Raw genomic sequence first — 144,179 nt, 5'->3', positions numbered from 1 at the left:
GGACTGAATCTCTAAACCATAAGTCAGCCCCAAATGAATGTTTTCCTTTATAGGAGTTGCGATGGTCGTGGTGTCTCTTCACAGCAATATAGCAATGACTAAGACAGATGAAGATGCTTGCTATGGGTCATGGTGTTAGAACAGTCTATTGTAGGTGTGGGGGTCAGGGCAAGCATGATAGTGGGAGCAGCTTGGTCTACACTGGTGAGAGCTTACACTGTAGTACATTTTAGTTGATCAGAAAGCAGACAACCATGCTGGGGACCAGCACACCTTCCAAAGGCTTGAATCTGGTGACCTGCATTTGACAGGTAAGTTCCCATGACCCAAATGTCCCATGACTTCCCAGAAGGGTATCATCACTTAGGGACATATGTTGAAACTTGTCAGTCCACTGGGGACATTTCAGATCCAGTTGTAACAGCAATGTCTTCATATCTGATGGAGACACATTGCAGCTATTGAAAATGTGATATATAAAGTTTGGGTTGATGATGTAAGTCAGGAATGCATGTACTGATGGCTGAGGCAGCAGGGTCCCAAGGTCAAGGCCAGCCTAAGCTAGTGAGAGAAGCTCATCAGATGCTGCAGAGATCATACGGCTTGAGCTGCAGATGCTACAAGACATCTGATGAACACCTTTCACCCCCAAACAGAACCTCTTCCCATGTTAAATCACTTTTGTACCCTCCTGTACCTCTCATGATCCCGCTTGGATAACTCTTGACACATTGGAAACCATAGTATGTTCTGTGGCTACTCCTAGTCAATACATTGCTCACATTTACACTGGTGACTTTTCCGAGAAAATATGCCGCAAAGCACCTTTTTCTGAAATAGATAAGAGTTATAATAAGGTTAAAATAAGGAATCAGGGAGACTATAGTAATGATTCTCATCATAGACAGGGTACTCAGGTGAGATCCTATAAATATGCATAGTGTTTTTAGGTATGCAAGTGGTTTCAGAATACATCCTATAACTTTATCTTTTGATGTTTTTAAATAAAAGTGGTGTGTATATGTGATAGCCATAGCCAATGCTGCCAGTGTGCCACCCTATGTCTGAGAACGGAGGGGAGGAAGGGAATGTTCCTAAAGCGAGAGCATCTTAAAACAACACACACACACACACACACACACACACACACACACACACACACCAATGGAAATGGTAACCCACTTCATCACAAACTAGATAGAATAGAAAAATGAGACAGAATGGGGCAGGGGATCTCCAAAACAAACCATGAGTTGGGAAACTACAAAGTCGGCAGAACTCATTAAGAGATGGAAGGTAAAAGAGAAAAAGAAAAGGTTAGACCAGAATCACTCAAAGGAAAACAAACACTAAGCCTAGTACTGTAAGAAAACAGAGACGGAAAAGACCAACAATCTAAAGGGGATGAAACAATCTAGGAAACAGCCGAATTTAGCAGTTGAAAAGGAGATCCAATTTACATACAAAATCATACAAGTTAATAAGTGTCGATTATGATAAATGAGAGAATTAGAATCTTGTTACTTTTCAACCTCTGGAGAATAAAAGGATCCAGGCTTTGATAATTGGGTGTGTGTAAGTGGATCATAAGAAGCATGCACCAAGGCCTTGTGTGTCCTCAAATGAGAGCAAACCCACACTGCCAGAGCTTTGCCAAAGGATGAAACTAGGATGCCTTAAGCTTGGCATCAGCTGGTGATGTGCTGCAGGAGAGGATGGGGGAGCCTGGATGCACGTGGTGTGTGGGCAGTGGGGGGAATCCACCTGGAGCTTCTGTAGCTCAAAGGTCAGATGGGCTTTTACATAGACACACTGTAAGGAGAGAAAGTGGCAGATGCTTTTGCTTTTAGTGGCCCACACTAAATTCTGGGATAAAGACACAAACTTTTGTTTAAGACTAACTTGGGGACTAGATAGTTGGCTGAGCAGTTAAGAGCATGTACTGTTCTTTTTCTTTTTTTTAATTTTATTTTATTTTTGGTTTTTGAGACCAGATTTCTCTGTAGCTTTGGAGTCTGTCCTGGAACTAGCTCTTACAGACCAAGTTGGCCCCAAACTCACAGAGATCCACCTGCCTCTGCCTCCCGAGTGCTGGGATTAAAGCCACCACCGCCCGGCTAGCATTCTGTTCTTACAGAGGACTCAGGTTCAATTCCCAGCACCAACATGGTAGCTCACTATCATCTGTAACTCTAGTCCCAGGAAGATCAACACTCTCTTTTGACCTCTGCAGCCTGTCGTAGATCATCCTGAGAGCCAAGGTGGAACCATATATGCCCTTGCGAGAGTGTAAGACAGGGACGAGATGTGCTGGCTACCAGGCAGGTAGCGCACTGGGGAGCAGTTGCTGAAGTCTAGGGCCTTTTGGCCTCTCTTTCCCTGCCTTTTCATGAAGAGAAAATAGAAGAGGCCAGGCTGCCATCGTCGTACATGGAAAACTTCCATGTGAATGCCCATACAAACACAGACACACAATTACAATTGTGTATACTCTGATGAACACACTGTGGCCAAATATTGTTAGCCTGGGGCTTGAGGTCACCCACAGGCCTGTGGGGATGGCTAGCTCCTGCCTTACAAACTCTCATCATGCAGTCCAGGAGAGAGGATCTAAGCTAACACACAGCGGAACCTGCAGCATGTTCTGTTCGGAACACAGCAAATGTTTGATAAACAGAACTTGAATTCTTTGAAGTTTGCTCTTCACATTGAATGACCTGATTGCCAGGTTCTCCAGAAGTAGTGACACCCAATGCTTTCTTGCTGGAAGGCACGCCCTTTCTGACTGGGCATCTTACTGTGGGCCAGAATCCAAGTGCTGGTGTGGGGGCAGTATTTAAACTACAGCAATAGGCAAAAGATATATAGGAGAACCCCTACTGGCTGCCCTTGCTTTCCCTATTTGTTTTTTCCCCTTGTCTCTCCCTTCCTAGCCCTTCATTCGCCATTCCCCTCTCCCAGCCCCCTTCCTTTCTGGCATCAGCATACCAGCAAACACTCTGGGAGTCAATATGGTCAAAGAACCACAATAATGCCCTTTTGTATTGATAAAAAAAAAAACCAATGTACTCAATCTGGCTGATAATGGAAACTAACTCCCATTTCCAATTTTCTTTTAAATCTCTTTTATAAATAGCTATTAACCAAACACTCTCTGCCTGTACGCTGCAGTTGGTCAATGCACACAGTGATAAACTAAAGACAGGGGTCTCAGGCTCCAAATGAATGGAAAAGGAGAATTAAACCAAGCAAAGAGTCAAAAGTTTCATCCTGCAAGCAAAAGGAACAAGGCATCCTTGGGAAGCCTGCAGTGGAGATCACAGACCAACTCAGAGAGGAAGGTCGGGCAAGGTCTCTTTAGTAATCTGGATGTAAATGATGAGTAAAGTCAGTAATTAGTGTGTGTTTGGAGAGGGAGGGAAGGGCAAATAGCAAGTCCCTGGGGCAACAAAGGGCTAGGCGTGATCCACTCAAGGCTTTTTAGGTACTATAATGAAGACTTAGGAGTTCCCTTTAAACACCCAGGGAAACCACCCAAGAGGTAGAGCATTAAGCCCTTTTCTTTCAAGACAAAGAAAAGACAAGGACGTGGGCTCTCGTTGTAACTATTTAGCTCTGGAATGGATGTTGGGAAAGCTGAGGGCTGTGATTCAAGACGATGGCAGAGTCAGCTTGGAGGAAACCCTATTAGGTTCTCAGCCCCACTGCGGAGAAAAGTGAAGGATAGGTGTGAGGCATTGCTATTAAGAATTAGAACTCTTTGGGAAATGACTGCCCTGACTCTTCTGTAAAATTACAGGCAATATCCATCTCAAAACCTAGACACAAGCATCGGAGATGGAGCCTTTCCTTTAGCGGATGGAGGGCAGTGGGACGATCTCATTTCTTGTTTCGTTTTTGGATATTTCCATTGTGTGGCAATCGCTCTGGGCACGTAGAAAACAAAACAGCTTGTGGTGTGTGTGTGTGTGTAGGCAGCTAGGCTTTGGGAGTGCAACAGCCTTCCTTTGCTTTGACACAAAGACTCTTCCTTAACACCCAGCAGATCCCCACGTGTAGGCACGAAGGTGTCTTCCAGGCATTGCAATGCGCACCCAGCCTGGGCATGCGCATGTGCTTGGCGCCAGGCCATGCCACGTCTGCCAAGATATCCCAACCTGAAACCATCCACACCACAGTCTTGACATGTGAAGACGGAAGCTTTTAGACACGTGTGGTTTCTGCGTGTGCCAGCCGGGGTGTTTTTCCTCTGTTCCACGTTTTCTGCAGGTGGCTTGTTAAAATCAGCTCACAACGGCTTGTGCTTTGACTCGGGGAAGTCACTTGTCTTCACACACATTCCACAATCTATTACTTTCCCTGTGTTCTTTCCTTTCTCCACCCCCCCCCCCCCAGTTCCTACTGCCCCCAACTTCACCGCAGAAGGGAAAAGAAACAGGAAGGTTCTAAAAGCTTCCGACCGAATGAAAAATGCCCCCGAGTCTGAACCAAATTTGGCATATTATATACCTGAACAGGTTTTTGACGTGGCCGGAAATGGTTTAGCTCAACCTTTGAGATCCACCTCCCCATCTTTCTAATGACCTTATTTTAATAGTTTGATTTAGACAAATCCCGAGTTCCTGCTGAAAGGGCTTTGCTAGACACCTCATTCCTCTCTCTGGTGACAGGAAGTTATAAAGTCGGGGCTAGTGAGGGAAGAAGTTAAAGGTAACTTAAGAAAGGGCTTTTCCAGTTGGGGTGGGCCCAGGTGCATTGCTGGCCAGGCCAGGAACATCCTCTTCGTCTAGGAGTGGGAGGGTCCCAAAGAAAGCAGTGTTTCAAGGTATCTGATAAAGCCATGTATCCAGGGAGACCGCAAGGTATGGCTGCCATGAGCAGAGCAGAGGGGTCTGCTTAGCTTGCCCCCAGAGGAGATTAAGGCACACTGAAGGGAAAAGACATGGAGAGAAGAACCAGGATAGGAACTCTGAGGCAGGTAACACCCCACCCAGTAGACGCCACATGAGCACACCTTGGGGACACCGCTTTGTACATGCTACTATAGGTAGGCAGTATAATGCCACCGTTCCTGTGGATGTCTTAGTATTAGACAATCAGTTAGGTTTTGCTTTGGAGATCTTAGGGACCAGCACTGGGGGTTTCTGAACATTCGAAGGTGACCTGTGGCCTGAGAATATTTCATTGTTTCTAGGAAGCAACAGTCTGTAGTGGCCGCACGAAGGGGGAAACAAACGACAGCACCTCTCAACCCTCCCCATGCTGTGATCTGGTCTAGCTTCAGTTTGTCCAAGGCTGTGATAACAGCGGTGAGTTCCTGCGTGCAGCTGCCCTGATGTGTCTGGAGGACACTGCTCCCTTGTGTTTGGTCCCTGCCTCTGGCCCTTGGAGTCTTTCTTCCCCCATATTCTGCATGATCCTTGAGCCATGGAAGAAAGGGGTGCAGTATAGCTGTTCCATTTAGGGTTGGGCATTCTGCACCCTCTTTTTCTCTGCATCTTAGTCTGTTGTGGGTCTCTGTGTCAATCATCATTTACTCCAAATAGAAGCTTTTCAGATGGCGGAAGCGGTAATCTATGTAAACAATAAGTCATCAGGAGTAGGTTGAGTATTATGTCTAGTTAACAGAATAATAAAACAATAGTAGTAGACCCACCTCTGGGTCTGGGGCCTGTCTCATTACAAGTTCTTAGCCTGGCAGTGTGTGGTTCTAGGTTTGGATTTCATCATATGGAATAGAACTTAAATTCAATCAGAAAGCAGTTGGTCATTCCCATGATGTCTGTGCCACTATCCCGCTGGTGAGCATATCTTGTCAGGCCAGTCGTTATGGTAGGCTTACAAGGCTCACAGCTGGAGAGGACTGATGACTGCTTTCCTCCCGAGATAGTATGTCTTGCACTTTCCAGCTCTGAGGGCTAGCCAGTAGAGACGAAGCTTCTAGGGCGGTTATCAGCTTGGTTTCTCTACGGACTGCAACTCAACTCTATGCTGTCTACAGCAATAGGGTCTTATGGACAAGTTCTGGAGGCCAATCAATAGCAATGGTAATAGCCTATAATTTGGGAGACTCTATGGGCATCACTGGCCAACAGCTCTAAAGAGGTTCTAGTAGGGACATGGTTCTCTCTCTCTCTCTGTGTCTGTCTCTGTGTGTGTGCACATGTGCGTGCGCGCACGCGTGCATGCATGCACATATGTGTGTATGGGATGTGTTTGTACAGTAAGAAGGTTTCCATATGACTTCCTTTAGAGATAAACTATGACCTATAAGCCAAATAAAAGCCCCAATTTGCTTTTCATCACTGTTTTATCACAGCATCAGGAGGACAGAAGCTGGTACCAAGAAGGAGATGCTGCTGTGATGGATATGACTCTACTGTGCTTTGGGAGGATTGTGGAGCTTCAGCTAGAACAGGCCATTGAGTGTTCAGTGTGTCATAGAGCTGTAGGTAGGAATGATGAGAGAGTTCCAGGTGATGGAGGCCTGGCTTTCAGGGTTTCAGAGGGACACAGGCTACTAGAGCCATTCCTGTGATGTTTTGGATTAGGGAATCCTTGAAAGTGAAGTGCTTTGTTGAGGCCATCAGTGTTGGTTGGCTGAGGATAAAAATAATCAGTCTTGATTATTAAGAGATCAGTGTCACTGAGGTAAAATCTCGGAGGATTTGTTTTTTAAGGGTCAGCACACAGGGGCTGTGGTCCAGAGTGGGGCAAGCTGTGTCTCAAGCTGGAGGATGAATGTGGCATTGTGTAAGAGCCCACGACAATGGACTGGTTTTGAAAGCGTGAAGGTGTCGCTGTAAGCGGTCAGGAGACTGTGGGTGAAGACACAGCCTCAGTAGCAGTGGAGGCCCCAGGATTTGAAGGGCTCATGGGGAGAAGCTGAAGCCTGACACTATGTGGCAGGGTCCTGAAAGAGAGCTCAGAAGAGGCTATTGGTGAATATGCAGCCTCAGTTGTGGTCAAGACTCTAGCATATTGGAGATGCCAAGACCACAGGATGACTGCCAAGAACAGTGACAGGCATGGCGTGGAGCCACCCTGAGCCTGCCAGACTAGCTGTGTGTACTGTGTGTGGCAGAGCCAGAGAATTGTGACTTCCCAAGCCCCCTGAAGACAAGAGGGTCGTGGAAGAGTCTCGACATCAGATACGGAGCTATTTATATTATTGTATTTTGGGCTTGCTTTGTTCTAAGTGTAATTGTAATCTGGTTCTTCTCTATGGAATAAGAAAACAGATTACTTGATTTTAATTTTAAAGGAGCCCACAGTTAAGAGATTAGGTTTTTTTTGTTTGTTTGTTTGTTGTTTTGTTGTTGTTGTTGTTTTTTGGGTTTTTTTGTTTTGTTTTGTTTTGTTTTGTTTTGTTTTGTTTTTTTTTGGACAGGGTTTCTCTATGTAGCCTTGGTTGTCCTGGGACTCAGTCTGTAGACCAGGATGTCTTTAAACTCATAGAGAGAGATCTGCCTGCTGATTAAAGGCATGCACTACTACTGCCTGGCATGAGACTAGATTTTCAAAGAGATCTTAGTCTTTTTAAGTGTTGAAATATTAAAAAAAAAAAAACTATGGTTCTTTTAAAGTTTTGCATCATTTTCTACTGTGATATCAATATGAAATCCTGGGTTTAAACATGATAGGAAAGGCTATGGTTTCATAGTGATGTGTGCATATAAAGTTGACAAGGGGGTCACTTGTACTGGTCAGCTTTTGTCACCTTGACACAAACTGAAGTTACCTGGGAAGAAAGAATCTTTACTGAGACATTGTCTCCATCAGATTGGTCCGTAAGCAAGTTTGTGGATCATTTTCTTGGTTAATCACTGATGTGGGAGGGCTCAGACCAATGTGGGCAGTGCCACTCCTGGGCATGTGCTCCTGTGTTTTATAAGAAAGCAGGTTGAGCAAGTCCCAAGAGCAAGACAGTAAACATGATTCCACTGTAGCCTCTGCTTCAGTTCCTACCTCTGTGTTCCCACTTGAGTTTCTGCCCTCGCTTCCCTCAGAGAAGGAATGTGATGCATCCCTGTAAACCAAATAACTCCTTCCTCTCCAAGTTTCTTTTGGTCATTGGTTTATCACAGCAACCGAGAAATCTAACTGAGACCACCTGTGTTCATTTTTTTGAACTGCTCTGTTTCCTGGTTATAATTGTGGTTACCAAACCTTATGCATCTGCCAACATTCACAAACCTGTCCATTTTAAAAGGGCAAATTTACTGAGAAGACGTTATACCTGCTTTGTTCTGTTTTGTTTTCTCATGACGCAGTTAACTGTGACACACTGGGCTCCACACTGGGTACACATCCTCCGATATTAAAATGTGGCCAGGTAAGAACCATCAGGCAACATCACTATGACCATTTCTGATTTGGGAGAGTGGAAATTAAGAATTGTGGAGTATTCACTAGCCTTATGGGAATGTGGGGGGGAGTGCAGACTAGATCAGCAGGAGAATTGTTGGTGGGGCTTAGGCCAACCCTGTTTCAGTTAATATGGGCATATATCAGTCAATAAAACCATTCGTTTACTAATGCTCCTTAGGGTGTCGTTTATCAGCAAGACCACTGCAAGTGGAACCCTGGGCTCTGTACATCTCAGGTGCTCAATAAATTCCTTTCCTTGATTTGCCAGTAAAATATTCTGAGATCACTATTCTACATCACAGGCATATTAAACCCTTCAGTGGAGTCTTGCTTAAGTGGAAAGCCTCATGAGCTCATTCCCTAAAATTCCTTCCTGTGCTGTCTGTGCGCCAGTGCCACAGCCACACGGTGGGAGGACCTGGCGCACAAAGCCCGGATTGTCCTGGCCATGTCAGCAATCAGCTGTGTTCTTTCAGGCCTCATTGGGAAGCCTCGGTCTCCCTGTCCAATGGGAATGCTCATTGTTCCCAGCAATAGAATAATTTGTATATCTTATAAAATCACTTAGATGGGAGAGCTGCCCAGCCCAAGGACAGGTCCCCTCTGGTAGGACACGGGCTTCCCCCTCACTCCTCTGGATTGTTCTGTCATTTGGTCGGTCTACTGTATTTATATCTGTGACATGATACTGCTGCTTCGTCAGAAGCCTAGGGTGGTGACTACTAAAGCAATCCCCAACCATGAATTGAGTAAAGAGGTAAGGAAGAGGCTAGAGGATCATGGGAAAAGAAAGGAACCTTGTAGATTTTCAAGTTCAGTTGAGGCTTAGGTAAAGCTGAAGTCTCTCCAAACAATGGGCTACTTAGAAGAAAAGCAAGGATTCTGGGTCCAGCTCCGGTCATTTTTAGCTGTCTCAGGAACATGTGTGTTTAACCCAGCCTCTCCCTCACCTCTCAAGTCCAGCCCCCTGAGTCTCTGAGGACACAAATGGAATTACCTGGAAGGTCTGACCGGGGTCAGCCCCCAGAGCATAAGGCGGCAGGTGCAGCTGGCTCTATTCACTGCTCTAGGGACTTGATATATGCAAATACTGGGGCCAGTAGGCCAGGGACAATGGAGTGCCTTAATCCCCTTAGGCAAGGGGAGGAGGAGAGCCCTCATCCACACCTCACCCTTGTAAATGCCAAACTCGACCCAGCATCCAAAGAACGAAGGCCTTTCTGAACAAATCAGGATCCCTTGTTTTCAAAAGGAGCAGCCCTGGAGGGCAACGCCTGCCTGGAGGGACCTCCCCAGGAGGCTTGCCCAGCCTGGAGCTGTAGAGGCAGTAGGGAATATTAAAGAGTGTACTGCTAATTGGAGAAAGCCCTGAGGCATGATAGGGGTCATTTGGCTGCCATGGAAGAGCATCAGGACCGAGCCTCCAAGAACCACTGTTGATCGTTGACTTCTTGAGCACAGGCTCCACAGCGGCACAGCTCCCGTGCCTCTGTGTGTGGCTTTGGGATCAGAGCAAATCATACTTTGCTTAATGACTGAGCTGTCTCTGACCCCTCTCTGTCTGAAGGGCAAGGCACAAGGCAGGGTGGGGTACGGGGAGAAAGAGAGTGGGGTATAGGGAGAGGGAAGGTGAGAACTAGGGGGTGGGAGGGGGACGTTTCTACCAGCTCAAAGGCTTTGGCACAATCTGCCTGGAGATCCTTGTGTCCACAAACCCCCTACTTCCTATTCACATTTTAAGTGATAGGAGCTGATCACAGTGCCAAGCCCCAAGGGTAGAGGTGGAAAACAGTGTTTCGATGGCCCAAGAGCAGTTTTGCCTCCCTTGGCTCTGGTCTTTCAGTACAACCTCTAAGCCCTCAAGCACACTACACTGTTGGAAGAGAAAGTGAACTGTGAATTGCTGCAAGCATGCAGGTGAGGAAAGTCTCCTGAGGGACAGCAGTCTCACGTGGAGTGGATTAGGCCTGTATCTCCACCACCTCTCCCTCCCACACCTCACTCAACGGCCGCCACCACATCACTGTTTTGGCTCCGTCCAGGTGAACACCGCTCTCTTTATAACTCTCCTTTGCATCTGGGCCCCCAGTTTCTCTGGATTCAATTCCTCTTGGGGTGGTGGTTGTGGTGGTGGTGGTGCACATTCCTTCTGAATGGGAAGAAGTAGTGATGAGCAGAGGTTTCTCCCCAGGTCTGCTCTGAGGCCCTGCAACAGTCAAGGATGGCCTTGTCTGATCCCAGGGGATTTCAGACAAGTTCTGGACCTTGGATGCCCCAGCCCAAAGAGGAACTATACCTTCTGAACTACTCAACCCAGAACATTTCCAGTGCTTTCTGTCAGATTTCAACTTCTCATCTCTCACGAGAAGGCTTATTTTTCAAGACTATTGACCTACTCTATTAGAGGGCTGTCTGTGGTCTTGGTCTGGGGTCGTGTGACTCCATTTTGGAGGCACCAGGACGTGTGTGGGTTGAGCCTTACCACCTCCTCTGTGAGGCACTAGTGGTGAGGGCCATGGAATTGTACCTGGAGTTCTCCTATCCCAGACAGGCCAAGGGGCAACTCACTTGCCCTCTTGTTCTTGGAGAGTCTGGTTCATTATTTTCTGGTGTTTTCAGATTCAAATGGTCATGTAAATTTGAGATAGAAAAATCACCATTAGGCCATCTTTCCTGTCCTACCAAGGGCTGAATTAAGACCAATGTGTATTTTCCAGTTCTTTGTTCTCCCTTGTGTTAAATAATGTAGGGAGCTGGCTGTTCTGTTCTGGGAAGAAGAGGATGACATAGTCTAACAGATTTCCACAGTGAAAAAGGCCTTTCATCTCAGGCCCAAAGAAGTTTCCTTTCCTTCCATTCTTTTCATGACTTCATCCTTTAGAACCCCCTTTATGGCCGCCTCTCCCTTTGGGGGATTTGGCCTAAAGATATATTTCTTAGAATTGGTTCTGAGAACGAGACTCCGGAGCACAGCCTGCCTGAAGTGGGAACGGGGTCCAAGCCGAACGAATCTTTTCTTCTTGGTGCAAATGCAAAATATTATAGAAGCAGCGAGGAGCCATGGTGACCCCACTCCCAGTGCATGGTGAGCCAGAAATTCCATTCAAAATTTTCTCTAGATCTTTTATTGTGTTTTCAAAAAGCCATTCTGCTCTGTTCTAAGGAGCCAACACACTCCATTTTCCTGTCATTCTTTTACAGCTGCCTTCTTCCTCCCTTCCTCCACCTGTCTCCGTGGGGATAAAGGAGCCAGTGGGACTCCATGCTTCTTGGAAGGTACGGCTCCCAAAGCTAGAAACGGCTTCATCTCTCATGGCCTTATCTTGCCCAACAAAGAGAACAGCATTGCTACAGAACATTACAGATATACAGTTCCCATTTGCAATTCTAGCATCGGACAGCAGCTAGGATCAAAAAAATGACTCAACAAGGTTAAAAAGATGACTCAGTCATTAAGAGTAGTATTCACTGCTCTTCCAGAGGATCAGAGTTCGAATCCTATCATCCATTTTGGGTGGTTTACAGCCACCTGTGTGGAGATCACAACCTATCTCCTGTAAGGCTCTCGACAATTGGGATGTCCACCCAGGATTTGTCTTTTCAAATATGCTTGGTTTATTCATGCAAACATTCTTTATAATATTAACTAATATTACCAAGCAGGGAATGGTTGATTGGGCAGAAAATGCTGCTGCAGTATCCCACTGGCAGATCGGCTCAGGCGAGGCTGTTTCAGAAGCTTGCAGTCTCCACCTGTTTCCACTGTGAAATCCTTCAGCCGGCAGCTTAGGAGGGTGACACTGATGGAGGTCTAAGAAGTCCTTGAGAGCACTGGCCTGTGTCTAGTGCTGACTGGCGGGTCTGTGTGAGCCCAGCTTCAATGCCAGAAGTTCATTGGTTACTGAAGCCAGGGTCATGCAGAGTCCCAAGTCTTCACCTTGGTAAGTATCCATGCAGGCTAGAGAAGCCAAGTGTGATCCTGGAAACCATTCGAAAAGTTCCATTTCCTTGTATCATTTCATTGGGTGGTAGTTTTGCCCTATCAAGGCTCACAGTTTGGGACTGATGCACTAACATATTAGTTAGAGAATTAGCGTCCTAAGACCTGTCCGGGGCTAAGCTGAAAAGTGGCCTGCCTGGGGTTTGCTTCTGAGACCTATCTCTTATCAGGGATGCCTGGTGGCAAGCTCAGGTAACATGCTACTTCAAGTCACAAAATGGTTTCAACTAAGTTCCTAACAACTTAGGACTTCCAGTTCTAGGGGATCTAACAGTCTCTTCTGGCACCCCACACACACACATGTAATAAAATAAAATTTAAAATTAATGATTCAGAATACTTTGCTTTCCTAAAGGGGCAAATTGTTTGGATAGGCACAGAATAAGAAATGAATTACAGAAAGGAAACTTGAGGTACAGAGTGACGTGATGGGGTTCAGTAGCCACTTGACTTCTGTGAATCTGGCTTGAAGAATTGATCCCTATGGTTGATTCGGATCATTCCCAGAGTTCCTGTATCTGCCTGAAATTCCTGCCTATTCTCTTCTGCCTAGCTTTTCGGTGTTCAGCTCCTCATTAAATCAATCAGAAGTTGCCTTAGGCAGGCAAGGAAGGACAGAGACACATTTTCACACAATGTGACTAAATATCCTGCAACAGTGCGACATCTCTTTAGCCATCTTCTCTTTAGGGAGAAGTCTACAAAGGGTGAGACCGACAAATCCCATGAGTCTATCGGCTTATCTGTGCTAAACTGGATGATTTCAGAGGTCTTTTCTGACTCTGGTATTTTATGGCGGTAGTTCCACCGATACCCAGGTTCTGACGGGATTTAATTATGCCGTTTCTACCAGGAGTTAAGGGCATGAGAAGACAGCTAAGTGTAGGGTGTTGCTCTTGGCCCCTTCAGCTCGGACCACAGCAGGTGCTGCTAGGCTCACCCTGAAGTGGCACAAATCCTCACTGTAAGTAAGCCTGGGCTTGGAGGGTGCTCTGGTTTTCGTGACGGACTTCACAAGAATGAGATCATTCAACATTGTCTTCTCAATTACTACTGGGGCTTCTCCAAGCCACACACATGCCAGTGTTATCAGTGGGAAAATGTTATGAGGGGCAGCCCGACAATGTGGCATTGTCCCGCAAGATTTATGATTGGGTTTCAACAAGTGACCTTTTTATCAGATTTGTTTTGCCTTCGGCTGGTGGATATGTCCCAACACAACTTCACTGGGACATTTGGGAACACCTGCTCTCAGATGGCTTTTCTGTCATGTCTCCAAGATTTCGGTGCATTTCTTTCCAGCTGTGATAGGCACGATCCTGGCAGGATTCTGCCGATGGAATGTTGTTGTAGGGAGCTGCAGGGGGAGGGATGTTTGTAGAGGTCCCTGTGAGTGACTGTGATTTGTGGCAAAGAAAGTTTTACAGTTGAATTTGCCTCAGTACAGGGTGGTTTCTTCTGCAACTCAGCATGAGATGGAGAAACACTGCAAAAACCCAGAGAAAGGGATATTGTGTGGCAGGCAGGATGAAGGGAAAAAGATCTTCCAAAGATGCTAGAACATTCTTAAGGCAACACATTACTGGATTGCATGGGATTTTTTTCAGAAAACCTGGGTGCCCGCCCTGATGTCTCACTCTCTGCGTGACTTGGTCAGGCACACAAACTATGTTCTCTCATCTACTTATTAAATGCAATTAGCAAGCTTCTTCGCACCACTGACTTTCTACAGGTCCAATATGAAGATTTTATTCAGGAGAAGATCCCTAGTTTTGAAAGTCTAATGTGTCCCTGTTGGTCTTGAACTTGTTGTATAGATGAGCATGACCCTGAACTTCTGATCCTCCCAGCTATACCTCCCAAGCACTGGGATTACAGGTGAACATCACCAGTCTCAGTGGAAAATGGTATCTGAGCACATCGGCTGATGTAGGCAGAGGCTTTGTCATGGTTAGAAACACAGAGTTGCAATCAGCCAGCTCTAGGTCCAAGTCCAGGTCCTGATTCTTCCCTTGCTGCTTAGCATTACCTTGAGCAGAGTCACTAGGGGCAAGAATACAGTAAAGTATGTTCGGGTGATGAGCTATGATGCAAGATCTGACTTAGTAGAACTTCTGTGGTAGCTGAGGTGCTGCGTTTCTGAGGGGCTGCTCTGTCCTTTGTGGAACAAGGAATGTGGCCCCATGTCTGGGGATTCCAACCTAGATCAGCTGCCAGAACCACTTGGGAGCTTTCAGTTTGCCTGTCTAGGCCGCACCTCAGTTTACTTTAACCAGCATTTCTGGTCCTGAGGTGCAGCCTCCATAAGTGGTTTGTGCTGAGTCAACCTATTCATCTGCAAAACAGGAGAATACAGGGCATCTTCTGCATCTCTGAGCTCTCCGTGTGTGCGTTTCAGCCAGCTGCAGATGCCCAACACCCAGGAATCAAATTTCAGAGAGCACCCTCTCTCCTCAGTATTTCCTAGCTTTGATTCTCATAGACTTTATGAAGTATTGTAATCATAACTAATCTATAGAACATTGAAACATACCAGAGGATAGGCAAAAGCCACACAACAATTCCATACGATCTTCTCTTCATCACCCTACAATTGGATTTACATTTTTAAGGCTCTTGATAAGATGTCTGATAAAAGACTGTCAAGAACCTGTTGAGTGCTTGTATACTACCCTACTTAGTTCTTGAAGGAGTACTGTGGCAGAGTGACATTTTTTGAACTCAGGGGGGCGCAAATTTGAAAGAGTCAGCTTTTGTGATGGAGAGATAAGATGGTTTGGACGGAACCCAAATCTCTTCAGCTTTTCAAAAATCTCTGTGATCTACAGCTAAATGTCACCCAATCTCATCCATGGCTATAAACCTCCACACGTGATTCACTGACACCGGAAGTGTCTGCATCGTGTTCTCCGGGCCTCCCTCTCACGCAGGTGTATTCAGGTAAGAGCTGACTTCCTCCTTTTTTGTCTTTCTTTTTTTTCTCGCATATGTGTGGTGTCTATGTATGTTGGTATTTGTGTGGGGCCACATATGTGTTGGTGCATATACATTTGGGTGTGCATGCATGCATGCAGAGGCCCAAGATTGAGTTTGGAAATCATTCTAAATGGCCTTTTCTACCTCACTCATTGAGACTGGGTCTCTTAATCAAACTCAGAATTTACTGATATGGCTAGTCGTGATAGCCAGTTTGATGTGGGGATCCCTTATCTCCACTTTCAGAGGCTGGCACTGCAGATGGGCACCATGCCCATACGGCATTGATGTAATTTTCACATCAATCTGTTTTACCCCTTGAGCCATCTACCCAGTCCAGTTTCCTTTTCTAAAGACACAAGAGGACTCAGTACATAACACGAAAGCGTTGCCTGCTTTACCAGCTCCAGGGGATTACATTACTAGGTTTTAAAAGGAAGAGGTACCAACAAGGAGCACAACACAGGAGGCGGGAGGCTTCTCCAGTTCTCCTTAGTTTTAAGGTAAATACACAGACGTTGGGACCCCCAAACCCTTTCTTCCCCATTCCTCTCCTCCCTCCATCTTTCCCTTGAAGAAGAAGAGTAGGGGGCAGTGAAGACGCTAAGCAACTGGAGTCTTGCACGGATGATGGCAACCATCTTAGTGTGGCTCTGAAATGAATGCTTTTATGAGTCCTCAAGGAGGATGTGGTCCTCTTTTTCCGGGACAGGGACAAGCCATGAAATTAGTGACAGGTGGCTGTGTGGTAAAGCCCATGAAAGCAGCCTGCTGGCATATCTTCAACCTGGATTCTTAAAAGCTTCTGAACGTTGCATGTAAAAATCTCATCGCATCCCACCAAAAGTTGCCATGGCCCATTTCAAGATGCTCTCAAGGGATTTAAGGATTGTCACCTTGGAATGTTCTGCTTTCCTGTCTCCAGCCTGATGACTGGATTAAATGGCTTGGGGGCGGAGTGGCGAGTGAAAATCTTCCATTTGGCAACTGTAGCAGATAATGGACAGAAAAGAGTGTTTTGAGTGTAATGGATGCTTTTTAAGAATTAATAGAGACTAAGAGCATCACTATTTATTTTGAGGAAAGGATTAAATGGGATACCTGTGTTCTTTAAGATGCCATGGCAACACGGTGCGGAATTTATCTTCTGCTTGCTGATACCCTAATGTGTGTTTATTTTCCTGTCATAGGCTTAAGGTAATGAATCCAGGGCTGAGGTGGCTGCTAATTTCTTCTAGGGGAGGGTCCTTTGTGAAAAACACCACTTCCCCTTCCTATGTCTGAAAAGACATTAAGTAACTCTGGATATTCATTCCTTTGTTCTGGCTAGTTCACCCAGATTACCTGGAAGATGCTAGATACCCCAATCACATCTTTAACTGGCACCCTTCCTTGTAATGGACAACACACACTTTTTCAATTTGTGGCCCGGGACCCGGAAGTCATAATGTAAACACGAAAGCAGCACAGCCACCAGTGGCACCCGAGGCTAAAGAAGTGAAGCACACACCAGTCACCTGGACTGCGAGAGCAACCAGATCTCCTGAAGACTTGCTTAGTCTAAAGAGAGGACATGCAGCCCCAACAACCCTGCAGCGTCTTTTGCTTTGCCAGGTTTCCCAACAGCTCTGGTTTTCAAATCTTTACTGATGCATAAATATTAAATGCATGAGGGGGCTTATCAATGTTTGGGATGCTTTAGTGACTCAATAGACCATAGTGTCTGTCTCTGTGAAGTTCACACTCTAATTGGGAAAAATAGATACTGAGTAATAAATACAATAAATAAGAAAATCACGTATGGCAACTGTCTCACCTCCAGGGCATGTACCCAAGGCCTACAGTGAGTGCCTGCTGCTACAGATAGCACTGAACCCTACATGTGCTGTACTTTTCTCATATGCACACACCTGTGAGAAACCGTCATTCAGAAACGGGGTACAGTAATAAGTTATCAATAACTAATCATTGACGTTGTAGCAGAACAGCGTGACTGTGTGCCTTTCCCTTGGGAGAACTTTTTACTGTACTGTATTTGCAACTCTTAGCACAACTCGGCTTCCCCAACCCTTGTCTGGGATCTGGGATGCTATTCTCAGAACTTCCTTGGGTAAATAAGCTCTCTAATTGTCCACCAAGGTAGCTAGAGGAGTAACATGTCTGCGTACGCCAGAATCACAGCTGAAGACAGAACCACATAGTGATTTGACCAGGAACCTTTTCCAGTCGCTGATTATTGGCTACAATGCAGCATTCAGAGCGACAGGGGTTGGCTAGTGAGATGTGTAAAGTTTTCTTTAAAAACTGCCTTTGTAACATTTGCTTTGTTTTGAAATAGTCACTCACCATGGAAACAGTGTCTTCTGGATACAGCAGGACTGATACACGTATGAACTAACTGTGACAGCCTGCACAGGGCCTGCAGAGTTCCAGGCCAGATAGAGGGGAGGGGACACAGAGCTCCCACCCCTAAGAAGCTACCTGCAATTGATACCAGCTGAAAAAGGAAAAATTCGTTTTCTGAAATGGCATCTTATAGCATGCCTGCATAAGCCATAATCATATCTGAAGACAGAACTACATAGTGATTTGACCAGGGGACCTTTTCCAATAAATAATTATTGCCTTCACTGAGGCATTTGGAGTGAGGTTGGGTATATTAACCACTCTTGAGAGTAGGCCCCATGCCCAACAGCAGATGGTCAGCAAGAAATAAACTCAGTGGTATTTTTTGTAGATTTTTTTTTGCTCTCATATTGCTTTGTTTGGGTATTTTTCATTTTACTATCTTACTTATCTTTTGCTTATATACAATGGTTTCTGATTTTATGTTTTTGTGGTTTGTGTGTGTGTGTGTTTCTCTTCCTTTTCTTTGCTTTTGTTTTCTTCTTTTTTTTCCTAAAGGCAGAGGAAAAGGCATGGAGTTGAGTGAATAGGGGAAGTGGGGAGCATCTACACGAAGACATGGGACGAACCATGAACAGAATATATTATATGGAAACATTTATTTTCAATTTAAAGAAAATAGCTGGTGCTCAAAGGAAAACTAAAATAAATAAATGAATGAACCTCCCCCAGCCCAAATTGGTATGTATTTCTGGGGTAGTGGAGGGGAAAAAGGTGAAATGTAAAAAAGCATTTTAAAAAGAATGGGGAAGGCATGTCCTGTCCCCTGGACGGTGGCAAAGATCCTGTGGTGATCTGCCATGGAACCTGTCTTCTGGGGTGTCAGGGGATGCTGCTCCAAAAAGATCTCATCTCTCAAATTCGCCTCCCAGCTTTTCCAGAGAGCCAGAGGGTTGTCCCAGGGCAGTGCCGATATCTGGATCTTGTGTGTTGACGTGTTCTCAAACCTCTGTGTTGGTGGTTTTCGCTTTCGGCTCTGAGTCCTTCTGACTAATAGCTTTTGAGGATTCAAAACTCTTTACTTCCTGTGAAAACCCTTGCTTGTGAACAGATTTTAGTTTAAAATATACTGCTTCATAATTTTTTACGAGTGAAGGTGAAGCATTGGGACTTTTGCATCCATGGGTCACACTGAGTGACTGTGAGTGTTCCCTAAGATGCTCACACAGACAGAGCCACTGGTCAGGAAGAGCGACGGTGCTTCTCTTAGACTGTATCCAGCCGAGTAATGTATGTCTGTAATCTAGATATTTCTTATATTTTGTAAACCTTTGCACTAGTGTTCCATTGGGGTTTTAAAACATTGAGTAAAAGCGGATCTTTAATTTGCAAATATTAAATAAGCTAAATTTTTAAATTAATTAATATCCAATTAACTAATATTTACTAAAAATCAAATCTGGAGGTCAGTATTCTCATTATTGAACGATTCATGGGGGATTTTCTTTAAATAATGATGCTCTCAAGTTTATTCAAATGCATGAGTAAGTTACTCAGTGTCTTTCAGAAGTACATCTGAGCATAAACCCATCTCTGGACCCAGCAGTCAGTGCTGGGGAAAGCTGCTGAGAGTTAGGGCAAAGCTAAAATGAGCAGTCTGGGCTTTTGTAAGTGTTTGTGTTCACTGTTTATCGCACGAAGTTTCTAACATGACAGAAAACACACTTTAGCTGAAAAAAAGAGAGAAAGTGTCTGCATTACTGTTTCTGTCAATTATACTATATTAAAACAATTAAGATAACTTCAGAAACAAAAAATGTGTATGGAGAGAGAGAGAGAGAAGTTCTTGTCACTTTTTTGCCACTACCCTTTGGTGAGAGCCTAGCACTAGGGCATGGGGCATCACTTACCAGGCTTCAAAAACTGAACCGTGCCTGGACCAGAGCTGGGTCTACGACATCAGACTTTTAATGTTAGCTAAGGTCCAAGTAAGCAAAAGAATATGAAGTGTTGGCTGGGCTATTCTAATGTGCAGATGGTGTGGAGACTCCTGGCACTAGGGCTGGCCCTTCTCTCACACTTGGCTACTTCCAACACTTGGCTTCCTCATTCCAGTCATTCCCGACACTAACACCGCTTCTCTATTTCTTGGTGTAGTACTGAGTCAGGCCCAAGCACAAGATTTCAAGTAGGGGTAAGTGACAGTTTCAGAAGCCTACGATTTGAGCTATCATTTAGGATCCATGCCCAGAAGGACCTCGTTTGTCCTGGTATTCCATCCTATTGATGTGGCCTGATTCTTACCTTCATCTTTGTGTTTGCCTCTTGTAAATAAAGCCTAATGAGACAAGGGAGCAGTCGTGAGCGAGAGGAAACAGACCATGTGCCTTCTAGTCACATTGCATCGATGAGCATTGAATTCTGATCAACCCACAGTGCGTGAGACCCAGGAAGATCAAGTGAGTGCCTAGCAAGTGTGTATTATTTACACCTGGGTAAAGGTACAGACAGAGGCAGCGTGTCAGAACTTGCTTCCAGTGCAGGAAGGAGGCACAGCTTGTTGGGTATCCTGGACCTTTGAAAAGGTTACCTTTATTATTTTTAATTATGTGTATGTATGTATGTGTGTGTGTGGGGGGGGTGTACTTGTGAGTACAGGTGCCCACAGAGGCTACAAGCATCAGATGTCCCTGGAGCTGCAGTTAAGGACATGGAAGCTGGGAACTGCACTTGGATCCTCTCTGTAGGACCAGTCCATTCTCTGAACTGTGGAGTCATCTTTTCAGCCCCACTAGGAGCCCTCTTAGACCCTCTCTTGCTTTATGATTTTCTCTTATTTGCCAAACACTGTTGCTAAAAATGATGACATAAAACACCTTTGTCCTTTCTCTCCAGGAAGGAAAAGATAAACTGTCGTTAAAAATGTTCACACATTGAGTTGTGTGTGTGTGTGTGTGTGTGTGTGTGTGTGTAAAAGCACACACGTGTGCCTGTGCCAGCACCTACCATGACCCATGTGTGGAGGACAGAGAACAGCTTTTGGGAGCTGGTCCTTTCTTGAATTACTTGCATGGTTCCATCAGTGCATGTACATGTCCACCATCTAGCCATGATGCACGTTGTTTTGGAGATTCCACACAGTAGTCAGCCGCTCTTACATTCGCATTAAAATCTGGCCTTCCATAAGGCAACAATAAAGCATAAGCTCACAACTTAAAATTTTTAAAATTTTAACTCAAAACTCATGACAAATAAAAGAAGAGACCACTGACAACAGGCATCTTCCTCATTGATTTTTGCGCAAAGCACTACTCGTTTTCATTTTCGTTTTGTGCTTGGTCCTAAAAATGATGTAGCTGGTCCTGATGGAGCTTTAGGAAGTCAACTAGGAACAAAAGTATCCCCTTTCTGGCCCCACCTACCCAGATTCCCTCCTGCCTCAAGGAGAAGGAGCCAGGATTGTGGTGACTGCTGCCTCCGGTGGAGATTTGACTGGGCGCCCAGCAGAAGATGCTGGGACTCCAGCCCTACTGCTGAGGGAATCCTGCCTGCCTGACAGTTTCCAGATGCCCCAGCCTGCAGTGGAGAAGGATAATGAGCAGTTCCCTTCCGAGGATGAACCAAGCACACGCAGGAAGGGTGATCGTTAGCAGCTCTCTGTGGATACACCAAGGCCAGCAAAAATGTCTGCAGACAAGTAATTTGGCAGGGCGTGTTTTGACAATAAACTCAAACCAGACAGAAGGCTGGTGGGGAAGGGAGGGAGAAGCTGGGGCGGTGTGGGGGGAGACGCCAGGAACTTGGTGGAAGAAAATAACTAAGCTCCTGCATGCTCACTGCCCCCAAGCAGCAAGCTGCAAAGAAATAAACATCCCTGGAGAGGCAGTGTGGGTTTGACGGCAAGAGTCCTGGACCATTCCGTCAGCCTTCCTCAGTCTCCGTTAGCTGCTTTATAAAATTCCCTCAAGTCAAGATTTATCCATATGGGAAGATGGTGGGATTTTGAGAGTCAGTCAAGCTTCACTCCTTCCCTGACTGCTTCACCTCACACTAAATGATTGTCAGAGGAACAAACCACAGTGAGGGCAGCAGTGGGCTAGTGTGCCAATAGACTGGTCAGACTGAGAGGAGTTCTTCTGGGCATGGATGGGAGAAGGCCAGAACGGAGCTGCTGACCCCTAGACACCTGTTGCAATTCCTAAATAATCTTGGGTTGCATTTTAGCTGATTGAGCTAATTTTCTGCCTGGAGACATCCACAGATTAGCCAGTGTGGGAAACGTGTTGCTTGGGCATAGTGTGGTCAGTGACCAGGGAACCGAAGAACGCAAACTAGCACTTCCGACTGCAGTGCCTGACAGGTGCTCTTCCTGTGAGACAGCCCAGGGCTCTCATCCTGAAGAGCATTGCTTGTAGGGACTCCCAGTCTCCGTGGAAGCCAGGGCAACTCTTGAGTTTGTGTCATTATTTATTTTCATGAGTATCATTTATAAAGTAGAGCTTTGTGGCCAGCACACAATGTCTCAGTAAGAAAGAGGCTGGCTCTGCAAATCTGAAGCCCAAGTTCCACCCCTGGAGCCCACAAAAGTGTGTCTTGGAACACACACACACACACACACACACACACACACACACACACACAAAGAACTGTAGTCAGACTTTCCTGTCAGCCACCAGCCCTGCCCCCCAATAATGGCATGGAGACTTATTAATTGTGAGTGCCCAGCCTTTAGCTTAGTCTTGTTCCTAGCTAGGTCATATAACTTAAATTAACCCATTTCTATTCATCAACATCCTGCCATGTGGCTTTTTTTCTCTTTCATTCTGTATCTGACCCCCTCTGTGTTTCGCTTGTGTCTCTCAAATGCCTAGATTCATCCCAAGTTCCTCTTTCTCCGGAAGTCCCTCCTATTTTCTCCTGCCGTGCTATTGGCCATTCAGCTCTCTGTTAGACCAATCAGAGTGACACATTTGTACACAGTGTACAAATATTCCTCAACATTTCCCCCTTTTTCTCTAACTAAAAGGAAAGGTTTTAACTCTAACATTGTGAAACTATATACAATAAGAACAATGACCAAGTTTTATCTAAATAATAGGAAAAAGTTTTAATTCAAACATAGCAAAACTGCCTGTAATAAAGACGATTATCAGGTAAAAATTACATTTACAATGTCTAGTCCCTTTGTCTTTGGCAAATTCAGAGAAATTTCTTTAATATTTACCTTATCTTGGTGACTTTAAAGTTTTATACCTAAACCACTTTTATAATAACTGTATTACAACCTAAAAATGTCTTTTTAGACTGGGGCTACTTGTTTTCATTGGTGTTGGGTATTATAGTCAGGGCCTCATCCCAGCCCCTGGCACCCATCTTTGGAATACTGGGCAGGAACTCCATTTCAAACCGCCTCCACTGGGAGTTGCCTTAGTCCAAACTCCACCTCCGAGAAAGGTACCTCTCGCAAGGGAGGGTCAAAAAGGCCAGCCAAACAATAACTACTCCTCAGGGAAAATCAAGACCACTCCCACAGGCTACTTAAATTGCCCCCCAGAGAAAGAACACGTGGTCACGGGGTTTGCATGGCCTCCCCCTTTCTCTCTCTTCCCCTCGCCATGCTTTCCTGGTGCCACTAAGGAGTATTGCTTTAAACATGGTATCTTTTATTTGGTCTGATTTGGTCTGATTGGAATTATTTGCGTCAGCAGAGAGGTTTGTCTTACGAAATATTCCTAACATTGGGTTCTTTCTTTCCTGAAAACATACAAACTTTTAAAGGTAATGTACATGCTTGTAATAACACAAGTATTGGATATACATTATGCATGAATCGTCTAAACATGATTCTCTGTTCTGTGTTTGAGCAGGTAAAAGACATCTGTCAACTTTATAAATCTGTTTGGACTATATAATCAAACTGTCATGAGATCTCTGTAGCCAATAAGATCCATCGTGTTTCCTCCGGTCTCACAGTTACCCCCACGGTAGAGGGATCAGCATATATGTCATGAGTCTTGTAGTTTTTCTTGGTTTCTTTTGTCATGTCTGTAGTTAAAATTTTCAGGAGGTGTCTCCCAGTCAAATCTGATCTTCATTAATTGTGAAGAAATCCATATTTTTTTGTTTTTTATGGAAACTAAGGTATAACCTCTCCTCCAATACATCATATTTTCTGACTTCCACTCTGAATTTAAGACATCCTTAAAACATATAGGCTGTTTTAATTTCATAGTTTTTTTTCCCCAACAATCCAATGTCTCTCAGCAGCATTTGCCCTTTGCTCATCAGCATTTAAAAAAGTCAAAGTCAACAAAGCAACATACAGGATCCAGATGCCCTGTGTATTTTCCACCCTTACATGTTTATTCCTTTTATATCATTTTATTCTTTCTTTAAAGACTTTACTGTTTTAAACTATTTATTTATCTATGACTGTTCATATCCATTTTCTTTATTTAGCATTTAAGCACATTTTTAAGCATTCATTCTGTACCTGCTTAGAATTTGTTTAGTTTTTTAATATGTGTGTGTGTGTCTGAATATGACCTTTTGCACATCTGCAGCCTTCTCTGACCATGGAAGACAAACCTGAAATAGCCAGACTATCCATTACACAGCTCCACTTAGCACATGGCACTGGCAGCTGCTCTGCCCTCTTTGGGTCCACCTAACTGTTCCAGCCATGCCTAACCATCCCAGCCTTAGCAAGCTGCTGGGTCTGCAGTGCAACAGGTGTCTCTGTCTAGTCCCCCACTGGTAGCTTGCCATTCAAGTGCTCTCTCTCCCTGGAAGGCCCACTTATTCTATCCTGCCTAGCTATTGACTGTTCAGTTCTTTATTAGGCCAATCAGAGCAACACATCTTTATACAATGTGCAAATATTCTACAACAAAATCCAAATAAATATTTGAAAAGGGCTCATGTTATGCTGCCTAAAGCAGAGAATTGAATCCCACAATCCAGAGTCTATTAACACAAGGCCACTCACCAAGTACCTGATGTTTACTAGAAATTGGTTTTTCATCATGATGGAGCAAAGAGAAGTAAAATGGTAATTGTCATGAAGCAGATCTATCTTTTCTTCATTCTTGCTCCATTAGGAAGAAATTTTTAGTTTGACTTCTCACTAAGTCCCTACAAAGCAAAACTGAATAGTAAGTAGAAAATGTCACCGGGTAGGGGTACAATAAGCAGGGTCACCAAGTGCTTTAGCAGCTAAAGCTTTTTCTCCTCTGTCAGTAATTAACTTTCACTCTTTTGGGAGACATCTCTTCTCAGAGAGGTTGCAAACCATGGGGGATCCCCTGTGTGCTCCTACCGAGAAAGACATGCAAGGAATCAGACTGCAGGATAACACAACCATAAAGGTAGAAGCGGATGATTCAGTTCTGTTTGACTTAAGTGCTTCTGGTTTTTTGTTTCTTGCTATAGGAAGGTCAGGGCTGGATCCTCTGTTCATCATGTTGGATGGGGATGAAATAGATGATACCCACAGTGTGCTTTGTAAAATGCTTAAAGTGGGCAAGTGCTGCATGTAGCCAATGGGCGTTCAGGACCCAAAACTGCATCACTCACCTACTGATGCTGTTCTATCTTTGGAGTCTGACATGTATAGTGATATTTTGTTTATCTTCTAACAAATAAGGCTTGCCTGAAGATCAGAGCTCAAAGCTACTGACACTAGTCAGCCATACAGGCCAGGCAGTGGTAGCACACACCTTTAATCCCAGCAGCCATACTAGTTAGCCATAGAGGCTGGGCAGTGGTGGCACACACCTTTAATACCAGCACTAGAGAGACATATAAGGCAGGATGAGACAGGAACTCACTCTCTTTTCACTCTGAAGATTTCACAGAGGTAAGAGCTCTCCATTGGCTGGTTGCTTTGCTTCTCTGATCTTTCAACTTGAACCTCAATACCTGTCTCTGACTTTTATTATTTGTGCAAAAGAAGTGTGCCAAGCCTTATCTCACCTAGCTTCTCCTGACAAGGACTCCAAGGTAAGGCTGGTTCTGCTGGTAGTTCTGGCTCTGGCATACTCGTGAAGTTTCAATCAAACACAACTGCCATGGAGACTATTAGCACAGTTAGTCTAATCTGGATTTTAAATAACAGGCCATGTTGGCAGAGGCTGTTTGCTTGTTCCTGACTGCTTAACCAGAAATAATCACACAGAAACTATATTATTTTCAGTACTTTTGGCCACTAGCTTAAGTGTATTGCTAACTAGCTCTTATATCCTAAATTAACCCATCTCCATTAATCTGTGCATCACCATGAGGCCATGGCCTATGGGTAAAGTTTCAGCGGTCTCCAGCAGAGACATCTGTCTCCTGTGGCCACTACATGGTTTCTCCATGACTCTGCCTATTCTCTCTCTACATCTCTGTTTGGATTTTCTGCTCAGCTTTACTCTGTTAAGCCATTGGCTGAAAGTAACTTTATTCATTATCCAATAAAAGCAACACACATAGAGAAGGACTTCCCACACCAAGGCCAAGCAAACAGCACATGGATAACAGAGAATCGCTTCCATGAGGATGTCACTGAGGTCCTACGTATTACATTATATCCTGTGATACAGTCTATCATGGCTTCTGCAGGGCAGGCAGCAGCAGCTAGCGACTCTTCTCCTTTCTCATGCCTTCTTAACTTTCTGTCTCTCTGTTCTGTCTCACACTTAAATAGGCTGGAATGGTTGGTTTGCCAATGAAATATTCTTTGAATCATATGATAGTTAGCTGGCAAATTTTATGCTGGTGTCTATAAAGCAGGAGGCAAAGTCTGTATGACATATCTGGGCATGAACTTCCTGACAGGCTCCAGGATGCCCCATTCCTTTCTTTTTTTCTTGTCTTCTATTTTTCCTTATTTTCATATATTGTATAAGCCTCCTTGTTAAGCAAGAAAACCAATATTAAAATTATATGTACAAATATATTGATATACAATCATTTAAGAGGAGAACGTTTAAAAAAACAGTTGAAATTAAAATAAAGACAAATGTTATTTATAGTATTGTAAGCATGGGAGAGAGTTTGTATGGTAAACTTAATAAAATGGAGAAATGGGTTTATTTGACTAACAATTTCAGGTTACAGTCTACCATTACAGGGCAGTCAAGGCCTGAACTCACACCCATAGTCAAGGGCAGAGACAAGCTCACTTGCTTCTTTGCCCAGCGCAATTTCTTCACTTCTGTGTAATTCAGAACTTCCTGCCAAGGGAAGCGTTGCTAACAGTAGGCTGGGTCTTCCTGTATTAATTAGCTTAAGACATCCCCCAGTAGACAGGCCCATAAGTCAACCCAATATAGACCATCCTTCAGGGATACCCTCTTCCCAGGTGATTCTGGGTTGTGTCAGCTTAAATATTACAACTAACTATCAAAAGGTCTGTATACTAAAGCTGTAATATCAGTCAGTAAAAATGCTTGCCTTGCATGCACGAGGCCCAAACTCAGATCTCTAGCAGCCATGTACAAAAAAAAAAAAAAAATCAGTCATGCTGGCCCATGATTTTAATCCCACTGCTGGAGAAGCAGGGACAGGTGGATTCTTGGGAATTTTCTGACAAGGCAGCCTGACCGAGTAGGTGATTCCAGGCTGTAAGAGATCCTGTCATAATAAACAGTGGCAGATAGCTGTGGCGGTTTGGAATGACAATGATTCCTGCAGGTTCATACAATTGAATACTTGGTTCCAGTGTGGTGGAACTGTTGAGAAGGCTTAGGAAATGTGGTCTTAGCTTCAAAATGGAAACCAGGATATGTGTTACACTGGAGAAGAGGTTTCGCTTTTGTTTCCACAGAAAAAGAAAAGTTATGAATACCATCAAGATTGATAAAGATTAGATTCGAACAGGAATGACATCTTGATTAGGAGAGGCAATAGTTCATCAAACCACATGGCCATTCCATCTAAATTAACTTATAAAACATACAAATGTCTTTCATTTGATCAGACATAACCTGCCAAAAAGAAAAACTCTCCAAAGATAAGGTTAGAGCAATATTTTGTTTTTATCTTTTCCAGATGAATAAAAGTATCCAACTAAAGAATCTAAAGATCACTGGACAAATAAAATATCTAAAAGGAAAAAAAAAGAACAAATCATCCAGAGAAAATGACCCAAGAAAAAAAGTAAATTGGCTTAATGGTATAGTACATTTCCAACAGAAAAAAAAATCTCATAATTCTTCCCAAATGTTTATTTCTGCTGTTCTCTACAGATAAATAAGGCAAATGGTCGTTTTGTAGTCCCAACATAATTAACAATTAAAGCTGGATTTGAAGTTGGAGCATGACTCGCTCCTTCTGTAAACTCAAGAATGTTTGTTAAAGAAAAATTCAAAATCTCTGTCTTATGTTTTTTGTTCCACTTGGTATGAGACAGAAGAAAACCAAAATTAAGAAATTATTCTATTGTCATTAAACTCATAATCCTTTGGTTTTATTTTGACCCTTTAAAATTTTTCTTAAGGAATACATTTACCTCAAAATTTATAATATTGTTATATATCTCTATATAAACTTTTTGTGGTGATATTAATGGTCATATAGAGTACTAACTAATTCTAGAAACAAGTTTCATCCAGCTTCCTGTACATGATTTTGGGCTTGAGTCTGAAGCAGTTAACTAGGAATTAAGTTTGTCTATTCCTAGATGTATTTAACAGATTGTGGTCCTTCAACCTCTTTGAGACCTGCTACATAGGACATTTAAAATGTTTCAGTTTTCTGCAGTGAAAATTAACAGCAGCCTTTGAAATCCCCAGAAGGATGATGGGATTCCATAATAACAATTCCACCTGGATTCTGGTAATACCACTAAGCTGACAAGCATAACCCAAAGGTCAGCATTGGACTATAAACTGCTCAGGACAAGTTGAAGTTGGTTAGCTAAGATGGCCCAGCATCATAGACTACTCCAGCCAGAACTTCAGAGAAGCCCTGCACTACAAAGGCTAGACAACAATGGATACAAATAGCTCTCCCAGTATTTAACCATTATCTCAACTTTCTCAGGGTTCCCTAAAGATGCCATTACCCCAAGACAATAGGGAATACTTTTAAAAATATGATGATCATATTACCAAGAGGTGAGGTTGGTAGTTTTTGGTCAGTTGGTGAGTTATGAATATTTATCATTATTTAGGGGGGTTGGTTACAAGTTGTTATTGGTCGTGGTCAAGGAAGAAACTAAACAAGGAAGACTAAATTCAGGAGTCTTGTTCTGCAAAGACAAAAAGGGGAATGTGGGAATTATAGGATAAAATGGTAGATCATTGACCATACTTTTAGACTAAAAAGCAACTACGAGTCTCAGATATTTTATATTGGCATAGATTTTTGTATATTGATACAAATCTAAGGTTATTTTCTTATAACATACGTACATATGCTTCTACTCTTATTTAAGATATTGTACCTATTTAAAATGCAATGCTATGTTCTAATTCTTGAAAGCTATTATTACAAACTATTGAGGATAATTAGGAAATGTAGGTTAAAGGTTAAACAGATCTATTTTAGATATATGATCTTCAAAAACTTCAGAGACCTACAGAATATGGCATTTAAGATGTTTTAATAACATAAGGCTTTTCATGACAGTGAGCTATGTTTTGCTCCAGGGAAGTGATGATTTATTTTTTTAAAAAAAGGGATGATGGGCATTGAAGAACCTCCATATAGAATTTTATTTTATTGGACAAAGTTAGACACTGGGCAAGAAACTGCCCTTGCCTCAACTGCTTATAGTATGCTGTCTAAACTGGACAAGCAGAAAAAAACAGAATGTGACTGCTGAACTTTGCCAAGACAAGGTAGGATGAGTCCTTCAAATTTCCTGCTGTACAGAAAACTCTGTCGGATATTCTAGGCCTGTAGGCTGAAAGACAGATCCCCAATGTTGCAGAGGAACTTGGGTGACTGTTCAGGCAGCCAGTTGTCACTGTCATTTCTATAGTTTTATTGAAGTTGTTTGCTCTGCAATTACTGCTTATGAAGGTAATGTTATATCCCTCTCAGGTTTCTGATGAGGTTGTAGAATAAGAAGTTATAGTTTTATAGTTTTCCTTCTTACCAAATTAAGAAAAATAACTTGCATAAGAGATGTGAAGTTTATAAGGTTGAGAAACATAAAAACTTAAGTTGTTTATCTAAGAGGATATTTTAAGGTCTAAAATCATATGTATGTGTCTCCATGTGTGTTTCTCTGAGTCTCTGTGTGAGACTGTGAATGTTGTATAGGTCTATCTCTGTGTGTGACATGTGGACTGTCTGTGTATCAGGATGGTAATACAAGTTACGATAAAATGTGGTTTAGATATAAAACTTTGGAGTCAAGATAGGATAGATAATACAGTACTTATTCTGAATTTGAAAAATACAAATGGAATGGACATTTTGAATGTAATTCTTACTTGATAATTGTCCTTATTGTATATAGTTTTACTATGTTAGAGTTAAAACCTTTCATTTGAATTAGATTAAAAGGAGTAAATGTTGTAGAATATTTATTTATGCTGTAAAGATATCCCTCTGCCTAAGGTACCTTCTAATTTGTTTAATAAAGAGTTAAATGGACAATAGCTAGGTTAGAGAGAATATGTTAAACTTCTGGGAAGAGAGAGGACTGTGGGAGGAACAGAGGCAGAGATACCAGCAAGATGCAGAGAAAGTCAGACATACAGAATGAAAGTGAGGTAAAAAACCACACATACATACATAAAAGTAGGTTAATTTGAATTATAAGAGCTAATTGGAGAAAAAGCCTAAGCTAAAGGCCAAAATTTCATAATTAATAATAAGCCTCCATGTAATTATTTGCAGACTGGTGGCCCAAGAAAGTTTGATGAGAAACCTTACTACCCTTCCCTAAGCCATTTATTGAGGGTCATGGTCTTTCAAAAAGCACAGGCTTCTAAACATTGCTTAGAGACTTGACCCAACTTTGCCTACTCTAGGCTATGTCCATAAAGCGGAGTCTTTACCCAACAAAACCAGTTCTGCTACCTTTCAGAAGGTGCTTTGCCCCAGCCCAGCTGCTGAACCATTTTGATTTTCTGTTTCCCTGTAGCCCTGCGTCTGCTTTGCTCAGCTACCTTGGTATAACCTGTTTTCCAGCTCATACTATTTCTACTCTCTCTCTCTCCCTTTCTCTCTTTCTCTTTCTCTCTCTCTTGAGTTCAATAGTCTGAATCCCATTTGTCCTGTCATGCTCTGTGTTGGTCTTTTTGTATTGCTGATCATCAAACCCAGGCCTTCCACAAGACAGGCAAACACTTTACCTCAGAGCCATGCCTCAGCCCTTTGTTTTTACTTTTAATTTTTCATCATCTTTTTTTAATTAGATTTTTAAAAAATAGAAATCCAAGTTCCCACTCCCTCCCTCCTTCCATTCCCTCTACAGACCTTCCCACCCCACTCCCATCCAATCCTTAGAGAGGGTAAGGCACATTGCTTTGTAAAAAGTCCAAGGCTCTCCCTACTATATCTAGGCTGAGCAAGGTATACATCCAAAGAGAATAGGATTCCAAAAGCCAGTATATGCAGTAGAGATAAATCCTGGTGCCACTGCCAGTGGCCTCTCAGTCTGCCCCAGCTATGCAAAACAAAAACAAAAACAAAAACAAAACAAAACAAAAACAAAAACAAAACGAAAACCTGTCAACCACATTCAGAGGGACTAGTTTGGTCCTATACTTGTCCTTCCCATTTCGTCTGGAGTTGGTGAGCTCCCATTAGCTCAGGTAGACTGTTTCAGAGGGTGAACCCATTATGGTCTTGATATCTTTGCTCTATTATCATCATATTCTCATTCCTCCCACTCTTCAACTGGACTTTGGGAGTTCAGTCCCCCCTCCTCTACAGCTTAGGGTCTTAGCTTGTGGATTCCTGGGAATTTCTCTAGAGCCAAGTTTCTGCTAACCATATAATGACTCCCTAAATCAAGATATCTTTTTCCTTGCTCTCATCTCTGTCCTTCCTCCACCTCGACTATCCCATTCCCTCAGTTCTCTTCAAGCCTCCTCTTCTCCCCTTCTTTTTCCCTCCCACCCTCCCTTCTTTCCCCACCCCATGCTCTCAATTTTGTCAGGCAATCTTGTCTGTTTCAAATTTTCAGGTGGATCTATATATGTTTTTCCTTTGTTTATACCTAGTATCCACTTATGAATGAGTACATACCATATTCATCATTCTGGGTCTGGGTTACCTCACTCAGGATAGTGCTTTCTAATTCCATCCATTTTCATGCAAAATTCAAGATGTCATTTTTTTTTTACCACTGAATAGTACTCTCATATGTAAATGTGCCACATTTTCTTTATCTATTCTTCAGTTGAGGGGCATCTAGGTTGTTTCCAGGTTTTGACTATTACAAATAATGCTGTTATGAACATAATTGAACAAATTATTTTGTAGTATAATTGAGCTTCTTTTAGGTATATGCCCAAGAGTAGTATTGCTGGATCCTGAAGTAGGTTGATTCCCAATTTTTTGAGAAACCACCTTACTGATTTCCAAAGTGGTTGTACAAGTTTGCATTCCCACCAGCAATGGATGAGTGTTCCCCTTACTCCACAGCCTCTCCAGCATAAACTATCATTGGTATTTTTGATTTTAGCCATTCTGACAGGTGTAAGATGATATCTCAGAGTTGTTTTGATTTGCATTTCCCTGATATTGAACATTAAGGATATTGAACATTTCCTTAAGTATCTCTCGGCCATTTGAAATTTTTCTGTTGAGAATTCTCTGTTTAGTTCTGTACCCCATTTTTAATTGGGTTATTTAGAATTTTAATGTCTAATTTCTTGAGTTCTTTATATATTTTGGAGATCACTCCTTTTTCTAATGAGGGATTGGTGAAGGTCTTTTCTCATTCAGTAGGCTGCCTTTTTGTCTTATTGACTGTGTCCTTTTCTTTACAGTAGCTTCTCAGTTTCAGGAGGTTCCATTTATTTATTGTTTCTCTCAGTGTCTGTGCTACTGGGGTTAGGAAGTGGTCTCCTGTGCCCATGCATTGAAGACTACTTCCCACTTTCTCTTCTATTAGGTTCAGTGTGGTTGTATTTATATTGAGGTCTTTAATCCATTTGGACTTGAGTTTTGTGCATGGTGATATATATGGACCTATTTTCATTCTTCTACATGTTGACATCCAGTTATGCCAGCACCATTTGTTGAAGATACTTTCTTTTTTCGTTGTATAATTTTAGCTTCTTTATCAAAACTCAGGTGTTAAGAGGTGTGTGAATTAATATCCGGGTCTTCAATTTGATTCCATTGGTCAACCTCTCTGTTTTTATGCCAATACCAAGCTGCTTTCATTACTATAGCTCTGTATTAGAACTTGAAGTCAGGAATGGTGATGCCTCCAGAAGTCCCTTTATTGTACAGGATTGTTTTGGCTATCCTGTTTTTTTTCTATATGAAGTTGATTATTGTACTTACAAGTTCTGTAAAGAATTGTGTTGGGATTTTGATGGGATTGCATTGAATCTACAGATTGTTTTTGATAGGATTGTATTTTTTCTGTGTTGATCCTACTTATCCAAGAACATGGGAGAGCTTTACATTTTCTGGTATCTTCTTCAGTTTCTTTCTTAAAAGACTTAAAGTTCTTGTCAAATAGGTCTTTCACTTCTTTGGTTCTTAGTGTTACTCAGAGATATTTTATATTATTTGTGGCTATTATGAAAGGTGATGTTTCTCTGATTTTCCTCTTCGCTTCTTTATCCTTTGTGTATAGGAGGGCTACTGATTCTTTTTTTAGTTGATCTTGTATCCTGCCACATCACTGAAAGTATTTGTCAGCTGTAGGGGTTCTCTAGTAGAGTTCTGGGGTGTCTTATATATACTATCATATCATCTGCAAATAATGAAAGTGTGACTTCTTCCTTTCCAAGTTGAAACTTCTTGATTTCCTTTTGTTGTCTTATTGTTGTTGTCAAAACTTCAAGAACTATGTTGAAGAGATATGGAGAGAGTGGACAGCCTTGTCTTGTTTCTGATTTTAGTGGAATCACTTTGAGTTTCTCTCCATTGAATTTAATGTTAGCTTTCAGCTTGTTGTATATTGCTTTTATTATATTTAGATATGTTCCTTGTATCCCTGATCTCTCCAAGACCTTTATCATGAAGAGGTGTTGAATTTTTTCAATTGCTTTTTCAGCATCTAATGAAATAATCATTTTTTCCTTTCAATTTCTTTATACAATGGATTAAATTGATAGGTTTTCATATGTTGAATCAGCCCTGCATTTCTGGGATGAAGCTGACTTGATCATGGTGGATGATATTTTTATGTGTTCTTGGATTAGGTTTGTCAGTATTTTATTGAGTATTTTTGCATCCATGTTCATGAGTGAGATTCTTTTTCTTGGTTGAGTCTTTGTGTAATTTTGGTATCAGCGTAATTGTAGCCTCATAAAAAGAGTTTGGCAATGTTTCTTCTGTTTCTGTTATGTGGAACACTTTGAGGAGTATAGGTATTAGCTCTTCTTGGAAGTTCTGGTAGAATTCTGAACTAAAACCATCCGGCCCTGGGCTTTTTTTTTTGGTTGGGAGGTTTTTGTTGACAGCTTCTATTTCTTTGCAGTTTATAGGTCTATTTAAATTGCTCACTTGTTCTTGATTCAATTTTGGTATCTGGTATCTATTCAAAAAATTGTCCATTTCTTTTAAATTTTCCAATTTTGTGGAGTACAGGTTTTTGTAGTATGACCTAATGATTCTCTGAATTTTCTCAGTGCCTGTTGTTATGTCCTCCTTTTCATTTCTGATTTTGTTAATTTGAATGTTTTTTTCTCTACCTTTTGATTAGTTTGGATAAGGATTTGTCTATCTTGTTGATTTTCTCAAAGAACCAGCTTTTTGTTTCATTGATTCTTTGTATTGTTGTCTTTGTTTCTATTTTGTTGACTTCAACTCTCAATCTAATTATTTTCTGTCTACTCCTCTTGGGTGAGTCTGCTTCTTTTTGTTCTAGAGCTTTCAGGTGTGCTGTTAAGTCATTAATGTGAGCTTTCTCTGTTTTCTTTATGTGGGTACTTAGTGCTAAGAACTTTCCTCTTAGCACTGCTTTCATAGTGTCCCATAGGTTTGAATACGTTGTGCCTTCATTTTCATTGAATTCAAGGAAGTCTTTAATTTCTTTCTTTATTTCTTCCTTGACCCAGGGGTTGTTCAGTAGTTCACTGTTCAATTTTCATGAGTTTGTAGACTTTCTGATTGTAGTGTTGTTGTTAAATTCTAACTTTAATCCATGGTGATTAGATAAGACGCAAGGGGTTAATACAATTTCTTTTTAATCTGTGGAGATTTGCTTTGTTGCCAAGTATGTGATCTATTTTAGAGAAGGTTCCATGAGGTGCTGAGAAGGAGGTATATTCTTTTGTGTTTGGGTGGAATGTTTTATAGATGTCTTTTAAGTCCATTTGATTCATGACATCTGTTATTTCTCTTATTTCTCTGTTAAGTTTCTGTCTGGTTGACCTGTCCATTGTTGAGAGTGGAGTATTGAAGTCTCCTACTATTAGTGTGGGGAGTTTGATGTGTGACTTAAGTTTTAATAATGTTTCTTTTACATATGTGAGTGCTCTTGTATTAGGAGCATAAATGTTCATGATTGAGACTACCTCTTGATGGATTGTTCCTGTTATGAGTATAAAGTGTCCTTCTCCATCTCTTCTGATTGATATTAGTTTGAAATCAATTTTGTTAGATATTAGGATAGCTACACCTGCTTGGTTTTTTTTTGTTTTTTTTTTGTTTTTTTTTTTTTAGTTCTATTTGATTGGAAAACTTTTTCCCAACACTTTACTCTGAGGTAGTGTCTGTCTTTGAGGTTGAGGTGGATTTCTTGTATACAGCAGAAAAACTGGATCCTGTTTTTGTATCCATTCTCTTAACCTATGTCTTTTTATTGGTGAATTGATCCACTGATATTAAATGATATTAAGGACCAGTGATTATTAATTCTGGTTATTTTTCAGTAGTGGTGTCTGTGTGTTTCCCTTTTTGGGGTTATGCTGGTTGGGGATTATCAGTTGCCTGTGTTTTTATGGGTGCAGTTAGCTTTCTTGGGTTGAGGTTTTTTTTCTAGTACTTTCTGTAGGGCTGGGTTTGTGGATACATATTGTTTAAATCTGTTTTTGTCATGAAATATCTTGTTTTCTTTATCAATTGTGATTGAAAGCTTTGCTGGGTATAGTAGTCTGGACTTGCATCCATGGTATCTTAGTGTCTGTAGCACACCTATCTAGGACCTTCTGACTTTCATAGTTTCCATTGAGAAGTCAGTTGCAATTCTGATGGGTTTACCTTTATATGTTACTTGACCTTTTTCCTTTGCAGCTCTTAATATTCTTTCTTTTTTCTGTATGCTTTATGTTTTAATTATTAATGGCTAGGGGATTTTTTTGATCCAATCTATTTGGTGTTCTGTAAGCCTCTTGCACCTTCATAGGGATATCCTTCTTAGGTTGGGAAAGTTTTCTTCTATGATTTTGTTGAATACATTTTCTGTGTCTTTGAGCTGGCGTTCTTCTCCTTCTTCTACCCCTAGTATTCTTAGGTTTGGTCTTTTCATGGTGTCCCGATTTCCTGCAGCTGGTTTGTTTCGGTTCTCACCATGCCATTGAGACCCATTGTGCTGCCGCAAATGCCGCAAACTGTGCTTTTGGTGGCTGACTATCATTCCCTTGTACACACGCCACATTTTTGTTAGCTGTTTACCCACGAAGGGACATAAACATTGATTTTTTTAAAATCTTGGCTATTGTGCCTAGTGCTGCAGCAATCAAGCTCTCAAGTCCATGGACGTCATTTCTCTGGGACATGTAGCCACTAGCAGGCTTGCTGGGTCAGTTGTTAGCTCTGTTTCTAGTTTTGGAAGGAAGACTGTGCTGTTTTGTCGTGGCTTGAGTCCTCTGGGATACTCTTCTTTGATGTTACTACACAACTCAAGATGTGTTTCCTTGTTGAGAGTGGGAGACATAATGACATGTCCAGGATTCTGAGGGATAAATTCAGATAGGTCCTATAATAAATGTGCATAACGGTTTCTGTTCTTCTCTAAGTGTTACCCAACACACTAACTATAACCATTTTGTGGTTCTCTTGGCTGAGGATGGGGTGACGTGGTAATTCCAGCATGTGGCTTGGAGGACAGAGAGGGTGTTATCTCATGTGAGGTTCTCTCTAACAGCTAGCATCCTCCTCTGATATTCCCCAGGAAACTAGTTCACCTAGGAAGGCTGAGAAGCCCAGAGCAATGGCAGCCATAGTAGAGAGATATGGTCACAACCCTGTGTCTACCCATCTCTCCACTTAATTCATGGGCCATAAGAATGGAAGCTTCTACCCTCTAACCACTCAATCTGTGAAGAATATGGCGAAAGCTTGGCATGCTGAGGAGACCAACTCTTCCAGAGACTCAGCAGATGAGATGAACTGATCTCCATAGACTCCTCAGAGCTAGCAGAGGAATGGCTGATAGAATCTCCTTTCCTCATCCAAAACCCTATAGTCCTTTTCTGCAGGCAGTGGGAGAACAAGAAGCATCTCCACACATCATTCGTGAGGAAAGAACATTGACAAACGCCTTCTTAGGGTGGCCATAGAGCCCCTGTGTCCCCCAGCTGAGAGGGCTGGAAAGAGCGGTGCAGGTTGCGGAATCTGCATTCCAGACGGGGCTCTGACAAAAACCATGGAAGGGGGTGGGGGTCCTCAAAGTGAAGTCTCTGAAGCAGTGCTGTTCCCTGAGAACATGCTGGAAGTGTCAGTGTTCAGAGGGCGTGGTGGCCGTGCCTTAGCTCTTTGCATTGAGACTGAGGTAAAGAATGATGAACGCAAGGCCAATGCAGGCTACATAGTGAACCTGTCTTTACAAGAAAAAGAAAAAAGGGTGTTATAGGATCCCACCCTGGAGCAACAGAAATTCTGATGGTGGAGCCCCCCGCTCAGTGTGTTAAAGGGCTCTGAGTGATTTGGGCATTCTCCAGTCTGAGAGCCAGGGCTCTAAGAGGTGAGAATCTACTTTCCGATGTGATTGCTTTTCTCCTCTCCTGAAAACCAGTTTGGAAATAGCATGAATTAGCATGAGGTATGTTCTTGTTCAAACAAAAACCTTAGGGAAGAGATTCGGAGAGGGCAAGGCCAGTCCCAAATCCTATATTTCCCAGACCTCCTTCTGGTACCCACTACAAGTTCATTTCAGCCATAAGTGGGTCCGAGGAGAAAGGAGCCAGAACTCAGCACTACAGGGATGGTGTGCCCTGTGGCTCTCATCTCAGGTCAGGGTGTTTTGATTCTGTCTACATCATAATTTCTACAGCCCCTGAAGGTCGTGTCTCAGTGTGAACCTTGATCACTTGTCAAGCGACTGCCGCATTCTCCTGCCGTCAGAGGAAATGTCCCAGAAGACAGCAGTGGGTGGGCCTCACAGTGGGGAGAAGAGCGTGAGTCTGCCTGAGAGATACTGAGCTGGTCAGCACCAGGAGAAGGCTTGGGAGAGGATAGGTGTTTGAGACCAGAACCCAGCTTCCCTGTTGACTTTTTCATCCACAGCCTTTAGGCTTGGAACTCCTCTACTCAGAGAGAGTGAACGAATCTGGACATGAGAGACAAACATTGGGTGGGGTCCTGGGACCTAGGACAGTCAGATCTTATAGACAGAAGGCAGTGGTGATTGACGGGAGTAGGGACAGGAAGTAGGCAGTTAGCATTTAATAATCTCAGAGTTGCTCCTGAGATAAAGGAATGTCGAATCACAGGGTGCCAGCAGCCAGCATTGTTTATCAGCTGTATAAATAGGCACTTCTCCCTGCACACACACAAGGCGGGCATCTGCCCCCAAAAGAGCCAGGTTAGCCAGCTTTGATGCAGCCTTTCCTTCCTTATGACTACAAAAAACAAACAAACAACAACAAAAAAAAAACATTTAGCACTCAGCACTCGGCATGATGGCACCTGTCTCTAACACCAGCCAGCATGTGGGAGGCAGGAAATAATAAGTTCAAGACCTCTGTGTGTTACTTTGAAGTCTGTGTTTCAGAAAGATAACTTTTTGTTTATTTGTTTGCTTTTGTTTTGTTTGCTTGTATGTTTTTTTAAGCTAAGTATTCAAAATCATGTCCAACAAAATGAGACTGCCTGGGCTAGGACCTAAATGGGGACTCACAGGACAGGAACGTCTAAGGGAAATGTCTAATTCTCCAGTGACTGACTATAGTTTCTCTTCTTAAGGCAGGGGACACTGTAGGCAAGGAGGGAAGGTGCACCACAGATTCCTGTCTGGGGTGTCTGGTGGTTCAGGCCTGGAATCCTAACACTTAGGGCCTGGTAGGAGGATTGCAAGTTCAAGGTCAGCTTGTACAACTTACTGAGACCCTGTCTCAAAACTGAAGTTGAAAAAGGAAAAAAAAAAAAACTGAATAAGTTCTCAAAGGAAGAAACAAAGAGAGATGGGCAATCGATGTTACTTACCTGAGGTGTTCAGTGGCACCTTAGAGAGAGGATGAAAATTAAATTTTCCTTGAGGTTCCATCTTCCCTCAATCGGAACGGTATTTATGAAGAGAAGAGAAGACAATGCATACTGGTGAGGATGTGGGGAAAGAAAAATCCTCATTTCCCGCTGGTAGGAGTGAAGGCTGGTGCACCCACTGTGGAAATCAGTATGGAGGTGTCTCAAAAGCTGGAAATATAGGGACCAGAGGTGGTGCAGAGGTTAAAAAGCCCTTGATACTCTTGCAGAGGGCCAGGGGTGATTCCCAGCACCCACATGGTGTTTCCAACTGGTGTAACTCCAGTTCCTGGGTATCTGATTCCCTCCTCTGGTCTCTGGGGGGCACGGCAAGCATGTGGTGCACATGTACACATGTAGGCAAGCGATAGGACACACACCCAGACAGGAAGGGCTTTCACTGCTGCCTCCCTCCAGTGTCCTTGAGTCTGGGTTTCCAGTTGCTTGGAATGCAATGTTCATATTCAAAGGTGGTCTCTCCTCCAGACCCCAGGCATCACCACACATCAACTGTTTCTAGAATTGCCCCACAGACACAGATAGGTATAGGTCACCAGTTCTGTGGCATTGCTGTATCCACTGAGACCAGTCAACAAAAGGCTCCAACCTCAGTACTTACAAAGACCCCACCACTTAAGCCACCACCTTTGGGGTTGGGGTTCAACATATCAGTGTGGTTGGGTCTTGACTGTTGCTCCCCTCCCATTCTTTGTGTTCTGTGGAGAGTTTACTAAAGCTTTCTCAAGTATGCCTCATTTATCATTTGGGTACCACTCAGATTTTAAGGGTTGAAGTTACTGTGTTTACATTCTACTTGGTAACATGCACTTATCCATCTGTGATAGACCCCTCCCACAGTCCTGGAGCAGGACAATCCCACTCCTGAGCCATCGTCAGTGGATCTGTTTCTCTAAGGTAACTGGAACTACACTGCTTCTCTCAGGGTCTCTGGCCATGCATTGGGGAGACAGCTGTCCCACTGAGGTGGTGGGTCTGTAACCTGTGGCTCTGGGAAATTAACAGGTCCTTCTGGGACTGACCCAGTAAGCTTGGTCCCATTTCTACAAGGCTCTGAGTCAGCGCTGGAGTCAGTGCTCCCTGTAAAAATCCCTCTATGTCTGGAGGAATTGCTTCATTTCTATGGAGTTAGAGAGTGAACTTCTTCACACCAAGTCCACGGAGGCCCTTTGTATTCACAAAAGAGGTGTGACCGGCTGAGCGAGGTCAAGAGGTCACGACGAAAGCAAAGCTCATGCCACCAGCCAACGCTGCCAAGGACTTCTTCCGGAGAGGGGACACATGCACAACACTGTGGTCTCCTCGATTAGCCTTAACATTTCCCCCTCTCAGTTTTATGATGGTACAGGGAAGAAGCCCCAGAAATGTCGCACTGACCACTTCTGCGACCTCGGGCACCTCCGGCATCACTTCGCCAGGGGACCGTCTTTGAAAACACCTCTTCCCTCCCTCTGGTTTCACAAGCGCTAACTCCATGAATGGTAACACCTAACAACCCTTTGGAAACAGGAGTGGAACACACAGCAGCTTCTGACAACTGCCTAGCGGACTGGACACAGCAGAACCGAGTTCTTAATTAAAGAGGCTGAGAGATGCCCCCGCCCCTTACACTTGACGTCGTTGAGCACAGAAGCCAGGTTGGCTAAGCACAGCCAGAACCCGGGGCCTCTGTCTCACCCTTTGTGCCTGACGTCCATGACTCCGACTGCCTCTCTACAGTCATACTCTCTGTGCGAAGCGACTTCCTTATGTAATTAGCATTCCTGCTCACGGATGGAGGCAGTGATGGCGGTTTCTCTCCTCTTACCTCTGTAAGGCAGAATACCATGGCTAGCACAGTGGAAAAACAAAGACTGAAGGTACCCACTGTCTGGCTAAATCTGATCTGCATAATTGAGCATCCCAGCCCCTCTGGACAGACTCCACACACTCCGCAACACAACTGCAGCTTCATTCCCTTTCAGAGGTCCACGGGGAGCTGTTTGGGTGCTGGGAAGCTCCCTGTGTGTGCAGGTGTGAGATGGCATCATTCACTGCCTTGCAGGACAGAATATAGAGGAAAAGGAGGAAACTGGGACTTCCGTCCCCACGTAATCCAAACACAGATCTACTTTCTGGGTCTTTTGCTGTGTGAGGATACACGTTCCCCTCTGGGCCTCTTTTCCAATTTCCCTCTGTTGCTGAATGCTGTTTAGGAGTCAACGCAGAAGGGGTTCCACCTCAGAAGGGAAAGCGAGAAGTAAACATGATGAGGTGGCAGGGTGAGGTGGTAGGAGGGCAGGCACGGGGGCGGGGCACTGAGTCACAGACCAAACCGAGGCTCTTGTGTAGTAATATAACCAGCACACTGAAGATTCGGGACTTCCTGTGTCTAACTCGGCTCCTTTCAAGAAATCCCACTGAGTGTCATAGGGCTAGATCCTCAACTGTCAATCATCAGGCTGTCAATCATCAGGATATTCTCATTCCCAGGATAGCACTGCTAGCGCATGGCAAAACTAGGCATCTCTGTGGACTTTCCAGGTGCTTTACCAGGTAGAGACACAGCACACGAGGAGCACAAGGGAGCCACTTCATCAGAAGCAACAGAGTAGCTCCAGTGAATATTTAGGTCTAGAACCGCCCTGCCTGGCGGCCCATCCAAAAGCTGGAGTAGCAATACAATGCTCCCCTGAGTCTCGCTATGGCTGGAATCCTGTTCTGGTCTTCCTGACCTCTCTTGATGCCCCTACTGAATTATAACCTGGTTGTTCAAAGTTTCCAGCCCTTCTCTTTATTGCCAAGAGAAGACCATCATAAAGAGGAGCTGAGATGTCCAACAGGGATGTGGAAGAGCCTCAGGGAAATAAGCAAGATGTAAACCAGAAACGGATGCCGGAAAACAAGGGACCAGGCAGCCCAGGCTCTAGGGAGCCTGGTCTCCCAGAGGTCTCCTGGCAGAAGCACAGGAAGCCCCCGCCTTCATCTTTCACTACGGCCTTCTCCCTGCTTCTAGCTCGTGGTGCCTTCTCCATGTCAAAGGAGAAGCCCCAGCTCAGGACCTCACCCTTCACTGCCATTAAACATCTGTGGCCACCTCCCCGTCTGTCCTTTGGAAACGGGAGTGCATAGGTATCTGTATTTAGTAAGCGTTTGATGTGTGTTGCCAAATTCCGCCCCAAGAGTTCCAATTTAGCAATTTACACTCCACTGGCAGGGTATTAAAGGGCCCTCTCCCTCAGCCCTGCTAACGCTGAGGATTACCATTCTTTTGAGTGTTTGCCAATGCCTTGGGTTTGACATGGTTCGCTATTGCTGTTTTAATTTGCACTTTCAAGATTACTTATAAAGCTAGTATTTTTCTATGTTAAGTTTCAGTGAGCATTCTGTTACGAATTGTCTGTGCAGATCTGTGCTATTTGATTTTCAGGTGTTTGTCTTTTAAAAAATTGATATAGAAGAAAATGTAATCTATGATCATTTTCTTCATTTCTGTCATTTTCCAAGACAAAATTAGTTTATATATATATATATATATATATATATATATATATTTCATTTTTTGAGACAGGGTTTCTCTGTAGCTTTGGAGCCTGTCCTGGAGCCTCTTGTAGACTAGGCTGGCCCCAAACTCACAGGGATCCACCTGCCTCTGCCTCCCGAGTGCTGGGATTAAAGATGTGCACTAGTACCACCCGGCTCGTTTATAATTCTTAAAACTTGTATGCAGTCTAACATATGCCTAATCTTCAAAATAAAGAAAATAACCAGTCTTTTGCATTTTGCCATCTTTCTCACATTAAGAAGAGCTTGGCCCTTAATCACTGGTTGGCTTCAGCATTGAAATCTGAAGGTTCAGCCCAGATTATCAGCACACTGTGTATTCTGTAATACAACCTCTTCCGTGATGATTAATGCTTATATCCACTATTGGTTTTATAAGCAAATATAAGGAGATCCACGAGCATGGACTCAGGTAGTCACAGCTCAAAAGTAACAAGAAATTCCCTCTCTGCTGACTGAGAACAGACCTTTTCTTGTCAGGATTCCTAAAGCAATGAAGTTTACTAACTGCTTACTTGGCATCTATATTGCACTGGGCATTGTGAGGCATTATAAATACTCTAGTAATTATATATAATTGCACTATATGCAAGGCTGTGTGGAGCTTATATCCAAACACTGCCCGATGTGTAGAAGGGACTGGAACATTCTGAGAATTGGGAACCCATAAGAGATCCTGGAATTGTCCCCCTGGATAAGGAGTGACATCACACATAAAGCCCTCAGCAGGGTTCCCAGAACACGGAAGCACTAGATTAATATTGGCTCAAACATTATTTTAATAAATGCATTGAATTAACTCCGAGGCCAACTATTTTAATGCATGCCAACAGTTATTTTACGTCGAGTTTCCTGTAATTGAGTCTTTAATGTTATTCCATATGTCACATAAAATGAATTTTTCCAAGTGATTTTTTTTCAAAAAATAAACTTTGAAAGTATATTTTTAAAGTCTTTGGATTTCTGACCCTCTGCCTGTTTCCCTTACATATAAAAGGAACTGCGGCAGCATTTACTATGTGTGGACACAGTATTTTCCCCCTTAACCTGTTTTCTTTAATTCCATTACCCTTAACTGTCTGGTGTGGCCCAGGAGAACACTGTATTTCTTTGTGGTTAATGTGTGCAGATTACAATCAGATACTCACAGGATTTTTCACTGTGCCCTTATAAAGACGAGATTTACTGCAGTCTTCCTGGATAAGGGATGTCTTTGAATACCTTTCTCCAGGGTAACGAGGGAAAATCTTACAATGCACAGAACTTTGGTAGAAAAGTAAAAAGTGTGTGAGCGTGTGTGTGTGAGTGTGTGTGTCTGTCCACGTGTTTAGTTAGTGTTTCATTCTTTGGTCTTGGCCTTGACCCTAACTAACCCTAGCACACACTCCAAACTCTTAGCACTCTGTGGCTGACTTTGTCACAGGTCCCCTTGCTGTCTGTATCATGCCATCTGCATATTCTGCTTGAACTTTGGGCTCCAAGCCAGCTGTCTGAGTTCAGCCTTCATAGACAACTGTCTGTCTACTTTTGATTTCACACTCCTGTCCGATCCAGACCAGACTGACTTGTGTTCTTCTAGGGTCACTCCGTACTTGGCAGAAACTTTTCCGTAACCTTAGAGCTGCATGCAGTACCAGCAGCAGCCGTGAGCGCCAGAGCACACAGGTGGGTGAGAGAACAAGAGAAGAAGCTGTTTGGAAGGCCTGCCGCTCTCCTGGGCCCCACTCTCAGAAAGTGGTTTGTGATAAGGCTGTAAACGCACCCTGCTAACCCAACAGCAACCACCAAAACTCATTTTTTTCCCACACTCGGTTGTTTTTATTTTCCCCACTAACAACCTAAAAACCCAGTTCTAGGTGTTTGTTTTTTTTTTTTTTCCTCACGTAGCCTTCCTTTGTTTTTAAGGAGAAAAATTCGTATTGAGGGTGTGGCTCAGTGGAAGTGCAGTCTTCAAAAAGCACAAAGGCCTGGGATCCATTCCCAGGACCACAGTAAAGAAACAAACAAACGGGAACTTCTATGAAGGCGTCCTCAGACCCCAGCCTTCAGCATGAGGATTCTGGAAGCAGTGTACTTCCTAAACCTTATGAACACGTCCAGAAGCTGCCCCGTGAGCCACATGCATGCTTATTCTTTTAATCTCTCTTGGTGAGAGTTTTTCAGGGTCAGCTCCGCTGATACTCAAGAAGATGAGATCTTTCCAAGCACAGAGAATCCTGGATCCCATGGAGGTCTCTTCTCATTTGGGGGACATGTTTTTCCTATGGAGCTTCAACTGTGTACCCCTTGACTAACCTCTCTGCCTCCATGGCCTCCTCAGTCTCTGGTAACACCAATTCTATTCTTTTTTTTTCCCGGAGCTCAATTCTTGTCGATCCCACATAGGAGTGAGATTCTCCAATGGCTGAGCCTGGCTTGTTTTACTGAGAAGCACTCCCTAGCTTTACCAGTGTTGATCCAAGTAGCAGGATTTTCCCTTTAAGGATAAGTAGTGTTCAACTGTTTAGATCTGCACATTATTAATTTATTAAGCTATCAATAGACACATGGGTTGTTTCCTTACCGTGGTTGCTGTGGATAATGTTGCAGTGTATGTGGGCAAGGGGCTAGCTCTTTAACATACTGACTTTATTTCCTTTGGCTGTGGATTGCTAGATCACCTGTCAGTACCATTTTTTCATGGTTTGAAGGCCCTCTGTAATATCTTTTGCAACAAAGGTGTTCTTTTGCATTCTCATCAGCACAACATATGGATTCCTTTTTCCCTAATCCTTTCCAATGCGTTGTCTTGCAGTGCTGGCTAACAGTCATTCTCACAGGTGTGAGATGATGTCATAATCTTCCCCAATGATCAGGAATGCTCGATAGTCATTCTGCAACATGATGCTCATCCTTAGGAAGCATCCATACGGGGTTAGTTCTCTTCCCAGAGGCCAGCAGTTCTGCCATCCTCCATATTGTACCCTCTTCCTCGCTGTATGATACACTGGATCCAGAAAGTGTAGTCACTATTAGCGGTTGGTACCCCTCCTCTACACACACACCCCAGAATACCTCTTCATACCAGTTGATTATCCACAATTCCCAAATCTTTATAATATGTGGGCACATGGCCTAAGAAGGAAATACGGGTCCAGTATGGCAGTTTACATCTGTACTACTAGCGCTTGTAGGGGTGGGGGGAGAAGAGTGGTGTACATCTTGAGAACGCGTTGTGGAAAACAGAAAGACTGAAATGAAGTCTCTTTATGAACATGGGAACAAGGGCAGGATAGCAGCTGAAAGCACAGCTTCCGAAGGCAGAGCCTCTGCATTCAAGTCCTGGACAGACAATGGCGTGACTTTGAACAGCCACCCTGCTTCCTCAAGACGTGGTTCCCCTGTGAGTGAAACAGGATTGTGGAGCTAACCATGTGAGTGAGGGAGTCGGAACAGAGCAGACAGCAAGCCCTCAATGGCCAGTTCCTGCAAGTGGTGTGCAGTGGGCCTTATTCAGGTCTAGAACGTCCCTGAAGCTGACACAGGGTATGGTTGCAAAACAAATGCCTGAATCATACACTTATAATATAAAATAGACCTAAGTACAATACAGTTTTTAAAGAATTAATATGAACTAGTGAGGTGGCTCAATGAGTAAAAGCGTTTGCTGTTATTTGACGACCTTAATTTGATCCCCAGGACCCATGTGAAGGAAGAAGAGCCAGTTCCAATAGGATGTACTCTGATCTCCACATTGTAATCCATGGCGTCTGCACCCCTCAGAACTAAATACTTATAATTTACTTTTTAAAATTATTAGATAGCATTCTTTTTTGTGGTTTTTTGGTTCTTTGCTTTTTAAAATTAATTTATTTATTTTCTGTGTGTGTGTGTGTGTGTGTGTGTCTGTGTGTGTGTGTGTCTGTGTGTCTGTGTGTCTGTGTGTGTGTGTGTTTTCAAGACAGGGTTTCTCTGTAGCTTTGGAGCCTGTCCTGGAACTAGCTCTTGTAGACCAGGCTGGCCTCGAACTCACAGAGATCTACCTGCCTCTCCCTCCCGAGTACTAGATTAATATTTTTATATTTTTTCCCCCTGAGACTTTTGGGCCCTTGACTATCTTCTTACTTAGGCAGGGAACAGACACTTGAAAACCATGTTGCACCATAACCCCCAACCTCATGGAGCCTGACTCCCCTCTGCCCCCTCTCTGTTAGGACGTTTGGGGGTCTGGATTCACAGCCGGCCTTGGCCTCGGTTAACTGTGGGATTAAATTAGTCTCTTCCCTCTCCAGCCTCGAATGAACCACAGGATGAACTGAATGAGTGTTCGCTGCTTTGTCATCCATAAAACGCCACACTCTGTACAGGAGGGAGTCTCGTTCACATAGTCTGTGCCAGTGGTTAGAGTTAAGTCTCAGTCCAGCACGATTCCCACGTCTCCTCTGCCCTGCATGGTCCCCCAAGGTAAATGGAGTCACAGGGTGGGGGGAAGGCAGAGAGGTGAGAGATGCCCACTGAGATCATGGATTAGCTCAAGGCAAATCCTGTGATCTAGGCTAGCCATGGGCAAGCCCAGGGACTGCCAAGTCAAGACCAAAGTAGCTATAAACCAAAGCTGCCACCCCCCACCTGCACCCAAGTCAAAATACACGTGAACAATGGTTTAGAGTTTGGCATCAAAATGCAAAAGCATTTGGACGTTTGTCTGAGAATGGGAAGCCAGGGCATATTCTTTGACTTCTCTAAACTTTAATTTCCTGGTCTTTAAATGGAGTTAATAGCCCACATCATGTGGTGTTCTTGTAAAAATAAGAAGATGTGCATGCAAGAGCATCTAGCGTAGCCTAAGAGTTAATAAACGCTGAGCAGATGACCCAAAGAGGCCCCGAGACCCCGAGCAGCGCTGTGCTTTCCCAGGGTCTGCAGTGGAGACCTCACCAGAGCCGGACACAGCTCCTAAGCGGGAAGTCTAATTAGGCTAATTGAACGGCGCCCCTTCCCTCCTTTGCTCCTCTGTTTTTCTGTTGGCTCTAATAGAGAGAAAACGAGTTAATGAAAAACAAACATTTCCTAGGGAACCCTCCTCAGACAGCTGAGTGTTGTTGCAAGGTCGAGAAAGAAAACAACTTCAACTCAACACGAAAGGTTGGGAATTAGGATAACCAAAACAATCTCCTGACAAGAACCAGTCCCAGGGAAGCCATGAGTGACAGTGGCCGGAGGCTATCTAACCAATGTGGAACAGGAAGGGGCCTGGGAGCAAAGAGAAACAAACCCTCTTCAAAGCTGTCCTCCATTTCATCACATTCTCCTCCTGCAAGGCCAGCACAGGACTTCAAAGTAATTCATGGGCACGAGTCCATTGTAGCCAACACAAGCAAGTTTTCTTCCCAGGAGCCCAGTAAAAGAGTGGCTCTCAGCTGTGTCCAAGTTCAAAAGGACTGCAGCTGTATAGTCTACCATGATGTCCACTGAACAAGCCATTGGAGCCTTGGGATGTCACTCGGCACCTCCAGGGTAATAAACATTGCGTGAACTTGGGAAGAAGGTGAACAAATCCTAGGGAACACAGGAAGAAAAGCGGTGTCCTTATTTCAGAGAGATTTGGAAGAGAGCGCAAGACTAGACTGTTGAAGCAAAGGTCACCAGTGAACAACATGAACGGGCATGAGAGAACTGGGAAAGCCAAGATCTTCTCCATACACTAAGAACTCATGACCGGAGTCTCATCACCAGGAAGTACAAAGCAAACACAGACTGCGGGTCATGTCAGGGAATGGAAGGTCCCAACTCTTAAGTCAGACACTGGAACAGTAGGGAATGACCAAAGAGCTTTCCAGACTGAAGGGCGCAGCACAATGTAACATTAAACACAATGAACGTTCCTAAACTGGGTCAGAGGGCAGAAGTGGACTTGTTGGGACAAGCGTCAGAATCTGAACAGCATGTGACTCTCCTTCCGCTTGGTCTCTAGGGGTAATTTCGAGGTCCATCATCGCTTCTGTGAGCATCATCTGGGATTGGACTGTAGGAAAGTAGGCCCTCCTCCACTCAGATTTTGGTTGTTCTTGCCGCATACTTGCGGACTTTTCCTTTGGTGAGCAGAAAACCAGTACTTTGGTGTTCACGTTGGCTTTGCTTTCGTCAAGGGGACCCTTCAGCAAGACTTTTCTGTTCCCCTAGTTTATGTGCCCTGGATTCTTTAATCTCTTTACTTCCAATTACATCATTCCAAGTTTTCCTGTTTTCCTGTTCCACCCACTCAGGGCTGGTCATTTCTCCAAGTGGTTCTAGTTCCTCTTGGTGAAGTGTTTATACTCAACATGGCACTAGATGTGTTTGCTCCTTTTTGGAGAAGGAATGTTTGCTTCATGGCCTCATAGTAACCAAAGGCAGTGACTATATGCATACGTGTATAAGCAAGTGTATTAAATATTCACTTATATTCAGTTTACAGCTGCTTTGTTATTCGTGGGGCCCTAAAAGTCTTCATGTTATTTTAAGCTTTAAAACTTGAAATGTGTAAGAACTACTGTTGACCAAAACCCACAGCTCTTATCTTAAAAAGGAATAAAGAGATTATTCTGGAGATGGTTTATTCTAGAGAATTTATTCTGGAGCCATGGCCTGAGAACACAGACCTGGGTTATCCCCAAATTCCATATTCCAATGTGGGGGCAATAGTTTTCATGAAGTCTTATAGTTTTACAAAGCAAAGATATTCCTAAACCAAGGCAAGTTTAAAACATATTGGTGAGAACTGTAATATTAAGTTGGGGGCATCATGCCCCTGGCAGTCATCCTTGGGGTGCCAATAGAGCGCCAGTGGAGCAGAAAGATCCATCTCAGGCCCCTCCCCCTGGGAGTTGCCTTGGGCTGGACGCCACCTCCGGACTCCAACTCCCAGCCTGCCAAGCACTGACCCCTCCTCAGGGAGGGTCAGAACCACTCCCATATGCTCTTTAGGCTCTTACCTGAAAAAGGAACACATGGTTTTGGGTTTTGCGTGTCTCCCCACCTCTGTCTCTCTCTCCTCACCATGCTCTCCCAGCGACTCGGGATCACAGCATTTATCAAACGGGGACATTTTTTATTTGATCTGAACTGGTCTAATTGGAGTTATTTTGCATTGGCAGAGAGGCTCATCTTAAGACTTTTTTTAAACAGGTACATGGGATAGGCAGTTAAAGGGAGATATGGGAAACTTTTCTAGAGGCCCATGCTACCTGAAGTGAAGGCAGTCTTCACTTTTGGGTCAGAGAACCTAGTTGTCTGTTAAACTATAGATTCCAGAGGATTTTTGTCTATTACTAGCAAGATGTTAGTTTAGAGACAGAGGTGGTCAGGGAATGGCTGTTCTGGAAGGCGAGAACTATCCCAAGGTAGCATCATTAGCCTCTGGACCTGCGATCGCTCCACAGTACTGCAGTTCTATCTAAGCAGCCCGTCAGTCTCTGCTGACACAGCTTCTCTTCAGGAGATTCCTTCACACAACAAACTCACCAAGATAACGTAAAAATTCATTGACACCACCTTATGTGCTGCTACTGGAATGACCTTGAAGTCTGGGTGGAAACCAAGACAGCATGGCAAGCCCCCTGATCAAGGGAAGACAGTTCTATCTGCCTTATCCCCCTAATATTCAGACTCCGAGAAGGGAAACAGCTAGATGCTGTCTTCTGGACGTGATTCTCTGTGTCTCCTAAATGTCCTTGAGCTGGATATCTGTTCCCAAATCAAGTGGTGGAACTTGGGCATGCGCCAAGGGCTCTTCCCCGTGGAGGTGTCAATGGTCTCATAGACTGAGTCAGCTCCAGTAGAAGTGGACTCGTCCTGAGAGCACGGGCTACTCCTGTAAAACAGAGAGCCTGCCCCCTTCTGGGACTGCTGTTTCTTGGTTTTCTCCATATGATTTCCCTTGCAGAATTTTCCCCTTATGTTGTGATATAAGGCCACATTTTTGGGCTTTCCAGATCTTGAACTTCTAGCTTCCCAAACTATGAGCTAAATGGGTTTCTTCTTGTTTTAAAGCACCCAGACTCATACACAGTGTTACAGCAACAGAGAACCTAAGATGGTAGGTAAGACAAAATACTCAGGGGGGACTTGGCTTCAGGCTACAGCCAGGAATGCGTGTTTACGCAGACCTAGCAGTTAACAAAAGAAAATCTGGTATTATTTGTTCAAGATGTCCCACAAAAATTACTAATCAAATGTAAGCGCCTCAGTGGACTGTTGAAGCCACAGAGGGCCGGCTCCTGTGCACACACGCAGGACAGGTTTGAAGAAGCAGCCAGACTTCTGTGAGGTTCCAGAATGACTCCTTGGCATGTTGAGGTTTGTTTATGCACTGGGGCGGAGGGGAGTCTCCTATTTTACAGGTGAGATTTCCTAGCCGCTAGATTCCAGGCTAACGAAACAAATAGCTGTGTCTAAGTTTCTCCATTCCAAGGCTCCTTTTTCCTTCCCTTCATTCCTGCCTCTGTGAGGGAAGGTGGAGTAAATTCCTCCCCACAGCACACCTTCAACTGAGCAGTGTATCGCAGCTAACCCAGAGACGGAGCGGCAGCTCGACTATTGGGATTCTAGAGTTGTGCTGGCCAATGCTTCTCACCTGGCCCCTCCAGGAGAGCGTTTCTCTCAGATCTGGAGGCAATGGTAGCAGCTGCTGCTTATTGAGCCATCCCAGATGCCAAACATGGTATCTCTGTCCGTTCTGGCCCTCACCCCATCCCCAGGCAGAGTGCTAACTGTGGTAGTCAGCTTTTCAGGACTATAGCAAATACCTGAGATAATCCAGTTAGGAAGACAAAAGGTTTATTGTGACTCGAAATTGCAGTGATCTCAGTCTGTGTAATCAGTTATCCCCCATTGTTTCCGGGTCTGGGGTGGCTCACAACATGTGGTGGAATGAGACCATTGCTCTATGACCAGAAGGTAGGAGAGAGGGGGTCCAAAATCCACTTTAAGGTAATGTCTCAATGGCTTAAGGTCTCCCACTTGGCTCTATTCCTATTCTCTTCTCTCTCTCTCTCCCCTGCTCCCCAACCCCTCATGCCATGTCATGGATACAGAGGTCAGAGGACAACGCTGAAAGTTAGTTCTCACCTTTTGGCTAACACAGGGTCTCTTGCTGTTCCTGCTTTGCTTTATACTCCAGGCTAGCTGACCCGCATGCTCCCCGGTCGTTCTTCAGTATCTACTGGTTGTTCTTGAGGCTCTACTTCCCACGTCATGGTAAGAGTCCTTGGGCCACAGGTACACGCTACCATATCTGCCTTTTTTCTGTGAGTTCCAGGGATCTGAACTCTGTTCCTCAGGCTTGCACACAAACTCTTTCACCCACAGAACCATCTTCCTGGCCCTTGGCTCCAATTCTTAGGGGCTCACCATCTTGCAAAAGCATCAAAGGCCTTTAGGACATATATAAGATCCAAACTGTATCATTGGCCATCCCCATTTTCCAGATGACTAGTTGAGGCTGAGTGAGAGTTTTCCCACGGCTGAGACCCAACAGTCAGTCTCTTGGGACTGGGAAACAAGCTTAGGTTTCTGTCTGGATTGGAGAAGGGTTCTTTCCAGCAGGCCACACCCAGCCTCGCTGCACCTACACACAATAAGATTCAATTTGTCATCATGGAGGGGAATTCCACTAGCCTGGGCCACAAGTAGTATTTGTATCCAGCTGCCCTGCGCACTGGTGGAGGTATGTAAACTGCATGGTGGGAAAAGCTCCTGCAGTACTGCCTCTGTTCCTCGTTTTCCTAAGCGTGAAGATAAGGTACTAAGGTTCCTATTACTCCTCTTGACCCTTCTGTCCTTTGTTCCGAAACCGTTGGGAACCCTTCTTTCTGTACTACTTTGGAAGAAGCTGAAACCCCTGGTCCCACTAACCATTTTCCAAGTGTAAAGGGAGAAAATCCTCCTCATTTTTCCTTCTTTTTTTTTAATATAGAAAGAATTTTAACTGCCTGGCTGACTTGGGAAAAAGAGATGCTTAGCAAACAAAGAACGGAAGTCCCTCTTGAATTGTGGGGACAATCAAAGCACCCACCATGTGCCCAAGACTTGTTTAAAGGCCTGCATTTACATATCTTCTTTTCTCTTTTGCGTTTCCTTCAAGCGAGAAGGAGGAACTGGCCTGAATTGTTTGTTCCTAATGGGAGCAGGAATCGGAAATACAGATCAGCACATGCTGTAATGAAAGCCAAGTTCCCCCTCAAATAGAAAGGCCCTCAGACAGATGTCAAAAGCCATTCAGTCTGCCGTCTTTGTGCCGTGGAAGACACTCTATTATTTTTAAGATCAAACACCCTATCTTGTGCAAACGTGCTTGGTCATGAAGTTGGAGGGGGAAATACTGAGCAGGTAGTTATTTCAAATGTGTACAGTCTAACTTATCATTAAAGCGCAAGGTCAGTTGGGAACTGATAACTGGATCAGGGAAAGACAAAGGGGGCAACAGACTAATACTGACTCTCAGGAAACATGAACACACCATCTACACTGGAGCTTGAGACGAACACCTTCCAAAGCCAGTGGTTCTTAGCACGTCGGAAGGCTGTGATACTTCTTCTCGGTTAATGAAATTATCACTTTTATCTTTATTTATTTGCTTGTTTTTGCAAAAGGATGCAATAGCCGGGCTTACAGGGCAGAATCCCATGGAGGTTAGTGGAAGTTCACCTGTCACAAACAGAAGTACTGGCCTATAAAGGATCGTTTCCAATGTAGGGTCTGGGAGTACTTGGAAGAAACACAATAGCAGGGCAGAAACGGAAGCCTGGAGAATGGCGAGTTCTTAGGCACCTGCTCTCCACGAGAGTGCAGTGGGGCCCACTCACTTGGGGACGGTGGATACTGCTGCAGAATCTCGTGAGTTCAGACCACAGAACAAGGATGTCTTTTCTCTGGGCAACCGAAATGGAAGTCTCAAATAGGAAACAGAAACCTCAGCGGCATCCCCGGGGAAGGGCTTGGGGAGGAGTTTTCTTTTGGAATTATTGCTTGATATTGACCCCAGGCTTCATGGGTGCTAAGCAAGTGATGTACCATCGGGCTGCCTCTCAGTCCAAGAATTTCCAAATACAGTTCAGCTTGAAGCAACATAGCTGTCTGTGATCAAATCCTGGGGATTATGGGAAGTGCTCATTTCCAGTCTGCAAGGAGCTGGTATGCACCTCAGGGTTAGAAAAGTCTTTCTAGAGCAGGGCTGTACAGTTGGGCTCCCAAGGATTCTCAATCAAGGTAGAGGTACTGTTAATGTGTCTAAAGGTCCTTCCCTTACAAGAAGTTACATTACATTCTTTTGTTTTTTAATCTTTAATAGTTTTACATGCTCATTGTCGGGAAAAAAACTAGAAAGCAAAACTTTTTAAAGTAGAATAGTCTTTATAATCCACAAATCATAAATAAACACAGTATTAGCCTCTTTCCAGAGAGTTTCCCCCTGCTTTTATAACTGGTCTTGGATTTTCAGGCAAGACTCAGATTGCATTGGGTGGATCGTTCATGAACATCATCAACATGGTTTCTATGAAGGAAGTTTTTCTGACGTCACTTTAAAGAGTCATAGGACTTGACCATTTCTTGGTTATCAGTGAGGAGCATTCAGATTGCGTCCAATGTTTTGTTTGTCTGTTTTATAAAAATTATGAGGCCGGGGAGATTGCTCAGAGAGTTAAGCACTTGCTTTGTAAGTCTGATGACCTGAGTTCAGTCCCCAGAACCCATGTGAAACCTAGGCACAATAGCACCCAGGTCTCCCAGAAGCACAATGGGAGCTTGAGACAGGAGAATCCACAAAAACTCATGGACCACTGAACTGTTGTACACAGCAATGACTAAGAAGAAACCCAGTCTCAAAGAGGGCAGAAGGTGAGGCCCTCGGCTGGACACTCGTCCTTGCACAGGTGTGCTGTAGCACACACACACACACACACACACACACACACCACAAATACTAGTGAACTGGACATGGTATCTTAGCATCTGTCATCTCAGCACTGAGGAGCCTGAGGCAAGGAGATCAAGTTAAGCCCCAGGCCAGCCTGAACACACGGAGGCTCACAATAACGGGGCTAGAGTGAGACCTTGTTCATGAAAAACAAAACAAAACAGGCCAGAAGAATGCTGCAGACGAGAGGCCTAGACGCTACTTTCTCTTGGGTCCAGAAGCCAACGGCGAGCAGGCTGAAAGCTCGGCACTTCTGCTCTCCCTTGCACCTGTTCTTCACTCAGACTCCTGCCAGACTGTCTGCCCAAAGTCGAAGAGAGAGAGATAAGGCATTGTCCTAAACCTGCAGCCTCCCTGATTCCCAGGAAGAGCACATCCTCTGAGGAGGGACACTCCTGCCCCGTGAAGATAATTTTTCATGATGTCAAAGCTGCACCCTGCAATAGGAGTACACGCTGCAGGAACCAGATTCCCCGAGGTGATGGCAGAGACGACAGACCTTATAACCCTTCTTGTAGGCCGGAACCGACACAATGAGGGGCCACACCCCACACCTGGACTAGGCTTGCTTAGAGATGCTTAGCTGAAGAGTTCTCAGGGTAAACCTAAGCCTATGTCAGTATCCCAAAGACAGACTTGGGGTCACCAAGCACCTCTTCTATGCCTCATTTCCACGTGACTCCATTGAATACACCCCTGTCTGCTTTTGACCATTCCTTCATTCCTTATCTCTTTGATTGGCATTGTGGGGACAGAAGACTGAGCCTGTGACAGATGCTGCCAGAGACCAGGCTTCCCCCCGTCCCCGAAACTCGTGATTACACGATGGTAGCAGTCTGTTCACACAAACTTTCTCTTGCTTCTCTGTTTCCCCGGACTCGGGTTGTGAATGTCGAAACCTGTTGGACAGGGGCACATCCACAGCATTTTTTTCTTTTTTAAAAGTATTTTTGAGATGTGTCGGTTCCTGCTCAGATGAAGCAGCGATAGGCCTGTGAATTGTTCTCGGCGGCATCCTCTCCCTTCCTCCAGCCAGCCCGCAGACATGCACACCAGCCTGCCAGCCCGCAGACATGCGCATCAGCCTGCCAGGTGGTCCTGGTGTGCAGATACCGATACGATTACAGAGCCGGGCTATCTAATATGAGCAGCCTGTTGGAGCCATTTTTCATGTCCCCGCACACCTGCTCCACCCTGTTCCCACTTGCCTTCTTTCGTTTAATTTGGTTTTGCTTCAGAGACACATCCATGTTATGAAGACGAGTCGGATCCTTTGGGTTTTGTTGCAGGCTGAGCAGCTGCTCACTATTTTTCAGAGTCATGGAATTCAATAAAGTCATGCATGTGGAGTCCTGAGTAACTCCATCTGAAGTGTCCTCCTACGAACCAGCATAACCTAGAACTTAGCTCTGGCAGAGGATGGGTGGGCTCCTTGACTCTACCCGGCCAGTGAGGACTGACCAGCACACCACACTTGGGATCAGTGAGGTAGTCATTCTCCTGTTAGGTCTTGCCTTTAAAAATATATAAATAAATACAATTATATCACTTCCACCTTCCCTTTGTTCCTGCCAACCCATCCCCCCCCAAAAATGTTAAATTGGCAGGTAATATTGTGTTTTTATCATGTGAAATATGATGTTTAGAAGAATGCATAGGTGTTGGGACAGTTTGATCTTGTCGGTCAGCAGATACTCTACCTTCCTTTCTTACCATCTTCATGGCAAGGTTGGCCACTTTCTTTAAAGAATTCTCAGTAATACATCATATCATTGTTAAGTACAGTCACCTTGCTGTTCAATAGAGCTTTTGAAACGTATTCCTCTTACCTGACTACACCTGAGTATCCTCTGACCTGCAAGTCGTCTCCCGATCCTTACCCCTTACACACACTAGCAGCTTTGCATCTAGAAATGGTTACTAATGGCCAAGATAGGATTCAGTCTGAGAATCCCTTGCAGGATAAATGGATAGAGAGAACGCAGCACACAGACCCAGTAGGGAACTATTCAGCCACTAAAGAGAAAAGAAATCTTGTTATTTGTAACAACACGGATAACCTGAGAGAACAGAGGAGTGAAAGGAGCCAGGCAGGGGAGGCAGAAAACACTGGGCGCACACACACACACACACACACACACACACACACACACAGCATCCCAAGCAGCTCACCTCACAGGCTGCACACTATCACTTGGAATCAAAGAGCCCGTAGACCGGCTTGGTTTCTTTCCTTGCAGAGTTTCCTAAGATGAGATGTGACCCCAGACAGGAGGAGAAGCGAGATGGGTTTATCAAAAAGCTAACGTGCTGAGAGGCTCCTTAAAAGCCTGTCTTCCCAAATGTCAGGTAAGAATTTAAATAAATGCCAGGAAATATGAAGATAAAATTTATTCTATTGGCACTTCACTTTTTTTTCAGTCCAACAGACCAAATCACTTAAGAGGTATTTATTGCCAGCACTCATAAAGAGTATGATTAACTAACAATACCAGAGGCAAAAAAACTAATTCATAAAATCTTTTTTTTATTGTATCTAATGAATGCATAACAGCTTTGCATGTTTACAGAGTGCAGAGAGGCTTTTCAATATATGGATGTAATGTGTAGTGGTATACAAATTAGAATATATAACATCCCAGGCTTTTGGAAAATTCTGGAAATACAAGGAAACCCCTGAAGTTATCTTTAATATTCAGTTAGCTGCTGTCAATCATGAGTACTCTTTTGTACTGAGTTTCCCCCCCCCCCCCCCGTTGGCCATCCTTTGCCCATCCCTCATCCTCAATACCTTCTCCAGGCTCAGCATCAGCATCCATACATAAGGGAAAGCTTGCATTCATCTTTCCATGGTTGAATTATTTTACTAAGTATAACGCCCCTCGCCAGTTTCCTATATTTTACTGCAAAGGATATGATTTAATGGCTGAATAATTTTCACAAACAAATTTCCTTTGTCCATTCATCTGTTGACAGGAATTAATCTTGTTTTCGTATCTTGGGTACTGCAAATGTTCAATCAACTTGTAACTGCAGATACCCCTTCTGCAGACTGACTTCATTTCCTCCTGGGTTGGTAGGTGGGTTTCTGGAATTGCATGGCCATTCTATTTCTGGTTTTTAAGGAAGTCCATACAGCACCTGTAGGCTCCCGTCTTTTCTGTGGATACCCACACCCGATCCAGGCGCGCGCTTTCCCCGAACTCAGGCCCACGAGAATGGACGATTGTCCTGAGGGTTTAAACAGACACACACAAAAGAGACCTTGCTCACTTACCAAGAGTAAATGGCCACTTTATTAAACTCAAGTCGGGTATTTATACCAGTGGGCAAGGGGGTTCAAAAGGGCAAGGCCTCCTCCCATCAGGAGCAGGAGAAGGAGATTACAGGCGCCTCAGGCAGAATCAGCTGGGAGGGGCCAGGCATGTGGGGCCCACTGCTAGAACCTTGATTACAGGTGGAATTACCATAACAAAAGAGAGCCAAATTCTTCCTAAGCTATCCCCTCAAGCCAGTGCTAGTGCAGAATCTCCAGGGAGCCAGAGATCAAACGGCCCTGCGAATCGCCAAGGAAGAAAAGGGGAAAAGACCTGGGTACCTACAAGCACCCTTAACAGCTACACTGGTTTACACCCTCCCTGGACAAATATCAGAGTCCGCCATTCCCACCGACAGCATTTGCAATTCGTATTTTAGATGAAAAGCTATCTAGATGGATTAGAAGGGAGTGCCTTGCTATTTCAATGGACATTTCCCCTGGTGATTGGTAATGTAGAGCATTTTCCCCATAAGCTTATTGGTTATTTGAGATATTTGGGGAACTCCACCCTAATGGTAAGTTATGCCATGATGAGCATGGACCGCACCCCGATGGGGTACAGGAAAACACACCTGTGTGTTCTCCCTCCCATGTGAGGATAGAGAAAGGAGGCGGCCATCTGCAGGCCCAGAAATGTCTGCAGTGAGATCTGCAAACACAGGCTTGCTTGTTAAGAGCATGCGCTGTTTTTACAGAGGACCTGAGCTCAGTTCCCAGCACTCAGGTCAGGCAGCATGTAAGATCCAAGAGCCTCTGTTCTCTGTGTGCATGGGCACTCCCGTGTGTGCTCCCACCCCCAAACATACACATAATCAAAAACAAATAAATCCTTTTAAAGACCTGTAAGCAACTGACCTGGGATTTCCGGTCGCCCACACTAAGCCATGTCCTCTGTGACCATTTGTTGCAATAGGCCAGATATCTAAGAAAACTCAGTGATTTCAGCCTGGAACAGAAGTGTGGGCAATTCTCCAAAATGTGCCGGAAATAATGGCTGCCCTTCCCTACCTTCCACACCCCCTGAGAGTGTCTCCATGAACATCCCACACCTAGGCCACTATGGAAGAGGAGACTGCAGAACATGAAGTATCTAACTCATGCGCAAGCCCTGAAATTGGGTGGCAGCCACGCCCAGCTGGCAACAGGTAACCTTGCCTCAGGAGACCCTCTCAGCTCCTGTGTGAGACAGGGGGACGCAGGCCAGATCTCCTGGGATGGGAGGGAGGTTCATCAAGCAGGGAAACGGGTCTGCAAGCTCAGGATCTACAGATATCTACAGCCACGTGCACACAGGGGATGCTGCGAAGAGCAGTAACATGATAGTCAAGCACAAACCATGTCTCAGAAGACAACAGTCAAACCTTGAAAGATCACCCAGCCAAGTGCACATCTCAGTGATTTACCAAAAACATAGAAAAGATCCTCTTATTTAGCATAGTGTGCTTACATGTGTAAATAGTAATTTACACATTAAATTACAATTTCACAATACTAAGCCATGGACCTACAGGACCAGAGAAGGAGCAGTTGCTAGGCAACTTCTTCAACTTTCTCTTGTTCGTTTAGAGTCCAGGCTGTTGATGCTAGTTATTTGCTTGTGTGTAGTAGCTATGACAGTGGCCCCATAAGCAGTGATCTTAGCCCGAGTTACAAGGTTAGCACTCTAAAGCCCAGCTTTGACTCCCACTGGCTCTGGCTGCACCAAGAGAGAGGGTGGGGAAGAGAGGGTGGATCAAAGAGCCACCAAGTAGGGCAATTCTGAATTACCAAAATGGGAGAGGGAAAATCAAAAAGCCACCAAAAGTGAAGAAAGAAAAGTAATTCAAAAAGAATTCTCAATGTCTTACTGGTATTTTCCTTCTCATAAAACTGGGAAGCTAGAGGCTGAGCTCACATATTCTCAGTTTGAAGCCCACTGAGGAGCCATCACATGAGCAAAGAAATTATATAGGCTTTTTAAAGAGTATAGTTAGAAAAAAACTAAGGAGGTTGTAAATGAGCAGCCAAAACTGAGGTTGCCAATGGTCCAGTTTGTTGGGGCCGCATGCCTGGAATCGTAGCAGTGAAAACAGAAGGACAAGGCTCTCACATTTAAGGGCAGCCTGGGCTACATAGTGAGATCCAGCCCAAACTAGGATGCACAGCCAAAATGCAGAGTTGATGTTTGCTGGGGGTATAAAAGGAAAACAAAGAATCTGAGAGGCCTTGATTGATAATGACTTTATGTTTTTACCAAGTGTGTATGCAGAATTAAAGCTTTTGGGTAAGGGTTCTACCATCCAGACCAGAAGGGGCCACAACAAAGACAAGACCAAATTACAAGGTCTCAAGCCACCTAGTCAGGGCTGCTTTTGTGAGAGGAAGAGGATTTTCTGAACCAGGGTATCTTCTTCAATGCTCGCTGAATACAAAGATACAAAGATTGGTGTACAACCCCACCTGCCATTGGTTTCTCTAGCCAGCATCATCATTATTGAACGTTCTGAATCACAAACTCGGGGCCACTGTCTCCTGTGTATGTGAGTTCTGGGGCCAAGGGGACTGGTGTTTCCTCTGCTGTTTTAGTGCGCTCTCTCCAGAAGTCAAGGTTGTCAATGTGGTTATATCAAGAGATGGGTTCTCTGGGAGGTGGTCAGTTCATGTGGGTTCTTTCTTTGTGGTACTTAGAGAGTGCACTTCAAATACAGCTTGAGGGAAGAGCTCATTTTGATACCTTGTGCCTTCCCCACTGGGCATCACATTCTAGCACCCCTAACCTTGGGCTTTCCAGCCCCCAGGACTGTGAAAAATATGTCCCTGCTCTTTATATATTATACAGCCTTGGGCATTTTGTTACAGCAACACACAGGACCAAGATGGCCCTTTGCCAGGAATTCTTAATGTGCCTAACTTCTGTTCTGAGATTATAGTACATTTTATATGTTGTTGGTATTTTCAATAAGTTACCAGGTTTTAGGAGCTAAGTCCTATTTGTATCCATGTTCTCAACATATAGGCTTGTGTCCAGCATGTACTAGATGCTCAGTAAATAGTTGGACTTCATGGTTTAGGGAATTAGGGAATGTTTGAAATTATGCTGGTTGTTTGTTTTTTTTTTTTTTTTTTTTTTATAGATCAGAGGCCTCTCAGGTAGAAGGATAGAAAATGGTGTCTTCATGCCTCAGTATTTTAATTTTGTAATTATGTGTGGGCACAGATGTGAGGGAGGAAAACACAGATGGAGCAATTGAATAGTGTGCGCTATGATCAACTGTAAAGAGAAAACAAGATTCTGTCGTTTGCGTTGCAGGCTTGCTTCCAAGTTCCTCTTGGCTTGAGGGCGTTGTGCCCTGGTCTCACTGGAGCTTCCTGCAGAGATACGGCAAAGGGCAGGGATCTGGATAAGAAGATGTGTTGAAACTGCCGAATAAATTAACAGAGATTTTGCATTCATATCACGTCTTGGAATCATTCATTCATCTAGCCCTTAATTCAGCAGGCCTTCATTATGCCAGGCACAGGGCCAGTGCTGGGGACAGGTTGTTCATCACTGTGACCCCAGGCAGAATGGGAACCAGAACTCACAGGCATCAAAAGCTGCATGCAGAGTTATAATCTGAGCCATTATGTCTAAATGGTTAGATACCTGAGAGAGTTATCTTGTTCAGTGATAAAACTGCTCCAACTAAAAAATATCTCCCCTGGATCAGTAGGTTAGCATTCTGGGCTGTGACGCACCTTCAGGAAGGGGAAGTACGGTACAGGACAGTGTTAACTCCCTGTCTGTGCTAATGAACCTATCCAGAAAACATGATGGATGACAGACACTTCAGCAAGTCTTCCATGGCTCTTTTCTCCTATCACCAGCCTATTGATGCCACAGTTAAATATACCAGGGAGAAATGACCTTTAAACGGACATATCAGAAATGGGGTCCTTCAAAGACTTAATTCCACTTTTTCTCCCGTCTGTAGATAGCAGTTCAAATGGGAGTTGTGTTATCAACGGGGAGAGGGCAGAGCTGAGGTGATGCTTCCAGTTGCAGGGAACCAAGCTAGGCAAAGCCTTCTGATAAGAAATGCATCTGTCTTGGCGTATGAATTTATCAAGGAAATAAAAAGGCCTCTTCCTGCAAGTTAAGAATGTCCCAGATCTTTTCTCTCGATGTCTGCATCCTGCTTGAGACAGAGAATCCTCTGAGTCCTGGAAGGGATGGGGAAGTGTTGAATGTAGCTTTGGGAACTTTCCTGTGTGGCCCATGTTCACCTGTGGCCTGCACCACAATCATCTAAGAAACGCCAAAGAAGAAGGCTTCTTCTCGACACAGAAGAAAGGGTCCCGACTCTTCTCCCCAGTCCTGCTCACTGTATATGCATCCTGGCAGCATTTTTGCTACTAGTCTTTGGTCAGATGTCTAATGTCTTTCCACTCCACCACTGTTGTTCAGTAGAGGTCGTTCCACCCCCTGGATGTAACATTGGAAGCTGTTGGTAATGAGGTATATTTTAATTGTCATAATGGTTTGGAAGGTGTCGATAATATCTCATGGTGAGAATCAGGGAGGCTGGATTTCCTGCAGCTTTCCCCACAGCTGCCCTCAGGCCTTCAGTGCTTAACTTCTGAAAACTTAGCTGCGTATTCAGAGATAAAAGCCCAACTCATGTGCTTCTAAGCTTAGAATTGAACACAACATTGTGTGCAAATTTACACACACACACACACACAAACACACACACACATATAAAATTCCCAAGGGGCACAAAGCCTACGCTATCCAAAGCAAAGTTATGCACTGTTTTGTTTGAATTGTCGCTAATCATTCACTATTGCAGTGGGAATGCTTCTGGGGGTGGCGTTCAAACCAACCAAAGATAGCAACAAGCACTCTTCAAACTGTCGGTAAACAACCTCCTGCCGGAAGTGTCTCCTGCTGGACGAGCAGCACGTGTATTCTTAGATATTTTAAAACAATATAAAACACAATTTCATGAAAGAACTAGTGCCCTAACTTATACTTGATAGTTTCTTATTTTTTAACCAGTCTGGCACCCTTATTTAAAATTACTGATAAACACCTAGTGACATTATTTTACAACCGTCTAACGAGGGCAAACCAGCATTCTGAAGGCCCCACCTAGAGGTGCATGCGTGGGAGGTGCATGCGTGGGAGTGTTCGCCGTGACGCTTGTTCATTCAAGCAGCATCACAAAACACATGCCCTTGTCTGGAGACTTCCTGAGGCCACAGGGCATGAGCATCCTCAGATGACGAGCAACTTCTTTGCTCTCAGTCCGCAAAGCTGCAGTGACCAAGGCAGGGAGTCGGGGAGGCAGAGAGGCCAAATGAATGCAAGGAGCAGCACTGAGCCTGGAGCCCCGCCCTCCTCAAAGATGTCCTTAATGGGTTTCATTTCACAAGTTTTATTGTCTTCTGTTTCTTTGAAAACTAGTAAACCATCAAACCATCAATGGCTGTTTCAAAATGCCATATACTATTCTTTGGCTCTAATAAAATACTTTTGTCATGGAGCCTTTGAAGTCCTTTGAACTCCTTGGAATAAATGTGCCAGATTAATGTGATCACGTCTCTCCCTCAAACGTCAGTCTCGATGTCTTCACTGGTCATGTCCGGCACATCTTCATGTGGACTTCAGATCCCATGTGCCTCTCTCTTCCCCATTAGCGATCCCTCTCCTACCCACGCAGACCTGAATGTGTATACGAGTCCAAGCTATAGTTGTCAGGATCCATTTCTCATCCAATAGCTCAACTTAATAATCTGCTAGTAAAACTTCTTAGCTGGCAAAGTATCGTGGAGCTAGAGTTACACCATGACACCAGGTCATGAGCAGAGGTAAATCCCGGTGATCGGATGGAGCAGATGGAAGGAGATACCAGCTCAGAGGGGGACTGGGGAAATTTTGCTGGAGACACACTGACAGTAGGGAATGGTAACCAGTGTCCTGATGAGGGACACATACTGTGACACCAGTCGCTTGATATGCATTCCCCAAAGCAGAGTCCCACAGCTCCTACTCCACAGCAGGGTCACTAGATAGATTAAAAAAAAAAAACAATTAAAAGCAGTTAACTAGCTTGCTTGTTGGTCTGGGTCTCAGGAAGCAGGCATTTTTACATTTACACGTGTCTCTCAACACATTCTGCAACTTTTCCTGTCTTGTTGGAACATAGAATGTGTTGTGTATTATTTTCCTAGAGCATCCATTACCGTTTCCTCTAAGCAGCAATTTTCTGAAGTTTATTTGGAAAAGACTCTGTTGGTAAAGACGGAAGTTCCTGGCACAGATGGCTCATCAGGGAAAGGGACTGGTGCCCTGGTCTGAAGGCGTGAGGTTGGAAAGGGATTGGTGCGCTGGTCTGAAGGCGTGAGGTTGGGAAAGGGATTGGTGCGCTGGTCTGAAGGCTTGAGGTTGGGAAAGGGATTGGTGCGCTGGTCTGAAGGCTTGAGGTTGACCCCTGGATCCCACGCGAAGGTGGAAGGAGAACACAAACTGTGCACAGTTGTCCTCTGACACACGCATGCATACTGCAGCATGCACCCTCCCTCCACACAGATGAAGCAATATAGTAATTAAACAATTTTGCAATGTATTTAGGAAAAACTTCGCAAAATAGTAAATAGATCACAGAAAACTGAAGGTTCATTACTAATGGAATAAAACTATGCTGCTCACAATGATAAATATTGGCAATGTAAGCATTTGTTTTGAAACAAAACATCTTATATTCGATTAAAAATTGACTAAATTTTAATTTCAAAAGGCATGGGAGAAACCAGAAAGTTAGAAAATTAGGCAGTGAAAATGTTTTATTATGAGCTTTATGTTATAAATTTTAAGAGAGAATGAAGAGAGGTAAAGACATATAGAGGGAAGGAAAGAAGAGGTGGGAGAGCAGGGGCTAATGCCACTAGGAAGAATAAACTTCATTATAAAGGTAAGTCTAAAAATTGGGGGGAAAGAGACTTAGAGCTACCATGGTTAGTAACACACAGAGGACAAATGCTGGACAACTGAAGATAAAGAAATAATTCAGCAGGCAACATTGCGCCAAAATTATTAGACTAATTCATTAAACTAAAAAAATGTAGTGATACCATTTACTTAAAAATGTATTTTAAAATATTCTATAAAACATGTACACGTATCAAACTTTATGACCAAGGGGAAAAGATTTTTTTCCCCCAAAACACCACTGAAAAGGTGCTGGCTTCACGTGTGAGCCATGCAGGTACATCCGCTACAAAGCTTGAATGAGAGTGGGGAGTAGAGGGAGCACTGAGAGAGTGACGTCCTGAGGGAATGTGCCCTGTTGACAGGAACACAGCACGCAGAGCATCCAATGCCTCAGTTCTGTGGGTAAAGCAAAGCCTTGCTCTGGAGGCTCAAGAGGGCCAGCAAGGTTTCCTCGTGAATCCAGGTCCAAGTGAGTGACCAGTATGTGCAAAGACTGCAGCTGCAGCTTCTTCCCCTCAGATGATTACAGCCTGAGACTAACCACCTGAAGAGAGTGCCTACCCAAAGTAGCAAACCTCTTCCCCTGGGCTGTACTTAATAAACACACCGATGTTCTGGGTCTCTGACATTAGTAAGGTGCCCTCCATTAGAGTGGGCACACCCCACCTGATTCTGGTTCCCTGCATGTGTGTCTCTGTTCTCTGGCCCTTTCTTTAGTCCCTTGAAGTCATTAGTCAGCATTCCAGGACAGGAGCCTTGAGGGGTGCACCATCCAGCCAAGGCTCAAGTGCTGTAAATATGACCAACTACATGTTCTGCCCCAGAGCGCCACAAAAATCTTGAAAGAGTTGGAACTCTGTGATACCTTAAGTGAGCTAAGAGTTCCATGCGGCCCACACGGACATCTCCGTGGCCACTCTCAGAAAACCCTGCAAGTGTCTGAGGTGGGAAGTGTTTGTTTTCTGCACTCCACATTGTAGCCCAGGGGCATTTGGGCCCTCACTCTCTCCAGTTCACCATAGACCCTGGGTTAGTTATCTTTCTTACCACTGTAACACAATATTTGAGGAGAGAAACAAGAAGAAGGATTTGTTGTGGCTTGAAGTTTGAGGGGTTATCGGTCTATTAATGGAGGAGCAAAGCAGCCGGCTACATCTCATTAGACAAGAAGAGAAAACTAGCCCTAGCCTGAAGCAGGTGTGATCATCAAAAGCCCATTGCTAGCAACCTGCCTCTGTCAGCCAAGCTACATGCTCCATGTCCCGAAGGCTCCATAACTTCCTTAACATCACCATCTGTGGCCCAAGTGTTCAAACACATGAGCCTGAAGGGGACATTTCACAGTTGAGCCATAACATTCTACTCCTGGCCTCCATAAACATGGCCATCTCACTATATAAAACATATCCACTCCAATACTGAGTGCCCCTGTAGTCTTAACATACCCAGCACTTCTCCACAGTTCAAAGTCTCTCCTGAGACTCAAGGCAAACTCTTAGTTGTGAGCCTCAGATGGTACAAACATATTATACCATCCCAGTATCCAATGATACTGAGTAGGCATCCCTACCCCAAAAAAAGAGGAATGGGGGCACAGCAAAGAAAGGCTCTTCCAAAACAAGACAAAATCTCAACATAGCCAGCATGCTGGTTCATGCTTTTAATCCCAACATGAAGGAGGCAAAGGCAGGCAGGTTTCTGTGAATTCAAGGCCAGTCTAGTCCACATAGCAAACTCAAGGCCAGTCAGGGTTGCATGGTGACACTCTGTCTCCACTGCATCCTAAGTGTAACCATCATAGCTTTATACACAGCTTTTCCAGGACGTCCACAAAGACCGGCAATCCTACTGCATGCTACCTGGACTCACAGGCTTCTACAGAACCCTTTAGACTCTGTAACACATTCATTCTGTACCCATGAAAACCTGACAGCATTTAGATGATCCCAGGTTCTGCTACAAGCTCGAGATGTAGCTGGCTCCCCTGGACTGCAGCTGCAATAGGCTCCAGGTGCCTGTGCGGCTGAACAGTGGGAAACACCTCTCTGGGTGACCCCGTTTGAGGGTGCCAACCCTGTAGAGTCGCTCTGCTTTCCGGATGAAAGTCTACCAAGTGAGTTTTCAGTTTAATACCACGGTGTGTGAATTCTCACCTTCCTATCTTGGCCAACAAAGCCTGTTTGTTGTTTCTCAGAGTGATCAGGGCTTTAAAAGTTTCAGCCTCTTTGTTTGCACGTCTGGCTTTAAAATGTTCTGACTCCCAAACTGCTTGCTTTTCACACCCTTTTACTGATCCCCTCCTTGAGTTCTCACTATAAACCCAGATAAACACACTTAGTCACAATGATGCTACACCCTGGATGCTACTTTGTCTTAAAATAAATGAATAAATTATCCTACTACTTTTGAACTCAGCTTCATCCTAATTTTAAGAACTTGAGAAAAATGTGGCCAGATTCTTTGAGAGAATGAACCAGTTTCCAAAGCCCCTTGTTCCCTCTGAAACCTCACTGGCACCATGTTTACTGTCTACATTTCTGTCAACATTTTGTTTCAGAACACCCATTAAACCAACTGATGGCATTTTAGGGCTTGTCCATTCCAGATTCTTCTAAATTCTTCCCTCAGAACCTCCCTAAGAACTACATGATCAGATTTATCTTAGCATAAGATAAATAAACACTTCTCATAATCAATTTTTTTATGTCATCTACTTTTCCCACTGTGATAAAATGCCCAGTGGAAGCAATGTAAGGGAAGAAGAGTCGGTTTAAGCTCACAGCTTCCATCAAGATGAGAAACGTTTGAGGATGGCAGTGTGAGGTGACTGGTCACCCCACCCCAGGAGAAAGCACAGAGCTAGCCTGGAGATAGAGAGGAGTCATACCACCCCAGGAGAAGGCATAGGGCTAGCCTGGAGATAGAGACAAGTGTAACCTTCAAGTCCCACCTCTTAGGGACCCACTTCCACTAGCCAGGCCCCATGTCTCAACTATTCCACAGCCTCTTAAAACAGCACTGCCCGCTGAGGAACGAGTGCCAACTTCACGTTTCAAACGCAACCAGCCAAGTGTCAAGATCAATGTTCTGATGACTCCAGATGCCAAAGCCTGAGAAAAGGATCAGTGGGAGGAACCCCAAACACAAACACCTGAGCACACTGGGTCCCATTTAGATTCAGAGTCAATGCCTGTCAATTTCCATCCAAATTAGCCAAAACCAGTTACAAATATAATGGCCTCTTCCTCCTGAGAGACCACGTTATGACATCAAAATAACACTTTCCACTAGCAGGAACCAAAGTTCCCTCAAAGGTGGCTGGTTCTAGGTCTGAAGAAGGAATTGGGTAAGATGGGACATCCCTTGACCCCAGGAAGTCAAGAGGTTTCCAAAGGTCTTGCGTTCGTTTCACAAATATGTGGAGGTCATCCTGAAGATGGAGCAATTTGATCTGGGGAGAAGGCAGAGGGTAATTATGTGAAATACACTGAAAGTCTTGAATTCATGACTTTGCAGAAACAAATTACTGTTGGAGTAATCTGTGGGCACATTCTATTATTTCTAGAATTTGTAAATAAAAGAATACATCCTGGTATTTTTTTTTGTACATTTTGTTGGTTATACCAGGAAATAAACTCTGCCATACACTAGGCAAAAAGTATACCTCCATCCCTCCTTTCTTTCTTTTTTAAAAAGAATTATTTTGAGACAAAGCATCGACAGATTACCCAGGATGGCCTTGACTTGTGACCTCCCCTGCCTGCCTCGTTTACAGCTGGGATTGGAGGTATGATCCAACATGCCAGCTTCTTTGATCTTTTCCATGTGATTCTAATATTGAGTACTTAACTAATGAAAGCACTATTGTTTTTAGAAACTTTTCAGATATGAAATGAAGAAACAATGGTACAGTATCATTGTGATGGACCAATGTCTGTACCATTGTGATGGCCCACCGTCTGTGCCATTGCTATGGACCAATGTCTGTACCATGGTTATGAACCATTGTTTCTACCATTGTCTGTACCATTACTAGAGAACATTGTCTGTGCCATTATGATTACTTTGTAATCATAATGATAAGTCAGTATGGGTTAGATAGCGAAGTCATAGCTTGGAAACATATAATGATCAATGTCTTCAAATTATCCTGGGTCCAAAGAGAATTATATAGGGATATAGAAGAAACAACACTGGTCATACATTGATAATCTTTAGTTGAGTGATCCTTAGATTATTGGATGTTTCCATAGGACTATGCCCTTTCATACACTTTTCTATGTGATAAGATATTTTTTAAAACTAAGAATGACTTTAATCCCTCAGGCCCTCTTCCATGGAAAGATAATGTGGTTGTCATTATATTTACTCATTTTAACCTGTAGACTATAATACTATTGAAGAATTATTTTTGCATAGAAATATCTAATTTAAAAACTTTACATATATGACCATGCCACAGAGACTAAATAACAAAATCTCATTTACTTTGCTGATCTTGAGTTTCTTTTTTTTGTTTCCATGTTATTTTATTAATTAGTCAATTAATTAGTTTTATTTTCCATATATGAGTGTTTTCTCTATGGATATATATGTTCATACATAATAGGATCTCAGATCCCATGGAACAGGAATTACAGGTAATTGTGTCTCTATGTGGGTGCTGGGAACCAAACCTTTGTTCTCTGCAAGGGCTTTGAGTTTCCACAACACTATTTTTATTGATAATTGTATTTTGACTTTCTAAGTAAACAGACTTAGGATTAATCATTTGGAATCATAAACAGAGTCCTTTCTAGCATATGCACCCAGTGATGGCGTCAGTAATCAGCACTGAGACAATCTCAGACTCCCTGGCAGGGAAAGAATTTCGAGTAATGCAACACACAGCACAATCACAAGAGGGTTTGCTCTTAGTAGATGGCTTCACCTCAGCATCATCGATGGGGAAGCAATATCACGAATTCACAGGTGATTCTGTGAATTAGCAGATTATATGTTAAAACAATTGCCCGTGAGACTGTGACTTTTTTGTTTTTAATCTGACTTCAGTTTGTTGGATGTACCTGGGCTAGAGAAGCCTCTACCAGATGGAATGGCAAGGACACAGCAAGCCACAGAGAAGGAGCGAGTGGAGGACGGCTGGTCCCAAGGAGCAGCGCTATGGAGAGAGTCCAAGGGAATAATAAGCAGACGCAGGGTGTAGTTGGACATAATCTTGAGAAGGAAGAGCTGCCAAAGACTTGGAGAACAGACAAGGGAAGCTAGAGATGGCCGAGCCACAGACAATTTGAAAAATTGAAAATGTAAGGATATTAACAAAGAGAACAATGTGTTCAATATGAATTTGTTTTGCCGCAAACATTATAAAGGGTCTAAAAAGTAATTTACTTTGATGTTTATGGGATACTGTGAGTGGTAGGATACATTTTCACATTCTTATTCCATTCTATTTTAGAGTTTTCTAAAATGTATGTATCTGTATTTGTACTAATGACATGGTTATAAAAAATACAATATATATGATATACAAAACTTCCAAAAAATAAAATTCACAAAACATACTGAGTTCTTATGATTTTCACAAAATCAATCTATAAACATAATGGATTTTTAATTTCCATTTTAATCAGACATTTTTAGACCTTTATTATAGTATTAAAAACAACAGCCATAAAAGAAAATTGACAGTTAAATGAAACTTCATATCTTTTGCAGTTTGGAAGTAATTGAATGAGAAATACTGAGCAAGGGTAATATTCCCCCACACAAACAACTTAATAGCTACAGTAGAAAAGAAGATGTTTAAGTTAATTCGTATGTAGCTGTTTATTGGGAGACACACACATGCAGTGGTACATGCGTGAAGGTCAGAGGACAACCTTTGGGAGTTGGTTCTCTCCTTCAACCACATAAGGCTTAGGGATCTAACTCAGGTCATAAGGCTTGTGGGTCAGGGCCTTCAGCTCTGTTGTCTAGCAATTTTCTCCCCAACAAAACCATACATCTTGGAGGAAAGATTATTATTAAAACACATGATGCCATAAAAGGAGGTGAAGCAGTCCATCCTGCAGGAAAACTCCTTAAGCCCAGAAAGGCAACAACTCAAAATCCTCAGGAAGTCTCTGAAACTGAAGGGATACACTGGGGCCTTCTTCCTCCCAGTGCACATAAGCTGTAAAGATTATAGAGAGAGACTTTAGACAAGCTGACCTCGCTAACCACTGACAAGAAGCAGAGACCGGCTGGGCTTCATGGAAGAGGCTCATACTACCCGATATGCCAGAGATACTCTCCTCCCTGTCGAGCTGACTGTACAGTGTACTTCAGGTTTCCGGCTTTCATGAACTGGCTCAGTGCTGGTGTGGGCTTTGGTGATGCAGCTGTCTTTGAACCATTTCCGCTGCTGTAAGTAACCCCTCATCCATACTCCATATGTAGCGCTGTTAAACTCCCTGGTTCACCAAGCGGACTTTGGTAGTATCTGCACTTTGGTCTCATGGGTTTCCCACGGAGTGAATACACATTTGTTCAGATCTCACCAGGAAGAGTGTCACACAGCAACCTCTAGAGACATCTAAGCAGCCTAAAAGCTTCATTTTATTTCATTTTCTTTTATTGAGATTCAAGGCCTGATCATTTATTTGTTACTCTTAAATACTTATTTTTAACTGGACACAGAAGTAGAAGCTATCATGAGGACAGCCTTGTTAATCCCATCTGGCATTTTTCTTTGGCTTCCTTCATTACCTCGGCCAAAACCTTAGCATATTCTTCAGATTCCTCCTTGTTTTTCTTAGAGCATTGTCTCTTCAGAGCATTAGGTTGACCTTTGTGTTGCAGAACACGTGGAGTAACAGGATGCTGAATCTGGGGGGCTTTTACCTGGGCTTCTTACCTTCGCTGTTTAGGGGCCTTCTGATGACATGTTGGTGGACATCGTCTTCTTTAGAGAGATCAGGAAGCTTTTGGATTCTGCTCGGTATTTGTGACCCCCATTACTGAGGCATAGCTCTATCTGATAGCTAGGAATAGCTTTCTTTCCTCTTATTACGACAACCAAAATGAGAACACTTGGATTGGCACCCACAATTCATCTCTAAACAGACTTGTGCTTTCTCTCCCCAGTTCACCTTTGTTCTCTAACTGACCTGGGCCAACAGGTCGTCTGCAGTGACAGAATCCCAAAGGGTAGATAGCCAGGAGATGGGAAGCTAAAGAAGACAGAGAAGCGTGGCTTGGGAGGTCTCGCACAGCTACAGCTAGGCCAAGCAAACTGATTAAGAAGTACAGCATCTCAAATGAAGTTTTTAGGGAAAAAATAGGGACAAAGTCAGTAGGAAGCTAATCAACCAATGATGTCTAAGAGGAACACAGGATGTCTCAAGGCTGACAGAGACTGAGCACGCTCATAAATCCCGCCTCTTCAGGGAGAAAGCCAATTTCCCAGGAACCAAAACCTTAACTCCTTCAAGGCCCTAGCCCCAGGTTCAGACCAGACCTTGCCGGAGTCTGTCCCTAGGCAAGGACACAGAACTAAATGGTCCCTTTGGCCTTTCATCATGGCTTCTGAGAAATCCTTGGATCACCCTCTGTATAGAACAAGAATGCCGGTTACCTCACAGCAGGTGTACTCTGCTCTAGGGCAAGACAGCTTGCTTCCCAGGAAAACCTTGTCTGCCATTCCTGCCACCGAGTCAGACCACACATCCCTTCCGACTTCCATCCAGAACCTTAGCAGCTATTTCTGTGGCCACACCCTTCTCGTACAAAGTACGAAGCTTGCGTTCATCACCCACTTCGATTTGTTTGTGACAGTGCGGGTGGGAAGGAGATTTTCAGCTCCATCTTGACACAACCGACCACTTGGAAAGTGCTGTGAATCAAGAGCCCCAAAGAATATTTTTAACCAATGATAATGGTGATACAATCCCCACCCCGAAAGGGAGAAGTGATGCTCACAGGAAATCCAATAACTGGAGTGTCACAGGCTAGAACGCTGGGAACTTCGAGAACACTAAGGGCAGCTCCTGTGGCAAGATGCTGAGTCTGAGGAGAGACGTGCCGTCAGCATGACAGTATGGGCAGGAGCAGAAGCAGGCAGGAGGCTCAGCCTGGCTCTCCCTAGTTCCCTGCCACAGGTAACTGAGGAAAAGACAGTTCTTGCCTGGCTTGCACAGCTACTTCCCCCCACTCCCCCCCCCCCCCCCACTCAGGGAGTCGGATCAGTGTGGAGTCTCTCACAGAGGGCTTTTATTTTGTAAATAAGGTCTCTGCACCTGCAGTTAGTTACAGGGAGCTCATAGGGGATGAGGGTGGATAGGAAACCTGCTGGCCCAGGTCCTTAGAAGCCAAAGTAAAGACACAGCAGCTGTGCTCAGAGGGAGAGCACCAAGAGACCCTGGGCGGACTGGGAAACTGGAATAGTGAGATGGGTCTTAGTCAGATGCTAAAGTCTAAAGGAAATTGGGAATGTTCTGTGGGATCCTCTTGGGGCTTCTCACCTTCAGAACCATAGTTAATCAATTCCTGCTTTAAACTGCCCAGTTAATGAAGTTTACTCTAACCACCCAAGGAAACTAATAGCCTAGGGTTCAGGGGTTGGCAGTGGTGAAGTCGGAAGCTGACAGATCTGAGATGGAGTTGAATCCAAAGTTTGGCCACCCCGATCAGAATACAAGCAATAGCTTTAGATGGAGGAACATGGGTACTAAGGTTCCTATGCAGAAGCAATCATAAGAGGATAACTTAAAAAAAAAAAGCAAACAAAACGAACAATGGACTAGAAGAGCCTAAGAGAGCAGGATTTTTTGTACCAGCCAATAAGACATGTTATAAATCTCTGAACGCCACTGAGATCCTGGTGCAGGAAACACTGGCAAGTCATGGGGCAGGTGGGAGAGTCCAGTCAGAGATTCCAAGACACGGGACACCACTACCAGATTTGTCTTTTGTGATTCTACTTGCTATCCCCCACCCCCGCCCCGATTTATTGCAAATAAACTCAGCTCGAAATGTTTCCCCAGTAAGAAGCGAGGCTTTCTGGTGTGGTGAAAAGGAGGGTTGGGTTTTCTTGTGGTTTGGGTGTGGTTTTTCTCATGCCGGGCTCAAGTTGCTGTTTGCTTCTAAGATAAAATGGCGCAGAATTGGTGGGAGCTTCAAGTAGCGCCCCCTGCAGGCGCAGTTTCTGTGACTTTCCCTCTGCAAGGTGATGTTTCTGTTTCTCCTGTTGTGTTATGATGCAGTGTGGGGATCCACAAAGGGACCCCACTTAGATGATGGTGCCACACCTTCAGATTTCCCGGCCTCTAGAGTCAGGAGTTAGATAAATCTCTCCCTTTCCTTATGAATTTCTCAGTGTGGAGTCTTTTACAACAGCAGCAGGAAATGGACTGAGACAGCTTTCGAGTACATTCCTGGCTGCTGGAAGTAGCCAATGTGGTGAACTGAGGTCCAGGAAAATGTGGCTTTATTCTTCCATCAAGACCAGGAAGTTAGTCATGGTTGGATTCGGTTGGCATGTTTAGCAGAATGAAACTAATTGCGGTGGGAGGGACAGAAAGATGATCATCAGTCTGCAGAGGTGGTAAAAATGCACATGTTCCGAAAGATTGAAAGTGGGGGTCTGTAAACACAAGGCCAGAGACTGCCAACCAAGGGGTCGAGTGTCCCGAAGAGCACACAAAGAATAACAAAAGGACTGTCTTTTTCCCCCATGACACAAGGCATGGTGAAGGAAGGGAACGGGGCCACAAAGCCCTTGTCCTGAATTGTTGAGGCTGCACTGGGCCTGAGGTGCCTGGCTCAGGAGTCTCCACACCCTGGATGTGACTTAGCCAGAGAGACCCTAGCCTGGAGCTCAGAGCAAATACATCCCCCACCCCATGCTGCAGCAGCCACAGCCTCATTCATCCAGGCCTGATCACTTCCCCACATAACCTTCCCAAGTCATCTGCGCTTCGAGAGCCATCCCAGATGGCCTGGGTCCCCAAACCATGCTGTGGAGGGACTGGGGTGCTGCCAACCGTGTCGGAAACTTGTCCTTCGAGGTGCCATTTAATTGTATGACTCCAGGAAGTGCTGGAGGGACTTTTTTTTTTTTATCTACAAGGAGAAAGGAAGCAGAGAGACATTGGCTTCATATTCAAGAACCATCTAAACGTATCTGACATGTCCTTGGATACATCAGTGAGAATTGATTAGGATCGACATCAGTAGCTCTCTAATGCCAAAGCCATGGTAACAGCCAGGGGCTGAGCCCTTCCCAGCTTGTGCTCCACTTGGCTCTCCTTTCCCAACTCGGAGTCCATGTGCTTAGCCAGTGCATGGTTCTGATAATCAGCGCCGCCCGTGTGCCCAGGCCCAAAGGGACTGCGAGGGTGACCTTTTCTCTAACCGTTTGGAAATGTGCACTTGCAAATGATCTCACGCATTTGGGTTCAATTATCTTTAGAAGCAGGATGAAGCTGGGTTAGGAAAATGTGCCATTTCTTTTCATTCCATTCTTGCCTAGTTTGTTGGAAAGAACAGGGGCTGGTCCCTTCTCTCCTTCAACAAGTCAACGTTCTTCAGCGACAACTGGGCAGCACCCTGGCTCCTGGGGTCTCTGACCAGAAGAAGACTATTATTGACTTCTGTATTGACTTTTTTTTTTTTTTTAAAAAAAAAAAAACTAGGTCAATAAAGCGATCACAGAATTCTTTTTCCTTGCTCAAAGAAAGCCAGCAAACTCTGCTCTCATACCCTTGTTCCCCTCAGGAATTTGCTTTTATCATAATTAGATTAAAGTTCCTGAGGTTCTGTCCAACCAACAGTATGTGTTAGCAGGATTCTTAGCAAGTAGTTTTCCCAAGCCTGTAATTTGGGTCCTAATGCAGCCAGCTCATCCCTGGGATTTATAGCAATGACTACTGTCTGGTTCATCCCTGGTCCTAAAAAGCCTTCTAATGGCTCAGAGCGGCACTAAGTGCTGTTTGCGAAGGCCTGAAATTGGGGCTAATAGTGTTTTGAGCAGGAAATCACCCTCTGAACTAATCCTACACTTGGTTCACTTTGTCTGCTGAGGTCATGCAGTACCCTGCTCAGAATGCTGTCCAGCTGGGTCACGACTCAGAGAGTCTTACTGGGAGATGCTTGGCACAGTCTCCTCTGAAGCTGAGAAGAGAGTCGAATCAGTTTCTGAATTCTTCAAAGCAAATTATCCAGGTATCACCTTCACCCTCTTCCTAACTGTGGCTCTTGCTAATGGCTGTTGTAGGATTGCAGGCTTCCCTCTTCGGTGTAGAGGTGGGGCAGCATTCGGAAGCCCTTAGCAGTTAGTTATTTTGCTTTCAGTCTACATGTCTTAGCGCAGAAATTGTGCATGCGCACTGGGAGGTTTACCATAAGAACCTCCCCTCCCACGTTTAGAACTCTCATAGGGGATGGGAGATGTCTCAGCAGGTAAAGTGCTTGCCATAGCATGGGATCCTGTTTCCAGATTCCGGGAGCCATGTAAAGTTGGGCATGGCAATGCACATCTGAAAGCCCAGTGCTCGTTGGTGTGACAGCAGGTAAAGATACAGAATTCCAGGAACTCATGGGCGAGCTAGCCTGGGGCGCACAGCAGTGAATGGCAAGGAGACCCGGCCTCAAACAAGGCAGAAGGTGAAAAACAAGACAAAAAGCTGCCCTCTGGTACCACATGTATACCATGGCACAGATGCGTTCTGTCTCTCTCTCTCTCTCTCGTACACACATAATACACCACACACAGAGACACACACAAACACACACACATAGACACAGACACACATACACACTCACAAACACACACACACACACACACACACACACACACACACACACACAGGGCTGCCATTCCAAGACCCAAGCAATGGAGTGTCTCAAAAAATTCAGTCAAGAAATGCCCCTTGGCATCTGTGTTCCTGCCTATCTCACCCCGGGAGCACCCTGGAGCCAGAGCTGAACACTATCCATCACAAACCCTGAAAGTGAACACCCTACATTCCAGGGCTGCCCTCCACAGAGCGACAGAGCCAGGTAACTCAAGCAAGGGTTACTTGCAAATTAGTAGCCATTTGCAAATACCAATTAACTAAAAAAGCAAACACAGAGAAACAGGCATGTTTGGGAAGGGGAGGACCACCGCAGAGTGGAAGGTGGACACAGCCAGCTCTCCCATGACTCGAACTGTCTTCAGTATCCTGAGTGTGGGGAGCAAGATGGCCATCCTCACTTAGTTCATGTGCATTGAACAGCATTCTCTGATTCTTTCAGAGCTCTTCGGGGAGAAGATTGAAGTTCAACACCATCTCTATCCAAAAGAGCCCATTCATTAGCTGGCTAACAGGAAGGTGCATCACTTTCTCATTGTTAACTGTTTTGGAGGGTTGCCTCGTACACTTTGTGACAAGTGAATTAAGACACTGGCCCTCTTGGTGTTTTGCCTTAGATTTGGTTCAGCTTTTTGTGGACCGTGAGACACCTTCTGTGGCTGTGACCACGGCAGGGATGGGCGGATTTGTTTCTGGGAATTCCACTCATTTCCAAGGTCCAGACCTAGAGAGGACCAACAGTAGACAATGAAGTCACTTGGTTTGGGAGAACAATGAACGTGAGACTATGGCATTGGCAGGATGATTTCTCTAAAGTCAATTACACCTTTCTTCTGTTGTATGGAGAGGCTAGAAACCACATTTTCTTTGCTCTCGCATGACATCTTTCTTAGGTGGTCTTGGACGTTGGGATGCCCCAATCAAAGTCACTGGATTCTTTCTTTTGCCTGACATCTAATGTCATCACACATTCTCAGGTAGACATATGGCTGTTGATATGTCCTTTCCTATATGAGTGTTCACAACTAGGGTCACATCCTTATAGAAACATGAGACCCAAAGTATATCACTTAGTTTTTTCATTGATGTGGCAAAAATCCCTGATAGAAGCAACCTAACATGGGTATTTTGGCCAATGGTTAGACAGGAAACAGCCAATCACAGTAGAGAAGGCATGATAGTTGGAGCAGCTCACAGCTGTGCCCATCAGGGCTTGCTCATAACTGGGTGGATCAGGAGGCAGAGATTCAACAGAAAGTGGTCCCCAACTATAAACCCAAGCCCCACCCTACCTCCTTCAAGTGAAGCCTTTTCTCCCAAAGGTTCTATAACCATTCCACAAAGTGGCACACTCGGACACTGTGTTAACTCATGAGCTTGAGGAGAAATCCTTTACTCTCAAACCACAGCACAGTGCCTGCTTCACCATGTTGCTCTTTTCCTCTGCCTCTAAAGGCAGCAATATTGCCATGGTGCTTGCTCCATCAACAGTGGCCCCAGGGGAGCTACGACATGGGAGTGAGTTCTGAGCCATTTACTCATGGAGATGCACGCTCGTAAACAGCGTTATAACTGTGCCAACTTATTTCTATACGTCATCTAGAACTGGGAAGAGAAATTTGTTTTAAAATGAGATTGTGAATGGCCCATTCCTTAATTTTCAAATCTTTTTAAATTAATGTTAAAAAATAAATTTACAATGAAAAGCAGGAAGCTTATAAAGCATAAAATTTGGGTCAGTTGGCTGGTGGAACGATTCAGGCAGCCTTCACTGGGATGTGTGACCCACCTCTCTCATCCAAACATCCCTGTGCTCCAAGCTCACTTGGGGTACTGGGATGTGGATAGTCCTCACTGAACTTCATCCGTATAAGCACGGAGGGGGAAAAAGGGTTCTGAGGGTGAGGTGGATCTGCTAATTGGCTTAGTCTTTCACGTTACTTGGAAATAACTGCTGTTTGCCATATCTGTCTCTAAGCTCTGGCTCCACACATACCTCTTTCCACAAGCTCTGCCGTGTTCATTTATAGAGAGAAATCTGCGCCATTAATGTGTTGATCATGTTCCATGGTTATAAAGTGTTTTGCAAGGGGAACAGAACCACCAAGAGACAGACTCTACAAGTATTCTGATTCACAGCCGGTGAGGTTACGCTTCAGTTGCCCTTGAAAGAGCCAGGAAGATAGAGTGGAAATCACTCCACGCATTGGTTCCCTCTGATGTGGGGGTGAAAATCCATGCAGTAGACACTTAAAATGAACAACTTTTCTCTGGGTCTCTTCTTCAACTACTGTATTGTAAAACCTCCAGGGTCTGGAGCTGTAGCACGGTGGCAGAGCACTTGCCTAGCAAATAAATAAATAATAAATAAATAATAAGCCCTTATAGGATTAAAACTCTGTTTTCTTGGTAATTGACAAGTGTGTGTTTTGCAGAGGGAAATGAGAGATGGGACAGGTGACAGGCCAGAGGGGCTAATTGCAGAAAGGTCACCAGTGGAGAAATAAACGGTCAAGAAGGGGCATCATAGAATATATGTTTGATATATTAAAATATAAATATGCATCATAGAGCATAAAGTTTGATAACAAACTAGTAAAATGCCCCGAGAGAAAGCAGGAAAAAGGAGATGGTGGTGTCCTGCTTTGGCTAGGTGGTTGTAGGCTTCAGCAGGGAGAAGCAGACGTGGCTTTGCTAGGGGAGCAGGGACTGGAGGGAAGTGTTCATTGATCAATTAAACATGTGTAGTAGTTTTTGTTTCCCATTAAATTAAGTAGACTTATATCAAATGTGATTTTCTTCATCTTTTTTAAAATCTAATTTTTATATTTTATCTTATTTTTAATTAGTATACAAAGTAGCAGATTTCCTTATGGCATTTTTATAATACTTGGTTTTACCTGCCACCCTCACCCCGACTTCTCTCTCCCATCACCATGCCTCATCTCTCTGTCTATACCCTCCTATCCCCGTGGTCCCTTTCTTCTTTCACCTACACACCATCTGTTCACCTCCCTGTCCCATCCCTAGAGCCTGACTGTATTCAGATTTCTCTTTATTAGTGAATAATGATATGTTTTACTTCTGCCTATGCCGTGTACAATTCTGCTCCACGATTACATGACATTTTAGTTCCTTGTCCCCTATTGATGGACAGGAAGGTTATTTCCAGCTTTCCACCTTCACAGTGAGCATTTTCACATGTCAGTTTCTCTCATCTACCTGTAAGTAGGCCTGCAGAGGACACAGGTTTTCGACTTTGCTAGATATCATCAGAGTCTCTGATAGTTGCTACACTGATTTAAACTAAGTAGCAGTAAATAGAAGATTGAAATTGCTTTCTCTCTACACATTTCACAGCAATGCAATTAGTGCTATCAGTCTTAAAAAATATTGCTGGCCATCTTGTGAGTATCGAAGCATTGTTGTTTGGATGCTTATTTTCCCAACCACTTGTGAGGTAAAACATTTTATTATCATATTTATAAATTACTCATTTCCCTACTTCCGTTAATGATTGATCAATGTCACTTATTCTTGTTGTATATTTACTTTTTTTTCATAGATTGTTCAATCTATCCTGGACGTGGTTGACTTGGCAGAGTTCCTTTTCCACCATCCATTATAAGTCTGCTCCTGGTACTGTGGTAGCATAGGGATGTTTAATAGTTAAAGTTTATCAGTATTTTCCTGGATGATTCTGGGTATTTTTTACTTGTCCAATAGCTCCTTTCTCTTATATGTCACAAACTGTGTTCTCTAAGTGTTTCAATAATAGGAACACCTTGTTTGGGAAAGTGAGAAAAGCGTCATCCTCCGAGAATACCATATGACTCCTGAAAGTCAGGCATGACCAGGGGTGCGGCAAGGATGTAGGGCTTCAGCCTAAATTGGGATGATGGAGTGGGTAGCCATGGGTCCTCATCACCCCACAAGCATAGTCTTTCACCCGCATTTGAGCCAAAAAATTACCTGAATTTCTTGAACATCAGGGGCACGTGAAAGTTGCCTTGACCAAAGCTGGTCCAGAGATGGAGGCCATACTCTTACCAGAGATGGTGCCTGGCATCAGATAAAAAACCAAATTTCCAAGCCCCTAAGGACAGGAGGACAAGGCAACAGGTGCTCCGGGAGGACGGGGCCTTGTCTTGTAGGCATTGCTGTTCTCATGGTCCAGGAGACATGGATGCATAGGAAGGAACTGAGACTTCACTTAGCTGATGACAGCAACCTTTGCCTTCTTAACACAGAGACACTGGAAGAGAAGAAACCATCCCTGTTTGCATCTCTCCTCAAGGAAAGTGAAGAGCTAACCCATGCAGCCAGCAATCTGATCTCTCAGGACGGCCCAAAGACCCACAGTTGGCTTTGCCATCCCCGTGGATCTCATGGGTCCAACACAGTCTGGCATCTGACAGCAGAAACAGCACCCAGAGCTGGTACACACCACTCATCTTAGCCTTTTCTCCCGTTTCCATACATAGATGATCCTCTAGCTGAAGTAACTGGTGGAAGTCAGGCTATAAGACGGAAAGATGTAAATACATATTTTCAGTTTTCCGAATGCACAGAGAGGAACGGATAGTGAGGGGCACTGAGAGCGTAGCAAAGCCACTCTGGATAAAGCAAGAAGAAAAGTGCCCATCAATTGGCCCTTAGTAGATGAAGTTATATGATATACCTGACATAATTTAATTAACTCTTGCCGAGGAATAATCATTCTTTATGCTGTGAATATGTATTACTCTCATTGGTTCATAAAATGCTGATTGGCCTATCGCAAGGCAGAATAAGGCTAGGCGGGGAACACCAAACTGGGGGGAAGAAGGGCAGAGTCAAAGAGACGTAAGCCAGCTGCTCAGGAAGCACAACATGCTAGAAGACAGGTAAGCCACATGACAATACAGAAATGAATAGAAATGGGTTCATTTAAATGTAAAAGCTAGTTAGTAATAGGCCTGACCTACTGGACCAGCATTTGTAATTAGCATAAGCCCCTCTGTGTTTATTTGGAACCAGGCAGTAGGGATAGGAAAACTCCACCTACAAACTCTTATAAAGAAATTAATGAACAAGCCATGTGCTCATTTCAATTAAGAGATGTAAGAAACATAACTGTACAAAATACAAATCGTCATGAAGCCAAGAGCCTAATAACCAAGTGAAAATTCACTTGAGAGGCTCAAAGAAACTAGATGAAGCAGAAGGAATGGTTAGCAAGTTCAAAGACAGGTTGTGGAACAAACTGGTGAAGGAGTAAAGCAAACTAACAGGAAGTAACTGTTAGAGGACTGTGGGACACCATCCAGCTGAGAGTGCAGGTACTGTTCAAGTACCAAAAGAAGGGGAGTTAGAGGAAGGGGCCCTGAGCTAGGCTGGGTGTGCTGATTCCTGTTTATAACTCCAATACTAGGAAACCTGAGCAGGAGGGTCATGAGTTTGAAGTTAGGCTGGATACGTGCTGAGAGAACTGGGGTCAGGGAGCGTGGATTTAAATAAATTGTAACTAGAAGATTTTCAAATCTAGGGAAAGAAAGATTAGATGAATGTGAGGTGAATGGAAAACAATCACCACAACCAAACTGTCAAAAATCACAAAGACATCTAAAAAGAAGAAAAGAAAAATGGCCATCCTTGAAGACCGGCCGCAGTGTGTGAGAAGAAGCTTTGCAGGCCAGACAGAAACAGGAAGATACGACAAAGTCTGAGAAGAGAGTGAAGGAGATGGCTCCGTGGGTAAAGTGTTTGCCAGTGTGAGGACCTGAGTTTGAATCTCCAGCACCATGCAGAGCTGGGTTGTGAGCACAGGTCTGTAGTTCTGGTGCTCCTATGGCAAAATGGGAGGCTTAGGCAGTGTCCAGTCCGATGTACACAGGGGCAAGGCACCGAGAGATCCTGTCTCAAACAAGGTGAAGACCAACACTCGAGGTTATCCTCTGACCACTACATATGTGCCATGGCACTCTTAGAGCACCACTGTACACACACATGCTCACACACACACACACACACACACACACACAGGGGCATGCATGCATGCATATACACACACACACACCAACTAAGAATATTATATCTAGCAAAACTGTCCTTGGAAAAGGAAAGAAAAATAAATTCTTTTGCAGAAAACAAACACTTAGGGAGTTTATCATCCTTAAACAACCACATATAGCCAAGGGAAAACAAAGTTCATTAGTAAAGATAAACAAACCTTAGGCATAGTAAACTGAGTACCATATAAGTGGAATTACTTTTAGCTCTATGATAAAAATCAAAAGACAGACGTATTAAAAAATAAATACATCTAAAATTACTTTACGAGAAAGCACCTGAGTCGACATAAAATATGAAAATAGTAACAAAAAGTAAATGAGTGGGAATCAAAGTGTAGAAGTAATGCCTAACATCTACCTTGAGTATGTGAATAAACACACACACACACACAAACACACAGATCCTATGAAAGTTACACAAAAGAAAAAGAGAAAAGAGTTAAAGGACAACAAGCCAGGCGGTGGTGGCACACACCTTTAATCCCAGCACTAGGGAGGCAGAGAGCAGGTGGATCTCTGTGCATTCAAGGCCAGCCTGGTCTACAGAGTGAGTTCTAGGACAGGCCCCAAAGCTACAGAAAAACTCTGTCTTGAAAAAGAGAGAGAGAGAGAGAGAGAGAGAGAGAGAGAGAGAGAGAGAGAGAGAAAACAACAAAATGGCAATATTAAATCATTAAATCCTTCCCGTCAATAATTACTTTAAATGTAAATGTGTTCAGCTCACCTATGAGAAGAAATAGACTGGCTGAGAGCATTCTTTACAAACAAATTCCTTGCTTGCTGTAACAACTTACTTCTTATTGAAGGATAACAATAAGATGAAAATGAGGGAAATAGATGTTGAAAGCAAATAACAGCCAAAAGAATGCATTTGTACATATGGTTGTATCAGTTAAAATAAATTTGAAGTAAAAATCTTTAAGAAGGGGAGAGAAAAAAATTTAATGATGATGAAATGAGGTTCAGCTGGGGAGCAGTTGGCGAAGCACTTGCCTTGCAAGCCTTGGGGCCAGAACCTGGTCTCCAGAAACCATGAGTAAGGTCAGGTGTGATGGCATATGCTTGTAGTCCTAGCACTAGGGAGACAAAGACAGCCCTGGTGCACCTCGGGAAGTCTAGCCTATTCTGCTTGGTGAGCTCTAGGCTAGTGAGAGGCCCTGCTTCCAAACCAGACAGCAAACAAACAAACAAAAGACAAAAAACACATGAGAGTCAGGATACAAGAAAGGATTTGTGGAATCTTTCTCTGGGTCTTCAGAAAGCTCCCGAGGCTGGACCTGTGTCAGGGGTGTCCCTGAATGGAGTTCCAGAGAGGCCATTGTGTGAAGCTGAGACAGTGATGATTGAATTTTGTGGGTGAACCCAAGAGATTGGAGATGCCAGAGCTGTGGGATACCTGCCAAGCAGAACCGCAGTCCAGGTGTGGAACCAGCCCAAGAAAGAGGTGTGTTGTAGTCAACAAAGGCGAAAGGAGTTGGAGATCTGAAGATGCTGTGACATCAGACCTGGAGACGTAGAGTCTGGAGTTTGCCTGCCTGCTGTTAGTGTTATTCCGGCACATTATTTCCTCACTATGCCCTCTTTCCTCTGTTTTGGAATAATAATATATATTCTGTGCCACTGAGTGTTAGAGCATGTGACCTGCATTTTTACTTTACAAGAGTTACACACTGCCATGAGTCTCATAGATTTTGGACTTTAGATTTCGAAACAGTGTTGAGACTATGATAGACTATGGGAACCTTTGAAGTTGGACTGAATTCATTTTGCATTGCGCTCTAGCTGTAAACCTGTGGGGTCCAGGGGATTGGATGTGGCAGTTTGAATAAGAACGGCCCTCAGAGGCTTGGATATTTGAACGTTTGGCCACCAGGAAGTGGAACTCTTTGAAAGGTTTGAAAGAATTAGGAGGTGTAGCCTTGACAGAGGAAGCATGCCACTAGGGATGGGTCCTGAAGTTTCAAAAGACCTTGTCAGGCCCAGTCTCTCTCTCTCTCTCTCTCTCTCTCTCTGCCTTGTGGGTCAAGATGTGAGCTCTTGGTTGTACATGCCACGTGCCTTTGTTCTGCCTCCGCATACACAAGTACAACTGTAACAGGCGAGCACCAGCCCTCTGCCAATTTACAGATGTGTTTATATTTAAATATAAGTAAAAGAGACAAATGAAGGAGAGTCAGAAAGCTGAGCTACTTTAACTAAGACAGGAGAGAAGAAAAAGTACGAACTATGTCATTTTCCACTCCCCCACCCTGAAAAAATCCACAAAAGAATATTCAGGGGACATGTTCACACCCATCTCCAAAGGAGTAGACAGTCTCAACTCTAGGTTGCCTCTGGCTCCAGCTTAGTGTCTACAGCCTTCTACACCCGTCCTTCTGGTTGCTTCTTACAGTCTGGCAGCTTATTTCTTCAAAGACAATTGGCTGCCGGTTTGGGCAGGGGTCCCAGTGAGTCAAGTGCTTGCCACACAAGCATGAGAACGATGGGAAGAAGCTGGACGCAGTGGTGTGCGCTTCGAATCTCAGTGCTGTGGAGGTGGAGACAGGGGGATGACTTGGACTTGCTGGCCAGCCAGCCAGCCAGACCAACTTAGTGAGTTCCAGGCCAATGAGAGATTCTGGCTCACAAAGCAAAGTGGGGATGTTTGAAGAACAATACTCATCAAGGTGACAATCAAGTGGAGAGAAAGCCCTATGGCTAAGAGCACTGGTTGCTCTTCCAAAGGACCAGGGTTCAATTCCCAGCACCCACATGGCAGCTCACCCTCATCTGAACCCCTGTTTCATGGAATCTGGCACTCTCTCTGGCTTCCATAGGCATCAGACATGAAAGCGGTGCACAGACCTACAAGCAGGCAAAACACCCAGACATATTAAAAAAAAATTAATGATAAAAAATCACCCAGTTTCCTATTCCTATGGTCTCTGTGGAACTCCCCCTGCTGCAGGGGGCTGCCTAAAGGATACGTTGTTTAGACTATTACCATGCTTGGGATTTTTTTCCCCTTGCAGTCACCACCCCTCAATCACCCACATGTCTCAGGGACATTGTCCAACTAGTGTTGGGAAGAGAAGAAGGATATTACAGCCAACTATTTTGTATCAGGCTCCCCCAAATTTCATTAATCAAATCCTGAAACCCCAAAGTAGAAACACACAACATAATGTCTTTTGAGCAACAAAATTTGCTACCATGGGCCCAGTGTTGTGGGGTTTCTCTCCTCAGCTGCCTAATGGAGGCTAATCCTGAAGATGTGGGCAGTGCCCTGCCCTGGTGAGCTCAGGCAGCTGACTGCCTCAGAGGGTCCCATCAGCCCGTGGGACCTGGTGGGGCCTGGAAGTCATTTCTTCCAGATGTGCCTTCTGTTTCGAAGGCACGTTTTGAAGCCTGGGCAAGTGATCAAAAAGACTACTGGATACTGTTCTCTCTGTGTGATAACAAGTAGAATTTGGAGCTTTTGGGGTGGTGCTGTTGACTTCTGAAGCCGAGAGCACTTGTCCGTGCTTGCGTGTGCACACACACAGACACAGATGTACACAGAAACATACACACCTGCATGAGCACATGTACTAACCCTCCCTAAGTAGGAAAGGATTTAGTCCATCCTGCATTCCTGGCACCCTTTCGTGGGAAGTATTAAAAGTGAGCATTTGCTTCCTAAATATTTAAGAAGAATAAACAAAGACCTGTCAATAGACCCAAAGCATTTGCCTAGGGCAGTTGTCTAAATTATCTAGGTCGTCAATCAAATTTAATCTGAACATGAATCCCAGTTCCTCTTGATGCTTTTCAGAAAGAACTGGAACAAGGCTTTGCACCACCATCATCTTGCCAGTTTAAAAAATTCTGTGCATGGTCTTCTCATTCCCTCACAAACTCCTGGCCCCTCTCTAACCTGGCTGTTGGCTGCCTTTGCCTTCGATGGGGGAGGAAAGGAAGCTGGACCTTAGTAGAGTGAGTGCAGAATTGTTCCTCTCCCTCTGGTCCTCATCTTCTGTGAGACCTTCCTAGCTCAGACAGTCTCAGCATCGTCTTTTGACTAATCCTCTTCAGCTCTGCTAGAAAACTTGGATCAATTCTTTCAACAGTTTTAAAAGTTAAATTCATTGTGTGTGGGAGGTGGGTGCATGAGCATGACATGGCACACATATGACAATCAGAACCACCAGCATAAGTGGAAGATCTCCGTTATGTGTGTTCCAGGGCTCAAACACAGGTCATTGGGTTTGACAGCAAGCCAGTCTTGCCAGGCAACTCACCAGCCCTGGAATAAAATAAATAAATAAATAAATAAATAAATAAATAAAACATATGTGTGATTATCTCTGTACCCAGAATCCTTCTGGTGCTCTCCAAATTGACAGCTGCCATTCTTTTCTAAACTCTACAGGCTTTCTCAGACACACACACACACACACACACACACACACACACACACTGAGCCTACCAAGAAAATTTGCAGTCCAGTTATGAGGAACTTCTGGCCTTTCCTAAAATCTTGAAAGTGTTTCTGTGGTTCCTTTGTTTAAACCGTTTGGCACAATTAGCTACCATGTACAAATCATGCCACTGGGAAGAGATAGGGTTGGAATTGAATTCATAAGTGCCTATATGCCTGTACCTCTCCAGTGGGCTGTAGATTGTGCTAAACTAAGGATGCGCATGCGCAGATCGTCTTCCATTTTTGAGGCTATGATTGCAGCATTTGTGAACATCAGTAGTTATTCAATTATTTAAGGCCACTGTGAATATTATCTTGGAGTAAATGCCTATATAATGGGGTTTCTCAATCTGAAGATATTAAATATTGGTGCAACTATGTTATTAAGTAATTTTGTGATAGATACTCTTTAATCATTCTAAAGATAACGATGGAACACAGACTGGCACCATCTTGTTTTTATTTCCTTGGATACTAGGTAAATTTAGTTGTGGTTTGCTAATTGACCTGAAACTTTAGATTGAAAGGCTACCTCTCCTTTGCCTGAAATAATTATCAAAGGCGTACCTGTGTCTGCTTGTAACTTTTAATTGGGTTTTTTTTTCCAGGGGGAGGGTTCATACATATTACTCTTAGCTAAAACAAGGGCTACTTGAAGTCAAACAGTGGACAGAAGACTTGCACTGGCCTCGTTTCTTGTTTAGTAGCCAGATCCGCCTCCCAGAGACGGTGTCAGCGTGAGCAGCTGCGTAGCTGGAGCAGCTCCTTGTTAAGGGGGAGACACTGCACACCACACCGTCTTCTGGTTCGTTAGTATTTAATCCCATGTTTGAAATATATTTCATTACACAATGCAAGGCTCTTTCTCCCTGTCTTAGGAAACCTTTTCTCCTGTGTGAAACATCATTTACCTGCTTATTAAAAATGTTTTTCAGTTCCTATCGTGAGCGAATCTATTCAAACAAAGAGAAAGCCTGTTTTGTGTAATTTCATCTGGTCAGTTTTATAATTATGAATGATAAATAACAAGTGTAACATATAAAGAAATTTTGTAGTATGCTACAAAATTAAAGCAGAATAAGAGGGAGCTAGAGAGTATAGGTATGTAGTATGAGGAAAATATTAATATGCTCAAGTATTTTATTACCAAAGATCCTTGAAGGACACAGGAGTGACAGACATACAATTATATGAGGTAGTGGGATCTTTAAGAAAGAGAAAAGGCAGATGCAAAGGCCCTGGGGTGGTAATATTCCTGGTATGTTTGGGGAATAGCAAGCCATTCAGTGTACCAAACTGGAGTAAGGAAGGAAAGAATGAAAACCATGATCAGAGAAGCCATAGACGGTCGGCGATGCAGGGTTGTACGGCCATCTCAAGAGGCAAGCCTTGTGGCCAAGGCAAAGCAGGAGTCACAGCAGACTATGACAAAGAACGGCACCTTCTGACTCTCTCTTAACAGATACACCATCATTTCTCAGGTTTAAAGCAGACTTTTGAAAGTACAAGCACTAAAGCAGAGACTTTCGAAGGTTTATGCGATGATCCTGGTGTGCAATGATATTTGGAAGAGGTGGTGGAAAGGGTCCGGAATCTGGATATCTTTTGAAGCAAGGGCCAAGAGCCTCTCTAGCCACACTGGGTGTCAGGTGGGCGAGCACCTGGTGCCCATCCCTCCTCCTCTGCTTTACTTGTGCCCCACTCTGGACCAGAGCAGAGAGCTGGTGTGGGGTCTCCTTAGGACCAGTACTCATGCGCTAAAAGTGAAGTCCATCCTCTTTGTGGATGAGTGTTCTCTGGGTCTCTTCATCCAGAGACAGGCAGTGCCTAAGGAGAAAGGGGCTCTTTGACTTTTGCCCTGTGACTTTTGTTGGATAAGAAGCAAATACATCAAGAGGCCATCCTCTTGGTACCAATTGGCTCCAACTCCTTGCACAATCCATCAGAATGCAAGGAACTTGCCTCTGGATGGGCCCTGCATCTTTATCACTGTTATGTGACCATGTGAACTATGGTAAGGACCTCAGTGCCACACATTTTATTTTCCCTGTTTCAGATTTATCATCAACTCTTGCTTTTTCTTGTGAAATAGAACGTTGGAATTAATCCTTCTGTAGTAAGCTATTCAGCTGCAACAAAAGTTCAAAAGACTGTTAGAAGATGCTCTGAGAGTCGCCGAGTCTGCCTCCTGCATTTGCTGCTGTTGGACATGTGGTCCTATTCCCAACATCGTACAAATAGCGCCTGCAGCACAATGCCTTAGCTAATGGTTAAACAGTCAAGTGCTCTAGGGTTGTTATTGTAGAAAAACTTCAGAGTCGTCAGAGAACTGAGAGTTCCCACAAACCCCTTACCCACTGTGGAGACAGCTTACATTGAACATCTTCTATGGTACATTCTGTGGGTCCTCTTTCGGTTACTATAACACAATAGCTGAGCTAATTAACATGTAAAGAAGAAAGGTTTATTCTGTCTCATATCTTCGTCCATACTGGGCTGGTCCCTCTTACCCGAGGCTGTGGGGAGACAGCCAAACATGGGGAGAGGGCATGAGGAACAAGCTGTTCATTTGTGACTGGGTGGAACTAGAGAGGAAGAGGAGGCCAGGGCCCCAACATCTTTAAGGGTATACCCTAAGTGACCTGCCTTACTTCCCCTCACAATAGTGCCAAGCTGGGGACATGTGTGATAGGCAGGCCTGTGGTGAGGGACGAAGCTTTGGTGCTTTCCTGACTGTGGAAGCTGCAGGCCCAGGCAGATTTTCTTGGTTGGTTCACTCATTGTAACTGGGCACTGCGCTTTTGTTTCCCTGCTCCTTAGTGCTTAGTAATCACACAGAAACTTATATTATTACAAACTGTTCTGCCTATTAGCTCAGACTTATTATTAACTAGCTCTTACAACTTAAATTAACCCGTTTCTATTATTCTATATTTTACCATGAGACTCGTAGCTTGTTACCTCACATCTTGCATCTCCAGTGACTGTTGGCATCTCACTGACTTCGCCCCCTTTCTCCCATTCATTCTCTCTCTCTCTCTCTCTCTTTCTCTCTCTCTCTCTCTCTCTTTCTCTCTGCTTGGATTTCCCACCTAGCTATATTCTGGTCTACCATAGGCCAAAGTAGCGTCTTTATTAACCAATGGCAGTAAAGCATATTCACGGCCTACAGAGACATCCCACATCAACTCATGGCTGTGTCTGTCTATCACTCATTCAGGCTGCTCCTCAGCATGGAATCATCACAGCTTCTAGACTCCACTCTGTTCCCGTTTCTCAGTCATCTTTGCTCTCTGTGACCTGGACAGTCTGAGAGACACTGATTGTGTCCTTTGGATAGTGTCTCTCAATAGAGTTTGTCTTTTTTATGTGTAAACTCTAAAGTTTTGTATTTTTGTTGTTGTTGTTGTTTGCTTGTGTTTTCAAAGGATCACGGAGGTTTCTCCCTTGCAGGAACACTGCTCTTTGATGGAGTAGAGCAGAATCCTAGCTTGGGCAGGACCCTCAGTTTCCTCCCCAGCACTGAAATAATAATTCCCTTCAGGTAACTGAGTCTAGTCATGAAAAAGGCAGTAGACTGGGGGTGGGGGAGGGTCTTCACTTTCATTTTTGTCTAGGAAATATTTTTTTTTCTTACCAAGATTTAACCATATTTAGAAGAGAAAATCAATCTCCCAAGCTTAGGTTTTTCTAGAAGTAACCACAGAAGGGACTCTCTTTACCCATAAGCCACATTTCCATACTAATCAAGAACAAGATGGTTTACCTCTTTCCCCGGGACTTTCTACCCAACCCTCAGTTATCTCTACCCACAATTCCCCACAAGCCTCCTGGAAACTCTTCTTAAAGAACTCTACCTTGAATAATTTCCAACTTTCTTCCTTGGTTAGGGGAAAGGCAAGTGGGATTAACTCTGTTTCCAGGAACAAAGAGACAGAGAGGGAAGTCCTCCTGTCTCTCCTGAGCCGCCTTCTCTTCCTCCTCATCTTGGAGGAAGCAGCAGATGGAATTTTCCTCTTCCTTCCTCACAGGAACCAAGAGTGGAGCTAACACCCGATAAAGGCTTCTTTTCAAGCCAGCCCCAATCAGCTTCTAAACAATCCACAGTTCTCCCTGCAAACTGTCAGACATGGAGGTGCCAATAAAAGGAAGAGGAGGGGTGCAAGCCCATGGTCGCGTCCCAGCGACATTTTTCTCAGGAAGGTCCCTAACAGTTGTCATCTCTGGGAGCCCCTGCTACTCACGTCTCCACTGTTTTCTGGAGTGGGGCTGTGAGCTCTGGCTTTCACATTGCTTTGTTTCATCTTTTCAAAATAATAATAATAAAATTAAATTAAAAAATAAAAAGAATAATGTACGTTGACTTTTAACCGGATTTCAGAGTTTAGGAAATAGCACCACGGGACAGAAAAGGGGGGCCTACAATGGACAAGTCTGCCCCTCTCAGCTCTGGGGGTGCTAGCTTTTGTATTTAAACAGACATAAAACATCCTTTGTCATGTCTGCAGGGGCAGTAGCTCCCGGAACATGGATGCCAGAGCCATTCTTGTGGCCAGACTGAATACTTCCTCCTCCTCCTCCACACTCCCCCTCTCTCTTGAAAGAGCTCTGTGATCCTTGTGGAAGCGTTAGAAAATGTATGTGAATTAAAAAGAGGAAATGTCCATAATTCTGGACAAATGGTGACAATGTTCACTGTAGGCCTGGGTGGTCCCTTTTCATGTCTGTCTACAATGGCTTTAACCGGAAAGAGTCTGTCCTGGATATTTACAGAAGCTGGAGAAGTAAGGAACTGCAGGAAAGGGGAGCCCAGAAATTCTACTACGTTTGCTGAGGTGACCCCTTCTTCATTCAGCATGGCATCCATGACACGGTACTTGCATGGCAGCCAGAAAGGCAGTGTGGAGAAATCATGAACAAAGTTGAGACTGAAAGGTCATGGAGGGACAGAAATGCCAGCATATTTCTATTCCACCTTTGCTCTTATGTTTTGGTTTTTTAATAATTTATTTATTTTTATTTTATATACATTGATGTTTTGCCTGCAAGTATGTCTGCATGCGGGAATCAGATCACCTGGAATAGGTGTTATAGACAGCTGTGAGCTGCCATGTGGGTGCTGGGAATTGAGCCTGTATCCTCTGGAAGAGCAGCCAGTGCTCTTAACCACTGAGCCATCTCTCCAGCCCTGCTCTTTTTTTACAGTGCAGACTGAGATGGACCTGTCTCTCAGAACATGGTGTGAGATAGATTTGAGTGTTCCTGAGAACATAGGTCTGAGACAGGCCTGAGTGCATATTAGAGCATGGTCTGAGATGGACCTGAGTGTTACTCAGAACACAGTCTGAGATGGACCCGAGTATCTCTCAGAACATAGTCTGAGATGGACCTGAGTGTCAGAGTGTGGTCTGAGATGGACCCGAGTGTCAGAACGTGGTCTGAGATGGACCCAAGTGTCTCTCAGAACATAGTCTGAGATGGACCCGAGTGTCAGAGCGTGGTCTGAGATGGACCCGAGTGTCTCTCAGAACATAGTCTGAGATGGACCTGAGTGTCAGAGCGTGGTCTGAGATGGACCCGAGTGTCAGAGTGTGGTCTGAGATGGACCCAAGTGTCTCTCAGAACAAAGTCTGAGATGAACCCGAGTGTCAGAGCATGGTCTGAGGTGAACTCGATGTCCCTCAGAATGTGGGGCTGAGATGAACTTTTGAGGCATGTGACATAGACGGTGCTGTTGTGTAGCTTTGTTTGTGGTGCTGGGGAGATCAGGCTGCTGTGGTAAGTACAATTCATTTATATATTGGTGGAGCATCTTTGTGCCAAGACAGCAGCCTGGAGAAACCTGGGCAAGTGGAGACCTGATGGACTGTGGAGATGGAAACATCTGACCTCTGACAGTCAATCGCTGGTACGCCCTCTGTACACTAAAATGGGAAAATCAACTTGGCAGTCATAATGTATAGTCTCTCTTCCAATGGCTACCTCCGTGAGTTTTGTGGCACTGAGTCTCAATCTCCTCATTTGGAAGTTGATTTCTAATCACTCCAAAATTGCTCTAAAGCCCAGTGGGGAAAAAATGGGTTAAGACCCCTTCCCCACCACAGGCCAGGAGAACCAAACGATGGGTGGTGGCCAGTTTTCCCTACCCTTTATCCAGAGCAAACCACACTCTACAATATGGAGATATCGTCTTACCTTTGTTTCCTTTTTCTTCCTCCCTTTATTCAAACAGCTGAGCTATTTCCATGCTTGTTCCCTTTTCTACCTGTACAGCTTTGAAATGTGCACAGCAGATTAATGTTATTCTGACCACACATTTTTCTCCTAGGAGGCCTCCTTCGAGCAGGCCTATGCTGTCTTCAGCTTTCTTCTAAAAAATACAAAGTACTTAGACTCTTCACTCTGTGAATGGCCAGCAAACTTTTGAAATATCATTCTCCTAACCAAACAAATGAGATATTTGTTGGGGTGTTCTGTGTTGTATGGGTCCCTCGAAGAAGGAGGTCACTCCAAGAAGAAACTTTCAAGTCTGTGTGACAGCAGAAAGGCCCAACCTTTCTGACGGACTGAACTGAATCCTGAATAGCCGTACAAAGGCATAGTTATTGATTGTCACACAAAGTTGATGGGGGGATTTCCTCAAACCAAGGTTCCAAAACTAATCTATATCTCTCTCTAAGGGAGGCACCATGTGTGACTTTAAGCTTTTCCTATGTACCATTTGCAGTACCCAGCAACCCAAGAGTCTCAGGTGTGCCAGAGGCATCTTGTGACCCAAGCCAGGTGAAGGCTGCGGCGCCCCTTCAGAAAAACATGCTACAAATCATTGGAAACCATCTCCACTTTCCACAAAAATTCCTTACTGTTTTCCACGATGATTCTCTGAGGTCAAAATCGTTCTAGAAAACAGCTCTTCACTCTACTGTCTGCCCGGGTACAGCGACCCTGCTAGATTCCTACAACAGATATTACTGCTGTTGTTATTGCACTGTCGGTAGCTGTTTAAACTTTCCCGAGTGAATACCCATTTTCTCCCTCTGCCCCTATGGGTTAAATGTGAAAGGTTTTACAGACTCACGCATTTGAACGTGTGGTCCCCAGATCATGCTGCTGTTTTGTGAAGTTGTAGAACTCTTGGGATGTAGCTGGTAGACAAAAACCACGGGGGCGGACCTTTCAGGGTTACAGTCCAGGCCCACTTCCGACCCAAGCCCGTTGCTTCCCATCTGCCACAACAATATGACCAGCTCAGGCTCCTGCCCCATGCTATCCTTGCCGTGACAAATGATAGCATCTTAAGTTAGAAGATAAGTGAATCCCTTCACCCATGGTTATGACAGTTATTTTGTCATAGTCATGGGAAAAGTGTTACCGAGCAGCAGGGGCCACTATGGTGATAACCCAACCGTGGTGCATGGGGTTTTAGAAGTGGTTTGTAGGGGGAGGTAGAAGAGTTAAGAGCTGGAGAATGGGGAAGTCAAGAGGACGCAGAATAAGGAGCTTATGGGGCCATTTGTGTGACAGCTCAGAATGGTAACGGGGCCGGGGGAAGGGACTTCAGAGAATAGGAGTGGGTTAGAGAGCTGAGGGGAAAACCCTCAAAGCACGCCCCCACCCCCGGCTTGTCACCCTCTATGAGACACATTTACACAGCATCTGCCTCTACCTTTTGCGTGCTGATAGCTTTCTTTGTGTGCATGCTCTATTAGTTAGATGAAACCCAGGTGAGGAAGGGCTTCCAGGCTCTTTCCACACAATGATCTCTTCTAAACAGTAATCTTGATGCTGGAGTCTCTTGTCATGATAAGACCATAGTTCTGATGAAAATATGGACCATGGTGGCCCTGGCCATGAGGTTCCAGAAGGGATAGGTAGGATGGTACTAGGATCTGAGATACAGGGAAGCCATCTTCATTCTGGCAGAGAGTCTGGCTACATGCTGCTCCTATTGTGTAAACTGAGTGAGGCAAGGTTTGAAAGCAATGGAGCCCTTTCTTTTGTGGAAGAGATTTTAAGACTCTATAACCTGCAGGTTGCAGCATGGTTTCTGTCCACTCTCTCTGCCTGGTTTCTCGTGTGAATTCAAAGCAAAAACCAGAGCGAAAGCATGCGGAATGGGTACAGTTTGGCTAGGGAAGAAGTAGAGGTGCGTTTCAGGCATAGAACAATGTGGTTTCAGACCAAGTGGTGTTGATGGTTAAAAGATTAGCACCATTAAAGAGAAGATTTTCACTCTGCAATGGAGCCATGGAAACGGGGGCTTGAGGGTAAGACCCTATGCGCCAAAGGCTGAGAATTTAAAAATGCAAATGAACTTGAAAAAAAGTCCATTTATAAAGAGAGTGTCTAAGAAGACAGAGCCTCCAGGGTAATTTCTGTGCATAGAACTGCACAGAGAAATGTTCTCCTCAGTCAAGCTCCACAGACACTCAGGCTGTTGTAGCCATGGCCCAAAGGGTCCACGATACCTGGAAAACTCTGGCATCATATAAAGTTCAATTCCTGACTTTTTTTCTTTCACTCAGTGAAAAAATCCCCTACAGCAGAACCCAAACAGCAGAGCAGAAGAAAGAGCTGAGCCCTGTCTCACGGCTAAGGCCGGGCTAAAACCAACTGCGGACTCAGCTGCTGGCAGCCTGCTAGCGGTAGCTCACGTTTCCTGTTTCCAATGGGCTGCGAACACCAGGCTTACCTCTGCCCACAGCAGCCCAGGGTCCATGACGACTCTCACAGTAACTGTCTGCTCCTGTGCCCACAGCTGCTGTGCCCACGGAAAGCCTGTGAAGGCTATGTCCAGATTCCTGAAAGGCTGCATGCTCTCTCCATGGATGGCAAAACAAATGACAGAACAAAAAAATCCTGGGATGGGTTGGGTCATCCCCAGTCAACATCAGACTTCTAGTGTCCATCACGGGGATGCTCGAGGCAGTTGCATTCTGTGTCATGAATGGAGTATGGCTACTTCAAGGGTCTTGATTTCCTTCTCTTCACTTCCATTGGGATCCTTGTCTTCCCTTTCGCGCTCACTTTCTTTGTGAGCTTTAAGAGATTCCCATCCTCTTGAAGAGGGGTAAATGTTTATGCTTTAATGAGACTTGACATCAAAGTCTTGGAATTTTCACCTTTCAAGGTGTCAGTACCTTAAGTATGTATCTCAATGGCTTCTCCCTTTGCCGTCTGCTAAGTCCTCCTTCTCACTGACGCCAACCTCAGCCTTTCCCACTAGCTGGTCGCTGTTCTTCTCTCTGATCTTGCCTTAGTGAACTAGGATATGATGTTGGCAACTTGCCATCGTGGTGAGAGTTTTCCTGTCATTGCCTTGACTCCTGATGCTCTATCGTCCACAGTTTCTGCAGTGACTGATTCATCAACATGGGCTTTGGGTTTGGACTTGGAATTTAATTTTTACCCCAGAATCCAAAGTGAATTAAATACTCAGACCCATCTCTCTTGGTAAAGTTAGGGACGGATAAATGGAATTCACTTTCACTTTTCTGCTTAATATACAGAATAAAGTTGTGGAACAAATGCTTGGCATCTCTCTTCAGGCTCAGCATAGTTTTCCTGAAGGGTGATTATGTTCTTGTAGGTTTGGCATCTAGCGAGTTTGTAACTAGAATAGGCTGAGTCAGAAACAAGTTGTCAATATTAGTGGGAAGTTTCGAGACTTAAGTGTGAAGAAAGTTCCTTTTTACTTGAGATATAATCAAAGATCAACACATAGATACAGAGAAAGACCAGAATCCCGTCTTTGGGGACCTCTACCCAAGCGCATGAAAGGGAAAAGCTAAGTTGTAAGAAGAAACAGGGGAGTAAAAGTATCTGCTAAATGGAAGTGGAGGGTAATGGGGGTGGGAAGAAGAGAAAGAGAAGCAACAGAGATTGTCATTAAAGGGAGCCATTGGGGGATCCAGAAACTCATGCAAGCAGCCAGGCCTGACAGAGTTTGAGCAGAATGGTAGGCAAGGATATGGTGGCCTGCTCCCTCTCGCAGATCCTCATTTTCATACCGACCTACAAGCACATCTATTTGAAGACAAAGACTCTAATAGTAATCCCTACCCTTTTATGGATGCGCCTTTTCTTTTAGCTGTTGAAAACCCTTTCTTACACCCCCTCCCAACACACACACGTCATAGATTAGGCTATCTTCGAAATGTAGGTGAGAACAGGAATGCGGTGAAGGAACAGGAGTCACCTGTGACAGGTCTCTTACTCAGCGTTCCCTCGCCGTGTGGCAAGTGTTTAACGAACCTAAACCAGTGCTGTCTTAGTACAGGGATAGGATTTTGGTGTCTTGCTATGAAGCCCAGAGTTATAACCATCCCTGTAGCCAGACACATCAGCAGAGACCAGGGCCATAAGCAGAAGGGACTGTGTGGCTGTGGGTGATCTCAGTCAACCAGAGATTAGGGGAGGCTTCCATTTGCCTACACAGCTGGGGTTCCTGTCACCCACTCTGGTGATTTCACATCTCCACAGTGTTTTAATCATACTTTTAAACAGTGTTGGTGAGACTGTAAACTGGTACAGTCATTGTGACAAAAAAAAAAAAATATGGAGGGCGTTGCTCCAAAAAAAAAAAAAATAGAAGTGGCTGGGATCCAGCACTCTTACTAGTGGGAATATATCCGGAAGAAACGGACTCAGCATATCAAAAGAGATGCTGCCACTACCATGTCCGTGGCAGTGCGATTGACAATAGCCAAGAAACAGAAACTGCCAAGTGTTCATCAGTTGACAAATGATAGAGAAAATGTTAACACACAGAGACACACACATACACACATAAACACACACACAGACACACAGATATTTACACACAGAGACACACACAGATACACACATAAACACAAACACACACAGACATACACACACAGACATACACACAGAGGGACACACACACATACTAGAATATTGTTCAACCATAAGAAGAAGTCACTTGGTGGGAGGGAGATTGTTATATTGAGTGAAGTGAGTCAGCCACAGAAAGAAAGACAGTGACACACAGTCTCACGCACTTAAAGAATCTACTTCTCAAAAATGTTGACCTCGGGGTTAGAGAGATGGATCAGTGGTTAGACATACTGTTGTTCTTCTAGAGGACCTGGTTTCAAGTCCCAGCACCCATATGGTGACTCACAACCACCGGTTACTCCAGCTCAAGGGGACCCAACACCCTGCTCTGGCTTCCTCAGGCACCAGGCATACACATGGTGCACAGACATGTGTGCAGACAAAACTCCCACACACACTTAAAAAGGAGAAAGAAAGAAAAACGTTGGCTTCACAGAAGTAGAGCAGAAAACGGTGAGGATCAGGGTTGGGAAGGGCCTGGATGGGGAGGGAGAATTGATGACCCGTGGGACCATTGCAGGGAGAGAGAAATGGAGTCTGGTGCACTTGCACAGCACAGTAACTGTGGATGAGACCGTCAACATTGCAAATAGCTTTATGAATTGTGATTGTTTTCACCAGAAATGAAGGATGTGTTCAAGGAGATAGGCATGTTTATACCAATTCAAAAATCATACAGTATATCAAGTGCCAGATCAGCATCTGGTACTCTACAAATATGTACGACTTCATGTTTTTATGCATCAATTAAAATAGATTTAAGTTTTAAAAAGTACATGGCTGCTGGAAATGTTGACTCTGAAGCAGGGGTGCAGGGGTTGATAATCAAAGGCTGCCTATCTGAGAATCTGATCCCATTCCCTACAGACTTTTTTGTTTGTTTGTTTGTTTTGTTTTGTTTTCTCGAGACAGGGTTTCTCTGTAGCTTTGGAGTCTGTGATGAAATTCTCCTGTAGACCAGGCTGGCCTTGAACTCAGAGATCCACTTGTCTCTGACTCCAGAGTGCTGGGATTAAAAGTGTGCACCACCATCGCTTGGCCCCTACAGACTTTTAAAGCATCAACCATATCAGAAAGTGAGGGGAAAGCCTTCTGGGTACACGCTTAGCTCAACATTCATAAATTCTCCTCTGTGGAGAACAGACACATCCTTCTTAAACATTTTCAACTGAATCTTTTACATTAAGTAAGGTAGCCAGGACTGGTATCAAGTTCCGCCATTGTCTTGGTCCTAAACACCAGACCCTCTCTGTTCCCTAGAACTCACCTCTGCTTGGTCCCCACCTCCTCAATGGCTTCCCCACCTCCTCAGCATCCTCTCTCTCCCAGGTACAAGAGTCCATGCTGTTCTCCCTGTACCAGCCTCTCTATCCTCCTCCCCGCATCTCCCATCCCAGTTCATCCATCTACAAGTTTTGGGTCAATTCCAGCTCCTTATTATCCTGACGATTTTATTGTGGAATTTTCCATCTCCCCACTCCCACCCACTACAGACTGACGATCTGTGTGATAAAAGTTAGCCTTGCCTACGGACAGTTTTGCATGTCTGATGTCTTCATTTCTTTACCACATTTTAGGTCTTTAATATAGGTGTTAATTACACTGTTGCATCTTCTAGATTCCTGTTTTGTATGGTGAACTGAATGCAGGCCTTTCAGTATATTGATTTGAAGCTCTATTAACCCAGGTTTAAATCCTGGGGTCTTGAACAAAGGTTTTGAGCGGTGAATTTATTATCTCCTAAAAATGCCCTCTTTGCAGCAGTTCCCTGCATAGTGAGGTGAGCATGGAAAGTGGAAGAGACTAAAGGCAACGGCCCCGTGGAGGAAGTTCACGTGACAGACAGAGGGGAACTGTCATCTTGGAATCCTGAGCTAGAAAACAGGGAAGGCTAGTATTTCCAGATTGACCCATGTAGTCTCCTTTTGTGCACTGCACAGCTGCCCCTGATGTGCGGAAACATGCAAGGGTTCTGTTGTTTGGGGTTTGCCACTTTCCCCTCCTTCTCTGCCTTCTTTCCTCCACGCCACAGGCCTGCAGGGAAAGTCAACTTGACATCAGCGTTGCGTGTCGGCCTTTATACTTTCTCACATGGTTTACAAGGTTTGGCATGCGTTCTTCCTGAGCACAGTCCCATTAGGAGCTGAGGTGAGGCAATTAAACTCATCCCACTTCACAGCTAGGAGCGTGGGGATACCCAAAGGTCAAATGGCTTGGCAGAGCAGCTGGCAATTTGAAGGCAGAGATTCACTCTAACTCCTGGATGCCGTGCCCTTGCATGCCTGATGGAGTCCTACAGTTGACACTCAAGTGCCAAGGCATTTTTCAGTGCTCATAGCAAGGGGAGTGTGTGATAAGCCAAGGGAACAGGACCATGCACACAGCTGTTGCATACACAGTAAACACTTAACTCTTGAATAAAAGGAAGGGATGGAAAGGAAGGATTATAAGGAAAAGGGGATTTTTTAATATATATATTGTTTTTATTGAGTTATACATTTTTCTCCGCTCCCCTCCCCTTCCTCCCCCTTCCCCTTTTACCTTCTCCCATGACCCCCATGCTCCCAATTTACTCAGGAGAGCTTGTCTTTTTCTCTTTGGGAAAGGGGAAATTTTAAGCCAAAATTAAGAGTTGAGTGTGATCAGTCACACCTGTAATCCCAGCACTTGGGAGGCAGAGGCAGCAGGATCACTGTGAGTTCTAGGGCCCTATGAGACCCAGCCTTATTGAGTTACAGTGTAAGTCTCTCTCTCAAGAAAACAAACAAACGTGCCAGAAGACAAGCTAGATTGGTACCCAGCAGGCTGTCAATAAGGATGCAGTATGGTCTCCAAGAACCAGAGAGGAAGTCTGAAGCTCTCTAGCAGGAAGCCAAGCCCACCTAGGCAAATGGAGAGTTTCCAGCTAGCCCTCCAGGAGTTAGTATTCTGATGCTGCCTCCTCCTTTGTGACTGCTCATGACTCTATCTGATGACAAAGTGGCTCTTTGCCATTTAAAGGTCGAAAGCCAGTAATAGAGAGCTGGCATTTTATCATCAGGCGAACGCAAGCAGAAGCGACCCGGGCTTGGTGAATTGCACCACGAGCAATCATGCCGCAGGCTGAGCTTCCCTGAGAGCTTGGAATGCACCTTCAATTAACCTTTCACAAATACCTAGTCACGGGGGCCGATTTATTTGAAGATGGGCAGCTGGGTTTGGGAAATACTTGTCACTTGCTGGGATACAGGAAGGGTCTGGTCCTCTCCTCTAATACCCCAAATTAGAAACCCCAGTGGGAAAGGCAGAGACCCCCCAGAACCCTGAGCACAGGGGAAGGACATGTGCCAGTCTTTCCAAGCAAAGAAAGTCCTGCCCTGTTAAAGGGTGAAGGTTTTCCAGTATCTAATACCTTAGAGCAGTGGTTCTCAACCTCCCTAATGCTGCGAGCCTTTAATACAGCCCCTTGGGTTGTGGTGACCCCCCAACCATACAATTATTGTCATTGCTACAACCTAACTGTCATTTTGCTACTGTTATGAATGGTAATGTTAACATCTGGAGTTTCTGATGGTCTTAGGTGACACCCCCCCCCCCCCCGTGAAAGGAGTATTCAACCCCCTGGGGGGTTGTGACCCACAGGTTGAGAACAACTGTCTTAGAAGGCCTTTCAAAAGAAATACAAATTGCAGAACCGGATAGGAATGGCTATGGTTGAGGTAATTCAGCTTTATTTGGAGATGCCTGCCGTCTGCCTGTTCTCTTGAATCCCTTCAACACCAAGTCAGGCAGAGAAGGAGTAACTGACTCAAGGTGACCCAGGTGTGACTGTCCGGGTCAGGATGTGGGCCACATGGCTAATCCTGATGCTCTTTTTGCCATTACCTTGTTTTATTTTTGAGACAGGCTAGCCTCAAAAACCCAATCCTCCTGCTTTAGAGTGCTGCTGACCTTATAGGCCTGTGTCACCACGGCCAGTAGCTTCCTCTTTCTGCCTCCACCTGCCTCTCTCTCCTGCAAAACATGGTGGGGGTGAGTGGCAACATGCTCTTTCATTAAGGTCCCTTCCCGAGTCCCACAGGACATCGCACTTGGGGCAGCATCACACAGGCCAGCCTGGGGGTCTGGCTGTACACTGGCACTCTGCTAACTAGCGGCTCATTTCTCTAAGCCTTTGATCTGTACCAGAGCACAAGAGGTACAAGGTATGTTTCCTGAGTGGAGAGTGGGGAGTGTGAAGGTTGACGTGCTGACTGATCCCCGGATCCCTCAGGTGCAGCCTGGGTCAGGTCCAAGTCGGTTCGCTCTCCATTTCTGTTCTTCCTGAGCACAGGCTCCCGGGACAGCAAGGCTGTTTGGGTCAGTGGGGCAGGAGGGTTCACCGGGTTCACGGGGTCATGGTCGTTGCCTGCTGCCTGACCCTTGAAACCCAAAGGACTTTGTTTTTTTCCAAGTCAGGTCTTGGGGACAGTAAGTCCATTTCCTCATCTATAGAGCGTTAGTGACGCTGGTGCCACCCAGGTGGCTGGAAAGATTAAAAATGGCCAACCGTGAGCGGACTTTGGGACTGCCGCTCCACGCTCTCCATAGTATTCCAGCTGCCTCTTCCTTTCTTGTTGTGTTGTTCATTTTGGAGGCAGTGTAAAATGAGCACAAGCAGCAGGTGCGGAGTCAAACGGTCCTTCTGGAGACGTGCCTTGCATATGACACCGCCGTGGTGGCAACGAGGAGGGCTTCCTCTGTGCTGTGTTCCCTTTAGCAGCAAAGCCCGCAGCACAGGAAGCCGTCTGGGGTAAACCCTCAACACTGAACTCCTCAGGCCTGTAATTTACCCCCTACCAGAACATGAGACAATGTAATCAAATAAATATTATTGTTTTTCCTTCCTTTCTTAGCAAATTGCCACCTTCTGTTCCACTCGTCCCCCAAGCTCCTCTGCGTGGGCAAGTCTGGAAATGATTGCCTGGCAGGGAAAGCCCTTTCTGTCTGAACGCTGCCCTCCGCGAGGCGTTCTCCACTCCTTAAGCCCGGACGCTCTCTAGAAGTCGGGAAATCAACTCCAACTCTGCTCCAACACCGGACATTCAGCTGGGTCATTCAGCTCCCTGCAGTAGTTGGCATGCGCGCTAGAGAGCAGAAACGGCCAAACATGACCGCTTGTCCAGGTGTCCCGATGCCACCAGGACAAAGATTTCCTTCCTTTTCCCTGAGGGAGCCGCATGCAGTGGCACCTTCAGAGTACAGATGATGTTTGGAGATTTCAGAGAAAGTAGACGGCAGAACACAGACAGACAGACAGACAGATGGGGAGAACAAAAGAAAAGACCCAAGAAGGAAGAAAAAGGCAGAGGAAGGAAGGAGCAAACTCTGGATGGTTGGTTTCCTCTTTGCACAAGAGAGATGTTACAATGTACTCTCTCTCTCTCTCTCTCTCTCTCTCTCTCTCTCTCTCTGTGTGTGTGTGTGTGTGTGTGTGTTTAAACATATCAGTAATGCACTACTGCTGTAGACAGTCCTCCACGTATGTGTGCGTTCCTACAAACATCACCGTTGTCTTCAACACTCCTCATGAGGACAGGTCTGCCCCGAGCTCAGGTCTAGGGCACATGTTACTGAGTGGGTGTTGTGCTATGCAGTGAAATCCGAGGGCCAGCCTTGAGAGTCTGCTTTGTTGAGATGCCAACACCCAGTGCAGTGGGAGTAAGATGTCTCCAGGCTCCTCTGTACTTTCTTTTCTACCCCCATCTTCTCCCAAACCTTCCTCCTCCTTCCCTCTTTCTTCTTGATTTCTCTGCCTTTCCATTTCTTTATATTTCTTCGCGCTATCTTTTAAGCCCATGTTTTGAATGAAATGGTGCCTAAATGATTTCAGTTTTGAAAGTCAGGGCTCCGTGTTTCCTGTCTAATGAGTATCTTTCTGCTTGGCTCTAGCCAGGAAGGTGAAGGCCTGGAAGGTAGTCTGCTTTCATGCTCTCTGTCCTTGTTTCCCGTACACAGAGCAGAGGATCTGAGGTGAAGTTCTGGGGCTGTTTGTCTGGAGACTCACAGGTACACCGCGATTCTGCCAGAACTCCAGAATCTGACCTTCTGACGACCTGTGCCTGGAGAGCTCTGACGTCCTTGACCTCCTGAGAAGCAAATGTCCTATCATCTAGGAGGGAGGGACAAGTTAAAGACACATGTGCTCAAAATTCACAGAAGGAGAACAAAAGCTGCCTACAAGTGTAAATCACATGACTTAAATGTGACCTGATACCAAATGTTCACAGTGGTCTCATTCCCTTCTCCCAGAGTTCCATGTGTCAGACGCTGAGAGCTGTATTTCAAAGAAAGGAGGCAAAGGTCCTGCTGGTGCTCCTACAGCGTAGTTGGTGCTCACACCTCAAACACAGTAGGTGCTCAATAAGGACACCTTGAACACAGTAGGTACTTAATAAAGACAGCTTATTCCCTGGCCAGACAGTTGTTACGGGGCACCCTGCAGATTCCAGCACCAGAAGATGCTCAAGCTCCTAGCGTAAATGGTATGTTGCTTACCCAAATACTCCTAGACACCGAAAATCATTTTGACATTATTTATGTATATAAAAATATAAATGCCATGTATATAGATGTTATATTGCTTGGGAACCAATGACAAGAAACAATCCATACATGTTTAATACAGATGTATATTTTTAAATATTTTTATTTTTAGTGAGTTAAATTTGTGGCTGTGGAACTCAGGCACACAGAAAGATGACCACATTTGCTAAATCAATGACCAAGCCCTGAAATGGTCTTCCTGATCAGAAGCCCACATCACCGATGCCTTGAGGAACTTGAGAAAATCGTACAGTTACGACTAGCCCCTTTGTAGGCACCTACATAATTACCTCACAGTTTGCTGAGAGAGCCGTCCATTGTCCACGATGTTGAAAATCCACCATTACCTGATACTAGAACCATCAGTCAACTGCACTGCAGATGCCGCAGTGCGATGGAGCTGACCACCGAAATGTCTAAGATGACCCTGGCTGCTAGCACTGTACAGTCCAGTATGTGTGAGACACAAAACAATCCAATCACGATGTTAAATGTTGCCATTAAAGTACCATGTGCGAGACAGGATACCTAGGGAGCAAATGCGCTCAGCGCTCAGGCTCCTCTCAGGGTCAGGGCAGCCTTCTCTATGGAGATGAGTTGGGCTGAGGGAAGCTCCTACTGAGCAGTGCTGAGATGGTCTCAATGGCATCCGCCAAGAAGCAGGACATAGCTATAGGCCCACTCCACCTCCAAAGGAGAACTCTCTGGAGACCTGAGGTGTTCAATCTTCATTGGTCGGAAACCAGAGTGACTTCTGTGTATGTTCTGATCCCACAGAGGAGGAAGGGGCGCAGTTCTGCATCTCTGGCCAGCTTCGGGTGATGCAGATGCCAGGTCAAGGGTCATTCCTTCGGTCATAAGCTGTGGATGGCTTAAGAGTAGAGAGGAAAACCATTCAGCCACCTGTCATTTTAGCTGTGAGCTTGAGTTTGAAGCACAGATCAGTGTCTCTGTGACATACTTGCCATTGATCCACTCACACTTGGTTTTTTGTTTTTTGTTTTTAGTTTCTTTTGTGTTTCCCTTGAAAAAATTTGATGGCAATCTGATTCTTTCTCTACAAATTAATGTTTTCTCTGTAACATCTTGACTGTGTGTGTGCGTGTGTGTGTACGTGCGTGTGTGTGTATGTGTATATATATATCCCCTATAACTATCTAGGCACTTTTTAAAAATCTTTCTCTTTATTCTCTTTAATTTTTTTATTATTATTTTAAGATGTGTGTGTGTTTGTATGTGTGTCTGTGGGAGGGAGTATGTGTTCGAGAGCACAGGTGCCTGTGGAGGCAACAGGTATCAGATCCCCTTAGAGTTGGAATTGCAGATAGTTGGGAGCCCCCTGACCTTGGTGCTGGGAGCCGACCTCCGGTCCTCTGGAGGAGTATGCACATGGTTAACTCCGGAGCCCTCTCTCTAACCCACACGGCTTTTCTGATGTGACCTCATTAGGTCTTTTCTGATTTTAATTTGGGAGATAATTGTCCCTCATTTTTTCAAATGTTCTTCCCTTTCCTTTACAATTTCTCTCCAGTTGTGGGACTCCTAGCGACTGGCCTCTGTGTGACAGGCTTTCTTTGGATGTGTCCTGTTCCCTTCTTCTTCCTCCGGCCACCTGAAAACATTTTCTCAGTCTATCATGTAATCTGCCAACGTCTGCTTCCGTTACAACCTCCCTACTCCCTCTGTAGCCTGCTTTGTGCCTTGTTTCGATTTTGAACACTTTCACACACAATTTTCTCTAGTGTGTCTGGCTTCCTCCCTCCTGTTCCATGTTGCTAGCATGTAGCTGGGTGAGGCCGCCTGCCAGCTTCCTTTCCTTTGCCCAAACACTGCAGTAGTTAGCGTCTTCCATATGTTCTTCGGCTCTTACACGTGCAGAATTTCCGTGTTGCTCAGTTTCCCTCCTGAGAACTCCTGGGCCAGAGATCAAGATCCAGCAGGTGTGGGGACAGGCACTTGTGTGTCCCATGGCAACTGTGACGATAAAGTAGACAAACCCTTGACAATTTCTCATTCTCTTCCCACCCCACATTACTCGGGGTTTCTCATAGTTGCCCCTCTTCCCTACATTTTCCCTCTGTGTCTTTCCAAGCTTGCACTTGGCAGCATGAGCCAGCATCTTGGCTAGACACAGACCCAGAGTGTCAAAATTCCTGCTTCTGTCCTTTTCCCTTTTCAGGTAAAGATGCTAAAGCCCAAAGAAGCCGAGTGACTGGCACACAGCCTGTCAGGGGTAGATGTCACGGCCGCCTTCTGCCGTAGTAGCTTAGCTCGCTTAAGATGAAAGATGGCTGCGTCTATTTAATTTCAGTCTGTTATTGCAGCACACGCGATCCTGCTGGGAAAATGATAAACCCGCCTGCAATTCGCCGTGTCCATTTGGGAGGTGTGTGTGCTCCCTTTAAAGTATTTTATGGCTTTCAAGAGTGTCAAGCACAGTCGGAGAAGAACGTCCTGTGACACTGCTCACACCTCACATATAACACAGAAATCTGCAAGGAACTATACAGAAACAGCAGATAGCACAGGTGCAGTGTGGGTGTGGCCACTCCGCAATGTTCGGGTATCACAGGCTTGGTCCCAGTGGGATATTTAGGAGGCAGGATCTAAGGCTGTTGCTGACTACACTCTCCCAAGCTCCGACTTCCTGTCTCATTTCTACCCATCATGAGCTGATACAACCAGGAGAGTCAGCATCGTGGCTCTTGAACCTAGACACTATGAAATGCTAAGCAAAACAAATCTCTCTTTCCATATATTACCTCACCTCAGGTATTTCTTTGTAATTACAGAATCTGGAGTAAGGTAAAGAGCTTTCTTTGACACAAAGTTGCACTTTCGTTTCAGTAGACCAGACAAGTGAGTTGTCCACACTCATCAAAGTGAAATAAGGCTACAAGGGAATGTGTATTCCGGGAAGAGTCGTTCATACATTATCCTTAAAGTCATGTGTGGTGACCTGCCCTTGCAATCCCCAGCACTCAGGAAGGTAAGGCAGGAAGATTGTGTGTTCAAGGCCAGGATGGCTCCCTTGCCAGATCCTATCTCAGTAAAAAATAAAATAAAACAATAATATTTTCATAAGAATTTCAAGAATTCGTTGTACCCACTTCAACAATAAATGAGTTATAAAATAAAATTTAAAAATATTAAGGTACCATGGCCTCATTGTCCGAGGGGAAAAAGCAGACCTTCTCATCCTATTCCCCACCAGCCCCTTAAGAGCTAAGGAGGAAGGAAGTCTCAAGATGTCTGTCCCTGGACTCCTGGGCCCTGCTTGATAGCCCCCTTTCTGCAGCTACTGTTGAATTCCTGTAGTGAGGAGCTGCGGGCAGGCCTGCTTTTCGCCTCACCCGGCTCCCGCAAGGCTAGCTTAGTCCCAGAAATAACAACACACAAATTGTATTCATTTAAGCACTGCCTGGCCCATTATCTCTAGAGAGTTAGTTACTGACTAACTCTCATATCTTGATATTAACCCATTTTTAATAATCTCGTGGTAGCATCACGAGGTGTGGCTTACCGGGAAAGATTCAACATGTCTGACCTGGTGGCTGGCTCCATGGCGTCTGCCTCAATTCCCTCTTCCCAGCATTCTGTTCTGTTTACTCCGCCTACCTAACTTTCTGTCCTATCAAGGGGCCAAGGCAGTCTCTTTATTGACCAATGAAAATAACACAATAGACAGATAACCCTCCTCCATCAAATTCCCAGGGAAGGATGGCCTCTGCTGATCCAAGGGCCTATTTAACCAGCCCAACCTCCCTGTGGGTGATCTCTGGGCGCTGGCCTACTCTCAGGGACCAGCATTGTCCAACAGTGACAGCCTGCTCACCAGCTCAGTGAGTAGCTCTGAATTGGAGAAGAGGCACATCCTGGGCATTTCCCTGGCTGTCTTAGTCAGTGTATTATTGCTGTGAAGAGACACCATGATCCTAGAAGCTCTAATAAAGAAACGTCAAACTGGGGCTGGCTTACATTTCAGAGGTTTAATCCATTGTCACAATGGTAGGAGTGTGGTGGCACACAGGCAGACACAGTGTTGGAGAGGTGGCAGAGAGTTCTGCATCCAGATCTGCAGGCAGCAGGATGAGAGAGAGATCCTGGGCCTGATTTGAGCATCTGCGACCTCAAAGCCCACCCCCATGAGACACTTCCTCCTACAAAGCCACATCTACTCCGACAAAGCCTGACCTCCTATTAGTGTCACTCCCTGTAGGCCTATGGGAGCCGTTTACCCTCAAACCACCACACTGGCACATCCCAATTCTTCCAAATGAACACGGCAGGCCGTGGAGGTAGAGTTGAAAGGGTGTCAACCGTTTACCTCTCTTGGTTATTGGTAGAAAATAGGTTTGCAGTATCTGAGAGCTAGGATCCCCATTTTTTTCCATTTATGATAGGGTTTGAGGGTCTAAAATTGCTTATCCAAAGTGACCAGGATAGCAAAACTGGAGCCCAAGGCTTGGGATGCTTTGCTTCACCACAGGGTTCTCTTTTTCCGATCTCACTCTCAGAAGCATTCACTCTCCCTTCCTTTCCCCGGCTCTGCCCAGCGTCTGAAGGAAACCCTAGAAAAACAACAACCATTTATATACAACCCCACATCAGCGTGTGCTGATGTTTCCCAGGTCTGGCTGCTGTCTGCATCTCAGCAGGGAGATGTAAATCCCACCAAGAGAGGGATAGGTGATGTCCCCACAGTATGTTGCTTCCTTCATCCATCCAAGACACGATTAACCAATACATGCTCCTCTGTGCCCAGTGAGGTACAAAGGCTGCTATGGAGAGGTGTCCAACATGGATGGGATGTAGGTAGAGAGATGATAGGTCATCTTAACAATCCAGTACGATGTTCACACCACGGACAAAAAATAAATATCATATAGAATAGGAGCTCAGACAATCTACTCCCCACATACAACATGGTTCCTTCATTTACAAGAGACCATAGAAAAGGCAAATTCAACTAGGGTGACAGAAAGCACAGCAGCAGCTGGCTGGGCAGGGGTCTGGGGAATTCTCCAGGTGATCAAAACTGTCCTTCTCTGGGATGGGCTGATAGTGAAGTGAGTACATACATGAGTCTTATTCAACAAGCTGTAGACTTAAAATACATGTTTCATTTCAAGGGAAAAAAGTTTTTAAAAGTTGGTTATAAAAACAGCAGCAACCTGGGTGTAGCAGCTCATACCTGTAGTCCTGACAGCAGCCTGGGTGTGGCGGCACACATCTGTAATCCCGACAGTTACCTGGGTGTGGCGTCACACACCTGTAATATCGGCAGCAACCTGGACTCATGGCACACACCTGTAATCCCAGCTAGTCCAGGTACTGAGACTGGGCTACATAGCCAGTTCCAGGCTAGCCTGGGTTAGAGGGTGAGACCTGTTCTCAAAAAGTAAACGATTATGGAAGACTAGAAGCTGGACATGGTGGCTCACACCTATAATCCCACTCTGAGGCTGAGACACGAGGCGTGGCTGCAAGTGCCAGGCCAGCCTGAGAGACACAGCGGGTCCCAGGTCAGGGTAGACCTCAGCGTGAGACACCTGACTCACAGTAAAGGGCTCAAAGGGTGGGTAGGAGAGGGTTCAAGGTGTAACTCCACGACAGACCCCTGGCATAGCATACAACAGGACTTGGGTTTAATTTTTCAACACTAGAAACCAAAATCAAGTCTGTGCTAAGTACCAAATGAAATATGGAAAATCCATGAATCGCCACCATATCCAAGGTACACCTTCTCTAACGGCCTCCTTGGTGTCTCTTGAGGGACTCCAACCCTACCACATTTTCATCTTCTCTCCATGAGGCCCCCCAAAATTCTGAGGTTTCCAGTGCTACTGTGGCTGCCCTTTCACCAGTGGGCTCTCCTGGATCCACAGTGCCAAGCTGCAGCTGCTCTCCATGGGCCCTTAATGCCTCCAGAATAAGGACCACGTGGGAGACTCTTCTCCCTTGTTAGCTTCAACTTCCCGCGTGAGATGCGGCCTTGGCCTCCCCGAACCACAGTTTCTGTGTGCTGACCCTGAGGAAACACTTCCCAGAAGACTCCAGTATGATGCCGGCCTCTTACTAACCACAGCCGATCCCTCAGCCCCAGCTGACCAGCGTCCACTGTTCCAGCAAAGAACAGAAGGTTTCATTTTCACGGATGAGAAACTCTAATTTTCCTCTGAAACGTCACAAGCCAGGCCTCCACCGTCGGCATTTCTCCCAGAGTTCTTATCTTCCAAGTTCCCAACAGAACAGCCCATTGAGTCCTAAGCGCTCAGCACCTTTTCCACCTCCGAGACTGGACGTCCTTCCATGATCCTTTCCAAAACCAACACGGTCAGGTCCATCTCAGCAGCTCCCTTTCTGGTGCCAGCTTCTGTGTTCGTTTAGATTGTGTTTGTGTTGCCGTGATAAGATGCTGACCCAAAACAAATGAACGAACAAAACCCTTGGGAGGGAAGGGGGTTGTTTGGCCTGATCACAACCCATCGCTGTGTGACGTCAGAGCAGACACTCAATGAGGAGCAGCGGTGGGACCCACGGAGGAATGCTGCTCGCTGGCTTGCTCTCTGGAGCTCACTCAGCCTACGTCTTACACAACCCAGGACAACCTGCCCAGGGGTGGCTGGGTTGGGCTCTCCCATAGCAATTGTCAGTTAAGAAAATTCCCCCACAGACTTGCTCCAGACAAATCTAATGGAGGCATTTTCTCAATAGCGGTTTCCTCCTCCCAGAAGACCAGAGTTTGGGTCAGTTACACACACACACACACACACACACACACACACACACACACACACACACGCACGCACGCACATTAGTAGAACAGGAATGCAAATAAGAACGAAATGAAGCATTCTGTTCTTGAAAAAGTGATGGGTAGCTATCATGAGAGAAAGGCTTAATGATGCCACTTCAAATGTCAAGTATATTTTTCTCCAGAGAGTGATGATATTTTTTGTGACTATAGTGTGCTTTTTGTTTCCAATTTGTGGAAAATGAATGCCCGTTTCGGAGGTCACGTGACATAATAAACACTCTGGTGTGGGGGGCACCGTGATTACAGTGGTCACTCTGAGCAGGGCTTAGTCTTTCATCTAGGGCTGTCCAGGCTTGAAGGAGGGTTGTGTGGGTTGTTCCTCAAACTGCGGGATGAATGAGAGACTCGGGACACAGGCTCTGCCCTGCTACCTCAGAAGAAAAACAAGCAGGGCGGGCCCCTGTGATCCTTGGGTGCCAGTTTCTTTGCCTGGGTGTATCTGGAAGGGGACCATGGGAGAGGGTGAGGCCAGCTTGCCCTCACCTGCTGTCCTTTCCAAGGTGTGGCTGGGAATATGAGAATTGCCTAGATCTACCCCCAATTGTCCTCCCACTCCAAAAAGGTCCCGCTGACTGATCCATCAGCCTACCACACAGAAGGAATCTGGGCAGGCCCAGCTGGAAGGCAGGGCAGAGAGCCAAGTCTGGGGCACAGCTCTTTCCCCTTGCCCCCACACCAGCCCTTTCTTTCCGTTTGTGTACACTGCACCCAAGACCCCAAATGCTTGCTTTCCATTGCAAGAGATGGGATGTAAAGAACAAGCAACTACGTTTTGAAGCAAGGACAGGGAGATTATGTGTGCAAAGAAATTAGTCCCCCGTGAAAGAATTTGTACCTCTGGTGTCCAAGGAAGGATGGTGACGTTGCTGGTCAAAGACAAAGGTGACTCTAGCCCTTTGGCACCAGCTGCCTGAAACAGCTGTCATCTCCCGGGAGTGCCTTCCAATGATTTTGAGAAAGCAAGTTTTAGATAGACTCTAAAGATGCCGTCCAGCACCCCTGGGTTCTCTGATAAACCCATCTCCTCGGCTCCGCAGTGCATCCAGATGGTCTCTATTCTATTTCTAATCTATTTAAGATCCTCGCAGATACTACTGGCATCTGGGCTGCACGAATAGTCTAGGAAACATTCCCGGACGTTGGGTCACTCATCAAAGGTTCAAAGGTGGCAGAGGCTGCTCTCCCCCCCCCCCCATCTAACTAGGTAATAGTCTGCTCTTCAAAGTCGGAGGGGCTGTCCCTCAGGCTCCTTCCCTGTCCCCCTGCTGGGAGAGCGATGGGTGCACATCAATATCATCCTCCAGCAACTGATTAGTTTAGTCTCTGATCCCTATGCAGGGATCATTTATCACGGGCCAATCTCCTATGACACAAAATACAGCGCCCCTGTGACTCCTCGCTCTCCAGCACTCACTGACAGCAGAGGAAAATGAGTGTGCCCGCACCACCAGCCGTAACTCAACCTCATTTCCCAGAAAGCCTTCCTGGGGCACTGAAAAATAATGAGATGTGCATGGCCTAGGAGATATACTATAGCCTAGTTACGTTATGTTCCGATAAATCGTCCCAGAGGTGGATCAGGCCGTCCAGAGAGAAAGTCACTGCCCTGCCATGTTCTGCAGATTTTCTTGCATAATTTAAGCAAATGAACTCAATCTCACACCCCTTTCATAATCAAAAGGTAACAAATGTCACTCTACCCAGTTTGGGCTTTGGATAATAAGAAAAAGTAATTTTGTATCACAACTTTATTCTCTGCGATCCCTCCTGGCCAGCAGAGACTTGTGACTAGATGCTAAGCATCATTCAAGCTTACAGAAGGCATTCTGGTTGTCAAAATGTTACAATTGTTTTCCAGTTTATCTTTGCAATAAACTATGAAATAGATAGATCGTGTGTGTAAAGTATATATTTTTTAAGCAAAGTAACTGGATCCAAAGGCTGTCTACTGCTTGTATAGTACCGGGCGAGTTCATAAAGAGCGAGGGCAGTAGCGAGAGGCTAGAGTGTGTGTGTCTGTGTGTGAGTGTAGGGGATCTGGGTGTGTCTGTGTGTGCATCATGTGTACGCACATGCGTGTAAAGGCTGGAAAAGGGCACCGGATCCCCCAGAACTGAACTGAAGTTATAGGAGGTTATGAGCCTCCTGGTGTTACTGCTGGGAACCCATGTGGGTCCTTCTGCAAGAGCAGCAAGTGCTCTTAACTGCCGAGCCATCTCTGCAGTCTCAGAGTGGCTGGGGCTTAACCCAGGCCAACTATCACTCTGTTGCAGGCCTGCTGACTATCTGCTCAAGCCTGAACCCTTCCCTTCAAAGACCCCGGAAGAAATTCAGTATCACTATTACTGAGGAAAGGTTTGCCAACAACAGGTACACAGAAGACAGAACCAGCTGAAGTGAACGACTTGATGGAAATTATTTTATAGTTAGTGAAAAAAAATCAGGTTAAGGTGCGGTGTACTCATTACAGTGCTCTCGGTGTGCTGGTCCATGGGGGAGACACGGCTTTACATCTCGTGTGTGAACTGTGACACAGTGGAGCACAACACACAGCATCTACTAACCTGCCTGCCACAGACACCTTGCTGAAATAAAAATCACATGGAAAGCATTAGACATTCAGCAAGACTGTGAATGGATACAGTGACGGGAGCAAATGCTCTGTCACCTAAGGGGTGACATGTCACACTCAGTTCTTCTAACAACACAAAAGGTGTGTTTTTCTTGTGTGTCCCTGAGCAAAGTGGCATGTGGGAAAGAGAGAGAAAGAGAGAGAGAGAGAGAGAGAGAGAGAGAGAGAGAGAGAGAGAGCACATTTTAATCACCGGGATAAGGTGAGCGGCAGCAGGGCTTATGTTTATGCGATGCTACAAGTTGTGAGTCAGACAAAGCTTGAGATGCATCTGTCCCGAGCATCTTTTTTCCATTATATTTAAGCAGCCGAGTCCCTTTTACAGAAAAGATATTTCCCACATGGTCCTAATTCACAACCACTCAACTTATCAAAACATTATCCCAAAAGATTCGTTTTAAGTCCAGAAAAGTATCTGAGTTTCTTGTAGGAGAAAGATCTTCGCTCCTATAAACGACTCCTCGCAATAACCGCATTTGCACACCCTTTCATTTCACAGGTGTTCCCGCCATCTGAGTTTAACGGGAAACCGAATCCTCCCGAATCTGATCTACAGACATTAGCCCGATAAGTCACACGCACACGTCTACATACTTCAAACAGACTCAAGCAGAGAATGGTCTGAAATGATGCACTTGATGTCTTCTTTGTGGACAGTTAATAGTGTAACTCTTTCTATGCAAGCTGCAAAGCAAGGATGCGGTTATCCCTGAAAACTAGTAATAGAAATAAAGTAAACAAAAGAATTTATTGTGCTATGGCTTTTGCATGCATATTTCGGTTTATCAAAAGTTTATGAGGAATAGATATTTTGTCCCTGCACAAAGAATGAAAAACAAATTATAAAAAAAAGGCTGTCGATTACTGGCCTGTGTAAGAACACTCATCATCTGTTCAAACTAAAACTCACAGAACCCAGGCCGCTTCCACCTCTGACTGACTCAACCGCCACTCACCACTTCAACTGGCCTAAAAGACAAAGAACTGTACCTTCTTCTAACGTCTTCTCAGTAGTGGTCATTTTAAATCATGGAGGCAAAGTTGTATGCAGCAACAGGAGGGACACTGGAAAGCTCTCTCCCCTGACACCCAACAGAGCAGCAGCTAGCCAGTGCCTTCAGGAGACCCGCTGTTGAGTCAGAGGCCCCTGGCCTCCATGAACTCCTCTCAGGAGACACCGAGCAGGCAGCATGCTGGGCAGCAGGATTCCTCCAGATAGAGTGGAAGAAATTTTGAAGCAAAGTCTCACATGGTGCTCACTGGGGTGGAAGCCCGTTCAGAACCAGAGTCTACAGGGGACAGAGATGCCAAGCATTGGGAGGAGCCACCTGGGAGCGTGCCAGCATTCTTATCAGGGCTCCTGGAGAACCAGTGACCGGAGCTGGGAAGGACCACACACTGTGGGGACCGAGATCTATGATGTGACCTCACAAAGGACTGCCCAGTGTGTGGCAGACATTGGGAGGGAAGAATAACGGCCATGGGAAAGAACAAATCATGCTAGGATAATTGCTAAGTAAAGAAATAATAGCAAAACACAAAACTCCACAGATAAAAGTGATTGAAATCAAACACATCCTTTCGTAATCACTCTAAATATTAATGATTTTGACGCTGGAGAAATGACAGCCTCTTCAGATAGGGTGGCAGCTAACTGTGGTGGCAAAGAGAGGGACAGTGAGGATTCATGGTCCTTTGGTTATTGTGTATGCCAAGTATAAAGACTAAATTACTGCTCTCCTTATGTAAGTGGCATGGGGTTGATGGGGGCAGAGGTGGTGGGGGAGGGGGAACAGGAATCTCCTACATGGCCGCCGTGGTTTCTCCTTGAAATTTCTGGTTTGGAGAATCTTTCAATTGCAAAAGTCGGCAAATAACTCTACCTCATTTCTGTTGCAGAGATAAATTATCCTGACCAGTTGCTTAGAGAAGAAAGTGTTTCCCTGGTTTAAAGTTCACGATTGTGGGGAAGTAAAGGTAGAAACAGATGGCGGCAGCCACATCATGTTCAAGGGCAGAGGGAAAACAGATGCATGCGTGCCTACTCCTCTGCTACAATTCAGAACTCTCTGCCTAGGACATGGTGTCACCCACAGTGGGCTAGGTCTTTCCATGTCAATTAAATTAATGAAGACAAATCTCCACAGGCATGCCCAGTGTACCCAGCCCCTAATAGAGACTCTTTTCTGGCAATTCTAGATTACGTCAAGCTGATCACTAAAGCCTAAGCATCACCCAGATCTTCTCTAACCCCTTCATTTCAAAGCATGCACTGGATGCATACTGAGCTGTCCACTGCCTGTCACTCGTCCAAGCACTGGGAAGCCAAAGACAAACAAGACAGCTCCGACCCAGAAGAAGTGAACGGAACACACATGCTTATACCACTAACTGCGCGATGGTCGCAAACTCCGCAATGGAGAGGTGATCAAGGCTTCTTAGAGGAGGGAGCTAGAGGCTTACAAAGTCAGAAAAACTACCCAGTACTCCAGACACCAAATGCAAAGTCTTTTCCACTATCCACAGACACTATAACTCCTGCCGTTTTGCCAGACGGTATTCTGTATAAACCTTGTGTGACCACAGGCATGGGATTATCTCCTGGCCTTCTTGTTAATATGTTCCCATCTCCAATCCAAGGTCAACAGCCAGTTGCACTTTGGCTGAGAACTATATAATTTGGATTCAGGCATAAAACCACTCATTTCCCTTTAAACATTACTTTGGAACCCATCAAGCAGTTGATGGCCGTCACCCACATTTATAATTCAGTAGAACAATTCTACTTAGCTGGGTCTATCCATGGGCCACAGAACAAACCGCACTTCTGTTAGTTTATTGGCTTTTGTTACCGCCTCTGTCATAACTCTAACCCACTAGTCAGAAGTGGCCCCATGGCTTTGCCCACTGTTCGTTGTCATGTCCTTTGTTCTCAAGGTTGAATTTACAGAAACAGGCTTGCCCTGAAATTTTTACTCATTGATGGGCTAAAATATGATTGAATTTACTCTAACTTTACTCTTTTTTTCGAAATTCATCAACTGTTTACAGAACACTAACAATGGCTGGGGTAAGGCCAAGTGCTTCTGGATTTACAACCATGAGACCCACTGAGTTCTGCAGGAGCTGGCAGCAGCAATCTAGACGGTCCACTTTCAGCCTGATCTTAAAGCAGATATTGGTCCTTCTAATGAGAAAAAGAATACCACCCCCCAAAACATTCTAAGAACAAAGACTGCCTAACAGTGAAGTCTGTTCCTCTTAGCTAACAAGGAAATCTGTTTTGGAGCCTAGGGTGTTTACGCATCCTCCTCCCGATCAGGGACCTGGTCTGCAGCCTGCCTCACTCTGATTAGAAGAAGAACACGGTAAGTGACAGAATCGAGAGAGATTTGTGAATCTGTTCACTCCACAAACCGCCCATCATCCGCCAATTAACAAACACTCTCACCGAGGCCTATGGGAGGACCATAAGGGTGAAGACACCACTGGGAAGGGTGCAGCCTTGTGGAGAGCAGTGATGGAGGGAACAGCCCAGAGACCTTTCCACTCAACAGGCGGGCACCAGCGGCAGCTGTAGAAACTCAGAGAGACAAGGCAGCCTCCAACTTGGAGGGCAGAAAGGCGCTGGGGACTGTTTGGACGTGAATGATATTTGGATGTTTGGAAAAGATGGGAAGGATTTTGCAGGCTCCCGTCTTTGAAGAGTTTGCCAAGGCTAGAAAAATCATGGTTCATACCATGGCATGAACTCTCCTGTTTTCTCCCTCACCCTACCCTGTGTCTGAAGATCACTGAAATACAGGTGACTGGATTGAAAAGTAATCTGTAGTTGGGCTGTGGCTATCTCTTTGTGGTCGAGCCTATACCTAGCACACAAAAGGCCATGAATCACAGCCACCATGTAGAGGAGGGCTATTGGAATGTTTCAGCAAATCAGAACCACAGGCTCTTTCTAGGTTCTCCCTCCTGGTTGCCCCTACATCTCCTTCAACATACAACCACCAAGGGAGAAAATCTCACAAGGCATAGCAGCTCCCTGGCTGCAGCTAGCCCCACCTCTTAGGAGAGGGCAGGGAGTGTGTTGTTGGGGCAGTAGAGGAACAAGCTCCTTCCAAAGTGCAAAAGAGACAGCAGCCTTCACTTGCTTGCCTGTCTCAGTGGGCCCCAGAGACACACAAATCTTCCATCACCGAGGCTGAGCTCGCAAAACCAAGGTATAGAGATGAACACAGCCACGCATCTTACCGGAGGGAAAAGGCAACAAAGCAAAGAAAGATTAATTTTTTTAGAAACCAAGTGTTAATCCGACAGTGGTTTTTAAAGAGCGCCTCCAGCATTAGTAGGTCATTAAATCTTTGTTAACAGGCCAGGAAAAAATGTAAAAGAAGGGAAAAAGTGGGTCATAGTCCTGTTTAAATTTACACGGCATGGAAAATTCATCAAACCCCAGCACAGCAGTGATGAAAGGAACCAGGGAGCCCCAGTCAGGCTTCCCCATGGTGCCCTAACAGCCCCTTAGGATAAGTCTCTGGCAGCCTGATCCCAAGGAATGCACCTTGTGCTTCATGTCTGGGTGATGGGAGGCACTCCCGTAGTTCTGTATGTAGCAAGTTGTCCTGTTTGGTTCTACTGTTTTTGGTTTAAGAGCCAAGCCTGACTTGCTTTCTTCTCCCTCAGAAACTGCTCTGCTAGTCTTCCTGACTGGTCCTTTCCCTGGGTGGCTGGGAATAAAGCAAGGCTTGAATAGCCTGTATCTGAGCTGTCTTAGGCCAGCAGAGGCACAGACTGTTTCACATTTGGGATGTTTGCATTGGCATATTGAGACATAGGTATGAGACAAAAATCTAAGTGTAGACCCCACGTGTGCTCAAATGTAGCTCCACATAGCGCAGAAGTAATTTTATATGATTTTTCGAAGATGGAAAACCAAGTTTTTGTGTGTTATGCCATAGGGCTTGTGGTAGCTTTGCGTAAGTTCTCACAAATGAGTTCTGGCTTTGAGCACTTCGGATGTCACACTTTCAGATGCATGCCGCTTCATCTGTGTTGCTTTCTCCACATCACCTACCACTGCAGCATCACAAACCACACATGAGTCTTACCAGTCCTGTAGGATGGCAGCCAGGCCCTGGTTACCTTGTTCTATGGCTTGAGAAATAAGCAAACTACTGTGCTTGTCAAATAAAATCTGACAAGACAGAATAAAAAGTTACTGTTGTCTTCATTTCTAAGATACATTTTAAGTGTTCAAAAAATATTCCTAAGGACAGGAATCACCTTGTGAGCATGCTCAAGGCTAGCTTTCAAAGGCTTTTGAAAATTTTCAAAGTGAGGTGGCTGGAAAATTTGGGATATGAAAACTATTTGCTTGGCATAAAACTTGAGACCCCTGATAAATGTGTGTGTGTGAACACATACACTCTCTTGCTTAAGCACACATATTAACACATACATGTATATGTATATATGTGTGTGTATATATATATATATATATATACTCTCCTGTTGTGTGCACAAATGCAATTACCAAATTTTTCAAATGCCTAACATGAACACATAGATACACACATAGCACACATGTAAATATACATACATAAACTCAAGTGTTAAAAAACAGTAAAGAATCTATTCACCTGAAAAATCTCATAATGTTAGACCAAAAAAATAGACAGATTTAATTTAGCAGAGCTTATCTGACCAAGAAAAGAAGTTACTAACTAACCTAAACAGCAATGGTTCCAAATACTCTGCCTTACACATGCATAGGCTGCATTCATACCAGAACACAGGAAATGACATGCAAAGGTAATCTGATTCGCTGCAGTTGGTATGTAGCCTGTGTAGTCATGTTTTCTCAACTTTCAGCCACTCTTCCGGAGGCTGGCTGTTCAGTTGCTGTGACAGGCTGAGATCTCTACCTGTTTTAAGAGATACTTCCAGTATAGGTTTACATATTAGTTAGGTTATGGCTGAGACCTCTACCTGTTATAAGAGTTACTTTCAGTATAGGTTTACATATTAATTAGGCTATGGTTCGTTAAGGACATGGAAATCTTTTGGTCAACATAAAATACATATGAAGTCATTGTTTGTCACTGACTTCCTACATAAGCCAGACTGCATCATTTCATCTGTTTCATGAGACTCTGTTGTGTAAGTGAGAGACGGGGACACATTGGGGTGTCATAGCTTGCTTTCATTCTACCTAACAGCAAGGGACAAACTCCTGTGGCTCCCTAATGGTTTGCTTGTTATATCCCTTGAGGTTTAACCCAGTGGTAAAGCAGGCATTGACTCCTTTTGGGGTTCCTGCCAGCCTTTGTTTTTCTCTATAAACCCTGTCTGGTTTCTCCCAACTGGCCATGGCCCTTTATCTGTGTTGGGTTTGGAAAAGTTACAACCTCCATGTTGACCAGAGCCTGAATCTTCTGGTGGTCATGAAACATTGCTGTGGGACAATGGTCTGTACTCTATCACTTGTATTTTAAATAAACGCTGTTTAGTCAGTAGCCAGGCAGGAAGTATAGGCGGGGCAACGAGAATTCTGGGAAGAGGTAAGTTTCAGTGTGCAGTTGTCATCCAGGCACAGAGAAAGCCAGACACAGAGCAAGCAAGATGTGACTGCCTCGCTGAGAAAGGTACCAAGCCATGCGACTAACACAGACAGGAATTATGGGCTAATATGAGTTATAAGAGTTAATACGGAGCCTGAGATAATAGGCCAATCAGTAGACCTCTGTGTGTTACTTTGGGACTAAATGACTACAGGATCGGGTGGGACAGAAACCTCGGTCAACAAAATATGGTCTTAAGTAGTTCAATTCTTGACATGGGAAGCCTCAGCTTCCAAGACTGTATCTCCATCACTAACTTTTATAGATATCTGGGGACTGTATGTCACTTCAACCAACAGTCACTTGGAGCTTTCCACACACTGAGAGCTTTAAAAAAACAAGATGATGCTTTAATAATAATAAAAAAAAGATGAAGGAAGGAAAGAACAGAACGACAAACAGAAACACAGGGGGAAAAAGATGAAGTCACACCCATCCATCCCTGACCTCAACCCCAGTAGGGACTTGTGAGCTGTTATGGAGAAAGGTTGACAACAGTAACCTAGATGGTAGTGTTAAATGATTTGGGGATTTTAGCAGGCACAAAAATAAGTCTTGGCAAAAAATCTCCCTTCCCTGTACCCTGTGACTAGAATTACCCTTCGCTGTGCCCTGTGCCTGGAATCACCCTTCCCTGTGCCCTGTGCCCTGTGCCTGGAATCACCCTTCCCTGTGCCCTGTGCCCTGTGCCGAGAACCACTCTTCCCTGTGCCCCTTGCCTAGAATCACACTTCCCTGAGCCCTGTGCCCAGAATCACCCTTCATTATGCACCATGCTCAGAGTTTTCCTTCCATGGGCTCCCACTTTCTCTTCCCATGTCTTCGCAGGTGTAAAACCACTGGAAAGGCAGATTCTTAAGGCCTAATCCTCACAACTCAGTCATCTCCCAGGGACACATCCCGCCACTTCCCAATTCTCTACACTTGTTTATGCTAGGATCTTTTCCTGGGGGCTTCTCCATACCAGCTTGGTCAACTCAGCCAGACACCTCTGTACCCACATCTGCTCATGGTCTCATGGCGACAACTACAAAACTCTATTAGCTCCAGTCAAAGAATCTGTTGCTGTTATAAGAGAAGCAACAGATGGCACACGTGTGTCTGCAAACTCAACCAACTGCGGATTGAAAACATTTATGGGCAAAGACAGTGTGTCCATGTTTATGATTGTCTAAACAATGCAAATATCAACCATTTACAAAGCTTAAACTGCATTCAGTTTTACGAATCACCTAGGGATTATTTAAATAGGGTTTGAGGATGCACATATGTCTATGAAAATATTATGCAGATTATACCAAAGATTTGACATTCGTGGATTGTGGATTAATCGCCAGACATACATAATATCTAAATATTTCATTATTGCACAAGAGTAGGGTTAAGCCAAATTGTTTCTTGAACATAACAGAGATTTAAGGAAGTGACTCAGATTGAGAAGTCCTGCCTTGAAGTCCTACAGGCCCGAGTTGAGGCCATGTTCCACCTCCACCTTACTCAGTGGCCCTGGCCAAGCCACAGGATGTCACCACTGTACCTCAGGTCATGCCTGCACACGTAAGTAGAACAGGGCATTTTTAACATAAGGACATGGTGTGTACAAGGGCCCCTCAGAGGTCCAGAGAGATGAAGTGTGCCACTCTGTATCTCCATGTGTGCCGTTAGCAGAGATTTTTATAGAGCTGGCAAGAGGTGAGTTGTGACCGGGATTGACTGACTGCTCAGGAGAAATGAGAAATTTTCCAATATGAGAAAAGAACGAAGTCAGCCCAGCAATCGGAAGCACTGAGAGGAGGTGGGGCTTCCCCCAGTGAGAATGGATTGACGGTCACACCATCCCAGAGGGAACAGAAGAAAACCTTCATTTGTATACACCCAAGACAGAGACAACGATCAAGGAGAACGAGACAGGAAAGTGTCTCATTCATCTCTGCTTACTGAGTAGAAGCTGGATTTTGCAGTGTTTGTTGACTGTACAATCGAAGTGCTTAGTCTGAAAGTCAAACATAGGCAGGAGCTTGTGGTTTTGTTTTAAGAATTCTCTATTCTGTTTCCCCCCAAAGCCAAAGACCATTTAACAAAAAGCCCACCCTATAGCTGGGTGGTAGTGGCATACACCTTTAATCTCAACACTTGGGAGGCAGAAGCAGGCAGACCTCTGTGAATTCAGGCCAGCCTGGTCAACAAGATCTAGTTCCAGAACAGGCTCCAAAGTCACAGAGAAACCATGTCTTGAAAAACCAAAAATAAAAAATAAATAAATAAATAAAAAACCACCCTAGGCATGAAAATTTCTTTTTTGAGTTGTTGATCAGCGTTCTCCGAGAGACTCTCAAGTAATTATAGGTTATTACTCTTGTCATTGGTTGTCCCTAAAGGTGAAAGATGAATCCCTATTTCTGAAGATACCATGAACATCAGACCCAGGGCCCAGAGGTCCCTGAGCTGGAGCTGACCTGAAAGCCTCCTCCCTAATGACTAGCTATGCTACCTATGATCTACAACAATAACAAGCATGGTGTGATGACCTTCAGGCTGCAGTAGTGGCACACATACCTTAGCAGTAACCAACAGCTCTCTAATCAGGCATAAGACCTGATCAACAAGAAGGAAACTATGCCTGGTGCTGGAAACTTAGCCAGCTACCCAGGGTTAGTAGAGTCATGAATCTTGGAAGAGAACCTACAACTGATACTTTAATAAACTAGCACAATTCCTAACTACATTGCAAACATTTTGTCCTTGTATCCACAACTGTGTAGTCCCCACCTTTCATCAAGGAAATTTTTCTTTGCAACAGGAGACCGCTATAGAGAACCACAATGGATCAAAATACAAAAATGTGGAGCCCAGTCCCAGGGGACACATCTACAACACAATGTAAGGCACAGGCATCACTGAAGAAGAAGGGACAGGAAATTTGTAAAAGCCAGAGAGGATCAGGGCATTCGTTTGCTGTGAGTTTTTGTCTCCTTGCTCAGTCAGAAGCTACACCAACATGACTGCCTGAACACGAGCTGACTAAGGGCAACAGGAGACATGCCAGAGTGGAGGAGCGAGAGACCACAAGGCTTCCGCCCTGCACAGAGAACCATGGACAACTAGGAAATGCAGAGTGGGGGAAATCGTCTTCCTCAGGGAAGCGCACATCGACTGGTTATCCTATAGCAAATGATCAGCCGTGAAAACATGCCTACGGGTGTGACCATACAGACTGAGCACTTACAGTTACACATTTAGGATGCATGTGAAAGCCTCAAAAGTAGAAAACACAATAATAAAAAAAAGAGGGTGGAAGGTGAGTGTAAACATAGATGCGTGCATGAAATCATCAAGGAACAAGTTTAATTTATAAAATTTCTTCTTAATTTCCAAAAAAATGTAAGAGAGAATTTCTTATTCTTATACATGTCTTCAATTTTTGTATCTTCTAGAAGTCTGGACTGCAAGCGATTCACAGGCAGAGGCTCTGAAGAAGGAAGGGAGTGAGTGATTTCCCAGTTCGGTTGAACCTAGAATTGCTGCGAGGGGAGCAAGTTTCGGCACCAGATGTCTGCAGGGCCACAGACAGCCTCCCTTGCCCCCTACCGCCCCATGCTCCCTGCCATGTTCCTCCCATGCACACACGCCCAAGCTCCCCAGGTTCAAGGCACTGCTTGTAAACAGGAAGGACAGGAGCCTAAGCATCTGAAGGGACATGGGTACAAGACAACTGTGGCATATACAGTGGACTGTTCACTCTTAGAAAGGAGGGAAATCCTGGTCCAGCCTGAAAAATGGAGGCAGCTCTAACACTGCGCTGAGTGAAATAAGCCAGCCAGGACACATGTTGCGATGCCACCCTTACGAGAAACCCGGTGGAGTCAGAACCTCAGGGACACGGGTACTGTAGGGCTTGTCAGGGACTGGGGAAGGCAAGGCAGAGGGTTAAGTGCTTAAGGGGCTGACGTTTCGGTTTTGTGAGCAAAGAGGAGTTTTGGAGATGCATAGATGGGTGCAAAGGTTGCACAAACCATGAATGTCACCAGGTGTGCAAGAGCATGCTGGGATCTCGGTTCAGGAGACTGTAAGTCCAAATTCGGCCTGAGCTACACAGTGAGGCCCTGTCTCAAAACACACATTATAACAGTCATGATGACACATGTCACGTTTTCTCTGTAACAGTAAAAATTGGTTTGAAAGGAGAAATGAAATTCAGGAAAAAGAAGTAATGCTTTGTTTGTTGCTGTTGTTTTAGAAGAAAAAAAAAAGAACAAATCGAAATTCAGAATCCAGAAGTGGTTTAAACCTAATCTTACATCAGAAAAATCCAGCTCTGATCACTAGACTTCCATGGGCCTGTGGATGTGACTTTGGTTTCCTCTGTCCAAACAGAGGACCTCAGTGTATCTAATTGTGCTTGCTTTCCCCCCTGCAGGGATGTTTTAACAGCCCCCCCCCCACTGAGATGGCCCCATAAAATTTTACAACAACCATTCCTTAAGTGAAATTTCCACTTAGTTTGTTTGTGGGGCCTTCAAAAAAATAAACAAAAGGCAAAGAAAGAACCGGGCAACACTTGTCTGGGGGTTTAATTTAATTATAAATCAACATTTTACGAGTCTACCATTCCAAACTCACGGAGGTCTTCAGTAGGACAAAGTAACTCATTGCTCTGCAAGATGGCGAGGCCAGGGTCAGGTACCAAAGAGCACCCGGGCTCAGTCCTTGGGGGACGTTTGCAAGCTGTGTTCTGAAAGCATGGTGACTGACATTGAGTTTGGAAAGGTCCTGGCCTTGTGCCACTTGTCCAACCTCCAGGGCCAGCAGCAAGTGCGTGGAACATAGAAGATTCAGAACCCCGGGTGGCCTTGAGCAGTTATCAGAAGAGAGGAGAGGAAGGTACTGGAAGTGCAGTCCCAGCTCTCCGCTGCTCACACCTGCCCTCAGCCAGCAGAAACCGACGGTGCTAAGGATCACACTCCAAATTAAGGTTGAGGTTCCGGGAAGGGCGCTTGAAATTATTGGGTGTGAAACGCAGATAGATTTAGCAGCATTGCCACTATTTATATGGCCGTCAGCTCTGCCTGTTGGAGAGAGGGTTTTCTCCAGATCTTTCTCTTTTTTTTTGTCTTTTTAATCTGAACATCTGGACATTTGTAAAGACGGTTTGGCCCTGTGAAAGTCCAGCTCTTCTCAGTTGCCCAGAATCCCCCTCCCTGGGATGGGGGTGTGCGGCTTATCGCTAAGACGATGCCATAGGGAACGGCTCTGAGTCATGGAAGCACACGTGGGCTGGCCGTAGCTCGAATCACAGCCTGTGAAGTCCTGCAGGCCAGTTCTTTCTGATGCACGTGGGTGGTCATGTGTTATAAAGGTACTGGCGCAGTTTTCGCCTGCCTGTGTATACTTACATATTAACATTGGATATAGAATTAACACGGTTAATGCAGCAATTGAAGGTGGCTATGGCTTGATGTGAAATGTTCCCCACAGGCTTCTGTGTTTGAACACCCGGGCCCTAGTTGGTGGTGTGATACTATTTGGGGTGATTGTGGAACCTTTGGGATGTCAAGCCAAGCTGGCGGATATAGGCCACCAGAGACATGGCTTGAAAATTATAGCCTGGTTTGTTTCCAATCTCACCCTCTGCCTCCTGATCTGAACAAGCCAGGTGTGGTGGTTTGGAAGAAAATGACTCCCAAAGGGAGTGGCACTATTAGGAGGTGTGGCCTTGTAGAAGGAAGTGTGGCACTGTGGGGGTGAGCTTTGAGGTCGCCTATGCTCAAGCTATACCCAGTGACATAGTTTGTAGTTTTCGTGGGCTTGTTGCTGCTGCCTGTTGTGCAGCCCCTGTTTTGCAGGGGGGGAAGGGGGGGCAAGGATGAGAAGATGTTAAGGCAAGGGCACAGACTCAGGGAAATTCCAATACAGAAACTCTTTCTTGTAAGCAGGTTGGGGGGTTTTATGGGGTCCGGGAAATTAAGCTGCCGCAGGAATATTTCTGGTTGGTCCTTTTGAAACTGGCGATCACTGCTGGTGTGCTGTGTTTGGCTAGGGGCCCATGTCATTAGTTATGGTACTCTTTGCTCCGCTGACAGGTTGACTTGGCCAATTTTGCTTACTCATTGTGAGTTTGCATGTGCTTGCTTGTGCTCTTGCCCTGCCTCAGTAGCTTGCTTCCTGTTACCTGTAGTTCAAGATATAGAATTCTCAACTCCTCCAGAACTGCATCTGCCTGCATGCCACCATGTCCCACCATGGTGATAACGGACTAAACCTCTAAAATGATAAGCCACCCAATTGAACTCTTTCTTTCTTTCTTTCTTTCTTTCTTTTTTTTAAAAAAAGAGTTATCATGGTCATAGAGTCTTAGAAATAGAAAAAAACAACAATAAAAACCCTACCTAAGACACCAGGCTTCCGACATCCTGCAGATGGAGAAGCCATGTCTACTGAGGCTCTTCTTGCTGGGTTTTTGTTCTCAAGTGCAGATATATTTGAAAGGACGTTGTATACCGCAGTAAATAGTGAGACTCTGCAGCGGTGAGTAACCTAGTGAAAGACCCCAACCTTAGTCTCCATTTTAAGATTGAAAGACCCCAACCCTAGTCTCCATCTTAAGATGTTTTGATCAAACAGGCCAGGGCAAAACAGGATATCTGTGGGCGGCAGAAGCAGTCTTAAGACCGGCTGCACCTGCCTAGAGGATGAAAACAGGGTATCTGTGGGCAGCAGAAGCAGTCTTGAGAAAAACACCCAGTCCTTTGTGTATCGAAACCCAAGGGAGCAGAAACTGGCTGAAACTAGCTTAATTTAGACTTGTTTTTGTAGACTTGTTTTTGTCCTGATGTTGATCCACCCCATACGTTAATTTTATTTGAGTTGACCAATAGCATTGCTGTTGCTATGCTTCCCCATTATGTAACCCTGAGATCTTATAAATACTGGCTGGAAAAATACAAGGGGGGCTCAGTCTCACTGGAGTACTGAGTTGCCCGTTGACGCCTTCGACAATAAAGAATCCTCTTGTTGTTTGCATCCATTGGCGTGGCTTATTGAGTCTGGGGGATCCTTCCCTGGACGCTAGAAATTAGGGTCTTTCACTAGGATGCAGAGGGGCCCCATAGTTCAGAGTTTTAAGAAGCAGGATCAGGAAATGCAAGGCGCTGCAGCAGGGAGGGCTCTGCATGGTGGGCCATTTACATCCTGCTGCCATGCGCTGTCTTTGTATTTCAGGCAGACAACACAGGGAAGAAAGCAAGATGGAGCCACTTGCCCACCACCGTGTAACTGATGCTTCATCATGTTGAGCCTGATCTTTTCCCCTAGGAAAGAATGTGATTGACTGGTGTAATGGCAGCCTCTGGTGTTTGTTATAAATCCTCTGTCAAGAAACAATTTAAGGAAAGAACGATGGACCAGAGAGGATTCTGACCATCACAGTGTGGAAGGGAGAACATATCAACCATGGCAGGACTAGGCTCTGTGGGATAGCAAGCACTTGGGGCAATTGCTTACTTCCACCTCAGAAGGTCAAGAAGCAGAGCACTAAGTCCAGGAATGCTGAACAACAAGTCTCTATCCCCATTGCTACAGCCCCGTGTCTGCCAGTGCCAGCCAAGCCCAAGGTTCAAGGCTCCATAAATTCCTACCAGTCAGGGACCAAGAGTTCAAGCACACAAGCCAATGGGGTATTTCATATCCAAGCCATAACACTCTTTCTCTCCACTCCTCACTGTTTACTGAAAGTCAGAGGACTGAAAACAGGATGTTGCTGTCTTGAGGTTCTGGGGCAAGATGGATGTTTGAGGTCAAGAGCATCAGTAGCATCGATTCCTTTCAGTGACTTTAGGTGAGACTCTGTTCCAGGCCTCTGTCATAACTTTCTATATAGGTTTGTAAGTGGACTGTTCCAATCCTTTGTCTCTACATGGCACTCTCCTGCCTCTGCATGTTGCCTTCCATCTGTACCTACCTGTCTACATGTGCGTTTCCAGTCTTAAAAGGACATATTCATGTGAATTAAGTGTCATGCTGACAACCTCGTCCTCACAGGGTCATCTGCAAAGACCTTGTTCTTAAATAAGGTCACATTCAGAGGTCCTGGGGCTAGAACTTCAACACCTTTGGAGTGGGGGTGGGGGTTCACAGCCCAGCTCAGTGTATACCCTGTACGTGTCTTTGTCCTTGATGTGATCATGTTTGTCCATATGGATGATCTTGCTGTCACTCTGGCTTCCACATTCAGATTCAGAGTAGGTCCTTGTGTCTACTCAGCAAGCCCCATAAGGACAGCATGCTATGGAATACACATAGCCACACATGGCAGTGCGAATTATGGTACCAAATACCACGTCAAACCCGTACCAGGCCCCACTAGTCTTGGTTTCGCACCGTGAAGAGTTAGCAAAGAAGCTTGCTCCAATGCATCACACCCCTCAGGAAGGATACAGGCCTTTTCCAGTTAGAGAGAAAAACAGGGGGAAACAACCCCCTAGAACCTAGGGCCTAGACTGTCAATGCATGGGACAGGACGTACTAGCTGTGAGGGCTGCCTTGCAGTAACAAACTACATCTGCTATCTCAGGGGGTTAGCGTGAGGAAAGGTTGATTCTTGTCTTTATTATCTGACACGGGACAGACACGATCATATTTAACTCTGTGGTTTCTGCTAACTTATCATGACAGGAAGAGAAAGATGGTAGAGAAACAACAACTCCTAGGCAAATGAACTTGACGGTGACAGCTACACCAAAAATCACATCGTTTAACCAAGTCGCAAAAGAGCGAGATGGAGTCTGAGCTAACACTAAGATCTCGTATATGAAAGAAAGAGAGACAGATATGCGTATTGTTTGACTTTCTTTCTTTCTTTACTCAAATGAGTGAGATAAAACATCTGCACAGGTGTTAGAAAGTCCAGGAACATCAGGAGATCCTGGACACAGCCTAGAGATGCCGCAGTGAGAACTGCCCACAGTCTGCACGTCTGGCAGGGCACTACATGTGAGGACAGCCTTACCAGAACAAAGTAGCTAAAACTAAGCTCAGCCCTGGCTTCCTGCACTCCGCTGATGCTAGGAGGAATCCTCTGCCTTTCTTATGTGCCCGATGAAGGAAAACAAACATGACAGAGTGGCAGAGAGTTGGTGAACTAGCAGAAATTCAGAATCAAGACAGAAGGCTGCAGCGCAGATTGGAAGCAACCAGAAGCCAACATCTAGCCCACAGATTACCAAGGTTACAGCAGGTGCAACACCAAATGTGGTAGTTAGTAATGGTATCAGCTTTTTGAGATCCAGGATCTCTTGGGAAACGCGGCACCAGGAAAATCCCACAAGGGACTATCTAGATTAGATTGAGGTAGGAAGATGCTAAGCTGTAGGTGGGACCATTCCACAGGCTCTGGACCTGGAGTGCATTAAAAACTGAGCGCTGGCTTTCACTGTTCTCTGCTTCCAGCCTGCAGATGCAATGTGACCAGTCACCCCAGGCCTCTGCTGCCATGCCTTCCCCTCACTGGACTCTGCCTTTGAACTGTGAGCCAAAATCATCCCTTTCTCCCCGAGATTTGCTTGTTGGTGACACTCTCAAAGCAAGGAGACAAGTAACTAGTGCATCAGGGTCTCCAAGTTGCACAGACCACATCCCAGCAGTGTGTCTACCTGCCTCCAGGTAGACACACATCCTAGCAGTAGGTCCACCTGCAACCTGGCAGTAGGTCCACCTGCATCCCGGTAGTAGATTTACCTGCATCCTGGCAGTAGTCCACCTGCATCCGGGCAGTAGGTCCATCTGTATCGGGGCAGTAGGTCCACACGCATCCCGGCAGTAGGACCACATGCATCCAGACAGTAGGTCCAGCTGCATCCTGGCAGTAGGACTACCTGCATTCTGGCAGGTGACACTCTCAAAGCAAGGAGACAAGTAACTAGTGCATCAGGGTCTCCAAGTTGCACAGCCCACATCCCAGCAGTATGTCTACCTGAGACAAGTAACTAGTGCATCAGGGTCTCCAAGTTGCACAGCCCACATCCCAGCCGTATGTCTACCTGCCTCCAGGCAATAGGTCCACACACATCCTAGCAGTAGGTCCACAGCATTCTAGCAGTAGGTTTACCTGCATCCTGGCAGTAGTCCACCTGCATCCTGGCAGTAGTCCACACACATCCCAGCAGTAGTCCACAAGCATTCCAGCAGTAGCCTGTCCACCTGCATCCCGGCAGTAGGTCCACCTGCATCCCGGCAGTAGGTCCACCTGCATCCCGGCAGTAGGTCCACCTGCATCCCGGCAGTAGGTCCACCTGCATCCCGGCAGTAGGTTCACATGCATCCCGGCAGTAGGTCCACATGCATCCTAGCAGTAGGTCCATACAACTCTCTCCATCCCTAGAGAGATCAGCCAGGGAAAAGTGAATCAGGGAGAAGGCAAAGGGGGATCTAAAAAATCTAGTGGTTTCTCACAAGACACTGAGTCAGCAGACAGGAGCTATGGCAGCACACAGTCACTTAAAACTGTCTACACTCTTCTTTTGGCACAGTGAAGGCATTTGGTATGTCGCAGAAAAGACTAGAAGTTATGTTTCTGACCACATCTAAACATAACATAACTAAACTTTGCACCCTTACAACATGAAGGAATTTAATTAGTGTCCATGGAAGCGCTAGCTTTTGTCACAAACATTTAGATAGATTCGTTTCTTGGAATCTTTCACTAGAAGACAAACCGCTAGCTTTTCCTGGGGTTTATTCCTGACTCCTACATTGTGAGATTTTTTTTAATGTATTCAGCTGTATTGGGGAAGAATGTGTACTGCTCAGTGTGTGATCCACAGTATATCTGGGGGCTTAAAGTTGATGAGGAAGTCACTGAACAGGAAAGAGTGTCCTGCAGAGGTCTACCTCATGCCAAAGGAAAGGGAGGATAAGGGACATCTAGAGCCGGGCAATTTCAGGCAAAGAGTGAAGGCAGCAGGTTGGACTCCCAGACCAGATGAATCACAGAAAAGAGAACAGCAGCAGGCATGGTGAACTTCATTCAGACATGGGCAATGCTTCAAAAAAGCCGATTAACAAACTGCTCAGATACAAGTGGGTGGTTTTCGCTGTAAGCACAAAAGCCTTTGGTTTTCATTGGTAACATATTCAAAAGAAGTCACTGAAAAAGACTCAGGTGCTTAAGACACAAAGTAAAGGCTGAAGGTGGAGGATTGCAAGATCAAAGCCTGCCTGCGCTACAAAGTGACTTGAAAGCCCACTTGGATACATTAGTGAAATTCTGCCTCAAAATAAAAATTAAAAAGGTCTGGAGCAATGACTCAGTGAGAGGCTTAGCTAGCAGACAAATTCAGTTCCCAGCACTGGACTGGTGGGGGAAAGAAACAACCTGAAGAATTTTAGGCAAGTTTCTTTCACCTGTTCAATGGGATTATATCCCTCAACAAAGTCATCCTAAATGAAAAATATTGTAAGTCAAAATACATCATATATACCAAACTTATCAATACAGCACTCTGTGTCTTGATTGCTTCTCTTGATGACCTGGAGCTCTCTGGGAGTTATGGATCTCTGCTTAATATCAAGTCGGGTATCATTAACACAGAAGAGGTCAAATGTCTTCCTATTAGGTACAAATCACGTACAGGAGCCGTCATACGTCAGGGACCACCTATATTAGCCAAGTCAGCAATGTTGATGGTGGCTGCATTCACGAAGTCACAGGCTATACTAATGATGGATAGGAGACTGGATGAGTGACCTGGCTTCCACACACAAAAGCTGGACGACTCTAAGAGCAAGTTCCACAGTGTTCGGGGAATCCAAAGCCCGAGTGACTTGCACTTGCTAAAAGCAGTGATGTGCTCACAAACACAGCCTGTATTACTGTATTACTCCCTTTCCTGTCTCAGTTCTCCACTCCTGCTAATGCATCCCCAGACCACCACCCAGATGTCTATTTCCATCTCAGTTGGCATCCAGCATCATCCAATGATGAGTCTCATGGAGATCTCAGCCTGAGACGCCAGTATGTAGGGCACATTGGATGAGGGACCTGATGAAAAGACCACATCTCGTTTCAGAGACTCAGAAAAGGGACTTCAAATGATGCTCTACCAGAAGCAACAAAAGAACAGTGGTGGTGAACTTAGAAGAAGAGATCTAAGGAACATAATGATGCCTACGTGGCAGAAAGTCTAGTGGGTGGAGAGGGTAACCGGTGCTTGAGCGTCTGGGGGTGATAGTTGGCATGGCCGATCTGGGAGAATCTCTACCGGGTCAAACTGGGCGTTTAACCCTGGAGTTGCATATGAGTTAGAGGCCATAGAGAGCCGCAGATCTGGGTTCTGCAGATTGGAAATTAATACTGAGAACAGGTTTTAAATCCTGATGTTTGCTGTTCAACAGCAGTTACGAGTCTGGGCCTCTTTAATCACAGCGGGCTTCCCTCCTACAGCCTTCTGGGTGACTATGCTTAATGAATCCAATGTGTCCCAACATTTCCGAGGGACTCTGCTGCTCTCCAGCCTCTGCCTTGTAAAGATGAACCAGATAGTCGTCTTCCTTCCAAGAGGCATGGGATAAAAAGGCTGGGCTTTAAACTGGAATGTCGGCATCAGACCATATTAAAACCAGCATTCCTGAGAATGAGGGCTAGGCCGGCTAGGGCTCCATGGTAAGTAAGACCCCATCTTAACGGAATAAATAAACAGATCTATTTTAAAAAATAATCTCAAAGTGAAGGATCTTATTATAAAATTGGTGCATTTTAGAGATAAAGCAAAGAGATGTCTATCTTCTTGAGTAAACCCAAAGAGGTGAAGTATGCCATATTTTCTCCTAAAATAATTTTCTAGCATATGTTATTTAAGGTTTTCTCTCTGTCACATTGATCACTAGAAAATGAGGGTTGAGTTCTCAGATTTATAAGATGCAATGTTTGTGATGCAAAGTAATTTATTAATTCATTGTCATGGAATGTGATGGCAAAAATACATTGAAGAACAATGAAAATGTTACCCTTTGAATGCTTTATTAAAACTCTCAAGATATACATTAATAACCAAACCTCGGGGTGCTGCCAGTGGTCATGGGTCATGGAGTGGGGGTGGCACAGCTCCCAACTGTCTATACAGTAGTCTGAGCAGTTCTTTCCAGAGACCCTCCCTCAGAACTCCTGACTTCACTACGGGAAAGAATTTCAGGGCAGCCAATATAGAGCAGAGCTGCAGTTTATTAAAAAGAGATTCTAGCATATGTTTAAACACAGCAGTTACTAGAAACCTGCTCAGGGAGAGAATAAGTGCATGGGCTTCTCAGAGCAGGGCCCTGCTTAGTTATCTTGACAGCAGTCACATATTAATACACACACACACACACACACACACACACACACACACACACACAATTTGGGAACTTCCATCTTCAAAAAGTTACTGAGAAATGTAAATGACCACAGGGTGGTTCCCAGAGTGTCCTGGATAAGATTATGACAGATAAGATAATGCCCTAGATCATAGATACAGTGTCTGTGTGGAGAGTTAAGAAGGTCTCATTGTAAACAGAACTTAATAGTCTTGTTTTGTGGGATGCCCAGAAAATGCACATCTGGGAAAGGAGTGGGACCAGACCCAAGTTCATATATGCGCAGGCTTTAAGCATGATTCATTGCTTTTGTTAGAGTCATATTTGAAAATATCTCTACGGCAACCTTCACACCAAATGTCAATTATGCTGGAATTCTTTCCTGTTAGCTGGCAAGGAACTTCAGCCAGGCTCTGGAGTGAATGTCCTGTGTCTTTCTCCTGACTCAGTGTCAGGGGCAGCAGAATAATGTTGAAACCAGTAAAATAAATTAAAAATAGACTACAAATGTAAATACTTTTGAAATAAGAGCATAAGGCTCATATAAAGCTACACAGTGATTTAATAATACTTATCTGTGTTGAATATCAAAGAATATAATTATAAAAATCAGGGAAGATTTGTAGGGAAGATAAAGTGAAGTGAAAACATTCTGCAAGGCCCTTTTCATCCCGGGAGACATTAACTGCGGTGCACAACGCCCATCACGACAGTACAGGAGTTCAGAGGGAATCAGAGCAGAAATTCTCCTGAAGCGGAAACAGAAACATGGGAATAAATGACCATTTTTTAAAAAGCACACCAGAGAAGGCAAGAAAGAAAAGCAGAAAGAATGAAATCAAACATGGCTTGGTACAAGTAGACATGGGCTAATTCCCCTTATCCAAAAATCACAATTGGTGCTGAGGCGATGGGGAAAATGGATTCAGCCATTAAGAGCCCTGACTGCTCTTACAGAGGACACTGGGGTTTCACAGCTGCCTGTAACTCTAATGCTAGGGGATCTAATGTCCCTCTCTGCCTTCCATGGGCACCAGGCACACACGTGGTGAACAGACATAGATGAGGCAAAACACATGTATGCATAAAATAAAAATAAGTCAATCTTTTAAAAAAATGCAATTGCATACAGACCAAAGGATTCAGAACTAAACAAAGCAGCTGAAACCGTGGAGTACGCAGAAAGAACGGGGTGACCCAGTCCGGTACCAGAGGAAGCGGATTTGAGTGGAAATGCTAACCAGGACAACACATCCACAGTAAAACGGCAGAGAGGTGCCTCCTTCATGGGATGAGCATAAAACTCTTCCAATGGTTAGAAAGACTCTGCCCGAACGCTTAAAGGCCAGACTTCTGGAGTAGAGGAACCAGTACCTAAGACACCAATTTCTCCCTCAAAAATGCACTTGAGGAGGGGTTCCTGAGCGCCGGCTGGCTCTCGGTGTGAATTCCGTCAGCAGCCTCCTCTTAGACATTGGAATTTGACAAAATCGTTCTCAAGTTTTTGCGGAAGAACAGATGAGTGAGAAAACAAGGTGATAGTCCACAAAAGATGGACGGACAGATGGTTCTGCGCTGCCCTCGGCATCCCAGGCAGGAGAACCATCTCAGCTCTGCTTCTCAACCCCACTTCCTCCACACACTCCACTCCACCCGAGACTTACATTTCTTCTAAAAGAGAGAGGAAGAGGAACCCAAGGACAGAAGCCTCCGTGCCCGCTTTCCATTGTATTTTTGTGTTACTATAGAGGAAACCATGGTCATAATCCCATTATATTTTATTTCTCAAAGATTTTCTGTTTTTCTTCTCACTGCATAATTCCAGGCACTTTAGAAATATTTTTGGTGCCCCACCCCAACAAAGGACAATTTATAAAACAAGCCTGTAGCTATATCCTAAAATACCATCTGTTCCCTCTTGGGCCTAAAATTCTCTCAGAGGACGTTATTTTCCTGCAAAACTAGACCTGACCTTTATCCCAGTGTGACTGCCACAAGCGACACACCACCAAAGTCTCCGGCGCCCTTGCCACCTGACCTAGGTTTATGCCCATGGAGTCTTTCCATCACTATCTGTCGGGCATGCCTGCATCATTCTAGCCAACAGAAGGACTCCTCTTAGTTTGCTCTGGCGGCTTCACCTTCTGCTGTGTCCTCCCTCTTCTTGCCTCTGCGCCCCACGCTCTTCTGAGGTCTTGAGTTCGAATCTCCACGCTGCAGGCGTTTGACCAGGCTTTCTTCTGTGGTGGCTCTTCATCTCACCAGCCTTTCCGTGGGGGTCTCATTACCTTACTGCAGTGAGCTTTAGAGTCCAGCAGTGTTTCCAGCCCAGGCCTTCTGCCAAGTTTGACCAACACCTTCTTCAAAATGTTCACAGACATCTCCATTTCATTCCAATGAGTCTGGTTTAAGGCAGAGCTGTTGGCCCCATACCGCTATCAGTTCGTATCTTTTATCTATGTCTTATTCCATATGTCAATACCACAGCATCTCGAGTCCCATCCTCTGAGATGTGCATAAACCTACTGACCATCACCTCTTCTACTAACTTCATGTCACCTGTGAGAAATCCCCTGAACTCTGGCTATTGCTTTTGCTCTTTTATTTTAATTTGTTTATTCATCTTATATCCTGACTGCAGTTTCTCCTCCCTCTTCTCCTCCCATTCCTTTCTCCCACCTCCCCTATCCGCCACGGTAATCCACTCTTCCACTGTTTCTGTTCAAAAAGGGACAGATCTCTCATGGGTGTTAGCAGAGCATAGCATATCAAGTTGTCAAAATACTAAGCCCTTCGCCTTGTGTTTAGGCTGGGCAGGGCAATCCAGTATGAGGAATAGGTTCCCAAGAGTCGGCCAGAGCATTATGGATGGTCCCTGCTCCAATTGTTAGGAGTCCCACAAATAGACTGAACTATATAACTGTCACATATATGTTGAAAGCTTAGATCGGTTCTATGCAGGTTTCCTGGTTGTTGGTTCAGACTCTGAGTTCCTATGAGCCAGCTTAGTTGTCTCTGGGTTTTCTTGTGATGTCCTTGACCCCTCTGGCTCCTACAATCCTTACTCCCTCTCTTCAGCAGGATTCCTAATGTTTGGCTATGCATCTTTGTACCTGTTTTTATCAGTTACTAGATGAAGGCTCTCTAATGACAATCGAGGTAGTCACCAACCTCATCACAGGTCCTTGTGGTATGGTTGAGGATCCTTTGGGTATCTGCCCAGGACTGGTATCTCTGGGTTTTGGTAGAATGATTCCCAATTTTCTGTGAAACTCCCATATTGATTTCCAAAGTGACTGTATAAATTTGCACTCCTACTAACAATGTAAGAGTGGTCCCCTTGCATAAGCTGCCATTTGATCTTAGCCATTCTGACAAATGTGAGATGTGAGATGGAATCTCAGGGTTGTTCCCTGATGGCTAAGGTCAGCAAACATTTCGTTAAGTGTTTCTCTGTCATTTGAGATCCTTCTGTTGAAAATTCTCTGTTTAGGTCTATACACCATTTTAAAATTGGATTATTTAGTTTTTTGATATCTAGTTTCTTGAGCTCTTTATCTATTTTGGAAATCAGCCCTCTGTCAGATATGGGATTGGTGAAGATTTTTTCCCATTCTGTAGGCTGCCATTTTGTCCTCGTGAAGATGACTTTTGCCGTACAGAAGCTTTTCAGTTTCATGAGATCCCATCTGTTAGTTGTCAATCTTAGTGTCTGTGCTATAGGAGTTTTCTCCTGTGCCAATGTGTTCAATGCTATTTTTCACTTTCTTTTCTATCAGAATAACTGTAACTGGATTTATGTTGATACTGTGGGATAATGTTCTTGCACACCATAAAGATTTGTCACTCATATTGGTTTAATAAAATGCTGATTGGCCAGTAGCCAAGCAAGAAGTATAGGCAGAGCAACCAAACTAGGAGAATTTTGAAAAGAGGAAAGGCAGAGATGCAGTCACCAGCCAGATGCAGACGAAACAAGATGAGAATGCCTTACTGAGAAAACATACCAAGCCATGTGGCTAAACATAGATAAAAATTATGGGTTAATTTAAGTTGTAAGAGCTAGTAATTAATAAACCTGAGCTAATAAGACAAAAATTATAATTAATATAAGTCTCTGTGTGTTTCTTTGGGAAAGAATAGCTGTGGAACCAGGTGAGACAGAAACTTTTGTTTATATATTGATGTCTTTGATCTACTTGGACCATTTTGATTCACTCTGAGTTTTGTGCAGAGTGATAAATATGGATATATTTGCATTCTTCTACATGCTAACATTCAGTTATGCATACACCACTTGTTGAAGATGCTTTCTTTAATCCAAGAAAGAAATCAGGAAAACAACACCCTTCACAATATTCCACCAACAATATAAAATGTCTTAGGGTAGCTTTAACCAAGCAAATGAAAGACTCTTAAGACAAGAACTTCATGTCTTTGAAGAAAGAAATTAGAGAAGCTAACAGAAGATATAAAGATCTCCTATACTCATGGATTGGTAGAATTAGCATAACAAAAATGACATTTTTACCAAAAGCAATCTACAGATTCAATGCAATCCTCATCAAAATTCCAACACAATTCCTTACAGACCTTGAAAGAAGAATGCTCAACTTCACATGGAAAAACAAAACACCAATAATAACTAAAACACTCCTGTACAACAAAAGAACTGTCAAGTTCTATGATGTCAAGTTCAACTATAAAGCTATAGTAATAAAAACAGTGTGGTATTGGCATAAAAACAGACACATTGACCAGGTGGTAGTGGTCCATACTTTTAATCCCAACACTCAGGAGACAGAGGCAGGGAGATCTCTATGAGTTCAATGCCAGCCTGGTCTACAGGGTGAGTTCTATAATAGCCAAGACTGTTTCACAGAGAAACCCTGACTCACAAACACTCACACACATACACAACAACAACAAAAACAACAAAACAAAGAAAAGATTACAGATACATTGATCAATGGAACGGTATCAAAGATCCAGGCATAAATCCACACACCATAGATACTTGATTTTTTGACAAAGAAGCCAAAACTATACAATGCTTTCCCACTTAACTGCCTCCCAATGTATCTTCATTCAGCAGCCACAGTGGTTCCAATAAGACAACACATCAAAAGCAAAGCAAAACAAGAGAAAGCCGGGAGAGCAAAAGAATTCTCTTAGAGCTCCCTGAGTGGAGCTTGTCTGCAGTGTTCCTGACCATGGAGTCCTCTGGTCAAGCACACAGCAGTTACAGGGAGACCTACACTGATGTAGCTGAGGCCTTCTTCCCTGGGTTGTGCTGTAAGACTCACACCATCAAGGTCTATGGTCATGAACTGTCTTTAGTGCAGGACAAGGTGTGGGCAGCTGCTCTGCAGGAAATTTGACTCCTTGCAGCACTAACGTTGGCACTGTTATATCAGTAACAGGACCGTCCTGGCTAGTTTTAAGTCAACCAATGTGACACAAGTTAGAGTCATCAGAATGGAGGGCGCTTCAATTAAGAAAATGCCTCCAGAAGATCTGGGCTGTAGGCAAGCCTGTGGGACATTCTCTTAATGAGCGACTGATTCATGTGGGAGGGCCAAGCCCTGTGTGGGTGGACTGGTGGTCCTGGGTAGAAGGCAGACCAAGCAAACCATGAGGGCAAGCCAGTAATCAGCACCCCTCCATGGCCTCCGCATCAGCTCCTGCCTCCAGGTTCCGTTTCCGATTTTTGAGTTCCTGCTTTGACTTCCTTCAATGACGAGCCGTGATGTCGAAGCATGAGGCAGATAAACCCTTTTCACCCCAATTTACTTTTGGTCGTAGTGTTTTATCACAGCAATGGTGGCCCTAAAACAGACCTGTGAAAGAAGAGGAAGTAACAGGCCAATAGTGAACGGAAGAAATAAAATCAAGGCACAGATCCACAATCCTGAAACTGTTAATGATGAAGAAAATACATAAACAATTTACAGCAGTCTAATTATTCACTATTCCTTTCCAGAATAAAGTGAATAATTGAAGAGATTAACCAATTTTTGTATCATGCCCCACATAAAAATATAAATTTTAAAGACCATTCAAAATAAAGAAGAAAAATTAACATCGACTATTTGATAAGTATTAAGGACAAACAGGCAAGTCTAAGCATAAACTCAGCTAGATTGTTTTTCATTGAGACACACTTGGAACTGTGTAAGAAGAACCTTAAAGATATTTTGTGCTCACACTGCACTGTTTTCTTCTAGAAATTTATCCTAAGGACCCTGTGAAACGGTGGCTCCAAAACATATGAGAAACTATGAATGTGTCATATTCAATAGCTAAGTGCTGTAAGAGGCCTGGCTGTGAGATGGTTAAATCGTCAGTCACATCTAGACAAACGGGAGCGCATCTCCAGCCGAGATGAAATCTTGAGGAATGTGGATGTGAAGACACACCCAGAAAGAAACACGAAGAGAAATGCTCCAAACTAAAAACAAAGGGAAAATCTGCTTTACATTATGATTTTAAAATGTATAAAAGCTTAAAGATAATACATCTTAATTTTCCTGTGTACACTGAATGAAAATGAGAATAAAAGTCAAAAATCAGCAAAAGTTCTTTGTAAAATCCAAATCGCTAAATAAAGAGATAACAGAAAAATATTAAGCCATAAAATTAAAACCAGAAATTTTCTTCCGGAGTTTTCCAATGTATAGTAAAATAGTATTTAGTAAGCCACGAGAACTTAAATTTTCGGGACATCTAAGAGAATATTCACAAACACAGCTTACCTTCAGAAATCTTACATTGAAAGAAATGCAAATTAAATCAAGGCAACTGGATCTTTGGGAAGGGTGTTCAAGCAAACACCGCCTTTACACACAGTGACTCAGGAAGTCGTAAAGGATGTGTGATGAAGCCGTGTGTTTCAGCTTGCTTATTGAAATGCCATTACATGTCCCGCGTGCTGGAGACTTTCTGTGGACCGACACAAGGAACACAGAGATCCACGATCCTTCAAAGTTCTTAAATTAGGACTCAGGGTTGCTTCGGAGTTGCAATGGGATCCAGCATCTGTTTATTATCCTATATGAATAGCCCCTCCATTCGCTCGGGTTTGTTTGTTTGTTTCCCCCCTTCAGTTTCCACTTCTGTAACATCTCAATGTAGTTATTTTCTAGTAGGAACCCGAGACCCAACCAGCCACAAATGTTTGATGGGCTCACTGGTTAAGAATGGTTAGTGGTTTGCAACGTATAAATAGAAGGGACTAGACCCAGTTTCAGCCAGTCTGACGCCATGAAAAAATTGATGAATAAATAATGAGAGCGTGTTGCTCTTTCATTAACTGGGATCCAGAGCCCTCAGCGAGCAAGGCCCACAGCCGTCCGCTTCTGTTGCAGGCGCTTCCAACCTCCCGCAGACATGTGCTATTCGGGCTGCTGAGCTGGAGGCTTCTGAGAGGCCATGCTCAGTGCCGGGCCTTCCTGGGAGGCTTTCTTCCACAGATGCTGTTGCTTCTCAGTGGAAATTATCCTTGTGCACTTGATGTTCATAAATTAGCACCATCCTTTGTGTGTTTCATCCTCTGTTGCTCAGAGGACTTTTCCACTCTTAAGTCCTGACAACTTCCCGGGAACTCCTGAAGGATTCCCTGGGTAGAACTGCAGCGACAGGACAAAGATTTGCTTTGTTTTACAGTAGAGAGACTGTGGTATAGGTCAGTGAAATCAGTCTCCTACACTGGAGGTGATAATGCACAGCGCCATTCTGCTTAATGAAGATTTTCATATCCATTAGCCTGTCTAAATCCCACGGGGACCAGGACTGTAAACAGCAAAGTGCGTTCTTGCTTTCTTTGGTTTTAAATGTTCAGTTGTTTTTATTAATGTGGGTGGGTGTTTTGCCTACATGTGTGGCTTTGCACGTGCATGCAGTGCCCATTTAGGTCAGAAGAGGGCATCAGATCCCCTGGACTGGTATTCCCCAGACTTGTTAGCACTGTGTGGGTACTAGGAATCAAGCCAGGACCCTTTGCAAGAACCGCAAGCGCTTTAACCTCTGAGACACCGCTCCAGCCCCACGTCATTTTCATCAAAAGCTCAGAGAGAATTCCAGAGACAGAGAAAGAATTCAAAATGTTTGTCCTCAAGTGAGTTGGCTTTCTATATTTTCTGTAATTCTGTACAATATATTCTCTGTAATAGTAACAATTTTGTAATTTCTGCACAGTATATTCTCTTACACGAACAAGTAGTTGCAGGGGATGCGGCGTTAGATGGCATGTCACTAAACAAAGCACAGCCACTTCAGTGAGTGTCTTCAGAAACTCAAAAGTAGCTAAGGAGTGACTTTTATGCCCTGCTCCCAGATGACAAGCTGCAACCAACCATGTGAGGAGGTCAACAAGGATTATTCCAGGCTGAGGAGCCAGCAAATGAAAAGGCCCTGGGGCAGAACAAGCCTAACAGGTTCCCAGGACAATAAAATGGACAGTGTAATTGGGGCATGAGAACACAGGGGATGTGGGTTGCTGCATTTTTAAGGAAGCTCAAAAAGTACTCAAGGTTGACAGACTGAGTATCGGAAGAGGCGGCGGGGGCTGGGGGGGGGGGGGGGCTTCGGCCAAGCGCTGGGGAAAACCAGCAAGGGGTTTGAGACAGGAATTAATATCGGATTAGCAATTCTTAAAGATTCATTGGGTTGCCATGAGGAATGGAACAGACTGCTGAAACAAGATGGGGAGCATGCAGGTCAGTTAAGAGGGAGCACCAGTGACCCAACGAAGGGTGTGAACTTGGGCCAGAGTGAAAGCCGTGGGGGTGGGGAGATGCAGAATGACTTTGAATTCCTTTGGGCAGCAGAGCTAACTGCCATAGCTGATTTGGGGGGCTTTTTGCCTTTGTTTTTTTGTTTGTTTGTTTGTTTTGCTTGTTTGTTTGTTTTATTCATCAAGAGCAGCTCCTAAGTATTGGTACTTGGTGATGTCTTTACTATTCATCAACTTAACCTGTGTATTCAAATTCTAACTGAACACCTACTGTGTGCCTATAGACTCTGTGCAACCCTCCGGCAGACATAGTGCGCCTCCCTAGTGCTTACAGGCTGGTGAGGAACACAGTGGGTTCTGATACAACAGGCTCTTAGGAGGAAGGATGGTCACCGACCTGGCTTGTTGGAGTTCTGTGGGTCAGATTCCACTTGTTCCCTAAGATTTGCAAGCCACGGTTTAGTCTTCAGGGTGGCAGCATTAATTACCTCTGGTGGGAGGTAATTAGGGGCCTTTGAAAGGCAACGATGCTGGTCTCAGGCAGTCAGTTGGCTCCCTCGAAGTAGGTTTTGTAAGGCCACCACTTGGTTGGTTGGCTCTACGTCTGAATGTTTACTGTTCTGTCCTTTGACTACACAATGATGCAGCCAAGAGACCTCTTTGGAGACCGAGCAGAGGACTCTGCCCTAGCCGGGATTGCAAGAGCTAGAACCGTGAACAAAATAAGCATCCTTTCTTGTATGGCTTTCAGACTCAGGAAAAAAAAAATATAGCAACATCAAATTATATGAGGTAGGAAGAGAAGCAACATCCCTGTCGTGTAAGTGAGTCAGACAATGTGTCTTCCATTCAAAAGCACAGGGGCAAGGAGGGAATGTTGGTGAAGTACAGAACTGGTTGATATTACCAGAGCAAGGGCAAGAGGGATCAGCCTGAACTCGGGGAACATGCAGGAAGCAGATGGAGACAAACCAGGTCTTTGGGAGGTAAGGGAGAGACAACTCGTTGTCTGACCAGGACACAGACATGGTTGATGTCCAAGAAGCATGTGTTAGATCTCAGAAAGTCCCATTCACTGTCTAGGTCTCACTTCACTTTGGTTAAAGCTACAGGATACGACCTGTGATATGTGCAAACAGGTGTTGGAAAAGAGACGTGGAGAGCTACATAGCCAGCAGATAGCATTAATGACCTCGGAGGGGTGAAAAGGTGGGGGTGCAGTGCTTAGGATGCTTTGATTTATGTTCTTTTTAGGGTCCAAAGAACAGTGAGAATATCATT

Source organism: Myodes glareolus, chromosome 9, assembly GCF_982192425.1.
Source record: "Myodes glareolus chromosome 9, mMyoGla1.1, whole genome shotgun sequence".
NCBI lineage: Eukaryota > Metazoa > Chordata > Mammalia > Rodentia > Cricetidae > Myodes > Myodes glareolus.
This window is presented reverse-complemented; position numbering follows the sequence as displayed.